The sequence below is a fragment of the Caretta caretta genome, chromosome 5, assembly GCF_965140235.1.
Source record: "Caretta caretta isolate rCarCar2 chromosome 5, rCarCar1.hap1, whole genome shotgun sequence".
NCBI classification, from domain to species: domain Eukaryota; kingdom Metazoa; phylum Chordata; order Testudines; family Cheloniidae; genus Caretta; species Caretta caretta.
The window spans coordinates 62,035,467-62,179,645 of record NC_134210.1 but is presented as its reverse complement, the minus strand read 5'-3'; the positions used below and the strand labels follow the sequence as shown (position 1 = coordinate 62,179,645).

General features: G+C 43.0%; 3 protein-coding genes and 1 long non-coding RNA gene across 10 annotated transcripts; 2 read left to right on the top strand and 2 right to left on the bottom strand.

Annotated features, from left to right (window-relative positions):
• Positions 1–15,102: 15,102 nt before the first annotated feature.
• On the bottom strand, positions 15,103–20,346 carry LOC142072145 (uncharacterized). The gene is made up of 2 exons (XR_012668477.1): positions 19,485–20,346; positions 15,103–16,580 (listed from the first exon to the last, which is right to left on the bottom strand). It is a non-coding gene; the product is annotated as an uncharacterized LOC142072145 (long non-coding RNA).
• Positions 20,347–21,852: 1,506 nt separating this feature from the next.
• GLRX (glutaredoxin) lies at positions 21,853–29,833 on the top strand. Its single transcript, XM_048850619.2, has 3 exons — positions 21,853–22,186; positions 26,384–26,504; positions 29,598–29,833. Exons 1-2 carry the CDS (start codon positions 21,980–21,982, stop codon positions 26,492–26,494), a joined length of 318 nt encoding a protein of 105 aa, XP_048706576.1. The 5' UTR covers positions 21,853–21,979; the 3' UTR covers positions 26,495–26,504; positions 29,598–29,833.
• A 21,765-nt stretch (positions 29,834–51,598) lies between these two features.
• On the bottom strand, positions 51,599–125,484 carry RHOBTB3 (Rho related BTB domain containing 3). 7 transcript variants are annotated; one of them, XR_012668476.1, is made up of 14 exons: positions 125,347–125,484; positions 124,490–124,606; positions 117,567–117,792; positions 109,466–109,658; positions 103,195–103,346; positions 83,266–83,377; positions 81,348–81,713; positions 74,081–74,193; positions 71,255–71,375; positions 63,587–63,760; positions 61,909–62,075; positions 60,988–61,084; positions 58,323–59,681; positions 51,599–57,719 (listed from the first exon to the last, which is right to left on the bottom strand). XR_012668476.1 is itself a non-coding variant. In XM_075128584.1 (13 exons), the coding sequence occupies exons 2-13, from the start codon at positions 124,516–124,518 to the stop codon at positions 59,566–59,568; spliced, it is 1,866 nt and encodes a 621-aa protein (XP_074984685.1). In that variant the 5' UTR covers positions 124,519–124,606; positions 125,347–125,484; the 3' UTR covers positions 51,599–59,565. The 7 variants fall into 7 exon arrangements, 5 of the variants coding, with proteins under 5 accessions (XP_074984685.1, XP_074984687.1, XP_074984686.1 ...); XR_012668475.1 differs by having other exon boundaries at positions 58,479–59,681; XM_075128584.1 differs by having other exon boundaries at positions 51,599–59,681.
• Positions 125,485–125,577: 93 nt separating this feature from the next.
• LOC125636850 (carnitine O-palmitoyltransferase 2, mitochondrial) lies at positions 125,578–138,283 on the top strand. The gene is made up of 5 exons (XM_048850620.2): positions 125,578–125,873; positions 130,576–130,656; positions 132,288–132,394; positions 134,096–135,397; positions 137,592–138,283. Exons 1-5 carry the CDS (start codon positions 125,689–125,691, stop codon positions 137,918–137,920), a joined length of 2,004 nt encoding a protein of 667 aa, XP_048706577.1. The 5' UTR covers positions 125,578–125,688; the 3' UTR covers positions 137,921–138,283.
• Positions 138,284–144,179: the final 5,896 nt, after the last annotated feature.

Genomic DNA, 144,179 nt, shown 5'->3' with positions numbered 1-144,179 from the left:
AGCGAGCAGATCGAGGGACGTGATCGTTCCCCTCTATTCGACATTGCTGAGGCCTCATCTGGAGTACTGTGTCCAGTTTTGGGCCCCACACTACAAGAAGGATGTGGATAAATTGGAGAGAGTCCAGCGAAGGGCAACAAAAATGATTAGGGGTCTAGAACACATGACTTATGAGGAGAGGCTGAGGGAGCTGGGATTGTTTAGCCTGCAGAAGAGAAGAATGAGGGGGGATTTGATAGCTGCTTTCAACTACCTGAAAGGGGGTTCCAAAGAGGATGGCTCTAGACTGTTCTCAATGGTAGCAGATGACAGAACGAGGAGTAATGGTCTCAAGTTGCAGTGGGGGAGGTTTAGATTGGATATTAGGAAAAACTTTTTCACTAAGAGGGTGGTGAAACACTGGAATGCGTTACCTAGGGAGGTGGTAGAATCTCCTTCCTTAGAGGTTTTTAAGGTCAGGCTTGACAAAGCCCTGGCTGGGAATGATTTAACTGGGAATTGGTCCTGCTTCGAGCGGAGGGTTGGACTAGATGACCTTCAGGGGTCCCTTCCAACCCTGATATTCTATGATTCTATGAAATAGAGGGGAACGATTACGTCCCTTGATCTGATGACAATGCACCTACTTATACATCCCAAAATGCCATAGGCCTTCTTGGCAACAAGAGCACACTGTTGACTCATATCCAGCTTCTCGTCCACTGTAACCCCTAGGTCCTTTTCTGCAGAACTGCTGCCTAGCCATTTGGTCCCCAGTCTGTAGCAGTGCATGGGATTATTCTGTCCTAAGTGCAGGACTCTGCACTTGTCCTTGTTGAACCTCATCAGATTTCTTTTGGCCCAATCCTCTAATTTGTCTAGGGCCCTCTGTATCCTGTCCCTACCCTCCAGCGTATCTACCTCTCCTCCCAGTTTAGTGTCATCCGCAAACTTGCTGAGGGTGCAATCCACGCCATCCTCCAGATCATTAATGAAGATATTGAACAAAACCAGCCCCAGGACCAACCCTTGGAGCACTGCACTTGATATCAGCTGCCAACTAGACATGGAGCCATTGATCACTTCTACATGAGCTCTTCAGGTGAGGACACCTGACATGCCTTTTGCCTTACATACCCACTGTCTAACTAGCACTTCAAGGTGACCTGTGAAGGAGAACAGGCTGGCTGTTTGCCTTTTTAAATACTTTATGACAGAGAAAGAAGAAATACCAGAAAGGCTGGGGGGTTAAACGTTCCTAAATATTTTTACCTTATAAATATCAAGCATACCTAGTCTTTTCACCCCTGTTTTCTGCTGGAGGTCTACTTTAAAGCAGTGTTTCTCAACATTTTTGATACCCAGGACTAGCTTGCTGCCTTCCTAAACTGTGTGAGGGAGATCTCAGTGACCAGCACCAGTCCCTCAATAACAGATCAGTTGTTGAGAAACATTGTGTTAAAGGACTCAGGGAAGTGGACTGGGAGATGTTCAGGCTTTTTAGATAAATCAGGATTAATGAAAAGCTAAGAGTTTTGAACAGAATATAAATCACATCTCAAGTAATCAGATTTCATTTTTCTAGTATTTGCATAAATGAGGGTAGACAAGATCTGATCTTCTAGGGGACTTACCACTGTGCCAGTTGTCTACCTGCAACTCTTGAAGTCAGCAGATGAGGATCCTCATCCGCTGACAGAAAAAACCCAAATAGAAAGTAACCTTAAGAAAAATAATTCCTTCTTTATACAATGTAAAGAAGCAATAAAAGACACAAGCTTTCGCAGATCACCCGTTAAAAGTTATGGGTACAAGTACACAGAGAAGGGGATGTGTTTGGACGCAACATGGCCACTCTGTTATCCCTATGCCTTCACCAAAGCTCTGCTGGCTGCCAACACCCACACACCCTCCAATAGACTCGTCACCTCTCACTGATATTGCAGAAGTGCAGCACCCTCTGCTGAACCCCAGCTCCCATTTAATTACATCTCGTGTAAGTAGGTGCCAGGTCCTGCTGCTAGAAGGGGAACAGTAGGCAGCCTAACTTTTCCTTCCCCAAAAAGGGGTGTGCACACTATGAGAAAACTCTCCTGCTATACTGCTGAACATGCCCTCCCAGCCCCACACCCCTAACTAGAATCCCCTAACGTCCAAGTGATAAATATCTCTAACAGGACCCAGCCGCTGAGCCCTCATATACACACTCCAGTTAGCAAGCAGCCCTTCTGAGCCCTTCTCCCAGGCTGCCAAACCCTCTGACAAGCCGCTTTCATCAAACAGCCAGCACCGGGTTACGGAGGAGGGCAGATAAGATTATCACAGTGGTCCCTTTTGTCTTCAGAAAAAGAAAAGGAGTACTTGTGGCACCTTAGAGACTAACCAATTTATTTGAGCATGAGCTTTCGTGAGCTACAGCTCACTTCATCAGATGTTTACCGTGGAAACTGCAGCAGACTTTATATACACACAGAAATCATGAAACAATACCTCCTCCCACCCCACTGTCCTGCTGGTAATAGCTTATCTAAAGTGATCAACAGGTGGGCCATTTCCAGCACAAATCCAGGTTCTCACCCTCCACCCCCCCACACAAATTCACTCTCCTGCTGGTGCTAGCCCATCCAAAGTGACAACTCTTTACATAATCAAGTCGGGCTATTTCCTGCATAGATCAAGGTTTTCTCACATCCCCCCCACCCCCATACACACACAAACTCACTCTCCTGCTGGTAATAGCTCATCTAAACTGACCATTCTCCAGGTTTAAATCCAAGTTAAACCAGAACATCTGGGGGGGGGGGGTAGGAAAAAACAAGAGGAAACAGGCTACCTTGCATAATGACTTAGCCACTCCCAGTCTCTATTTAAGCCTAAATTAATAGTATCCAATTTGCAAATGAATTCCAATTCAGCAGTTTCTCGCTGGAGTCTGGATTTGAAGTTTTTTTGTTTTAAGATAGCGACCTTCATGTCTGTGATTGCGTGACCAGAGAGATTGAAGTGTTCTCCGACTGGTTTATGAATGTTATAATTCTTGACATCTGATTTGTGTCCATTTATTCTTTTACGTAGAGACTGTCCAGTTTGACCAATGTACATGGCAGAGGGGCATTGCTGGCACATGATGGCATATATCACATTGGTGGATGTGCAGGTGAACGAGCCTCTGATAGTGTGGCTGATGTTATTAGGCCCTGTGATGGTGTCCCCTGAATAGATATGTGGGCACAATTGGCAACGGGCTTTGTTGCAAGGATAAGTTCCTGGGTTAGTGGTTCTGTTGTGTGGTATGTGGTTGTTGGTGAGTATTTGCTTCAGGTTGCGGGGCTGTCTGTAGGCAAGGACAGGCCTGTCTCCCAAGACTTGTGAGAGTGTTGGGTCATCCTTTAGGATAGGTTGTAGATCCTTAATAATGCGTTGGAGGGGTTTTAGTTGGGGGCTGAAGGTGACGGCTAGTGGCGTTCTGTTATTTTCTTTGTTAGGCCTGTCCTGTAGTAGGTAACTTCTGGGAACTCTTCTGGCTCTATCAATCTGTTTCTTTACTTCTGCAGGTGGGTATTGTAGTTGTAAGAAAGCTTGACAGAGATCTTGTAGGTGTTTGTCTCTGTCTGAGGGGTTGGAGCAAATGCGGTTGTATCGCAGAGCTTGGCTGTAGACGATGGATCGTGTGGTGTGGTCAGGGTGAAAGCTGGAGGCATGCAGGTAGGAATAGCGGTCAGTAGGTTTCCGGTATAGGGTGGTGTTTATGTGGCCATTGTTTATTAGCACTGTAGTGTCCAGGAAGTGGATCTCTTGTGTGGACTGGACCAGGCTGAGGTTGGTGGTGGGATGGAAATTGTTGAAATCATGGTGGAATTCCTCAAGGGCTTCTTTTCCATGGGTCCAGATGATGAAGATGTCATCAATATAGCGCAAGTAGAGTAGGGGCTTTAGGGGACGAGAGCTGAGGAAGCGTTGTTCTAAATCAGCCATAAAAATGTTGGCATACTGTGGGGCCATGCGGGTACCCATAGCAGTGCCGCTGATCTGAAGGTATACATTGTCCCCAAATGTGAAATAGTTATGGGTAAGGACAAAGTCACAAAGTTCAGCCACCAGGTTAGCCGTGACATTATCGGGGATAGTGTTCTTGACGGCTTGTAGTCCATCTTTGTGTGGAATGTTGGTGTAGAGGGCTTCTACATCCATAGTAGCCAGGATGGTGTTATCAGGAAGATCACCGATGGATTGAAGTTTCCTCAGGAAGTCAGTGGTGTCTCGAAGGTAGCTGGGAGTGCTGGTAGCGTAGGGCCTGAGGAGGGAGTCTACTATAGCCAGACAATCCTGCTGTCAGGGTGCCAATGCCTGAGATGATGGGGCGCCCAGGATTTCCAGGTTTATGGATCTTGGGTAGTAGATAGAATATCCCAGGTCGGAGTTCCAGGGGTGTGTGTGTGCGGATTTGATCTTGTGCTTTTTCAGGAAGTTTCTTGAGCAAATGCTGTAGTTGCTTTTGGTAACTCTCAGTGGGATCATAGGGTAATGGCTTGTAGAAACTCATGTTGGAGAGCTGCCGAGCAGCCTCTTGTTCATATTCCGACCTATTCATGATGACAACAGCACCTCCTTTGTCAGCCTTTTTGATTATGATGTCAGAGTTGTTTCTGAGGCTGTGGATGGCATTGCGTTCCGCATGGCTGAGGTTATGGGGCAAGTGATGCTGCTTTTCCACAATTTCAGCCCGTGCACGTCGGCGGAAGCACTCTATGTAGAAGTCCAGTCTGCTGTTTCGACCTTCAGGAGGAGTCCATCTAGAATCCCTCTTTCTGTAGTGTTGGCAGGGAGACCTCTGTGGATTAGTATGTTGTTCAGAGGTATTTTGGAAATATTCCTTGAGACGGAGACGTCGAAAATAGGATTCTAGGTCACCACAGAACTGTATCATGTTCGTGGGGGTGGAGGGGCAGAAGGAGAGGCCCCGAGATAGAACAGCTGCTTCTGCTGGGCTGAGAGTATAGTTGGATAGGTTAACAATATTGCTAGGTGGGGTGAGGGAACCAGTGCTGTGGCCCCTTGTAGCATGTAGTAGTTTAGAAAGTTTAGTGTCTTTTTTCTTTTGTAGAGAAGCAAAGTGTGCGTTGTAAATGGCTTGTCTAGTTTTAGTAAAATCCAGCCACGAGGAAGTTTGTGTGGAAGGTTGGTTCTTTATGAGAGTATCCATTTTTGAGAGCTCATTCTGTGTGTATATAAAGTCTGCTGCAGTTTCCACGGTAAACATCTGATGAAGTGAGCTGTAGCTCACGAAAGCTCATGCTCAAATAAATTGGTTAGTCTCTAAGGTGCCACAAGTACTCCTTTTCTTTTTGCGAATACAGACTAACACGGCTGTTCCTCTGAAATTTGTCTTCAGAATCTATTAACCCTCTTATACCAAGTATAACCTGATGCCACTGTTCCCAGCTGGGAAATCCTCCAGAAGATACCTACATCCCCTGCTTCCCTGGCGCAAACTTCTGCTACCATTTGTCTCTAGTTTTAGGGTAAAGGTGGGAGAAATGGGAGTAGTGTCTCCTAACTCTTTCCTCTATTGAAAGATCTAAGAGGGACAAATAAACCCTAACTGTCTCTCGTTCAATTTGACCATGTAGGGCCTGATCCAATGCCCATTAAAGTCAATGAGATCCTTTCTATTGGTGTCAGCGGGTGCTGGATCAGGCCCTTAATTGGCTACATTTAATGTAACGTACAGGGTAGTTGATTTAAGAAATAGCACGGCTTTATGTGGCTGAATTGTTCCTTTTTCTAATTCTCTCGTTAGCTGTGAAACATTTGATTGGGCCATGAGGCCTACACAATAAGTGGAAAACAATGAGATCTTGAAAGGGGCTGACTTGTTTTTTTACTGAAAGTGAGTTGGCAGTAGGACAGCCACATATGCTAATATTTTTAACAAAAAGAAATGGATGTTATTTACTAATGTGATGCTGCTACCTGCTGGACAGCATGCATAGCACATGGACATCATGACATGACAGAATGTGTATGGCAATAAAGAAGCTGATCAGAACAGAAGTTTATTAAAAGTTTCCTACCAAACACAAAAGGGCTTGATCCTGAGAAGTGCTGAGCACTTGTAACTGTTGTTAATTGAAACTATAAAGAGAATATAAGCCCAAAGGACCCAGTTTTGCTTTCATGCCACTATAAATGAGGAGGAATGTCATAAAAGTCCATGAAAATACACCAGTCTAAATCAAAGTACCTGAAGCGAAGCAGCTGCAAATTGTTAGGAAATTTTTCAGTTAAGGTTCCACCATCAACTTTACCTGTCCTTATTTTTCAGTGTGCACCACAATTACAGAGGGACAAAATGGCTCTGACAAAATAAGAACTGGCCTAAATTTTGGCCCTTCCCTCAGATCAAAAGCCAAATCTTTTTGGAGGTTTGGAACTACCTGGTTAACCCTTTCCCCTACCTCTGGCTGGGATCTCACGCAAAATTACTATTTGTTGAGCTCCATCAGCATGCTTGACACTGCACTACATATAACAGAGCCAGCCAGCCCCAAAGACACCAACATTCTGGCTTCTCCTGTCCTATATATGGTTTATCTCACAGTACTTGATTGGCCACTACCCTGCCACTGTGTGGCCATTTACTCATATGCCAAGTGAGGGTAGAACACCGCCAGTCTGATCTGGTAGCATTTTACATTCACTTTGCACCAAATGATTATACAAGGTGCATGACAGTGCGGAATGAAGCCCCAAGAATTCACACTGCACCTAGGAGGAGCCACATTTCCCTGCTTTAAGCTTCCCATCTTGTCTTCTCTGCCAGGGCAGCTCCAAACCAGGCTAAATTCAAAATAGGGACCAGTGGTTACCGCCTGCTGCTAACAGGGAGAGCCACAGAACATACAAGTGGGGGAAGGGCAACCCCACAAAGAGAGAGGAAGGGATGGTATTGAGGCTTAGGCTGGATCTCAGGTGATGTTCCTGGCCAAGTTGTATGGGGCAAGATTTTCAGAAGAATTCACCACGCTACAGTTCCCATTCAGATACCTAAATGAAGGAGCTGGATTTTCAAAAAAGTGCTCAGAAACTCCCACTGTTCTCAATGGGAACTGCTCTGGTACAGAGCACTTCTGAAAATCTGGCCACCTCATTAAGATGCCTGAATGGGATCTGAGCTTTTTTGAAAAATTTATCTAGCCTAAGTTATATGGCCCTGTCTACATAGTATCTGAGCACCTCCCAATCTTTAATGTATTTATCGTCACCATGAGGTAGGGCACTGCTATTATCCCCATTTCACAGGTGGGAACTGAGGTTCAATGAGATTAAGGGGCAGATTTTTAAAGGTGTTTTAGCAACGACTGACGCAGATAGATGCCTAGTGGAGTTTGGCTCCTAGGCACTTTTGAAAATTCCATTAGGCCCTACTTGCAACTTTAGGTGCCTTAATACCTCTGAAAACCTGGTCCTAAATGACTAGCCCAAGGTCACACAGGAAGTCTGTGACACAGCAGGGAACCTGAGGCCTAGGCTAGTGTCCTAACAAGTGGACAATCCTTCCCCTCTAAAAAAAAAAAAAAAAAAAAATCTAGCCTCAATTATGGAAGCTGAGAACCTGAAAAGTAGCTACCAGTAGGGAGCTGGAGTGAGAGGAAGGCGGAACAGAGAAAACACTATAGCAGCATGGGGTTCATTTGAATTTCGGAATGTTTCTCCTAACCAAAGCAAACCTCTGAACTGTTGGAAGTTTATCCATCACTTATCACAATAGGATCATTTCATGCTCACACAAACTGGGAACCTGCTAATCGGCAAATAAGACAATGTAACATAATACAAAGGAACTGCACCTTCTGCTCTTCTAGTAAATCCCCTCTGAGCGCATGCTGCGTGTATATCACTGCTATAGAAACAGCAAAGGCTTTGCATAGAGGCCATGTTTCAAATTAAGATCCCCAAATATTAATTTCCTTAAGCTATAAGATCACTGCTGCATATTAAATAAAAACCATTGCCCAAGCCTGCTAGTGTGATTGCCTTGTGGATTTTGTGATGTTCACTGAATACTAATAGGTTGCTAAAAACATCTGCCAACTATGCAATATCCGTCAATCACAGTAGTTTGTAGCTTATCTAAACACCAAATATATCCCCCCACTCTCCTCCACCCATCCGGGATGCTTCCCACCTAATTTCTCCAACTCAAAGGGCCTGTGTTTAAGTGACCATCCTTCTGATGACGAGGATGGGACACAGGTTCCTATTGTGACTGACAATTCTGTGCTGTGCATTGGCAAGAAGGGAGTTAGAGCACAAAGACAACAGGAGCCAAACATGTTGCTTCTTTGGAATATCTTGTCCCTGTTGGCCCGGGAAACAAGGAGCCCAAGTCAGATCCTTGGGTCAGCAGCTCAGCACACTGCACAGCAACTAGTGGGTCAGCCAGTAAATATGTTAGGTATTAACTGGCATTTAAGTTACATACCTTATTCTTTTATGCATCATGTCCTATGAGTTAGAATGAACTAACATCTCATGCTGATGATTTAACAATTATATGCTAAATTGATGCCAGTAAATTACACACATTTATTTTAAAATGATATAGTCGATGTGCATCTGCACTAAAGTAATTATTTTCAATTATCAGTTTATTCATATACAACATTACCTCTAACTCTCAAACATTTGAGAGCATTCATTTTTACCTGTTAATATTGTACATACTTTACAATAGTAAGATATCAGATCTTAACTCCCTTCTTTATACCTTATTCATTTTCTAAATTTCTCCAGTTAAAACACCACCACATTTCTAGGTAACAAGTGAATATGTTCCACACATGCAGTGACAAATTGTGTTTTTCATGTTATCAATGACCTCTCACCACACCTCTAGTTAATAGTTGACCTCCCCAGGCCACTTCTAACATTTCTGATCACTTGAACTGTTTCACACAGCTGCCATGTTAAAAACAAAGCAACTGTCAGAAACACTCATTCTCATGTCCCCCCATTGGGCAGTCTCACCACATTTTATTTCCCTACAGTTTTGCCATTGATGTCAGTAGGGTCAGGATTTCTCCCAATATACTGATGCGATAATCAACAAAAACTAAGGACACGTCCGCACATACAGCGCTGCGGGGGTGCAGCTGTAGCACATCTGATGAAGATGCTCTATGCTGACGGGCGAGAGCTCTCCTGTCGGCATAACAAAACTCTCTGTAAGCGACAGAAACTATGTCGGCGGGAGAAGCTCTCCCACCAACATAATGCTGTGCACACGAGCGCTTATGTTGGCGTGACTTAAGTCCTTCAGGAGGGTGGTTTATTCACCCCCCTGAGCGACTTAAGTTATGCCAACATAAACTGTAGTGTAGCCATAGGCTTAATTAAAAACTCAATTGAATTACAAAGTTATGGTCTTGCTACTATTTGAGCGTGCTTGCCACACAAACTGATCAAATATAATGTGCCAGGTTTTTGCAGTTTTTTTTAATGTCACTTCTGACACTTGCATGTGTCTAACTTATGCCTGCAAATCTCTACCACATACTTACAGACCAGCTATGCTGAGCACTTTATGGGCTGGTGCAAATACCTTCTAAAGTCCCAGTCATACAAGCACTTAAGCACTTGTTCAGTGTTATGCATGGAGGGTGGGATTTTCAGAAGGGCAAGTCCCACTTGCATTTCAAATTCAGTGGGACTTCATTCAGTGGACATTCAATGGGACTTGTGCTCCCAAGTCGCTTAGGGTTTGTCTACATACAAAAAACAATATTGTTTTAACTATACTGGCATAGTTAAAGCAGTATAGGCCCCTAGTGTTAATACAGTCATACCAGTATAAAGGTATAGATATTCGTATAGCTTATTCCCATACAGAAAAGGGAATCAGCTATACCGGTGTAAGACTTGCCAATATAACTGCATCTACACTAGAGGGATTGTACTGGTATAACTATTTAGGTTAAAAAAACAAACAAAACAAACAAAAACAATAATCACACCCCTGACTGCCTTGTTATACCACTGCAACAACTGTGGATAGAGCAGTCCCTAATCCCAGTCTGCAGCAGTGCTAGCCATTGCTGCACTATGGCTGCTAGTTTTGTCCCTGTATCTTTCTAGGAAACATATGTTTTAGGTTCCTGCCAGAATGTGGCTTTAAAACACTGCCTCTCCTTAGTGATTGTTGTTTGGCCAGGCTTTTTTTTTTGTTTCAGGGAATTACTGGGGTAATAGAAAGTTCATTGGAAGCCTCTTTGACTTGAATTGCTGAAGTTGGCTACAGTTCCCTGAATCCAGGAGGACCCTTGATTTAACTGCAGTGTGTGAGGGTTTCCTGGGCATCAGAGGTGTTTCAATGGTTCACATTCATCATGGCTTGATTGTTTCATTTGCTGTTTGTTTCAGTTAAATTTCAAAAACTGAGACAATTTTAAAAACTTCCTAGTGGTTTTGTTTTCTTTCACCTTCTTGTTCAGATCACACTGGATACCACAGCAGCAGCCGCCACCAATGTTCCCTCTAATTTTTGACAGGCCGTGTGCACAAAAAATTTCTTCTGTGCAAATTGTTGTGCTGCTGTGCAAATTTTTGTGTGCGCGGTGTTTCACTATGTGCGTGCGGTTTAGGATCTGTGTGATGGGAGGGCACAGAAGGTGGTGGCCACTGTTCCCTCTAGAGTGCCTCTTCTCTTTGGGTGCCCTTCTAAAAATCTCACCCTGGGAGTAGTCACATTAAAGTCACAGGATGTACTCGGAGAAAACTGGGACGGACTTCAATAGGGTCAGGATTTCCCCAATCCACATAAATTAACTAAATGTCTAGGTCTGTACAGAGCTGGTGCCTAAGTGTACACATACGGAGTACTTACAATCATACTTTAATACAAACAAATGTATGCACATAAATGCACGCACCTAACTTTGAACATTTTGTCCTATCTCTTGCCCTCATTTACTAACCTCACAGTATATTTTTATTGGTTCTTACACCCATGGTTTTCTTAAGGAAAAAAAAAACAATTAACTTTTACAGGTCAAAGATAGAAGCATTTGCACCTACCAGTACCTTTTAGAGCTACTTTCCCTAGATACTTGTTCGTAAGCCAAATTTTTTTTTAGTAAAAAAGGGAAGCATCAGAGAAGGAGTCGGCTTATGAACAGGTATAGAGAGGGAGAGGTGGGACACAGCCCCTCCTCCCAACAGAGGGAGCAAGAAGAGACGGCACAGCCAGCAGAGCGAGAAGGGAAGAGGCAGGGCCAGAGTCTCTCTGCTTCTGGCCACACTGCTTCCCCCCCGCCTCCAAAGCAGCTGCTGCTCCAGGGCTGGCAGGCTGCAGCTGTGCTGCTCGCCCCGCCCACCGGACCATGCTGTGGCCCTGCTGCCCAGGCTGCCAGAGCAGCTGTGGCCAGACCAGAAACATCGTCCCCTAGCCCGCCCCAGCAAAGGTGGGAAGGGATAGGATGGGAAGAGTGTGGGGGTCCTGGGCTAGGGGTGGGGTCATATGGGGGGGGCACAGGGGTTACTCCCCTGACCCCCAGCTTTCCCCCCCCCCCAAAAAAATGTCCCCACCAGTTTGGTGTCCTGGCCCATCAGGGTAAGCAGCTGGCAGGCTGGGACACTTTGTTTACTTAGGTTTACCTCCGTGCCTGCGGACACTTGAGGTAAACAAACCGTCTCGGCCCGCCAGCAGCTTATCCTGGTGGGCCGGGAGCCAAAGTTTGCTGACCCCGGAATTATAGGGTCGGATAATGAATGGGTCATAAAAATTTTCCATTTTTACTTATCCATCTGGGGGGGGTCAGCTTATAAACAAACCGTCTTATGATCGAGTATATACGGTATTTCTAATTCAACCAGGATGTCCATGATGACCCTAGAACAGAAGTCTGAGTAGCATACCCTTGCTCTTAGCAGACTCCTCTTTGTGAGAGATGCATAACCATATCACACCCAAATTAATCTCTGGGGTAACTCCAGGGCTTAATTCACTGTGCCTACTAGTGCTTAGACTTGACTGCAATGTGTGACAGAGACCCCTAAGCCAGAAGGATATTAAATGTCAAATATCCTTGTGGTGAACTTTTGGCTGGTGTGAGATGGGCCTGCCACAGCCATAACAATGCCAGGGAGTGAAACTCATAGAAATGCAGGATAGAATGGTAACAGCCTAATCAGCTTCACAGTGCCAGACAACAAAATAATCATACTATCCTGTGAGTTAAACAGTGTCTCTTATCCCCAGGCCCCAAAAATATAGCCTTCCTATCATAAGGTCTAACCCTAAGGTGACCTGTCATTTTGGTGATGTGGCGTCTACTCCACCATTACAGCTCATATAAATGTCCAAACCCACCCCTGCCCAGCTTTGTGGCTTCACACCCATGCATTCCATAACAGGACAATAACCTCATGCACAAAGAACTCTCATGCTTCCTATTCCAGAATGAATGGAGACCAAGTTAAATTTAACACGTGAATAACAGTCAAAACCTCCCTCTTGCCTTATAGTCTCCTTTTGCTTTACCTACTGCAATATTAGCCATGCCCAGGTCTGGAGTGCTCTGGCAGTTACTATATCAAGGGCAGCCATCTGAAGAGCTTCTGTTCAGCTGTAAGGTTTTTTTAACCCAATCTCTACCACATGTTGTCAGGAGCTTATGTTCTGCTGCTTCCCTGTGAGATATTATGAATAATAAAACTAGTCAGATGATGACTAGAAACAAAATATTCCTGACGCACTGTATAAGACGCAAACTGTCACCCTCTCGTTTGGAAATACAAGCTGTTGTCTTTGTAATGTGGGTGGGTGGCAACTATCAGGAGTGACTCCCGAAAGCCAAACTGTAACTCTGAATTTCCTGGCATTTGTCTGTTTGTGTCATAATCTTTACATCATTTAAACATAGGGTTGGTATCTCAGTTACTTACCTTACTGAAAGCTGACAGCAGAGACCTTGAGGCTCTTTTATGTGGTAAGTACAGTAGGTAGTGGACTTTTTGCCTATTGAACTCTGGTAACTCACTATTTTATTCATTTAGATTTATACAAAATATTATAAAGTACCCAGCCAGGGCTCTAGGTGCCTTAACCATGTATTATAGCCAAGCAAAAATAAATGCAGTACCAACCCAAAACCAGAAAAGAAAAGAAAAAAAAAACCACAAAAAACAACCCAGTTACAAATCTCAGTCATTGGTGCACTGTCCCTCTTTGCAAGCGTCTGGTAAGGGAAACGGACTTTGCAGCTTACCCCACAGGCCAACAGATCCATGTTGTTTATGACTGACAGAAGGAGTAAATTCAAAAATACAATGCACCTCACAGAAACTGTCCTCTTTCAAACTGGGCCTGGTTTCCCAAAATGCTCAGCATTCAATGCAGTGCACCCTTTGAAAAATCTAGCCCTCACTGTAGGTGCAAAACACCTGATAATCTAGCCTTTAAGGCCTTGTCTGCAATAGAAAAATCCCTACCTGTATCAGCAGCTGTCCCTAATAATGCATCTGCCCTGTTTACGGCAAGTGTGGATCAGGTGTTTTAATCACTGTGAGTAAAATTTTCCAAAGCACCTAAGTGACTTGGGAGCGTAAATCCTATTGAAAGTTGCTGGGGCTGCCTGTCACTGGAAAAGTGACTTTCAATGGGACTTAAAAGAACCATCAGTTCTGCTATCTCCACTAGCAGTTTTTAGTGACAAAACCAAACTCTAACCCCTGTCTACAGCAGTGCAACCTCCTCCTTGCTGCACTATGAGTGCAAGTTTTACTCCTTATATCTTTCTAGGAAACGTATGTTTTAGATTCCTGACAGAATGTGGCTTTGAAAAGCTTCTCCTTGTTGATTATGTTTGGCCAGGACTTTTGCTATTTCAGGGGATGACTGGGTTAATAGAAAGTTAATTGAAAGCCTTTTTGATTGGACTTGGTGCAGCTGGTTACCGTTCCTTGAACTCTACCAGGATTTTGACTTACCTGCCATTTGTGTGAGGGTCTCCTGGATGCTAGAGATGCGCAGATGGGATGCATTCTTCATTAATTGGATTGTTTCATTGTGCAAGGGGGCAGGGTTCAATTAAATGTAACTTTAGCAGCCTCATAGCCAAGATGGAGCCTGCTCTGCAGGCAGCTTTGGCCAAGAGACGGCACGTGCAGGAATGGAGCAGGAAAAGTCCCTTTCACCCCAGAGGCACCTGTTCCAAACGCCCCAGCATGAACACACACGCACACACACCCTGGAAAAGTACAACAGATATAAGAAAGAGAAATATTTATTTACAGAGGGATGAGGGGAGAAAAACAACAAGGGGAAATATAGGGGGAGTGGTAAAACAGGGTTGCCTCCAAACCAAGGCCCCACAGGTCCAGTGGTAGCAGAGTCCAAAAAGACAGACACCGAGCAATGTGTCTGCACACAGAGTTTAGGAGTTCCAAGCAAAGTTTAGTGGTGAGTCTTGGGTGCTTCTGGTCATCTTTGGCGCCCATAAACTTTTCCCAACAAACCCCTTTGGTGCCCTCTTCTACTGCTCTCTGCAAAGCTACACAGAGTGACCACCTCCCCACTTAACTAGCTAACAGCCTCCCTCCTGATTCCCAATGCAGAGTCACAAGCCCCAGTATTCACTGCCCCATGCAGCTCTGGGCAGCTGTGATACTGGATCCAGCTCTGGCCTGTCCTTCTTGGGTGATTCCCCCCTAGCACAGTGCTTCTCCTGGCTCCTGTCCTGGGGTGTTCCCGATTGGCCACCCTCTCCTTCCCAGGCTTTAGGCAAGTTTTCTGCTGCTTCACTTTGTGAGGGCCTATGGACTGCAGCTCTTTTTTTTTTTTTTGAGCTCCAGAGCAACACCCTGGAGTTTTCCTTCTTTCTCTTACTGCTTCCCTCCCCGCCCCCGCTTTTAGGAAAAAGATTTAAAGGGGCCATGCTCTCTAAACCCCAAAGGGGTTACATAAATTTCAAAAACCTCAAATTACATTTTAAAAAGTGAGTAGTGATTTTGTTTTCCTTTCCCTTCTAGATCAGGCTGTTGCCGGCACCCAGTGCCAAGAGGCTGAACAACAGCTTGAGTGGTTCATTACCCAGTGTGCTACACCCAATAATCACAATGGGGTGGAGAAGCAGAAAAGTTTATTTGCAGCTGCAAAAAGGTACAGGGAGAATAAAATCTCAAATCCTGCACAACAGAGCAGGAAGTTACACAGGCTTTTATACATCCTTTTTCTCAGCATACTTATCCAATAGCAAGCTGCCCCAAGTATCCATATAGCCAGCCAATCCAGTTCCCAGCTAGTTCCCTGATTCTCTGTATCATTTGTTAAACTATACATAAAGCTGCTTTATTCAGCATTGTTCTTTCATATCTCCCCTGTTTGGCCTTGCTTAGTTTCAGGCAGTCTGACTCTGCAACATACTGTTGCAGATTCTCAGCATAACTGCTGTGTGTGCCTCCAGGCAGGGGGGCCAAGGACACTTGGGCCTAGTACGCAGAGCTGCTGCGAGTGCCTCCAGGCAGGAGGGGGGGCCAAGGACACCGGGGCCTCGTGCGAGGGGGCTTCATCGACACTCGTGGTCTTCCATCCCCTCGAGTTACCTAGTGGCCATGCCCCAGTGTCCCCAACAACTCCCCCCTTTGAGAACACTCAACAGCCTTGGCTCTGAGTTTTCTCACTTGGGCTTGCTACATTGGAGATGTTAACTTGACGGCAAGTTACATTTCCAAACCCCTTTTTTGTGGTAAGATTATTTGTAAGTGTTTCCCTAAAAGGGGAGGAACCATTACACCCACACTGTTGGCCTCCCCTGTTGGTCTTTATCCAATACCCATCAGCCCACTGTGTAATAACACAGGAGCTTTTTCCCACAGGACGCCCATAGTGATCAGATTGGTTTCGGGTAAAACATAACACTCCCTCAGTGAGTACTGCAACTGAATACTCCTGGTCCTGATAGGTGGCCTGCTGTAAAGAGGTCTTATTCCAGAACGGCGAGTTCGTTCTTTCCTGCTCTTTGGTGGTGGCTAATTCTGCTAGGGTCAGGGGCAGCATGTCAAGGGGCATTCCCGTTTTGGGGGATAGTGGAGTTGGAGCACATACCCAGCAATCAGTCTGGTTTGTTAAAGTAGCAACATGGTGCGCAAGCAAAACAAAGGAGTTATGCTCCCGATATGCACAGTTTGGAAATACCAATACAGAGAATAACAATGTTACCCAATTAATTATTACCAGAGTCTTCCCAACCCAGGGTCTCCAGTACCTGGGTGGGCCCATTTTAGCATTAAGGTGCCCGCTATTTGTGTCTTTTAAACAGTAGCTTTAGCCCGAGATCTCACTAGATGAGGAGTCAGCAGGTTGGACGGTCCACTGTCCTGCTGACGAGGGGGTGGTTACTGCCTTCAGACGAGAGTGATGGATCCAGTTCTTGTGTCCCTCAATCTTTGCCGCTGTATGGGAGACCAGCAGGACGGTATAGGGTCCTTTCCACTTTTCCTGGAGAGGCTCGTCTTTCCAGATGCGAACAAGCACAGAGTCACCGGGCTGTAAGGAGTGAACGGGAGAGTCCAAGGGGAGAGGCTGGGAATCCTTGGTATACCTGTGAAGAGACAAGAGAACAGCAGACAGGGAACACATATACTGTGACAAAAAACCATTACCCAACTCCCATTCCCCTGACAGAACCGGGGTGCCATTCATAGGCCATGCCCTTCCAAACATAATTTCAAAGGGACTAAGCCCTAATCTACCCTTTGGGAGAACGCGGATACGGAGTAGGATGAGGGGCAAAGCATCAGGCCATCGCAGTGAGGCTTCTTGGCACTTTTGAGAGATGCCGTTTAAGGGTCTGATTGGTACGCTCCACTACACCACTGGCTTGCGGTCTCCAGGGCGTATGGAGTTTCCAGGGGATCTGTAAGGAATGTGAGATGCTTTGAATGATTTTTGACGTGTAATGTGTCCCGTTGTCAGATTTCATCCACAGGGGGAGTCCAAAGCGAGGAACGATTTCCCTAACTGAGGGCCACTGTTCTGGCAGTGCAGTTACGGCATGGGAAGGCTTCTGGCCATCCACTGAACCTACCCACTATGACAAGGAGATATTTGAACCCTTGGGTCCGGGGAAACTCAGTAAAGTCTATTTGCCACACTTGTCCGGGGCCCGGAGTGGGTTCTAGGGCAGCTGGTGGCACAGGATGTCCCGGTCGGGGGTTATTCTTTTGGCAGACTAAGCAGTCTGCTTGTACCTGGGCAGCCAGGGGTCGGAGTCCGGAAGTGATAAAGTATTTTCCCATTAGCTGGATAAGTGCTTCCCTGCCAGCATGAGTGGTTTGATGTAGTTTCTGAAGCACTGGCCGGATTGGGCCCTTTGGTAAGAGGACCTTCCCTTCTGGGGAATGGAGCCATCCCTCCTTTTCCCGGAGACTGAGTTTGTCAGTTAGCTGTCTCTCCTCCCCAGAGTACTGAGGGGTTGGAAGCTCCCCTACTGATGGGATAAGGGCATGCATATGGGCATTCTCAGTCTGAGGGGATGGCAGGGTGGCAGCATGCTTAGCCTCTCTATCTGCCCAAGCGTTACCTCTGGCCACATCTTGATCCTCCCTTTGATGGGCTTTACAGTGTACCACCGCCACTTCTGAGGGGAGTTGTACGGCTTCTAGGAGCCGGAGGATTTGGGGCCCATACTTGACTGGGGAGCCTTGGGCTGTCAGCATTCCCCTTTGCTTCCATAGGCCAGCATGAGCATGCAGCACACCAAAAGCATACTTTGAATCAGTAAAAATGTTCACCCGCTTTCCTTTTGACAGTTCAAGTGCACGGGTCAGGGCTATTAGTTCGGCAAGCTGGGCAGAGGTCCCAGCAGGCAAACCTTCAGCTTCCACAGTGTCATGGAGGGTCACAACAGCATAACCCGCCCTCCTTTGCCCATCTATTACAGTACTGCTACCATCAGTGTACCACTCATAATCTGCATTTGGGAGAGGTACATCCTTTAAATCCGGATGGCTGGAGTACTGGGCATCTATGATCTCTAAACAGTCATGTTTCTGTTCCTCTGTTTCTGGCAAGAGGGTGGCTGGGTTAAGGGAGGGGCAAGGCTGTAAGGTGACTTCAGAGTTCTCTAACAGCTTAGCCTGGTACCGAGCAATCCGAGCCTGGGTGAGCCAAAGCCCTCCCTTTGCATCCAATAAGGCTTGGACCATATGGGGAGTATAGATTTGCATAACCCCTCCCAATGTTAGCTTCTTTGCTTCCTCAAGCACTAGAGCAGTAGCTGCGACCGCCCCGGTAAACATGCCGGCCAACCCTTTGCAACCTGATCCAATTGCTTAGAAAAATAAGCCACGTCTCCATGCTCCTAACAGCTGTGTGAGCACTCCTAGGGCCACCCCCCTTCATTCATGTACATACAACTGAAATGGCTTAGAAAGATCCGGCAGGTCCAGAGCTGGGGCTTCCATCAATTTTCTTTTCAGGATTTTAAATGCCCTATCAGCCTCTGGGGTCCAGAAGGGGTAGATCCACTCCTTTTACACAGTCGTACAGGGATTTAGCCCACAGTCCAAACTCTGGGATCCATATCCTGCAAAAGCCTGCCATACCCAGAAATGCCCTGAGCTGCTTACAATTATTTGGAGAGGAACTTGACAGATAGATTCCTTTCTTTTTTTTTTTTTTTTGCTTGAACGCTGACGCTCCCCTTGCCTTAGCTGTAACCTGATCCCTCTCCACCTCAGACAACAAGGTTCTCCGGAGGATATTACAGTCCTCTCAATCGGCTTGTGACTACTGAGGCACCCCTCAAAGACTGAAATAAACCTGTTTGGGTTCGTTGAGAATTCCCCAGCCTGTGTTTTAAAAGCTGCTAAGTCTATTGGATTGAATGGCACATGGGTTTAAACTTGCATAGTGGTAGCCTGACGTCCATCTGCCCCTGGGCAAGCCACAACAGTCTCGGTAAGCAAAGGATAGAGTCCCACCGAGGGGGCAATCTCTGTAACCCGAGGCATCCTACCCTTATAAGGTGGGGGTGTGGGGGCCGAAGGGGACACCGGCTCTGCCATTACAGTGGAGGTGGGGGTCTGGGGACTAACATTAGCTACTACCGAACCAGTCGGAGTCAGATTACAGCGCTGTAAAATATCTGGTCGAGTACATAAAGTCAGAAACAAATGCGCATACATATGTTCATTCCATTTCCTTGTTCTCTGACAGAACAGGAGTAACTGAAGGATCGTGTTGTAATTAATTGACCCTCCTGGTGGCCACCACTCCTGGTCCTCTAGTTGATATTGAGGCCAGTCAACTGTACAGAATCATTTTAATTGGCTCTTAGTCATCGGATCCGCACCAAATACCTTCCAGTTTGCTAGAATGCACTCTAGGGGCGTACACCGTGCCCTAACCTCCGAGCTCTGTCCCTGTCCCATACCTACAGGGTAACTCTGGGCGTCCCCAGGTTCCAACAGAGCATATAATCCGGATTTTAAAAGGTTCCTACCTTATCCAAGGGACCGGTTCTTCACCGTGGCCTGCAGCTGCTCCTCCCCCATGTCTAAGGGACCGGTTCTTCACCGCCGTCCACAACTGCTTCTCCACTATATGAGTGCGTTGTGCCCTCCGGGGTCGATCAAATCGCGTCTCCTCCGAGGCCCCCAATGAACTCACCGGTGCGCGCTGGGCGTCGGTTCTCGCCGCAATCCTCGACCTCCAGGAGGGGTCCGGGCAAGACTAAATTGCAGCCTCGTCGCCCACCCAGGGACGCCAAAAGCTGTTGCCGGCACCCAGTGCCGAGAGGCTGAACAACAGCTTGAGTGGTTCATTACCCGGTGTGCGACACCCAATAATCACAACGGGGTGGAGAAGCAGAAAAGTTTATTTGCAGCTGCAAAAAGGTACAGAGAGAATAAAATCTCAAATCCTGCACAACAGAGCAGGAAGTTACACAGGCTTTTATACATCCTTTTTCTCAGCATACTTATCCAATAGCAAGCTGCCCCAAGTATCCATATAGCCAGCCAATCCAGTTCCCAGCTAGTTCCCTGATTCTCTGTATCATTTGCTAAACTATACATAAAGCTGCTTTATTCAGCATTGTTCTTTCATATCTCCCCTGTTTGGCCTTGCTTAGTTTCAGGCAGTCTGACTCTGCAACATACTGTTGCAGATTCTCAGCATAACTGCTGTGTGTGCCTCCAGGCGGGGGGGCCAAGGACACTTGGGCCTAGTACGCAGAGCTGCTGCGAGTGCCTCCAGGCAGGAGGGGGGGCCAAGGACACCGGGGCCTCGTGCGAGGGGGCTTCATCGACACTCGTGGTCTTCCATCCCCTCGAGTTACCTAGTGGCCATGCCCCAGTGTCCCCAACAAGGCCAAGCCAATACAGTATCAGATGCAGCCACTCCTCCCCGTACCTCCCTTCCAAAGTTCTATTTGTGTCTAAGATGGGTCAGGTTGTGAAACATTTATTCTGACGCTGAGCAGTTACACAAGTGTTCCTAGTGAGACTACTCACATGAGGAACTGCTCACCTGTGGGAGCCAGCAGTTCACAATCTGGCACAGAGCTCTCAATACACCCCCTTAAACTGTATTTTTTATTTACTTTTATTTATTTCTTTTGATTTATATAAACATTCCGTGAATTGGGGCCCTTAGTCTGTATTCTAGGCTCATCTTGACATGTTGTAAAAAATTGAATGATTAAAAGCAGATTACTGCCGTTAACACACACACACACACATATCCCTTCCATCAATAAATAACATAATCACCCACCAGTCAAAATTATAGTTAAGATCTTTATAGGCTTCCATTTGAGCGATCCCAACCCTTCACAGCTAGAGAAACAAATGGATCTTCCTAGGTCTGGACCCAGTATTAAGAACTGTGCAGGTACACACATAAGCCTAGGGAGTTTTCAATGCAGTGGAGGGGTCTTAGAACCTGCACATGAATTACCAGGTAGACCAAGTGGAAGAGAGAGTTTTCTTTTTGTTATTTAAAAAGACGTAATTGTATTTATCGTTCTTCTGTATTAGGCCCCAAGCCTGCAAACAGCTAAACAAGTTTAATATTATGCCTGGGAATAGGCCCAGTTACTTCAATGGAATTTCTCAGATATATATAATTATGTGCATAACTGTTTGCAGGATTGGGGCCATGTTCAGTAAACTGCCTTGGTCTAGTAGAGGTTAGAGCACAGGACTGGGATTTAGGATTTCTTTTCTGTCACTGACTCAGTGTGTGACTTTGAGCAAGACCCCTAGCCTCTCTGTATCTCAGTTTCCCCATGCCTCATGGGCCTGATGCCCTGAACCTGGTGGGGCTGAAGCCCTATGTGCTGTGCCCCATGTGGGGCTGAAGTCCAAACCCCGCACCCTGCAGGACTGAAGGCCCAAGCTGCACAGGACTGAAGTCCTGAGCACCAAGGGGGTGAAGCCCCAAACATAAGGTACAGAATTACAATTTTCCTTAGTGGGGGGGAGTCCAAAGTGGGTCACCAGCACAAAAAGGTTGAGAAAAACTGCATTAGAGAGATATCCACCCTTCCGTACAGCTGAAACCAGCAGCAGGCAAGCCACCACACAAACTCAAGTCTGGCGAGAGAGGCAAGGCTTAAGGTTTAACCCTTTTTGCATGCATTAGTTAATAAGGAAACATTGCAGAGTAGCCCATTTGTATAAATTTTCTCATATCACAACTCAGAGATGCTGAAATAACAGCTGATGGGCAAATTGCTTCACATTTGAAAACCATTCATCTGTTTGCAACTATGGAATTGCTAAAATAGTGCCCAGAAGCTTGGTTCATTATCTCTTTAACATCCAAGACTGAGTGAAGGAAAACTCCTCCTACAGGGTGGGGGCCCTATAAGGAAGGCAGTTTGCAGCTTACAAAAACTACAGTCACTTACTGCTTTAGCTATTACTGTTTCTGTTCTACTTGAAGGATAGAGCTGCCTGACTCCTCCTTGTGTTAGAAAGCAATACTGTAAACATGACTCGGGAGTTTGTGCAGAGCAAAATCAAACCTGATAAAGTGGCTGTTTTTATAAAGCCAACCTGTCCTTACTGCCGTAATGCAATTAAACTACTCAACAAATATTCCTTCAAGAAAGGCCACCTAGAATTCATTGACATCACCACCCAAGATGATATGGATGGCATTCAGGATTATTTCCAGCAGACAACAGGGGCAAGAACAGTAAGTTTTTCAATTATTCATATTTGATAGTTGCTTAATCGTGGTCACAGTTTTCTGATTTATGCACTGTGCAACAGTGTGCTAGGGGCTCTGCAGGTAGAGGGCAGGTCCCTCCCTTGAGGAATTTGCAGTCTAGCTAGGTGGAATAGAAGGGAAAATAAAATACAGCCCAAGGCTTTTTTTCTCCCAATACTGTTTAATTGGTTTTTAATGTTCTTTGTGGTGTCTTTTGTTTGTTCTCTTGTAAAATGGCTTCCTATGTTCAGAGTAACTGCAGTATTTCTGTCTTGTGTGCTGTAGTATTTTAGATCTCTTTGGTTCACTATGCTCGTCTCTGTGGGTCTTGCTCTGTTCCAGAGCTATTGTGTAACTAGTTTAATTAAGATGTGTGATACATTTTATACAAACCTTTCAGCTTCCCTACTGGCTTTCTATGTATTTGGAAGGTGCTCATTGTTATGTCTATGGCATCATAGATACAATTAACCTGATTGATCCAAACAGCCAAAAGTTGTGATCCCTTGGATTGTTTCTGTTGGGAGGACACATAGATGATGGTTTCAGAGTAACAGCCGTGTTAGTCTGTATTTGCAAAAAGAAAAGGAGTACTTGTGGCACCTTAGAGGCTAACCAATTTATTTGAGCATGAGCTTTCGTGAGCTACAGCTCACTTCATCGGATGCATACCGTGGAAACTGCAGCAGACATTATATACACACAGAGATCATGAAACAATACCTCCTCCCACCCCACTCTCCTGCTGGTAATAGCTTATCTAAAGTGATCATCAAGTTGGGCCATTTCCAGCACAAATCCAGGTTTTCACACCCTCCACCCCCCCCCACACACACAAACTCACTCTCCTGCTGGTAATAGCCCATCCAAAGTGACAACTCTCTTCACAATGTGCATGATAATCAAGGTGGGCCATTTCCTGCACAAATCCAGGTTCTCTCACCCCTCACCTCCCTCCAAAAACCACACACACAAACTCACTATCCTGCTGGTAATAGCTCATCCAAAGTGACCACTCTCCCTACAATGTGCATGGTAATCAAGGTGGGCCATGTCCAGCAGAAATCCAGGCTTTCTCACCCCCCCTCCTTTTTTTTTTCTGGACACACACACACACACACACACACTCTCTCTCTTCCCTCCCCCCCCGGCAATAGCTCATCCAAACTGACCACTCTCCAAGTTTAAATCCAAGTTTAACCAGAACATCTGGGGGAGGGGGGGTAGGAAAAAACAAGGGGAAATAGGCTACCTTGCATAATGACTAAGCCACTCCCAGTCTCTATTTAAGCCTAAATTAATAGTATCCAATTTGCAAATGAATTCCAATTCAACAGTTTCTCGCTGGAGTCTGGATTTGAAGTTTTTTTGTTGTAAGATAGCGACCTTCATGTCTGTGATTGCGTGACCAGAGAGATTGAAGTGTTCTCCGACTGGTTTATGAATGTTATAATTCTTGACATCTGATTTGTGTCCATTTATTCTTTTACGTAGAGACTGTCCAGTTTGACCAATGTAAATGGCAGAGGGGCATTGCTGGCACATGATGGCATATATCACATTGGTGGATGTGCAGGTGAACGAGCCTCTGATAGTGTGGCTGATGTTATTAGGCCCTGTGATGGTGTCCCCTGAATAGATATGTGGGCGCAGTTGTCAACGGGCTTTGTTGCAAGGATAAGTTCCTGAGTTAGTGGTTCTGTTGTGTGGTATGTGGTTGTTGGTGAGTATTTGCTTCAGGTTGCGGGGCTGTCTGTAGTCAAGGACTGGCCTGTCTCCCAAGATTTGTGAGAGTGTTGGGTCATCCTTTAGGATAGGTTATGGATGATGGAATCAGCTATTTGTTCAATGCAATCCCCTGTTTATTTACAAAGACTTTGTTTCCCTGAACACACCCAGATATGGTTATCTACTGCTAGCTCCAAATCTATTTCAGCCAGTACTGGGTCAACAAGCTCTGTTGGCTTTTTCTCTGGGCCATGCTGTCTGTGCTTCTGTGGCTGTGTTTTGTGTCTGGCTTTCCTTGCTGCCTTCTGTCAGCTTTTCCGGTCTTTCTGCTATTTCTGTCAGACACCCAGATGAACACAGCTCCGATCCAGTCAATGCTCTGGACCCTGCATTTGCTGTACAATTCATCAGGGATACCCTTTGACCCTTACAGTTCAGCTTCTACTCTGAAACCTACTCAAACCTTGCTAAGTGCATGTGTTTGGGGTGGTGGTCCTATTGTGTCAGCTATCTGGTAATATAAATGAGCTTAACGGCTTCTTATAACTATCCTAAATGGAAGATGATGGATACGCTCCCCCAGTTTCACAGCAGGCTCGGCACAATCCATAATAAGCCTAATATTAACTCACTCTGAACACACTGTTCTTGCCCTGTCACTTGCACTGTAAGAGTGGCATGGAATCTTAATGTACATAGACGCTATAGTGATAAGCACCATGGAAAACCTGTGCACAAGAGAACCTTTCACAACACAAGCAAAGTGAAAGTATGGTCTAGTAGTTTGAGCATAGGACTAGAAGTCTTGGGCTTTAGACTCAGCTCTGCCACTCTTTCTATATATATATATATATATATATATATATATATATATATATAGCTTTAGGCAGAGCGGTTATCTGAATTGCCCCAATTTATGTAGCAGTAAAGTAGCTATACTATTATCTACTTCAAAATGCCCTCATTGTGAGTCATAATACTTGTGAAGCAATTAGAATTCCCCTGGTGGAAGGTTTTCCCAACTACTTATGAAGCAACTTCCTCATTTGCAGCACAGAGGACACACATTGTTATGCAAGGTTTCAGAGGAACAGCCGTGTTAGTCTGTATTCGCAAAAAGAAAAGGAGTACTTGTGGCACCTTAGAGACTAACCAATTTATTTGAGCATAAGCTTTCGTAAGCTACAGCTCACTTCATCGGATGCATAAAGTGCATCCGATAAAGTGAGCTGTACTCACGAAAGCTTATGCTCAAATAAATTGGTTAGTCTCTAAGGTGCCACAAGTACTCCTTTTCTTATTGTTATGCAAGTCTCACTTGTGACCCTTCAGTTTTATATTTCACAAAGTTGCACAAGGATTGGAAAACAGATTTCCTCCCAGATAACAACTTGCATAGTAGCAGGCCAGCCTGTTCTAGTAAGTTAAAAATAATTTGACTCAGGCTTTACACAGGAAACGTAGTTCTGTTTTGAACACAAAATAGATTTTGGTGTCAAAATCACTTGGACAGGCATAGAGATTTGCCTTTGAGTTGTCAATCTGCAGATATCTCATAGGGATGGGCAAGTAGAGTCAATGATGACACACTTCTCCCCAACCCTGACTATTTTTTGTAGTCCTAAAACCAAACCTCTTGAGGTTTGGCAAAGGTCCAGTTAAGAGCTTCGGGCTAGATTAACAAAGGCAAGTTAGGTGTTGCAACACCTACATCCTAGGATTCCTGTCGCTCAGTGGAATTTACAACCCCAAGTTCTTGTCCCAGGCATTCCATACAATACATGGGAAGAGTTAGATGCCTAAGGAAAGGATTCTGATAAGAAGCCAGCCTAGGTGCCTGGACTGACCAGCCAGAGGGAGATGCTTCCGGGGGCGGGGGCCATGGATTTTCAGCTGTGAACCCTCTCCTGGAGTGAGGTGCCTAACTAGGTCAGATCTTTCTCACAAGATAACAGAGCAGAATAGCCAATAGCCTCAGTTCCACCCCTTTCCTCTGAATTTCACTCCTGGCTAACTTAGATGGCCCCTGCTCAACTTGCTGTGCCTACCTCTCTCCATATATAATGACAGGTTTCAGAGTAGCAGCCATGTTAGTCTGTATCCACAAAAAGAACAGGAGTATTTGTGGCACCTTAGAGACTAACAAATTTATTAGAGCATAAGCTTTTGTGAGCTACAGCTCATCCGATGAAGTGAGCTGTAGCTCACAAAAGCTTATGCTCTAATAAATTTGTTAGTCTCTAAGGTGCCACAAGTACTCCTGTTCTCGCCATAAAATTGATGGTACCTAATGCAAGGTTGTGAATTCCACTGGGTGGCAGAGCATCTAGGGATTAGGCTTTGTAACATGTAAGTAACATTGTGAATCTGGGCCCTAATGTCTTCAGAGATCCTGCTGTACAGCTTGTTTTTCCTCGCCACTGACTAACAAATGTAATTTGTGTGCACATCTAGGTCCCCCGTGTGTATATTGGAGAAGTCTGCATTGGTGGATATTCTGATCTGGTTGCTTTAGAAGAGCAAGGAAAACTCTCGCAAAAGCTAACGCAAATTGGTGCTCTATAGTAACATGAAGGTAAGTGAGGGGGAACATACTCGAACCACCAGGAACCAGTTCCTGTATCAGAGAAGAAATTTGAATGTCATCAGGTAGATCAATGCTACTTCTGACTCAGCTGTAACTGGTACTGTGCTTACTGCACCTTTCTAGGGAAACAAAATCAGGACACCGTCAGTTTCACTCTGTAACACAAATGCAAATGTCCTGCTGGTTGTTTTGTGAAAGGTTAGTGGAGGATAATACAAAGTCCGCTCTGCTTGCAGGGATAAGGAGGATGCAGAACCACACAAGGATACGTTATTGGTAGCTCTTATTTCAGATCCAGGTGAATACATGATGTCACCACTTTTGCCCATATCCAAATATATTTCAAGAAGATTCATTCCTGCAGAATGGTGGAGCATTGTGTTTCTCAGGTTAAAAACAGAAGCATTCTTGTGGTGGTTGGGGTTTTGTTTTAATGCTTATGCCTGACTCAGTATCATAATGGTGAGTGCTGTGATGCAGTGGACCAGCGTTTGATTCCCAGGTCCGCTCATGGTTTCTTTCTACTTGCAACAGCTTGCCTACCAGTTGACTACCCTACCGGAGAGAATGTTACACTTGCCCAAGTGTTTGACTGTTTTACCCTTTCCTAGCTGGTCTGTGTAGGATATAGGTTGCTGAAAACTACTGCAGCTAATAGACTCTTTACATCACAGGGCAGAAGCTCCTTTTGGAGTAGAGATAGATGTAGCCTGACTGACAACCATGGAGAAGATGGGGCCATGGTATCATCATGTGTGCTCTAAGAGATCCATTGCAAGTTCCCACAGTCTGTTAATTTACCATATTTGTTACCTGATGGCACTACTTTTTAAAATGATACTGTCTTGTATTCCCAGTGCCTTGGAACCCTAGTCATGGGCCAGGATCCCATTGTGCTAGGGCTGTACAAACAGAACCAAAAGACAGTGTTGTGTAGTAATACAAGTGTGGCGGTCACCATTTTGATTGATACGCGGAGGGAATTGGAACCAGGGACCTACAGAGCTATAAGCACGAGCTGATACAACTTAAGTTAAATAGTCAAGGCTGTCTAGCTGGGGCTGTAACAGACTTGTATCCTCCATGGATTGAGTAGAGAGGGGGACCTGCAACACGCTCACCAGTGGTCTTTGGATGTTGTATAGCCAGGGATGGATTAAATCTATAAGGGATTCATATTGGTCTCATATCAGAAACTAGAGGCAGAAGGTTGTGGAAATGAATCGGGCAGCATTGCTTAGTTAGCTGGAAGGATGTCTGTCATAATACCAGAAAAACTACATGGGAGTATTAAGTCAGTGGAAAGCTTTGTGATCCTGTGGACAGGGTACTAGAGTGGGACTTGGTAAACCTGGGTTCTAGTCCTGGCTGGACCAGGGATCTGCTGAATGACCGTAGCCAAGTCACTTCACCTCTTTGTGCCTCCATTTCCCCATCTATAGAATGGACACAACACTTACCACCTCTATAAAGTGCTTCATCACCTATGGATGAAAAGGCCTTTAAGAGATGGCTATTTATCTTGGGGCTCTAACATGTATGGGCAGGGATTGATCTTCATTTTAGTCTAATCCTGGGGGAGGGGGGGAGTATTAAGTGGCCTTTCCTAACTTGCCACACTTGACTGGGGGGTAGGAAGATAAAGGTGGGTAAAGCATTGATGGGTTTTATAGAAACTCAGCATAATCTCAAACCTATGAAAATGTGAGGTAGCCACCCTAGTGCAGAACTTCCTATATATCTAGATTTACAAAGCACCAGATCTGCTGCTGCTGAAACAAGAACCACCCCCCCAAGGGTTGCAGACTGGAGAAAGCACTAGGCTAGCCGGTGCAGCACAACGTAGTCACGGTGACTGTTGCTAGGAGAGCGTGAGCATAAGCTGTGTATTATCTATCACTTTTTAAAAGGGATGGGACAGAGCGCTGGGAATCCACCTTATTAGAACTGAAATCCCAGTACTGTACTGGCATCACTAGCATTAGCATAGTGACTTGAGTCACTGGGAGTGCTGCTACGCAAATATAAGTAATGCAAATATTTAAACTTGGATCTGTTTTCTGTTCCCACTAACTAAACTACTCATTAAACTCAGTCTTTCTTTGTCTTTAGTGCTTCATGGAGCTCAGTGGATGGCATCTCGGCCAGCAGATAAATAGAAATAACACTCCTTACTTTACTGTAAACTTAATGATCATGCAATACCCTGCTTACTGCCCAAATACTGGTAACTTAGATGCAGCGCCTCTAAATAACCCTCTGCTAAATATGCACTTTCCATATGTGAAATTATCCAATATGTGGTCAACTAGCTTTCCTGCTTTCTTGAAATTTCGTATGTGCTTGCCACATTACAACACTCTCTGCCCTCTGATAGGAAAGCGATTATCTTGCCCTGAACTAGGGCTGGCCAAAAAAACAAGTATTCCACTTAATGAAAAATGTTGAAGTTTTGACACTTGATTTTTATATCTCCAACAAAAAAAGGGGGGAGGTGGGGCGAGGGGGGGGGGGAGGAGGAGGAGAGACCATCCCAGAATAGCCAATAGCCCAGGGATGTGGGAGAACCAGATTCAAGTCCCTGCTCAGAATTAGGCAGGACTTGAATCTGGTTTTCCCACTTTCCAAGTAAGCTCCCTAATAACCAATGGGCTATTGGTTATTCTGGTCTCTTTTCTTTTGACCAGAAATTTCATCATGGAACTGAGGCATGTCTTGTCAAAACTGATACATTTCCATGAAAAGTTTTGGTTTCAACAAATCAGCCTCTTCTGACAAGCTGTTCATGAAAATTCCTGACAAACTGCACTCTGGACTATGTCAGCCAATCATATCCTCAATCTGCCTGAACTCTTCATTCTGAAAAATCCCTACTGGTTTTTTTCCTTAACGATTTGAACAATAGATCTCTTAGTCAAAGACGGCTACACTTCCATGGAGTATCCTGCAGTACTTATGTCACTAATGTAACTAGACTTCTTAAATCAAATCTAAGAGCTCTTCTAGGCATGTATTCTTTTGGTAAACTGGCCTCTTCCAAAAAGAACCTGTAATCTCTACTTATATCATTTCTAATTTCAGGCCAAAAATGACTGGAATTTGTGACTGCATCACCTGCCACCGGAGCCTTAACAGTGACTTTCCTGTTGCCATCTGATTTCCTTCTAAATCTACAAGAGATGTGGATATTGGGCACCTGTTCTTTTGGTGATGGTAATAGTGGTGCAATATGTTATATCCCTTCATCCTGTCTAGCCCTGGGAACAAACCCAGAAAATGGTTGGACTTTGCCTAAAGGAATAAAATGTTTGCACTAATGAGGTGTGTTTACCCGTTTACCAATACAAACATTCTTTGTACTGCTCAAGCCTTATTATACTCCTGCTGTCTCCCTTCTGCGCACATTTCTCTCTCGGCCCCTCCCCCACCCTTCAGGATAGTTATCCAGCAACTCAACTCTTCCTTAGTAGTGTAGAGAACTTTAGCTGTTTTCCACTTTGACCATGTATTAAGCTGAAGCCATATAGGGGGAAGTGTAGGATGTTGATGCTTAGGGCCAAATGGGATCCTGGAACCCTGTTTGAAAGTAGCTGCTGGAGTCAGTGCATACTGACCCCAGCCATCTGCCAAGCATATGACCCTCTGGTAACCCTGACAAGTCTCTTAACAAGGGTTGAGAAAACAATATTCTCTGCTGTGCTGCCCTTATTACAACATACAGCTACAGGCAGATACTTGCAGCTCAGCTAGTTCAGAATGGGTGCAGCTGGATAGGAAAGGAATGCTACATGAGGAAGTGTAATTTTCTGGGGGAGGTGCAGCCTGCCTGTAAACTATGTTGGGTCTTTAAATGGAAATAACTTGAAAGATATTAAGTTTATTACATTCGAGCTTGGTGCCCCCCTGCTAGTCAGAAGGGGACCCCAAATGCAAGTTATACAAAGCTTATATACCTTTTAGCAAAGCATGTTACCCTCGTGCATCAGAAACCTCAGCTAATAGACAAACTCTTTCCTTATCTACCACCTCTCCCTGCTAGATACATTCCCGATGCTCAACTATTACTTCAACTACACAACATGGACCTAAAGCAATGCATCAGTAACCTTTCTTATCAGGATGGGAGGCCCACATCACAAGGCCAGGAGGCAGGGAATTAGGAACAGACACAGAACAGAAACCGGGAGTCGAGACAGGAAACAAGGGGGAGGGTTTTCACAGGAATGCAGTATCTAAGGAACACTCCTCCTGGTGCATGATGTGCTTGCTTTTAGACAATGGTGAGCCCCAAACCAAAATGGAGTCACATATACTAACTTTTCCTTAACAGTCCCCCCTTTTCTTTTGTATGTCAGTAAGCTATATCGGGGCTGAGTAACTGCGATGCAGGGTTAGCAGTTGCCAACAGCACATACTATACCATTGTAGGCACACAAAAAATAACACAAAAGCAATAACAGCCAAAATAATTAAATACAAAATACGCCATCCTTAAGCACCCACATCTGGTAGCCATGAGGTGAGCCAGTTCCAGACCTCCTGGAATCCAGCACTGGTATTGTCGAGGCTGATGTGGTGGCAGAGGGCTGCCTGCTGTATGAGGATGTGGATGTCAGTTTCCACCCTGTGGTGCTGATTTACAAATACACAACAGCTTGAGTTAACCAGAGCACAAACCCCGCCCTGGTTTGCGAGGAGATAGTCCAGTGCTAGGCGGTTTTGCAATGTAGTTTGGGATAACTGAGTTACTTCAGTTTGAAGGGTAGATAAGGCATTTGCAGTAGCATTTGCCATTAATTCCAAAGCAGCTGAAATGTTAACTATAGCTTTTTCTAGCTTGCTTACTCCTAGCTATGGCAGAAACCAGCACACAAAGGAGTGAAAGCCTGTGGGCCGTTGTGAAAGACGGTTTAAAGGAATACTTTGTCGGTTTCTCCATACTAGATTGCGGATCTCTCCCTGGGTCAGGGTCTAGTGTACTGTCACGGCGGGTACTCTAGCCCCTAAGGTACATGTACCACACCATCCTGCCGGGAGAACCTTATAGGTTGTGTGATTGCATAACCAATACCAGCCAGACCCCTCAGGGACTGGCCAGGGGGCCCTGGAGTAAGTGGAGGGGCCTGCCACACCAGAGCTGATCTGGGTGGTGTCCTTGCACCCCACAAACTTCCCCACAAAAACTATTTTCCATGCCCTTACATCGTGACACACATAAAGCATAATTCCCCTGGGCCACCATATCAATAGACCATCTTTGGATCATAATGTTCCAGTTAAATGTAGTTGCCCATAGCTTAGCTTGAAGTATTCAATTAAGAGGGATAGGTACCCCTAACAGTGGGACCCCCTGACCCAAATATGTGGAGGTATGAATACAAATCCAACACTGTGTTCAATTCACACCCTGTTTTATAGAGTGGGTTAAATTCAAGAAGCTATTGCCCTCCCATCCTTGTACTGGACTTGGGAATAGGAAGAGGACCCCCCCAGGCAAACCATACCAATGTCGGCATCCTCCTCTGTATCATACAAAAAACACACCACCAATGTAAGTCCAATAAACAGGAACACAAGAAGTCCTGGTGGGCTGTAAACGTTCCAATAGCTGGAAAGCTCAGTCCATGGGTTGGTAGTGGTGTTCATTCGTGAAGTGGCTCGTCCGATGGCTTGTCAAGGTCAGGTGGGGGTCCCAGCACCAACTTAACCTAGCTATGATGGATCCAGGAACCTTTACCGGCAACTTTTAAAGCAGAATAAGTACATAACAGAACCTGGTACAGCCCCTCCCACTGGGGTTCCAGGGGGTCAGTGCGGGGGATCTTTTTTACCATTACCCAGTCCCCTGGGTTAAAAGAATGAACCTGTAACCCTAAGGGTGCGGTTTGAAACAATTGAGCTTCAGATTGGTTGTCAGTCAGCTCCTTTTGCAGTCTGGCAACATATCTGGCCAAAGTTTCATCTCCATCCAAGAGGCTAGCATGTGCAGGAACATAAGTTCCCGGGACTAAAGCTGGTCTCCCAAACAACACCTCAAACAGGGACAGGCCTAGGGGCATGCGTGGGGTTCGTCTTATGTGCCATAAGACTATAGGCAAGGCATCTGGCCACTTAAGTCCAGTCTCCTTACAGAACTTAGCTACCATTGTCTTTATTGTTCGGTTCATGCGTTCCACCTGACCTGCAGACTAGGGGTGGTATGGAGTATGTAATTGTTGGATAATCCCCAAGCACCGGTACAATTCCTCCAAAATCTTTGCAGTAAAGTGTGAGCCCTGATCTGAATCGATGACTTCATGGACACCAAACCTGGGTACAATGTCTTTCATTAAAAACTTTACCACAGATCTTGCGTCTGCCTTTCTGGTTGGTATTGCTTCAGGCCATCCGGAAAGTTGATCCACTATGACAAGGAGGTGGTGAAACCCTGAGCTTTTAGACATTTCTGCATAGTCCATCTGCAAGCGTTGAAACGGGAAGTTTGCCCAGGGTCTCCCCCGCTTCAAGTCGGCATCAAGCCGAGTCTTAGCAGAGAAGGCCAGGCAAGTAGGGCAGGAGCCGAGAGCCCGCTTCACCGCTGGATAAACATGGGGCGCCGCCCAAGATTTTAGTATAGCAGCTGCTGTGCCCTAGATACCAGCGTGACCCAAGGAATGAAAATAATAAGCAGCGTAGATAACGGATAAGGGGGAGAATAAGGTAGAATAAGCAGCGTAGATAAGGGAGTAGATAACGACGGGGGAGAATAGGTTTGTTCCCGATTCGCCAAACCTAATCAGGGCCCTCAGATCCTTCCCAGCGTTTCCAGTCTCGAAGCTCCTCCGAGGATACGTCAGTATATAACAGCATCCAGTCAGCAGGCGGGAAGGGCGTATCCAGGGGGAGGGAAGACGAAACCAGGAGGGGCTGTAGAGCTGCAGCCTTCGCGGTTGAGTCAGCTAATGCTTTGCCCTGGGATACAAAAGTGTTAGGCTGCCTATGCGCATAACAGTGAACCACTGCCACCTGGCGAGGGGACTGAATGGCATCCAAAAGGGCAGAAATTAGAGGGCCATTAGTGATTTTTGTGCCTGGAGGTTAAAAATCCTCGTTGTTTCCAGAGTTGGCCCATAGCATGACAAACACCAAAAGCGTACTTAGAGTCCGTGTAAATAGTAACAGTCCTTCCCGAATACAACAAACAAGCCCTGGTAAGCGCGTATAACTGCACCCTGGGCGCTGAAGAAAGGTGGTACGGGGGCAGCCTCGATAATGTCTGCCTGAGAGGTAACTGAATAGCCCGAGACCCGGTGGCCATCTAAATAGTACGAGGACCCATCGGTGAAAAGGAGTAAGTCGGGCTTGGTTAAAGGGGAGTCAGCTAAATCCGGGCGAGGCTTACCATCCTGCGCGACGACATCCATACAAACATGGTGAGGGGTACTGTCCTCCGGGAGGGGCAGCATCGTGGCTGGATTGAGGACGTTGCAGCGGCGTAAAGTAACGTCAGCAGCCAACAGGATTAGTTCATATTTAGGAGCCCGCTGTGGAGACAATGCCTGTGTAAAATATTGTTTTAAGAGAACCTCAATCTCGTGAGGGACCCAGACAATCAGAGGGTGCCCCAAAACAATAGGTCGTGACTGTTCAACCATGACAGCGGCAGCGGCACTGGATCGTACACAGGAGACAGAGCCCCGAATGACAGGGTCCAGCTGCACTGAGTAATAGGCTGTGGAGCGTGGGCAATCCCCCAGGTATTGCAAAAGGATGCCGCTGGCCACCCCCTGGTGTTCGTGAGTGAAAAGAGAAAATGGTTTACCGTAATCTGGGAATCCCAAGGCGGGCACAGAGATCAGAGCCTTCTTGGTGGATTCAAAAGCAGCTTCCATTTCCAGGGTCCAGGAGGCAGGATCGGGGGTCGATGTTGTGGTGGCCTGGACTAGGGGTTTGACCAGTTCCCCAAAGGCCACTATCCAGGGTTGACAGAACCCCACAGCCCCCAGGAAAGCCCGTAACTGCTTTTTTGTAACCGGGCACGGGCAATCCCAAATTGCCTGCACCCTGTCAGGAGAGAGCAAACGCTCTCCGGGCCGAATCACAAAGCCTAAATAAATTACCTGATCTTTAAACAGCTGCAATTTGGATGGAGATGCACGATGACCCTTATTGGCTAGGGCAGTAAGCAAAACAACAGAGTCAATTAAACATGCATTATAATCAGAGGCAGCAATTAACAAATCATCCACATATTGAACTAGGACAGACGAACTAGGCAAGACAATATCTTTTAAATCCTCGGTGAGAATCCGGGAAAAAATAGTGGGGGATCCTGAAAACCCTTGGGGAAGATGCGTCCACGTTAGCTGCTGGCCCTTCCAGGTGAACACGAACAAATATTGAGAATCGGCGTGCAAAGGGATACTGAAAAATGCCGCACACAAATCTACGACAGTAAAACAAGTGGCCAACTGAGGAATCAGTGTTAGAATGGTGCTCAGATCAGGGACAACTGGATGGGGGGCTATAACATAACCATTTATAGCCCATAAATCCTGAACAAACCAATACACTGGATGCCCATCCGGTCCTGGTTTAGGCTTCCTTACAGGAAGAATGGGAGAATTACAGGGCAAACTGCAGGGGACTAGAACCCCCTGAATCAAATAGCTGTCAATAAGAACTGAAATGCCCTCTTCCACCTTCCTCGGCAAGGGGTATTGTTTTACGGAGGGAGGCGGTCCGTCCCTTGTTTCCAGACTAACTGGAACGGCTGATTTAAGAAGGCCTACATGGGTAAAAGTCGTGCTCCACAAACTGTGTGGAACAGTGGACAATTCAGAGAGGACATCAGGAACAGGGGTAACCGATGCCATAAGAGAAGCAACAGCCGAGTCCGGGACGGACATGCAGAGCCCCTCGGGAACGCAATATATGTGTGCCCCCAGTTTCCTCAGCACATCCCCCCTGAGAAGGTTTGCAGGGCCCTCTGGCATTACAACAAATCTATGTGACAACTTTAAAGAACCAAGCTCAAAAGGGACAGGGTAGGATAGGGGAGCCGGGCACGGATTGCCCTCTATACCCTGCACCCAAACTTTGGTATCGGAAAGAGAGCCCGGAACTAAAGTTAAAGTGGAGAGGGTGGCACCGGTATCTACTAAAAAAGGCACAAGCTGTTCCCCAATTTTTAGATAAATTTGTGACTGTAACCCCAAATCCCATTCCAACTCTCCCAAGGTTCCCAAAATCTCCGCCTCTAGTCACTGGGGGTCAACAAGGTCCTGGGGAGCGTTAGGGGGAAAGGAAGAATTAGTCTCTACCTGACTTTTCCAAGGAGCCCCTCGGGGAAGCAGGGGGCACTCTCTTTTCCAATGTCCCGGTTGTTTGCAGTAGTTGCAATTCCCATTCCTTCCCCGTTCCATGCTCCTCCCCGACCCGTTCCTCGCCCACGACCCCTCCCTCCTGAACCATCCCTACCCTGCCAGGGCTGGTTGCCAAAGGGTACCTTCAATGCTGCTGCCAGCATACTAACCTCTTCCCTCTTCTGTTTACGCTTTTCTTTTGCCTTTTCCTTATCTCTACTAATGAACACAAAAGTGGCCAGGCGCACTACTTCATGTAAGGGCTTTCCCGGCCAATCGGGAACATGTTTAGAGAAATACTTTTTTATATCTGATGTTGCTTAATCGACATAAAAGGAAACCATCATAGGACGGTTTTCCTCTGCCTCAGGGTTTATACCGCCCCCATATACGCGAACCTGTTTGGACAACCGAGCCAAAAAGGCGGAGGAGTGCTCATTAAGCTCCTGCTGGCATTCACAAATTTTAGACCAATTAGCCGTTTTACTACCAGCTTTGCGTATAGCCTCCAAAAGGCTGTTTTTACCAGCCTTTAAAAGGCCCATTTGGTCAGTCATATTGGGATTCCAATCGGGATCAGTCAGGGGCCAAGAAGTCCGGGTATTATTCTCCCCTGCCCAGCGCCGATTGGCATCCAGAATGGAATATTTCTTGTCGGGGGATAAAGTGTGTCCAGGATTACCTGAACATCTCCCCATGTAGGACTGAACGCAGTAAATACAGACCGAATGGTTTGCAGAACCTTCTCTGGGTCGTCACGCAGGCGGGGCATCTGCTGTTGCCATATTACTAAATCGCCTGGGCCGAAGGAGCAGTGAACATGGGGGAAGACGATCTGTTCACCACCATCCGTACCATGGCTAACAAGGGGTTGTTGAACGAGGGGAGCTTGCAGAGCAACCGGCAGGTCAATAGTGGGTCTGTATGGGTTGGGGGGGGTGGCAAGCAAGGAGGTGACGGGCATAAGTCAGAAAGCCGAAGGTAAGCCGGAGGAGGGGCAGAAGCAGGCATAGCATAGAGTGGGGCTGGAGACCCCTGAGATAAATAAGAAAAGGAGGAGGAAAGAGGACGTCCTTTCGCATGCGCATAAGCGCAGTTGTCCCATACATACCAATAATCCATCTGGGCTGGAGCTTTGTCCTCCAGCCTTTTCCTAAGTGCTGTTAATTTTTCCCCAGCAAAGGACCCATCCGGTAGCCATTCGAGAGGTGTTTGAGTTGTGAGTGCTGGCCACTCAACCTTGCACAAGATTACAACTTTCTTTTTACCTAACCCATGGGTACCAGAAATATTCCTCCAATTCTCGAGAATTTCAGCCAAAGGGGTCCCCTTACTTACACTCTGACCAGAACCCATAATGGGCTACCAAAAAGGACACCAAATGTGCCACCTTATCGCCTAAGCAACGGCTCACACTCCCGCTCCTCGGAGTTCTCAAAGGTGAACTCACCCTGTGCCGGCTGGAACTGTGCGAGAGGAGGAGTGCGGTATCGCTCGTCGGGGCGAGCCTAGGGTCCCATCTGGGTCGCCAAGAACTGTTGCGAATTATACCTGATAGGTCACGTGCAGTTCAAGTCTAGGCTGAAGCACACGAACAAAGTCCACAACTGCAGAGTTCCCAAAGATATTAAGTTTATTATGCTCAAGCATGGTGCCCCCCTGCTAGTCAGAAGGGGACCCCGAATGCAGGTTATACAAAGATTATATACCTTTTAGCAAAGCATGTTGCCCTCGTGCATCGGAAACCTTCGCCAATAGATAAACCCTTTCCTTATCTACCACCTCTCCCTGCTAGATACATTCCCCGTGCTAAACTATTACTTCAACTACACAACATGGACCTAAAGCAATGCATCAGTAACCTTTCTTATCAGGATGGGAGGCCCACAACACAAGGCCAGGACAGGGAGTTAGGAACGGACAAAGAACAGAAACCGGGAGTCGAGACAGGAAACAAGGGGGAGGGTTTTCACAGGAATGCAGTATCTAAGGAACACTCCTCCTGGTGCATGATGTGCTTGCTTTTAGACAATGGTGAGCCCCAAACCAAAATGGAGTCACATATACTAACTTTTCCTTAACTGTTTCCACAACTGTGCTTCCTTCCCTTCCCTGGTAAAAAGCACCCCCCCCCACAAAAAAAAAGGTGTGGGGAGGGCCTACTGAAAACTTTTGTCTTGAGGAAATTTTGTGTTGAGAACTCACAGTACTGGTAAGGGAATAAGAACCCAGGCTGGCTGATGGGGGTGAAGTACTGTGGTAGGGACTTGGCTATGTTGGGATCGCTCTCAGCAAAGCGTGCTAGACAGCACAATTTGTCTCCAGCAGGCCAGCCCAACGTGACTGTGTGAGTCTGTCATCTAAACTTCCTGGCTAGGACCAAGTTTAGACAGTCATGCAGCATTCTCATATCCATGTGTTTCCTTCCATTTTGGAAAACCCATGGAGGGAAAAAGCAATGTGGGTCTTGGCCAGCTTAATACCCTCTTCCTCTTGGAGGAATAAAGGTCACACACCTATAAGTTAGCTGGCTTTAGACCAGGGGTCTCAAAGGTCCCGCCCGCAGGCCATCTGCAGCCCGAGAACCTCCCCACTGCATCCTGCAGAGGAGAGACATAGGCGGACATGCTGCCGGCAATGTTGGCTGCAGGCACTGCCCCCCACAGTTCCCATTGGCTGGGGAAGAGGGACAGAGATACCATCAGTAGTTGCCAGGCAGAGTCAGCCAGGGAGGCAGCATCACTTTTTTTCCACAATGAATATAAACAAGCCAAATACCGAACACAACTATCTGATGCCCCCCTTGCTGCAATCCTGAAGGTTTCAACTGCTCAGCCACTGACGCCAAACATCAACACCTGGCAATACTGCAGTTCTGTCAGTTTATCTGGCAAACACTAAAAACACTCTGGCAGGCAAAGAATAGTATAAAGTTGTATGACAGTTTTATTATTTGTAAGAAATTCAAAATCAAAAACACAATATAAACATTTTCTTTTCTGAACACCATCTTCAGTGACATTATTGGCCCGCTGGGAGGATTTGAGGACTGGTGCTGGCCCTCAGGTAAACTGAGTTTGAGACCCCTGCTTTAGACTGTAGGGTATTGCACAGCTTGTTCCATAAAACCTTTTCTATCACTCTCTCTTTCTTCTTGGTGGAATTTAGCAGACTATCAGAAGCAAATAAAATGTTCTGTTCCTTAAATTTAACATTTATCAAGTAGGGATTTCTTGAGTAACAAATGCTGCTTTTTTTAAAAACACTGTGTTTAAGCTACGCTCAGTACTGTATGTCTAGCATTATGTACAGTGTTTCCAACTATCTACTGTAGCAGCTAGAGTTGCTAGTGACTGGGTAAGTTTAATAATAGCAAGTCCCAGCATACCATGCTTTGGCTCTGCTACAGGAATTTCCCTTGCTCCACTCACAACTCAAATCAATCTCCCTCAGAACTCCACCTGCTTATATGATACTGTAAGCAGAACATCTGACTACTTTTGCAGAAACTTAGCTGACCATTTGCAGCCACAACCACTTCTGATGAGAGAATATGTTCAATACAGCATTACAATTACTGTATATGCAGGTTTCAGAGTAACAGCCGTGTTAGTCTGTATTCGCAAAAAGAAAAGGAGGACTTGTGGCACCTTAGAGACTAACCAATTTATTTGAGCATGAGCTTTCGTGAGCTACAGCTCACTTCATCGGATGCATACCGTGGAAACTGCAGAAGACATTATATACACAGAGACCATGAAACAATACCTCCTCCCACCCCACTGTCCTGCTGGTAATAGCTTATCTAAAGTGATCATCAAGTTGGGCCATTTCCAGCACAAATCCAGGTTTTCTCACCCTCCACCCCCCCCCACACACACACACAAACTCACTCTCCTGCTGGTAATAGCCCATCCAAAGTGACCACTCTCTTCACAATGTGTATGATAATCAAGGTGGGCCATTTCCTGCACAAATCCAGGTTCTCTCACCCCCCCACCCCCATACACACACAAACTCACTCTCCTGCTGGTAATAGCTCATCCAAAGTGACCACTCTCCCTACAATGTGCATGGTAATCAAGGTGGGCCATTTCCAGCACAAATCCAGGCTTTCTCACCCCCTCCCCCTCCGGAACACACACACAAAGTGGTGTTGGAGAGCTGCCGAGCAGCCTCTTGTTCATATTCCGACCTATTCATGATGACAACATACCACACAGACTATGCTGACAGCTTGTGCCACACGCTCTCAAAGAAACTGCGGAATCACCTGATCAACATCCTCTACAGCAAACAGGGAAAGATTAAGAATGAGCTCTCAAAAATGGATTCTCTCATAAAAAACCAACCTTCCACACAAACTTCCTCGTGGCTGGACTTTACTAAAACTAGACAAGCCATTTACAACGCGCACTTTGCTTCTCTACAAAAGAAAAAGGACACTAAACTTTCTAAACTACTACATGCTACAAGGGACCATAGCAATGGTTCCCTCAGCCCACCCAGCAATATTGTTAACCTATCCAACTATGCTCTCAGCCCAGCAGAAGCAGCTGTCCTATCTCGGGGCCTCTCCTTCTGCCCCTCCACCCCCACGAACATGATACAGTTCTTTGGTGACCTAGAATCCTATTTTCGACGTCTCCGACTCAAGGAATATTTCCAAAATACCTCTGAACAACATACTAATCCACAGAGGCCTCCCTACCAACACTACAAAAAGAAGGATTCTAGGTAGACTCCTCCTGAAGGTCGAAACAGCAGACTGGACTTCTACATAGAGTGCTTCTGCCGACGTGCACGAGCTGAAATTGTGGAAAAGCAGCATAACTTGCCCCATAACCTCAGCCGTGCGGAACACAATGCCATCCACAGCCTCAGAAACAACTCTGACATCATAATCAAAAAGGCTGACAAAGGAGGTACAGCACCTCCTTTGTCAGCCTTTTTGATTATGATGTCAGAGTTGTTTCTGAGGCTGTGGATGGCATTATGAATAGGTCGGAATATGAACAAGAGGCTGCTCGGCAGCTCTCCAACACCACTTTCTACAAGCCATTACCCTATGATCCCACTGAGAGTTACCAAAAGCAACTACAGCATTTGCTCAAGAAACTTCCTGAAAAAGCACAAGATCAAATCCGCACACACACACCCCTGGAACCCCGACCTGGGATATTCTATCTACTACCCAAGATCCATAAACCTGGAAATCCTGGGCGCCCCATCATCTCAGGCATTGGCACCCTGACAGCAGGATTGTCTGGCTATGTAGACTCCCTCCTCAGGCCCTACGCTACCAGCACTCCCAGCTACCTTCGAGACACCACTGACTTCCTGAGGAAACTTCAATCCATCGGTGATCTTCCTGATAACACCATCCTGGCCACTATGGATGTAGAAGCCCTCTACACCAACATTCCACACAAAGATGGACTACAAGCCGTCAAGAACACTATCCCCGATAATGTCACGGCTAACCTGGTGGCTGAACTTTGTGACTTTGTCCTTACCCATACATTTTACATTTGGGGACAATGTATACCTTCAGATCAGCGGCACTGCTATGGGTACCCGCATGGCCCCACAGTATGCCAACATTTTTATGGCTGATTTAGAACAACGCTTCCTCAGCTCTCGTCCCCTAAAGCCCCTACTCTACTTGCACTATATTGATGACATCTTCATCATCTGGACCCATGGAAAAGAAGCCCTTGAGGAATTCCACCATGATTTCAACAATTTCCATCCCACCATCAACCTCAGCCTGGTCCAGTCCACACAAGAGATCCACTTCCTGGACACTACAGTGCTAATAAACAATGGTCACATAAACACCACCCTATACCGGAAACCTACTGACCGCTATTCCTACCTACACGCCTCCAGCTTTCACCCTGACCACACCACACGATCCATCGTCTACAGCCAAGCTCTGCGATACAACCGCATTTGCTCCAACCCCTCAGACAGAGACAAACACCTACAAGATCTCTGTCAAGCTTTCTTACAACTACAATACCCACCTGCGGAAGTGAAGAAACAGATTGCTAGAGCAAGAAGAGTTCCCAGAAGTCACCTACTACAGGACAGGCCTAACAAAGAAAATAACAGAACGCCACTAGCCGTCACCTTCAGCCCCCAACTAAAACCCCTCCAACGCATTATTAAGGATCTACAACCTATCCTGAAGGATGACCCAACACTCTCACAAATCTTGGGAGACAGGCCAGTCCTTGCCTACAGACAGCCCCGCAACCTGAAGCAAATACTCACCAGCAACCACATACCACACAACAGAACCACTAACCCAGGAACCTATCCTTGCAACAAAGCCTGTTGCCAACTGTGCCCACATATCTATTCAGGGGACACCATCACAGGGCCTAATAACATCAGCCACACTATCAGAGGCTCGTTTACCTGCACATCCACCAATGTGATATATGCCATCATGTGCCAGCAATGCCCCTCTGCCATGTACATTGGTCAAACTGGACAGTCTCTACGTAAAAGAATAAATGGACACAAATCAGATGTCAAGAATTATAACATTCATAAACCAGTCAGAGAACACTTCAATCTCTCTGGTCACGCAATCACAGACATGAAGGTCACTGTCTTACAACAAAAAAACTTCAAATCCAGACTCCAGCGAGAAAGTGCTGAATTGGAATTCATTTGCAGATTGGATACTATTAATTTAGGCTTAAATAGAGACTGGGAGTGGCTAAGTCATTATGCAAAGTAGTCTATTTCCCCTTGTTTTTTCCTACCCCTCCCCCCCAGACGTTCTGGTTAAACTTGGATTTAAACTTGGAGAGTGGTCAGTTTGGATGAACTATTGCCAGCAGGAGAGTGAGTTTGTGTGTGTGTGAGTGTGTGTGTTCCTGGGGGTGGGGGTGTGTGTGAGAAAGCCTGGATTTGTGCTGGAAATGACCCACCTTTATTACCATGCACATTGTAGGGAGAGTGGTTACTTTAGATAAGCTATTAGCAGCAGGAGAGTGAGTTTGTGTGGGGGGGGGGGTGAGAAAACCTGGATTTGTGCTGGAAATGGCCCACCTTGATTATCATGCACATTGTAGGGAGAGTGGTCACTTTGGATGAGCTATTACCAGCAGGAGAGTGAGTTTGTGTGTGTGGTTTTTGGAGGGGGGTGAGGGAGTGAGAGAACCTGGATTTGTGCAGGAAATGGCCCACCTTGATTATCATACACATTGTGAAGAGAGTGGTCACTTTGGATGGGCTATTACCAGCAGGAGAGTGAGCTTGTGTGTGTGTGTGGGGGGGGGGGGGGGCGGAGGGTGAGAATACCTGGATTTGTGCTGGAAATGGCCCAACTTGATGATTACTTTAGATAAGCTATTACCAGCAGGACAGTGGGATGGGAGGAGGTATTGTTTCATGGTCTCTGTGTGTATATAATGTCTTCTGCAGTTTCCACGGTATGCATCTGATGAAGTGAGCTGTAGCTCACAAAAGCTCATGCTCAAATAAATTGGTTAGTCTCTAAGGTGCCACAAGTACTCCTTTTCTTTTTGTATATGCAGGAGTATTTTATTTGTAGTGACTTATTACATTATGCAGCTGGGCTCCTTGTTCATCGTTTTCTGGGGTAGAGCTGTTTTTTTTTTGTGTTATGCATATGATGCAAGTTAGTATGCTTATGCTCTCTCTTTCAGTGAAAGGCATATAAATTCCACACTATATTCTATTCTATTGACTAGTCTCAATAAAGAACATTCACTAGAAAGTACTAACTTAGACCACTGATCTAGTAAAATATTTGGCCTCCAGCACCATCCACTACAGGATTCTTCAGAGGGAGGTGGGGAGCCTATGCAGTTATATTAATCTAAGGTGAGCTGTGTGATGTTATTGACAGACTCTGTAACCATATAGATCATTGTTGCAACCAAAGTCCTGTAGTGGCACCAAATTTTGTATAAAGGGGGTCAAATAAGGTGTCTAAGACAAGGTTATGGTTTTCTGGTTATGATTATGCTATCTGTATATGAGTATCATTTTTGTAGTTGAAGTTAGGAATAATGGCTCTATACTGTCTGTATTTCAAACTTGTGCTATGCTTCTGGGTGACACCCCAGACAAGTTGGGGTCAGCTCTGCCTAGCTAGCTGATGGTCCTTAATGGGCCATCAAGCAGTACAATTGACCCATTGAGAGAAGGAAGACACACCTTGTGACTCAGCAAGCTATGCAGAGACATGCCTTTGGTCAGAACTCTGAGGTTTTTCCAGGCCATGTGATGGACAGCTTGTCCTTGGGACAAAGAAAGCAGAGACCACATGGCAAGAAACTATAAAAAGCTGCTGCAGCTCCTCCATCTTGTCTTCAATCCTGCTTCTTACCTCTGGAGAGACTTTGCTACAAACAGAATCTTTACACAAAGGACTGATGACCCATCCCAGTTGTGGATGTACTCCAGCGAATAAACTGCAGATTCAAATCAAGTCTATCACTTCTACAAGCCTGAACCAAGAATTTTGCCATTACTGTATGTAATTGATTCCATTTAACCAACTCTTGCTCTCCTCTATATCTTTTTCCTTTTATGAATAAATCTTTACATTTTAGATTCTAAAGGATTGGCAACAGCGTGATTTGTGGGTACGATCTGGTTTGTATATTGACCTGGGTCTTGGGCTTGGTCCTTTGGGATCAGGAGAACCGTTTTTCTTTTACTGGGGTGTTGGTTTTCACAACCATTTGTCCCCATAACGAGTGGCACTGGTGGTGATACTGGGAAACTGGAGTGTCTAAGGGAATTGCTTGTGTGACTTGTGGTTAGCCAGTGGGGTAAAACCAAAGTCCTCTCTGTTTGGCTGGTTTGGTTTGCCTTAGAGGTAGAAAAACCCCAGCCTTGGGCTGTAACTGGCCTGCTTTAAGCAATTTGTCCTGAATTGGCACTCTCAGTTGGGTCCTGCCAGAACCAGCATCATTACAGGCTGCAAAGCAAAAATTAAAACAGTTAAGTTTAGACTTCACAACTAAAAATCTGCAGTACTCTAGTCATAGAGCACAGAAGTTTTGCACAGTTCACCTGTGGCACTTGTTGCCTGGAGATGTTGTGAAGGCCAAAACTCGACTGGGGTTCAAAAAAGAATTAGATAAATTCATGGAGGCTAGGCCATCAATGACTATCAGCCAAGATGGTCATGGATGCAACCCTATGCTCGGGTGTCCCTAAAGCTGGGAGTGAACAACAGGGGATACCTCACTCAATGATTGCCTGTTCTATTTGTGCCCTCTGAAGCACCTATCAGAGGCCACTGTCAGAAGACAGGATACTGGGCTAGATGGACCATTGGCCTGACCCAGTATGGCTGTTCTTATGTTCTTAAAATCCTTTCTCTCAGCATAGTTTTCTTTGGGGGATGAGTTACAACAAAGGAAAGTTACTGACCTTATTGTACCTAGAGTTCTTCCAGATATGTGATCCCCATGGGTATTCCCTGAGTGTGTGCACGTGCTTGGGATTGCAAATTCTTCAATAGCAGTGGCTGTTGGTTTGCACTTGCGTGCTATGCTGCCTCGTGCTGCAAACAGAGTATACATGGTGATATGGCCTGACCATCTCTCAGTTCCTACTCTACTGTGATTCACATGATGATCCAAAGCAGAGAGGAAAGAGGGTGGGTTGTGAATACTCAGGACCATACAGCTCTAAGAATGCCAGTTGCTATAAAATAAGTAATAATCCCTTGAGTGCTGGTCCCTATGGGTAGTCACTGTGCATGATTCCCAAGCAATGTTAATTGAGGCAGGTGATCTGAGGTGGTACCTAGCACCATAGTCAGAAGGAGTGAACCAAAGTATGCACCAGCTGCCAAGGCGTCAGTCAGGGCATACGGCCTGCTGAACGCATACACCAAATTCACCAAGTAGCTGCCCTGCTGACTTCAGAAAGGGGGACACTATGTAGTAACACTACTGAGGCAGCCTGTGCCCTAGTTGGGTGAGCTTTGATTCACCTTGAGAGTCTCTGAGAAGAGTGGACTTTGTCCTTCATTCTCTCAGCAAATAAAGTGAACAGTGGAGGAGCTTTTTGAAAAGGCTTTGTCTGATCTGAGTAGAAAGCCATGGCCCTTCAATCAGTCAGAGAGCATAATATCCTATGCTCTCCAGTTCATGCCACTTCAGCTAAAATACTGGTAAATTAATTTGGTAAATTAATTTGATTCACATTAAAGTCGCACTGGGACCTTAGTAACAAACTTAGAATGTAGCTGGAGGAACACCTTGTTTCTGTGAAATATGGTATAAGGTGGGTCTGCACAGAGGGCACCAAGGGCATCTACCCTCCACGTTGAAGAGGTCACTGTCAAAAAGGCCACCTTCATAGCTGCATGCTCCTTTCTGTATTTAGCAAAGGGTTCAAAGGTAAGCCACAGACGTGCTGCTAGTACTAAATTTGAATCCCAGGGAGGTGTAGATCCAGCTGCTGGAGGGAAAGTTCTAACAGCGTCTTTAAGGAATTGGAATGTTGTGGGATGAGTGAAAACTGAATAGCTCTCCATAGATGGGTGAAATGCACTGACAACCATCAGCTGCATACTCTTAAATCTAAACTGGCTGCCTCAGTGTAGAATATGCAAATTACTCTTGAACAAGAACTAGCTGATAATTCATAGAAATACATTGTATTGCTGGACATGTTTGTATAATCACCTTGCATTTGTTCTTAAACCATATTAAGACAGAGCTTTATGTTGCCTTTGCTTGTGTGATACATGAATAAGGTGAGGCTGAAGGTTAAAATGTAGTCTATTAGCTGAGCCACAAGGATTTGGGCTGGGACATACCCATGTACCACGTGCTTGTTTCCCAGGAAGCAGAAGGAGCTTATTTCTGGAGAAAAACAGGCAAGGAAATTCTCCTAGTATAAAGAAATGCAGATCCAGTGTGTCATGAGATGGAAACTAATTTGTGCACAGTTAGGGAGGAAGTATGGTTTTGTTGATAAAGCTCAGAACTGGAAAGTCAGGTCACCTAGGCTGCATTCCTAACTCTCTATCAGGCTTCCTGTGTGACGTGGGGTAAATCACTTAACTTCTGTGTACCACACATTGCTCATTTGTAAGACAGAGACAACTAGAGTGAGTCAGAACCCAAAATTCCCCTTCTATGGGAAATTTTGAAATTTCCTTTTTTTTTGGTTCCAAATTAGAATGGAAAATTGAAATTTGCTGCAGAGTGAAATGGTGACATTTTGTTTTGACCTTATTGACTGAACTTTTATATTATATTATTACTACTAAAGTCAAAACATTTCAACTTGTATGTCGTACCTTATGCTAATCATAATAGTTGGAACAATCCATAAGAATGGCCATACTGGGTCAGTCCAAAGGTCTGTGTAGCCCAGTATCTTGTCTTTTGACACTGGCCAATGCCAGGTGCCCCAGAAGGAATGAACAGAACAGCTAATCATCAAGTGATCCATCCCCTGTCTCCCATTCCCAGCTTTTCGCAAACAGAGGCTAAGGACTCTTCAGAGCATGGTTTGCATCCCTGCCCATCCTCACTAATAGCCATTGATGGACTTATCCTTGCATAGCACCAACAGAACCCCTCAATGCATTTTTTTTTTAAACAGAGGCACAGCCATGGGTGGCACCTAAGGGAGGCTAAGCCTCCCCAAACTTCATGCCCCCATTTGGAGCCCCTGGAAAAATCTGCCCCCACTGCGGCCCTGGGGCTGGAGTAGATCTTGCTCCCTGAAGCAGCCCAGGGGTTCTGGAAGGGGTACAGAGCTTTTCTGGTCTTGGGGCCACAGCAGAGAGGGAGTAAGAGGGGGGAAGGGCCTTAGGGGGAAGAGGCAGAGTGGGAGTGGGATGGGGCCGTGGGGGAAGGGACTATGCGTGGGGTCACACGGGAAGAGGTGAACTCAGGTGGGGCCATGGGTGGAAGGAGCAGAATGGGAGAGGAGCTCTAGGCTTGGAGCTCCAGCCAAGGCTGGGAGCTCCACCCACAGAAACGAACTTTTGGTTTTGCCAATGGGTGCTACTCTCCGCCCCCTCCCCCTTGTGTGAGAAGTGGGTGGGGCCTCAGGGAAAGAGTTCGAATGGGGCAGGGCCTCGTGGTGGAGCACAGAAGGGGTCTTGGGGGAACAGAGGTGGACTGGGGGGTGGGGCCTCGGGGTGGAGCACTAGTGGAGGGGCCATGATCAGGGCGCTGCAGCACACAAAAGATGAATCCTGCCCTGCGGGTGCTGAGCACCCCTTATTTTTTTTCCAGTGGGTGCTTGAGCCCTGGAGCACCCATGGAGTCGGCACGCATGGCTCCACTGCAGTCCTGGACAAGGCTGAGAGCTTGACCCTGGCTGGGGCTGAGCTCTCACCACTCTCCCTCATACACACACTCTGTGGCCCCGATTGAGCTCTTAGCTCCTCCCCCCTGGGGGGGGGCTGAGAGTACCAAGCTGGGGCAGGCCTTGGCCAGGAGGGGCAGACGGCCAACCTCCCCAACAGGAAGCTTCACCTGCCTCCCATGGGCCTAGCTGCAGTAACAAGCTATAGCTAGCCCTCCCCACCTGCACCGTAACAAATCCTCTCTTACAAAGAAAGATGTTGGCACAAGCTTTCACCTCCCTTCCCTGTCCCCCTCAACCCTAGGATAATAGATGACTGCTCTCCTTTCCCTCTGGGATTTTATTATAGAGCATTTTGTCTTTCACAAATAGCTCCCCTTATGGAATATCTGTGACCTTAAAATGTCACTTACTTGGAAGCAATAAATCAAATTGCTTATAGGATGTGAGTCACTGAAACACTACTTGAAAAGGTCAAATTGCAATAAGAAGGAAAACAACATTTCTGCTGCTGGCAGCAGACCAGATAATAATAGATCATTTCTATTTTAAATGTGTGTCTGGGTTGCTTATAAACCAACCGGGCATCCATTTTGTTAAAGCAGAGGATTTCCTCTTACTTTCATCACTATTTCGCCAGCAAGGTAGTGGCCTGCGGGTGTTTATGGAATGCTGTCTGCGTGCCTGTAGCCACACAACTTCCCAAGGAACTCAGAATCTTAAGAGGCATTAGAGGAGATAAAACAATTAAAGATTCAGTTGGAAAGGAAAGATGGTCTGGCTAAGGCACTGGATGGGTAGGAGACATGGGTTTGAATCCCAGTTCCACCATGGAGTGTCTGTTTTACATTGCACAAGTCATTTAATTTATGTAGTCTTTCGTTCCCCATTTCATACAACAGGGGAATAACTATTTTCTTTTTCCCACCCTCTGTCTTTATTTACAGTATCTTACTACATGTATGTGTGACAGATGTGAGGCTGTGGAAGCATGGAAACTTTACATTATTGTAATGAGATGTGCCAGATACTATTGGCACATAGGATATTCATAGACTACTATGTCTATAAATGCTTTATGTATATTTGTGAATTGTGTTCTGGTGGGGGGAATTAAAATTGGGAGTGAGGGGAAAGAAAACACACTAATGCAAATCCCTGGACAGTTAAACAACTTTAGAGAAGTACCACCATTTGGGGGACCGGGGCAGGGGGAACTGTAGCTACTGGTTTTGACTAGTTTTAAGAGGCCCAGGAGAAAAAGAATGCAGAATGGTAGAAAGTGGAAAGTCTAATGTAGTGGAGGGGAGACTCTCATTCAATCCAAAAATTGACATGAGACTTTAACCAAGAGTGTTACTCTGCTGTAAGAATTTGAAGGACTTTGAAATATACCAGGGTCTTCATGGGAAAGAAGGGTAACAACTGGTAAGCTTAGCCTGCATATAGACTTTTTATTTTTTGGTATGTTTTGTCTGCAATGTTTTTGTCCTAAAGTAAATGTATTGTGCTTTGTGAAAAGGTGGCTGGTCATTGTTAATCCTGTCCAAGGTAAAAAAAATTTAAAAAATGAAAAAAATAAATCAATCAGTATGTTTGAGACTCTTGCTTGTAAGACAATTGCATCTTGATCAGGGGTGGGCAATCCAGCCCTCAAGCTCTGGTCGCGGGCTTGCTCCACACATGCCGTGGCTCCAGGAAGCAACGGCATATTCCCCCTCCAGCTCTTACACATAGGGGCAGCCAGGGGGCTCCGCACGCTGCCCCTGACCAAAGTGCTGGCTCTGCAGCTCACATGGGCCAGGAACCGCAGCCAAAGGGAGCTGTAGGGGCGATGCCTGCGGACAGGGCAGTATGCAAAGCTGCCCGGCCAGGGCCATGCCTCCAGGTAGGAGCCGGAGGGGCGACTGCCACTGCTTCTGGGAGCGGCTTGAGATGAGCGCTGCCCGGCGCCTGCACCCCTGACTTCCTCCCATGCCCCATCCCCCTGCTCCAGCCCTGATCCCCCTCCCACCCTCCAAACCCCTCGGTCCCAGCCTGGAGCACTGTCCTGCACCCCACAGCCCTCACCCCCCACCCACCCTGACCACCAATTTTGTGAGCATTCATGGCCCATCATACAATTTCCATATCCAGATGTGGCCCTCAGACCAAAAAGTTTGCCCACCCCGATCTAGATGCTCCAATGCTGTCACACATCTCGGGTAACTGCACCTTTGACCCCTTCATACCATCCTTTACAACACCCCACTTAGGGCTCAGGCCTCTAGCCGACATCTAAGTGGGGTGTTTTCAAAGATATCACAAAGGGGTCAAAGATGCAGTTACCCCACAATGGTGACAGCATGTACAGTGATTGGAGCATCTAGATCAGTGGTGGGCAACCTGCGGTACGCGGCCAGTCAGGGTAATCTGCTGGTGGGGCGCCAAACAGTTTGTTTACATTTTTACAGCCGCCTGCAGCTCCCAGTGGCTGCGGTTTGCCATTCCCGGCCAATGGGAACTGTGGGAAGCGGAGGCCAGCACATCCCACGCAACTTCCTGCAGCTCCCTTGGCTAGGAACAGCGAACCGCAGCCACTGGGAGCTGTGGGCAGTCATTCAAATGTAAACAAACTGTCTGGCAGCTGGCCAGCAGATTACCCTGACGGGCTGCAGGTTGCCCACCACTGATCTAGATGATCAGAATGGTCCCTTCTGGCATTTAAGTTATGGCCCAGATTTACTTCAAAGGAAAAATCCTCAGCGCATAAATCCGTGTCAATCTTTAATATGCAGCATCAGGATTCAAATCCGTCCTAGCTTCATACCAAAGTATCCTGTTCTAGTTCTCTTTTCTATTACCGAGCTTCAGCTCATCTAAGAGATCAGCACTGAAGAGCACGTGTTGATAGAAGTGCTCTGATGGAGCTGGATACACTCCGATGCATCACTAAGAAAAAAACTGAACAGAAACACTTCATACGTCATTCTTTTTCCTCACCTCCCCATCTCCCAGGCTAGTTCAAACTCAGTAAAAAAAATTCTGAGAGTATTCGAGAAGGGATGAAAATAAAGATGGAAGTGTGGCTATGAAGAGACTATTGCATCTCTATGACTGAATTTTGGAAGCTTCATTAAAATGTATCCTCAGTATTTATATACAAACTATGTGAAGAATGCAATGCTATTCAACACAAATCCTATTACAAAATGTCTTCCTACATACAACATGTAGTCCAGTGGGGTCCTAATTCTAATTTGGGCTCTGGAACACTACAAATGCAGAATAATGAAAGCAACATTGTTTACTCTCACTTTATCTACCAGTATATGAATTACACAGTTTTGCTGTTTAATTCTTTTCAGCACACTGTTCAAACTTTCTAAACAAAAATAGGTAAATAATCACATGAAATTGAGATGCAGTAAAAATATTTATTGTTTTGTTACAAAGTGTTACATACTAAATCTAGAAATTGTAAATTTTAGTCAAAGAGAAAATACCATTCCATAACTTATGAAAATATCAAAAGCTGAATTTCAGCACATGCCTTAGTAAAATAAGTTATTTTCTCCTAAACCTTTTTCTTACCTAGTTCACCAAGATCTAAAGACGAGAGCAGAGACTCTCTGTCCTGGGAAAATTAATGTTTCTTAGGACAGAAGACTTCCTATGTTAGCCTCAATATAAGTCTCATACTGGATTGACATAAGTGTACATGTGTCATAAACAAACATGGAAAAAAGGTGTGTAACAATATTGTTAACAAGATTCGCTAATAAGGTAGAGGTCTAGTCTCTCCTCAATATGTATTCAAAGCAGTTATAAAAGAATAGATCCTTGAATACTACTATACTATATATTAAACTGATAAGAGGTGATAATCCTACCTCAGGAGAAACGTGCAAGTTATTAGCAGAATAGCTTTCTTAAAATAGACTTGATTGTCTATACAAAGCCCAAAGAGAGTTACTTTCCTAAACTAAATTTACTGGTTTTCCTTTTCTAAGCTATTTTAATATTTCCACATCTTTTAGTTGTTTGAATCAAGTTTTCAGGAACTTCCTAATTTTTAATTTAAACCAATGCAAAAATATTATACATGTAAAGTTGTCACATATATCAAACTCAGTGGTGCTTTGACTAACTTCTGAATATCATCTGTGGATTTCTGAATTGTACCTAAGTAACAAGATATTGTTAGCGAAACCTATATCTAAGGCATAGATTTTAAATTTAAAAAGCACATTTCTAAAGAAAAACATCCATTTGTTATTCTGTTTGTGTGGAGAAATCACTCATTTTCTCAAATTATCACATCATTCTGGGCTTGACCCAGTGTCTCGACCTGATATAGGTAGCATAATAGGGGCACCTGCAAAGAATGGAAAGATATTTTGTGTTTGAGTAATTAGCAAGTTATAAATCTGTGTCTCCTCACATTGCTTGGCCTCACTATATAAAGTGTTTGTGGATGATTAACACAAAAGACTAAAATAAATATACAATACCTTAAAATATTCTCTGATCCACAGAAATGGTCCATATTTCCATTTTACCTTGTTTTTTTAAAAAAGCTATTAACGGGAAAAAGGATTTATGAAATCTCCTTCGTGAAAATAAATACCACTACACTGAGTTATTGGCAAAAAATACTAACATAGCAGATCAGATTTTCAAAATATTAAAAATCTAGGGCCACATGCAATATGGGCAAACATTCACACACAGAATTTGTATAGGTTTCAGAGGAACAGCCGTGTTAGTCTGTATTCGCAAAAAGAAAAGGAGTACTTGTGGCACCTTAGAGACTAACCAATTTATTTGAGCATGAGCTTTCGTGAGCTACAGCTCACTTCATCAGATGTTTACCGTGGAAACTGCAGCAGACTTTATATACACACAGAGAATATGAAACAATACCTCCTCCCACCCCACTGTCCTGCTGGTAATAGCTAATTTGTATATGTAGTTACCATGACTGCACATGTGAATTTAATATTTGTGCATACAAACACCAGTTAAATGATTAAACTGGCCACCTGTATGTGCAGATACTGTGACAGAGCATGTTAAGTACTGGTAATTGTTCATGCAAATTAGACTTACAATTCTGTAGTCATTTTTGCTGATGGCCTTAAGCTTTCAAAACTTCAAAATTTGTCATTCATCCAGTTGATCTACATCTAGAATTTTTAATTTCTACAGTAACAGATATAAAAATTAGGAAATAAGGCGGTACTTAAATCTTTTTTACATTTTTTAAAAATTATAGGTTTCTACTTTCATGTCTGACCATTTTTATTCCATCTTTAACATCTCTTTTTCTCCATTGTAGCAGACTCATCTGTTTTATTCCTTGCAGGAGACAATGTGCTATTCCTAGTTCCATCACTGACTAGCAATGTGATCTTGAACAAATCTCAACCCCTCTCTGCTTCAGTCTTCCTCATCTGGGAAACAAAGATAATAATGCTGCTCACATTTATAAAGCTCTCTTACATCCTCAGACACAAAGCCATATATAAATACTATTAATTAACATTCCTATACTGAGCTAACCTTCAATATTTGGAGCCAGAAGAGTACCATTATTTTTGTCCCAAAATAGGAAATGCTATCTGGGCCTCTAAAACTGCACCAGAAGAAAATCCCCTGTGATTCTAGTGTGTAATTCCCAAAAGAATAACTGTGTAGAGATACAAAAAAACTCCTCTTTTTTAACAGAAAAGCACTATAGGTACTAGTTAATATGGTGGGTCTCACCTTCACCTGGCTGCAATTTTTTCTGCAGGTGCCTTTAAAATGGCTTATCCTGCCTTGTTTTCGGGACTAAAACTTTTTCATTAATCTTCCTTTTTTACACTGTCCCTCTAGGACCAAACACTGACATACCACAAATACCACTCCCTACAATACAAGAATAGCTGGCTAAAGTTGAACCTAAATAAGATTGTGGTTTTGCTGGTAGGCAGAGGGAACCACTTAGAAGAACTTGCTTCCTGTATAAAACTCCTGTTATTGTAGAAATCTATCCTTCAATTGTTAAGATGGTCTGAGCCTGGGGCTCCTTTTGGACTCAGTGTTACTGAATGTCTATTCACCAATAGTTGAAAAAAGCCACTCACTGTGATCTATGCCTCACCAGAATATCCCACAAAATTATGGTGATCCTATTTAAGATCTCCAGGCTTGATTATTTTGGCTCATATCAAAAAATGAATCCACACTACCTGAACCAATCCAATTAGTACAACATGGAGCATACCAACTGCTTAGAAACACAGGTCACCATGAACACATTGGGCTGATGCACCACTCTGTAAAGGCTTCCCATTGAAGAAAGTTGAGTTCTAGGTTTGTCCTGTTAGTCAAAGCTCTCCATGGAACTGGCCATGCCTATCTCTTTCTTTGTGAATATTATCCCCTTGGCAGCTGGGTTCAGCTGAAATGATTTAAACTGTCAACCAACGGGGGGAAGTTTGACTGTGGGAGACAGAACTTTCCCAGGAAAGTTGCCTACTCTATGGAATTTTCTCCTGCAACAGATAAGGATGACTGTTGACTTCATAGCTTTCACAAGAATACAAAATTTCTTCTTTGCCTTCACTTTCGTCACACACAGATATATAATATTACCACACAATAACAGAAAATGCCCTAAAATTAAACCAGCTTTTTCTCCTACAGGTTGGGAAGAAAGATTGTTATTGTTATTTCTATTTTTAAATGCAAAGGAGGCGCTCACACAGTACAATGATGGGGCCATATAAACACCTAGCTAGAGAGAAAATACCAGTTCATATGATTGTAAGGGCAACTTATACAGGGAATAGTTATAAACTTAACCCAATGTTTTGACAATACGCTTTACCGAGCAAGCCCATAAATATGTTACAAGGATTGTGTGATAATCCTAGGCTAAAATAAGCAGGTAGGGTGGGATATTCAAAAGCGCCTCAGAAAGCTGGGTACCCAACTTCATTGAAAATCTCACCCATAGGTTAAACAAAAGATTTACAAAAGTTAAAATGTTTTCAACATCTCATCTAGGAGTTGAAACCACCACTATTGCAGCAAAGAATCCTTAGGGAAAACAGGTTGAAGCTAAACAACAGAGACCATGTCTACACTGCAAACTTTGGTTGACGCAAGTTACATCAGCATAAAGCTACCACTGTTAGTACATCACTCGTGCATGCATACGTGCCTCCTTGCACAAGTATTGCACATCCTCATGAGTGCTTGTGTCAATACATGGTAGGTATCTCAGTGCAACCCACTACTGCCCAGTGCACTGTCTTTTGGGATGTTTTGGCAATGTATAGTGGGGCAGCAACACGTCAAGCACGGTGACTGGGGGTAAGGGGCCAACTTCCCAGTTTGCAATTGTTTTCATCCCATCCATGCCATGTCATCTCTATCCCATAATTTTCATGCCTTTTCCCCCATGAACCTACGCAGCCCTCCTCAATGTCCGTTTCTGACAGAAGCATGACGCTTGCAGTTCTGCACTATTGCTGTAAGCATTGTGAGCACAGGACACATGATCTTCGCAGAGCCGTAACACGAACCAAATAAGCAGGGAACACAACAATATCTTGGAGCACAGACTGCTCTGGGACATAGCAAGAACCAATTCAAAGTTGTTTGTTGCTGGTGTTCAAACTGCAGGTGGTAGAGCACCACTTCTGGAACCAAGAAATGAGCACTGACTGGTGGGATCACATCATAATGCAGGCTTGGGATGACGAGCAGTGGCTTCAGAACTTTTGAATGCACAAGGCCACATTCCTGAATCTGTGTGCCGAGCTTGCCTCAGCCCTCCAGTACAGGGACATCAAAATTAGAGCTGCACTGATGGCGGAGAAGAGAGTAGTGATTGCACTGTGGAAACTTGCAGCGTCAGATTGCTACTGGTAAGTGCAAAATCATTTTGGAGTTGGAAAATCCACTATCATGCAAGTGTGCAAGGCCACTAATCATCTCTTGCTATGCAGGACTGTGACTCTCAGCAATGCGCAGGACATACTGGATTGATTTGCAGTAATGGCATTCCTGAATTGAGGTGAAGCAAAGATAGTATACATATCCCTATTTTGGCACAAGCCCATCTTGCCACAGAGTACATCAACAGAAAGGGCTACTTTTCTAGTTATGCAAGCACTGGAGGACCACTAGGGTCTCCTCACTGACATTAACTTTGGCTGGTCAAGGGAAGTGTCTGATGCTTGCATCTTTAAAAATACAGGACTGTTCAGAAAGCTACAAGCAGGGACTTCCTTTTGTTCATGATGTTGAAATACCAATAGCAATCCCGGGGAACCCAGCCTACCCCTTCCTCCCCTGACTCATGAAGCACTCCAATAGCACCAAAAAAAGATTTTGCTATTCGCTTAAAGGTGAAGAAAGACAGTTGAATGTGCTTTTGGAAGACTGAAGGGATGCTGGTGTTGTTTACTCACAAGACTGGATCTCAGTGAAAAAAAGACATCCCAATGGTTACAGCTGCCTGCTGTGTTCTGCATAATCTCAGGGAAGCAAAGGGGGAAAAGTTTCTGCCAGAGTGGACTGGCAGTCTGCTGAGTTAGAACAGCCAAACACAAGGGCTATTAGAAGAGCTCAACACTGAACCACACATCTCAGAGAGGCTTTGAAGAGCATTTTAACAGTGAGCCAGAGTCATGTGTGGTGTACTCTGCTCTACCTGGCCCTGCTGTTTTGGGGCCTGTTAGGAATTGTGTGGTGTACATCTATGAATATAGCACTGTCTATGCATCTCTTAATTTTGTGGTGTTTGTTGTACATTTATGATTATTACGCTGTTTGTCACTGATCCTATGAGTTGTGCCACACTGTAGAGTAACAATTAAGTAGGTGCTTTCAGAATTGCTGGGCACTCTGAAGCATGTATTGTGAACTAAAAGATTATTTTCCAAATAATATAATTTTATTCAGTAGCAAAACCAGTGCAAAGAAAAATCTGTGCAATTTAAAAGTAAATACATTAAAACTTAATAAATTAATGAAACAGAACAACCAGTGGAAAGAACATTCCTGTCCATTAATCTACATATACAACAACCATGGCTTTCACAGATCAGTTTATGGGATTGTGGTTGTTCTTAATGTCTGCTGGGATAGAGTGGTAGGGATAGGGATAAAGCCCCTGATACCACATGGAATGTAGGGTGGGAAGGCATAGGGAGGTGCTGTTATGGAGTTTCCCATGGACTGCAAAGGAGGGCAAAACTGGGATTGTTGTAACTAAATCCACAAGAGTCTGCAGTATCTCTGTTTGTTGTTGGAGAAGGTCCATTATGTCTTGGTGCATTTCCCTCTCCTTCTCGTCTCTGCTTTTTCCTTCCCCAGGCTGTCTGTAATGTTCACCCTCCAGACCCTTTCCTCAGTCTCACGCAGCACTGGCTTGCAGGATCTCATTGAACACGTCATCCCAAGTCCTCTTCTTTCTCCTCCTTCTCTAGCTCAGGTGTTCCTCAGGTGCGGAGGCGAGAACCTCTCTGCGCCACAATAGCAGCAGCTGCAGATAAAACACACAGAGGTACCACTGTCAATATAGTTACAACAGGAAGTGAAAGTTAAAAATCAGAACCCCCTTCTCTTGCATCCCTAAAATTTTAAACAAGACATGCGTATTGACACTTTTGCTTCAGAGTGTTTGTGCACGGTGCCACTCATGAGTCAGCCATGGTGAGTATGGCCCACCAAGGGTGAAGGAAATGAGGGAATTTTGCTCAGTTGCATGAAACTGAGTATAGGACAATGGTATTAAATACTGGCACCACTGTCCACAGGAAGTGGTGATTTTAGCGGATCTCTCACTCCTGATATAACAAAGGCGCAGAAAGCACAGCTGCTGTTTACTATCTGCTGCTAGCCTGTGTACTACAAGGGTGCCTGCTGAAGTTATTCCTGGGTGGCATGGGAAAGTGTCATACCACAAAGGAAGCAGTAAGGCTGCCATCCCTAGAAACCTTCAGGAGAGGATTGCAGAGTACCTCCATGAAAGTTTCATCAAGCTCTCTCATGAGAATTCAAGGGACATCCCTGTGTACATAAACTGCTCCACATGCCCCCACTGGCCTAATTCTACAAGAGAATGAAAAGCAGATAACAACAATACCTGTCTTTGTTGTACTCCTACTTCTTTTAGTACAAGTAAATTAATGAAAAGTCAGTAATTGTGCCATGTTAAATTGCGGGCACCAGCAGTACGTCATTGTAATGGGAAACTCATTTACACACTTTCCCGAAGTTTCTTCCCCTGCATCAAGCTCACCCATGCTCGACTGCTGGGACTGACTGGACTGTGGTGGAGTCTCAAAACAGGTCCTGGCGCCCCGCATAGGTGGAGCTCCCTGGTCGCACATCCCCCATCCTCCTCCTAGTTGTTCATGCCAGGGACCTGTGGCTCCACAAAGGTATCCACGGTTATGTGTGGGATATCAGTAGGGTCTCTGACAATTATGGCATGCAGCTCTTTGTAAAAGTGGCAGGTCTGCGGGTTAGCACCAGAATGACTGCTGGCCTCTCGATATGGCTGACCCATTCCTTCTCTTTCACACAGCACTGCAGCTGGCCTGTCGTACTCCTTCTCCTGCATACCCTGTGCAATCTGTTCATAGATAAACATGGCTGGTCCATAGCTGTGCTTACACAGCCTCTTCTCTCCACAGGCCCAGGAGATCCAATATCTCCTGTCTATTCCAAGCTGGAGTGTGTCTGGATCACGTGGCCGCCATGGTCAGCTGCATAGTTGCGTACAACAATGGGAGAGCTGGTAGGTATGCTCTCCAGCTGGACAAACAGGAAAAGGCATTTCAAAATTTGCAGGGTTTTAAAAGAGAGGGAGGGTCTTTCAGTCTCCATGACCCCTGGACAATGGCATTCACAATTGTGACCAAAGAGGTCAATGTCAGACACTGTTGAACAGCTGCTGGAGAGCTGTTAGAATCCATGTAAGTAACGCAGTGTTTACACTTGCGCTGCGTCGACCTCAGTACATCAACCATGGCTTAATGCTGCTCAGTGAGGGAGTGCTACTGCATTGCTGTAACGGGGCACTTACATCAGTAAGAGACAAATTTAGGTATAGACACATGCACATGCGGCTTACGTTGACCTAACTTTGTAGTGTAGACCAGGCCTGATTAACTCCTTATGCTGTCCTATGGTATATTTCTTAATCCCTTTAAAACATAACAGTAATTCATTATTAATGAAAAGAGTATTAGCAAGTGCATTAGAGAGTACAGTAGGACTCAAATGTTTATTTTCATCCCTGCTACAGTTTTAATAGCCTGCATGTAATTCCCAGCCTGTGATTCTCCAGTCTATGAACACTTTGTGAATAATCAATCTTCTGGTTACATTACTATGCAGTGGCATTTCTGGGAGTTGATATAATTCCTGTAATCTGCAAGCTGTTTCAGGTACATACTGGAAGGCCATCTGTGCATCTCAACAAAATTGCGTTCTTCCGCTAAAAGTAAATAAATAGTATTAATGTTAAACATGTGTATACACACACACACATACACTACAAACTGAAAAACTTCTAAAAATTGCTTTAAACAACATTAAGGGCACACAAACCCATAACAGAAGGGAGCAATAAAGTTAAGGCTGAAACTCTGTCCATTGCGCCGATGTTTTTTTTGCAGCACAAACTGTAAAAATCAACTGTCTGAATACCCTTGTTGTTGTGCTAGGCATAAATAAGTTAATTAATTTTAAATGAACATAGTATTCAGAAAAGATATCAAAATGACAGTCCTGGAGACAAATCCTCTATCCACAAAAGAGAAACAACATAGGTAGCAACAATGCGGAACACTTTCTTATGCAATCACAACACACAAGGAATAGTTCGTTCTCCACTCCTGACTTCCTATACTGAGAGTGACAACAAAGGGGATATGGATACATCTCTAATAAGAATTGAATTTAAAACTACTACTCAATTTTACACAGATCACCAAAAGTCTTCTAATAGTGACAAAAGGGTAAAATAAGACCTATTGCTGAATTTCCTTTTTGTTGCGGGTTTAGCTTAATTTTTTTCTTTTTTGTTTTTGTTTTTTGTTAGTGATCTTCCTAAAAAATAACTTTTTTTGAAACACAATTTTAGGTCATCATAATTAGGCAAGATACATCCTTCCTACTAACTCAGTGTCCCAGCATTTCCTGAATCAGATTGCATCAGAGGATGTCCACAGCCAATTTTCTTGGGTTAGGGACAGGCAGAATACAGATGTCAGCAGTGTACAATAGGGCCATATTGTGAGAGGTGCTAAGCTAATACAACTCCCATTAATCAGGCAGGTGGGTTTCTACATTTCTCTTAAAGCAAACTGGGTGGGTACACCTCACAAGGTTGGCTTAAAAAAAAAAAATTATATATAATTTACCTCTTCCACTTCTATTTCCTAAACCAATTTGACTGACTACTTTGTCACTTGGATTTACTTACATGAATGAAGTGCTATTTAATCATTTGGTTTCATAATACGCTATATCACCTACTGAACAGCGCTATAGAGATCCTAAATTTTTTCTTTAAAAATTTTTTATGCTTATGTGGTGTTTAAATACCATGTCCTTTGAATCAAGATTACAAGTTGTTTCCATGTATAAAATAAACACACTTAAGTACATCTCTCCGAAGTCTTATTTATCTCCTCATATGCTCAGAAGCAGCATTACTTAGCATTAATTCTTCAGTCCAAATACAGTGGAAAAGGTTGGGTATTTTTTTAGTTTTTAAAAGACTAGAATTGGTTAACTACCTGAAAGATCTTGAAATTCAGGCTTTTGACTGAAGATGAGGTAGTTAGTGGCAATAAAATGAAGGAGCCAAGTTGAAAGGCAGTCAGAGTTGTGAAACTGCAAGGAAAAAAGGGAAGTGAAACAGAATACAAATAGTGTTCATGACTAAAACAGATAAAAGATAGCAGAAGGAAAAAAGCAGAAGACATAATTTAAGATTTCCAGTGTCAAAGTAGCAGCATAGCAAATGAAGAATGGTATCCATGGCAAAAATAAATGAGGGAAAATATAGCACAACAATCTGGCAACAACATACAAATTCTCAGAACGTCAGGTGGAAGTAAATGTACTACCATAGGGATAGGCAAACTGTTTCACGTTAACAACAGGGCATGGTGCCAATTGTTAAAAACTGCTGTTAAAGGCAACCTTCCTTAGCTGAGGTAAGTGTTGAAGCAGCTGCTTAGACCCCTCCCTCCAGTGATAAATCTCTGATGAAGAATTACAAACAAGCACAGGTGCTACTACTGCAGCTGATCTACTATTAAATTAAGGGAAAAATGAGTAAGAGATGTCATAGGAAGAAGCTGACTTTAATAGTTTTTTGAATCCCAAATCTGTGTGGGAATGATGAGGGGATACTCTCTCTGAACAGTTACTGAAAAACAGATGTAATACAGGAGAATTTTAAAAGAAAATTACAGTGTATTACAAATTATATTCTAATTATTACTTCTATTTACAAAAAGAGTAAACTAAAACACAAAGTGTTTGAAATAGCAGCAAACAGGTAGCTGCCAGCCACCATGACAGTCTCACAAAGCAGACTAGGACTGAGAAAATTCAGGTCCACTTAAAAATCAAAGTCGATATCAACAAAAAAAAATTTAAAGAAATTCCATCACTCATACATTACATGTCCATGTATGAGCAATACATACCTTGGCTTTTCTGAGCAAGCTAACAACACTGAGACTTGTAGACGCTAATTCCCTACTAGGCATACTCTGCAGCTGTGTGATGATATAAAGCTCACAGATATGCTGGAGTCTGGATACCTGGTACATCTCAGCACAAATCAAGAGAGACATGGCTTGCAAAATACTGGCTGGTGAAAAAAACAAACACGACTTATGGTTAGCACAATCTCACTGGCAGGCTGATCAAAACCAGTTTTACAGTAACCACTTAAATTTGCTTGGAATAGACACAAAATCGAAGTGCTGCTGATGATCTTATGTTTCTGTATTGTAGTTCACAATTTTTGACAGGTGAACTCTATTTTAGCAGAAAAGTATTTAATTTTAAAAAGAGTGACCACTATTTTATCTTCCAAAAGAATGAGCTAATGCAATATGTTGTTATTAAACTTTCCTATGTTGTCAACTGTGAGTCAAACATTGCTGGCCTCACACAAGTGAGCAGTCTTCAGTGAATTTAGGATTTGACCTTCCAATTTATATCATTTTGCTGTGTGTAGAAAAAATTGTTTTTGTAAAATTATGCAAAGTTTCATGAAAAAAACCAGACATAATATAGCAAGGTCTTTCTCTTTTTTTCAAACAGTAAAGTACAAGGGTAACATTTAAGCAGGCAGTGTTGGACAGAGAGATGAAAAATAAAAAATAAATAAAGAGCATTATTTTTTTAAAAATAATTTTCATTCATGTCCTCTAGGTGGAGTCACTTGAAATATTTAAGTACTACAACGTAAAACTTTCAAAAATTCCTTATGACAGTTTATAAAACCAAGATTACTTTAACCAAAATCTGTTTTGGGGATTTATTCCAGCTCAGTGTAGTCATCCGGTTTTGTTATAACTACACTATGAGATTAGACAGATTTAAGCTTTAAAAAATATGAAACTTGACAAAGAGAAACAACTTTGTACTAACCTGGAGCTCTGACTAGAAAGAAATACAGTTTAAATATTGTTTTGATCTAAAAAATGGCCTCCAGGCATTGGAATGGCCTTGAAATGACTTAAGATTTAATTTTCAGTGTGTTACTTAAGTAGAAGATGAATAAAACAATTTGTAAATTCTTTCTTTACTTCACCCTGATTCCATTATAAATACATTTCATTGTAATGATACACTAATGCATCATATTTTGATAACTTACAAAAAAAATAAAAAGTTTTCCTTTTTAAAGGGGAGAGAACTTCATTTTCATGTTGTACCTCAGAATGTTACACCTAAGACAAAAAAAGTTTCTAAGAAATATCTTTAGCCGATAGAAATCCTTAACCAGAAAATACACTTTTACTAGTGAATTTAAAGTACCCGGTAATGCAAAACTCTTCCCAGTGTACTTTGTTTACAACGCTGTCGTTTTGACACAAAACGTGAAAGGATGAAGCTGTTAAGAATACGACTAGCAACTCACTTAATTTTTCTATTTTGGCATTACACCTGAATATTAATTTACAGAGAAGTGTAAAACTTCAATCCTTCATTCAGTATGTTGCAGAGGCAGGGAAATGAAAAGTCACCGGTGTATCTCCTCCCCCTTACTTCCCCCCTTTACCCCTCTATGCCCAAAAAATCTGGGGGCAAAAATATGCCTGAAGTATGCAAGGAGTTAAAGGATATAAGGATATTTTTACATTTGCCTACCTGGACAACAGGAGTCAGTGTACAGATACTCTAGAAAGGAGAGGAAAGTATCTTTGGAAACCCCATAAACTGGAACCAGAAAACTATTTGCTTCTATATAACTTCCATTAAACATAGCTGCCATTACTTCACAGCGAGCCACTAGGACTGCTCTGTGGGCTGGTACAGTAGCACCTGTCAGATTTAAAACAAAAAATTATGACATTTATTACTGCAGCCTGCGCTCAACACCAGTTTTGCAAGTTAGAGAAGTACCTATCACTTCAGGCCAGATCCTCAGCTGGTATAAACTGACATCACTCCGCTGAAGTCAATGGAGATATGACAATTTACACCAGCTGGGGATTTGGACCATTGTGTCTTCTGTATGCAAGTAAAAGGCATGTGTAAGGATTTGTACTATACCCAAGTAGTTCCCAAGTTGACTTCAGGAGCATCACAGCTTTGCGAGATCTAAAGCTTTGTGAGATCACATTCAAACACACTAAGGCAAATCATCCAAGGTGGAATGCCAAGAAGTCAATGGAGTTTCAGCAAATACGAATTTAGCCCAAATTAAATGAAATAGTTCACATTTCAGTAAATCTGTGATGTTTTATAATAATATCTACATATTATCTCATATGCGGCTTTATTATTTAATATTTATATTACCTACATGGCCTCATTAGGGCAGGACCCCATTGTACTAGGTGCTGTATAGTCCTTTCTTTGAAAAGCTTATAATCAAGGCCCTGATCCTGCAATTTTTTTGAGTCTAGGAGAATTGCTGCACCTGTGCAGCACTGTACTAAAGGGAATAGGCTCCACAGAAGTGCAGCAATTCACCCATATGCAAGAAGTTATAGGATCAGGGCCTAACAAGACAGATAATGTCTGAAGGGGAGGAGTTATATAGTCAATATATAGAATTTTCACAGAAGTACATATATTAGCATTTAACTAATCTGTTTAACAATCTTCATTTCCCTCTGAACCTAACCATCACTAATTGACTGATTTCTTATAGGCATCAGTAAATGGTGTTTGCTTTCTGTTCTGTTACGATTAATCTTTGCTTATATTTTCAGATTATCTAATTAGCACACATTAAATTCATTGGTACACCTATAGCATATATTTTATATCTATACATACACATATGTAAGAGGTGCACATTAAATAAAAGATATACTACATAAAATTATATAAAAATATTTGCATACATACACACATTCAGTATTTAGGAGATTAAATAACCTTCTGTATTTTTTCAGCTGGGAGCCACTGTATTTGTATAATGTTTCAACAACACTTACTGAAGTACCAATACTTTTGTAGTCTAGGTGCCCAAATCCTGCAAACTCAATGGAACTGCTCACATACTTAATGTTAAGCACATACGTTTGCAGGATCATGACCAAAGCCCTGTCACAATATATAAAAATTTCTTAATTGCACAGTTTAACTTTTCTAACTGTCCTACTTAAAAAATCAAATCAATTACTACAACGGTGACTGGAAAATTAGAGTAAAACTTACTCTTCGTGAAAATAGTAAGTAGCCATTTTGGTAATGGATGGCATGCTCCTTTGTAAATGTCAATTTATACATCAGTGATATTTTCTTGGAAATATGTAGTGGGTGCTATTGTTTCATCAGCTTCCCACAAGGAATATCCTAAGAGCAGAACTTAGAACTAAACTGTTGTGTTGCCATGTTTTGCATTAGTGTTTTGTTTTCATTATCAAAGGTCCTTTTGTTTTTATTGCATACTGAAAACAACATCAGAAAAAAATCCCCTTTCTCCGTGCACCCATTTTTGAGGGATTAAATCTTCATATTTGACCCTGGGTGTTTCAAGTTGAAAACAAAATAATTCAACAATTGTCTAGTCTTTGGAGCGAGGTTTTTTTGCATATGGGGTAGGAGTGGACAAGTCAGGAAAATTGTTAGTGTTCAGATAAGTATTTTGTTTGATACTGATTTGCAAAGCACGCCCCAGATGTATCATTATTTTTTCCATGCAACTGTTCCTTTACTGGATAAGTGCATTTAGTTCTTGTGAAAGTTATCTAGAGTATGCCATTACTTTTGTGGTGCACACACATTCTTCAGAGGCAGTGAGAAAACAGATCCAGTGATTTGGTCCCTTTTTGGGCTTCTGCCAAGGAATACTTACAAATCTTCATAAACAATCAATCCTCCTCAGTTAACAGTTAATAGCCTTTCAAATTATCCATTCAATTTTCTTAAAAAGGTCTCCTGTTTTGTATTAAATCATAGATGGGCAAACTCTCTGGGCAGCTCCAGTAGCATGAAGGGACTAAAAAAACTGGCTGCATTCCCCCAAGCCAGGTTTCTCTCAGCAGGCATAGAGGCTGCACAAAGCAGAAAGCTGGTGATAGAGGAGCTAGCCTGTACTCTTCACAGTCACTTCAACAACAATCAAGATATTCAACATTAAATATTTTAATTAAGTCTTCACTATTAAGAGTGCTAGAAAAATTATGCAAATTCTTTTAACAGGTTATTTTTAGCAATTTAAATCTGTTCATCTTCAAGATCTGTATGACATCCCAAAGGAAAAAAAGTGCATAAAAAACAAGTTACACCTACAATAGATACAGCAACATAATACAAACAGCACACTCCTCACTATAAAGCAAAACCTTAATCCCAACATCACCATACATAACTGTTAGACACCAATCAAAGAAAGAAGTGTATGATGTATTATTTTCCATTAAAAAGTATGAGGGGTGTTATTTTCCAGGATAAGTTCAAGTTTTGTGTCCTAGTGCTGTTGTGGGGAATGTGGTGTATGTATAGTATTACTGTACCTCTTGGTGGCATATGGGATTATTCATAGCGGGGCAAAGTCTATGAAAAGTACGAATGTAACGTGTCTGGAGTGGTGTACGTTAAAATGGATACCTGAACTGGGCATTACCTTATTTTAAAGTATTTGGATGGGCTGTTTTTTTTATAAGCTAATAACTGGCTTTTAGAAAAGTTTCTTTTTTCTGTGGAAATTTATTGGAAAGTTATATGGTGATCATGGATCCTATGCACACCTACCACAACACATGGTGTACCTTGTCTGTGCACTAATGCCCCAAAAGCAACTATGTGGGTGAAACCAGACAATCACTGTACTCTCAAACTAACTCACACAGAAAAATTATAAAAGACAAACATTGTTTCGCACCATATCACGTCTCACAAAAGCATCACTCCATATATGACCTCTCAGTCCTCTTCCTTAAAGGAAACCTGCACAACACCTTCAAAAGACAAGCTTTGGAGCTTAAATTCATAACTTGGCTACACTCTAAAAACCATGGCCTTAATAAAGACACTGGATTTATGGTTTATTATAACAATCTGTAATATGCTACTTCCTCTTTTTTGTTCTATGACTATATGGTTGTTAATGGGCCATTTCCCCTTGAATGGTCCCTGTGACAGGGTGCTGACCAGGAATTGCTGAGCCAGCCCTCTGTCACTCCAGCTCCAATTAAGGGAGGTGAATTGGAGCGGATTCGAGGAACCTGAGCCTGATTGGCAGAGGTGGAACAGCTGCCAGGCTGATTAGCCTGAGGCTATATACAGGCTCAGAGGGAGGAAGGGAGGGGAGTGGGAAGCCAGAGAGCGGAAGGAGAGGGGTAGCTATTCCCCCCTGGCTGCAAGAAAGAAAAGCCCTTCAGGCTGGAACCCCCAGCGATATACGGTGAGAGGCGGTGGGTTTACGTTGTGTAAATAAACTGCACCAGTGACTGCTGAGTCAGAACGTCTCCGAGTGATTTTTGAAGCAAAGCAGAGACAGGACCAAGGGGGGCCCTGCTATAGTCCCTTATATTATGTGCTAACTGTTTATGCTAACCAATCTTTTCCACCTGTGATGTAGCACTGTTGCTCCCAGGATATTAGAGATACAAGGTGGGTGAGATAATATATTTTACTGGACCAACTTCTGTTGGTGAGAGAGACAAGCTTTCAAGCTTACACAGAGCTCTTCAGGTCTGGGAAACTTACTCAGTGTCAGAGCTAAATACTAGATGAGATTGCTGTGCCACTGTAGCGTTTTAAATGTAGGCAAGCCCTGAGTACCTTTCCCAGAGCTGAAGAAGAGCTTGAAAGCTTGTCTATTTCACCAACAGGAGCTGGTTCAATAAAAGATAATTACCTCACCCACCTTTGTCTCACTAATATCCTGGAACCAACATGGCTATACCATCACCACAAACTAAAATCAAGAAGGAATTTTCCTTTCATAATCTCTTTCTGGAAAGAGCTTCAGAAGATATTACTCGGCCTCTAAAATATTTAAGGTTCATTAAGATAGCAGGGAATTTCTTAATTGGTTGTGGGGCTATCCGCGCAGATGAGAGTCATTAACATGAGCTTTCCTTGTCAAGAGTATGTCGGTACAAGTGTTCTGAAAAATGAAACAACAAAAGATACTAAAGAAATCAATATTTAGTATTTAATACAAACCCTTCTAATCAGCCACAGAGAAATCAATTGGGGGGGGAAAGGAAATTCTCCACTTGAGGGGTTTTTCCCTCCCGTGAGAACCACCAGGGAGTTAGGGAGCAATATCCATTTTCAGTATTCTTCTGGACATGACATTCTTCAGTCTGCCAGGGTTAGAGCAGGTCAACACTACAGCTTTGGACCTCTGGCTTTGCCACTGAATCTCTGGGTGACCTTAGGCAATCCAACTAACCTCTGCAAGGCTGTTGTGAAGCTTAACATATATTTGTACAGTATTTTAAGATCCTTGGAGGCAGGCAACTCTACAAGTCTGTAATGTTTTTAAGTAAACTGAATACCTTAGTGTTATTAAGAGCAAAACCCAGCATCTGCTCCTGAAGTGCCAGACAAATACACTTGGCTGATTAAATAAGGACTCCCCAGGCAAAGAAATCTGAAATGGGAGCCGCAGCAGTGACTCGCTAGGGGGATAGGAAGGGGTTTCAACAGTATGTCTATACTGCACACAAGACTCTGGGATGACGTTTGAGCCCAACCCCTCCTTCTGTCCACTCACAAATCAGTCTCACTCAGATCAACAAGCACTCAGGACTTGAGTCCTAGGACCTTGCTAGGGTTGTCCTAGCTAAACCTGCCGTACCACTGAAGGAAGATTTATCCCTTCAAGGGCGAGGGCAGGAATAAGCTCTGCTTTCTCTAGTTCACTGTCCTCTCTGGGGTATGAGTGAGGGGAGCAGGATAAATAACACAGGATCAAAAAAATTTTAACTATAATCCCCCTTAAAAGGTCTTAAAAACTTCAAAAATGAAGGAAATTCATTGGAAATGTCAAAATCCCCTGAGGAAAAATCACAGTGGATAGTTTCCTGAAGATTAATTTTATGTCAGGATAGATGTCCCACTCTGATCGCATCCAAGTTGCAGTATTTATAACCGGTCTTGATGAGTGAATGGGGCACTGGCTTTGAACACAGGAGACCTAGAGTCAATCCCTGTCTCTGCCGCTGGTTTTCTGGATGACCTTAGGCAAGTCACTTCTTCAACCCCCCAAACCTCAGTTTCCCCATCTGTAAAATGGGATGACGATATTGGCCTCCATTTTAAAGTGCTTCGAGATCTATGGATAAAAAGTGCTAGATAAAAGCTAAGTACTTTTACTGGTGGTGTTATGATACAAATGGAGGGAGGGAGCACAGGCAATATGCTCCTACCCAACCCATACACCGCCCCCGGCCAAACACACACATTTGTTTGGCTGGCTATTAGCCTGCCTGGAGCCCTGAACTGAACAAACTGCATTTTTTGAATGAGAAAAACAATCTACAAAAATGAGGTTTTGAAAGGTGACTGCCCATTTCTCAGAAGACTTATCTAAATAGGAGATAAGAGGGGAGACCTATGTCTGTTGTCAGGGAAGCAGATGGTGTCTGAATGGAAGGGTCTGCCTGTGTCGTAAATGTAAAGGGAAGGGTAACCACCTATCTGTATACAGTGCTATAAAATCCCTCCTGGCCAGAGGCAAAATCCTTTCACCTGTAAAGGGTTAAGAAACTACAGTGACCTTGCTGGCACCTGATCCAAAATGGCCAATGAGGGGACAAGATTCTTTCAAATCTGGAGGGGGGGACAAAGGATTTTGTCTGTCTGTGTGATACCTTTGCTGGGAACAGATCAAGGATGCAAGCCTTCCAGCTCTTCTAAAGTTAGTAAGTAATGCATTAGATTTTCTTTTGTTTTTTGGCTTGTGAAATTCGCTGTGCTGGAGGGAATGTGTATTCCTGTTTTTGTGTCTTTTTGTAACTTCAGGTTTTGCCTAGAGGGATTCTCTATGTTTTGAATCTGGTTACCCTGTAAAATATTTACCATCCTGATTTTACAGAGGTGATTTTTACCTTTTCTTTAACTAAAACTCTTCTTTTAAGAACTGGATTGATTTTTCATTGTTCTTAAGATCCAAGGGTTTGGGTCTGTGTTCACCTGTACAAATTGGTGAGGATTTTTATCAAGCCTTCTCCAGGAAAGGGGGTGTAGGGCTTGGGGGGATATTTTTGGGGAAGATGTCTCCAAGCGGTCTCTTTCCCTGTTCTTTGTTTAAATCACTTTGTGGTGGCAGTGTACCAGGTTTTTAACCTAAGCTGGTTCCCAAGGCAAGAAAGAAATCTGTGCCTTGGGGAATTTTTAACCTAAGCTGGTAAGAATAAGCTTAGGGGGTCTTTCATGCAGGTCCCCACATCTGTACCCTAGAGTTCAGAGTGGGGAAGGAACCTTGACAACCTGCCACAAGCATCTTCCCCCCATCCCAGGGAGTTGAGGGGGAAGAAGATCACCAGAGTTTCTTTTCTTCTTTCCTTTTCCACGTGATGGCTGCGAGCACTGATGCATTCCTCGCTGAGTGCAGGTGCTGTCAGCAGCATCCCAGAAGCGGCACTTAGCCAAACTGGGAATCAGATCTCAAAGCCTTCCAGCTCTGTTCTAAATTTAGAGCTACGATGCTTGTGCACATTCTAAATTTAGCAAAAGGTGTTCTTTCATCTCCAGCTAACTTGGCTGCTTCTACTGCAACTGCTCGTGCTGTTTTCTCTAAGTAGCTTCGTCACAAACTTTTCAGCTCATGAGGCAGCAAGTTACACTTTTTCCAGCTTCCTACTTTATGTCTTCCCATTTACTGTATAGCTTTGCCTGCAGTAAAAAGAGCTAACCCTTGGGAGCCCATATGGGCTGGGAAGCATGATCTGATTAAGCATATTTCTGGGCAGACATATAAGCTGTTGGTAGCTCATAATGTTTTTATTACAAAGCTTTTATTCTGAGTTACCCAGGAAAGAATTTTCTGTAGTATCTGGCTGGTGAATCTTGCCCATATGCTCAGGGTTTAGCTGATCGCCATATTTGGGGTCGGGAAGGAATTTTCCTCCAGGGCAGATTGGAAGGGGCCCTGGAGGTTTTTTGCCTTCCTCTGTAGCATGGGGTACAGGTCACTTGCTGGAGGATTCTCTGCTCCTTGAAGTCTTTAAACCACAATTTGAGGACTTCAATAGCTCAGACATAGGTGAGGTTTTTCAGGAGTGGATGGGTGAGATTCTGTGGCCTGCATTGTGCAGGGGGTCAGACTAGATGATCATAATGGTCCCTTCTGACCTTAGTATCTATGAATCTATGAAAAAACAAGGAAAAACTGAGACACTGTACCTTGTATTTGGAAGATGACATCAGCTAAGACATGTGTATTAAAAAAAAGCTTGAGAGAAGTATCAGATAACTGCAAGGGTCTTGCTGTCTGATGAGATCTGCAATTCTTGGCACTATTCACCTGCAAGACAAAGATACTGACATGTATAATTGCCTCCTAGTTGTACATGGGTGTTGCATATTGTTTCTACCATGAAATGCAATGATTCTCATCTTTCCTCCTAATTCCTTTTTCCATCACTGTTGACAACTCCACTATCCTCCCCATCTCTCAAATTTATAATCTTGAAGATCCCTAGCACCTTTTTTGTTCTCCGCCCACATGCAAAAATCTTGACAAAACCTACTGCTTCTGCTGTAACATTTCTAAAATCTGCCTCTCTCTCTACAACCCCCATTATCACAACCTGTTTCATACCACTGTTCTTTCTCTCATTTAGACCATTGTAAACTCTTCCACGCCAGTCATTTCATCTCTCACCTTTTCAACATAAAAAGCTATAAAAATCTTTTTGCCATTTCAGTCATGTCTTTACCCTTCTCAAGACCCTTCACTGGTTCCTTGTCTCTTCCTTTGAAAAGCTGTAATTTCTCATCCTCATTGTTAAAGCTCCCATTTCTACATCTCATGTCAGCTTGTGGTTAGACCATTCCTCATGTCATTATTCCCGTTGTCTCCTGCTCCCACTTATACCTTTGTGTTTTTTTTCCCAGTACACTACAGTCTACATCTGCAACGATACCCCTCTCCTGCAAACCAAAGGCTTTTCTACACTTACAGCATTGCAGTGGCACAACTGCAGCAGCGCTGCTGTAACATTTAGTGAAGACACTACCTACGCTGACAGGAGAGCGTCTCCCATCGGCATAGGTACTTCACCTCCCTGAGAGGCAGCAGCTATGTCGATGGGAGAAACTCTCCCATCAATATAGCACTGTCTACACTGGGAGTTAGGTCAGATAACTGTATCGCTCAGGGGTGTGGATTTTCCACACCTGAGTGACATAGTTATACTGACCTAAGTTGGTAGTGTAAAAGTTCTATATAAGTAATTAAGAAGGGAAACCAAATTAAAAATAATAGTAATTAAAATCGTACTGCTAATTTTCCTGAATGAAGTTTAAACAGGGCTCAACTGATATTTAAAATCTGATCTAATTTATGTATTTATGTTTATTTTTACAAGAAAACCTGACTATATATCCAGAGCAGCTAGAGGGGCCAGAGGGAGTACCAATTTAAAAGATTCTCTTTTCAGTCGGAGTCTTCTCTCTCTTTCCATGCCCCTTCCATCTGCCAGCCAGGGAAGCAAGAGAAATAAAAGGTCCATTTAAGACAGGGATAGGCAAAATGCAGCCAGCCAGCCATTTTACTCCAGCCCTCAAGCTCCCACTGGGGCACGGGATCTGGGGCTTGCCCTGCTCCAGCCGGGGAGCAGGGTCGGGGGCCACTCCACGCGGCTCCCAGAAGCAGCGGCATGGCCTCGCTCCAGCTCCTACGCATAAGGGCAGCCAGGGGGCTCCAATCTTCATGCTATCCCTGCAGCTCCCATTGGCCAGGAACTGTGGCCAACGGCACCTGTGGACGGGTCAGCATGCAGAGATGCCTAGCCATGGAGCTTTACAAAGAAGGACTCCCTTTCAAGCACCCTCCACCTGTCAGTTGCACTGTTGTCAACTCTTGCAATTTTATTGTGAGTCTCAGTATATTTAGTGCTTTTCTTAAAGCCCCAAATATGAAATCAAGAGCTTGTGAGAGCTTCAACTTTCATTTTTAAAAAAGTATGTGTCTAGCTCTCATGACTGGGAAGTAAAGCTTGACAGTGCTAAGCAAGTGCACACTTAAGGTTCAAAAACCAAAAGGCAAATAAAACTCATGAGATTTTTTTTGTCCCCGTCAAAAAATACATACTGGATTATTTTTAAACCAATTTCATAAATATTTGGGTTTGGCTCATAACCTTTGAATGCTTGGGGTTGGCAATTTTGCCATTCAGAGAGCAGCAACTTCTATTCACAAAAGTTAACTGACTTGTTGATTCACATTTTGTCTTGGGGCAGGGGGAGGTTTAACACACACAATTTAGGGTACAACCCACTTCCCATTTAAGTCAATAAAAAAAACCTTTGTATAAGGTTTGCAGTAGCAGGGAGGAGGTAAATTTATTTAAGAGTTGTTTAAAATTAGACCACTATGTATTTTTGACTAATACACTTATTTTCATGTGAACTACATTTCCCTGTGAAGTAACTCTGGTTCAAATATAAATTATTAGTAGACAGATATTTACTTCACAACACTCACTTAAAGAAACCACCTCCTGATTTCTGTTAGAGAGGCAGAACTTCTGGCAGATACACATAATGGCAGAGCTTTCCTGGGGCAGCCTCTATTACATCTGAATTACTGTTAATACTGGTGGGCAGACTGTGATGGAGAAAGTATTATTTATCATTTTAAGCAACCTACTGTTATGTAGACTTCACTGATCAAATACTGTACTTTGGAAGTGCACCTATGTTATTATACAATGGGGGGAGAGGTAACATCTTTTTATTGGACCAACTTCTGAGCGTCTCTCTCACCAACAGAAGTTGGTCCAACGAAAGATGTTACCTCACCCACCTCGTTTCTCTAATATCCTGGGATCAACATGGCTACAAAATACATTTAAGTTGTTATATTTATTTTTTAAAAACAGCTGACAGACAAGATTCTGCAAACCACAATACTTGTACAACAAAGATCATTACGAAAAGTTATTTTTCATGAGTCCAGCTATTCTACGCTAAAAGCGATTACAAAAGAAAATAGTGGCAATTGACCTTTCCTGGAGTTTTCAGGATACATTTAACTTTCTCAAGTATGAGCTCAACTTCTCCTGGGTCTTTCAACTTCTTTTTTATATCTTCTTCCAACAATTCCCATTGGAAAGCACCTATGACAAAACCAAGTTACATCCTTAAGGCATGGAATAGCTTTTTGGTCCATATTATTACGTATAAATTAATGTGCATGGGACTTCATGGACAGATAAAAGAATGCCTATGCCCAACAATTCAGTTTTATAGAAAAAAGTATTTCACAGCACTTTTGTTACTTAGATTTTTCAGCAAGTTTGTGCCCTAGAAAGCACAAATTATAACTCTGCAATGGTCAACCCTATGCACTGATGTAATGTTGACTTTATCAGGATTTTGCAAGATAAGGCCAGCATATCTTGATTTAGAGTCTCAAAGAAGTCTAGGCAATTTAGATATGTGCATATCATAGAAAAAAGTCTAAATCCCCTCGACTGCTTCAAAAATATCAAGACGAACTTAACTCAAGGTCCTGTATAAACTTTGTATGGACAATTTCAGAAAAGATTCTGTTTAAGCACAGAATCAGGCATTTAACTATGTTAATTTCTCCTAATATATCAGTTATTTGACATTTTGAATGATGCCTACATTGCTGAAGCTTAAAGGATCAGCTACTTAAAGCAATTTACACACGAGGCAGAACAGGGAAGGGGGAGGACATTTCTACCAAAATCAGTTTATTTAGATTTTTGTTTTCTGTGTTTTCCCTGTTATGTTTTCTAGTCCCAAGGTTCTCAAACTACTGTCCTTGGGCCATTAGCGGCCTGCAAAGAGCTGGCTGATAACATAGTGTTGGCTCCTTCCTATTACAATAAAAGGACTAGAAACTACATTATTTTTCTAATATTACTTTTCCATGTAAGCAATTGCTGTAGTTTCCACAGAAATGCTGTTAAATTTGAGAGGAGGTAAGCTTCACAAATGTGAATGGGACACAACTTTTCTATTAAAATCTGTTCTAAAATTTTGAAAACTCTATATAGGGTTTTATACTATGCTCACCTCCCTAGTATTTATGCTCTCAACAGTATAAAATAAGTTTGTTCTTTGGCATATGGCGCTCTCTTCCTTAAAATCCTAGGATACTGTGAAGAAATTAGATTTTATTTTTATAACACTTTCTAAAATAAAAGCTATCTATTGTGGAAGATACTGTGTTTCAAGATCTTCCTTTACAAACCAACTTCTTCTCCTTCGGATTCTGGATTGAATTTATATTTGATATCTCTAATTGCCAAGGAAACTGCAGCAACATCTAATGTTAAAATCAAAAGTTTCCTGCAAGATCAAGTAGAAAAAGCTAGACTGAGAGGAAGAAAGCCATTACTGAAACACACATAAGTATCAAAAAATTCAAATTAAAAAAACAAGTGAATCTTCCCTAGTGAAAGCCTAGTATCTACAGATCAAGAACTGTACGCTAAAGTATCCATAAATATCCTACCCGATCAAAATTTGGAAACTATTCTGAAAGAGAAAAAAGATCACATATCCACAAATTTCTCGGGTCTTGATAATTCTTACATAGGTTCCAGTTGTTCAGTAGCTGCTCTCCTAGAAATTTATAATACTTGCTTATATGAGAGAAAAATCCCACCTCTCCAAAAACTGCCAAAATGCAAGATTAAGCATTCCACAGATCAGTGGTCCCCAACCTTTCTGTGGGAATAGCATATTCGTATTTCCAACAGACTGTGGCGGGCAGCGGAAAGAAGCCTCGCCAGTGGCATTTCGGTGGGGGGTTTTCAGGTGGCCGCGCTCGGCGGCAGCATTTTGGCGGCATGGTGTCCTGCGGGCGCACACAACTGCCCCGGCGGGCGCCACTGTGCCCGCAGGCACAGCATTGGGGATCCCTGCCGTAGATATTCTGTTTTCAGAAGAGAACTCTATGACTCCATCCAGCCCAATCACCATAAAGGGCAACTGATCCCTCAGAAAGGATACTGAAAAACTTGCTGAATATGAGAGTCCACTAGCATCCGACTGTGAGAGCTGTTGCTTTATAACATACGTGCTCCCAGCTGTCATCTGAAGAAAAAAAGTTTAACATGTAGTTATAGTCCAAAAAGTGACTATGTAAAAATGGCACCTTCTAACATCTTCAAAAAAATCTGCTTCCTGTGGGTATTGTGGGTCAAAGTTATATGTTAGGCTCTCCACAGATAGCAGTTCTACTCTGGAGAAAGAAAGTAAAAGATCATGGACTTCAAAGATATGGAGCTAGAAAGAACATTATTACTGTGACTGTTCTGCTTCTTTCATGGGTCTGGAAGAAATAAGCCTATTTATGAATAAAATGAAGAATGAAAAATGCATAAATGAATATACAGGAGAAAATAAACTTAAAACTAATTGAAACCTTTACTGCTACTAAGAAAAGTAGGTGTAAACAGAAAACACTAACTTCCAAAAAGATAGGTGTTCCCAGTGTTGCTCATCCCTGCTACAGGAAAGAAACTTTCAAGATTCTAAAGGTGCAAAGAAAACCTTTCTGGGTTATCTGCTTTATGATTGACAATTTTAGCTGTCTCCAAAGAGAGAAACCATCCTATAGTGGAATACTGGCTGACAGGATACCAAAAAGGGATTGCTGTTGCTAAGGGCCTTAGATGCTGTGGTTTTCTGGTGTATAGGCATTACTGCCACAGGCAAAGAAACCAGACTTATTTTACTAAAAATCTGAACCCAAATACACACAAAGGTACACTAAACAAAAAGTATTTACTAAGCAATTGTATTTAAGGTATTTGGTAAACAGATGAACAGAACAGCATTACCTGATAATTTGATGTTTGGTTTCTATACTGATTATAAAGAGCCACAAGCATCTCTGACTATGAAGAATTTTAAAGTGGCAAATTCTGTGAATATTCATGCGTTCTTCACTGTTTGTACATTTTATCATTAAGAGAGGAAGGATGGCTCAATGGTTGAAGTGCTGGCCTGGGACATGGGAGATCTGAGTTCAATTCCATCTCCACTATGTAATTCCTGTGTGACCTTGGGCAAGTCACTTGGTCTCTGTGCCTCAGTTTCCCATTTGTCAAGTGATCGAGGAGATGGTGCTGCCAGGATAAAAAGTGCCTATGGAAACATGATACCCCTATGACCAAGTCAGTCAGAGGGTGGACACACACACACAATTATACACCTTTGAAAATTTCAGAAGCTCATTTTTAAGTCACTGTATCCCCAGAAAGTGCATCTGAATTACATGTACGTGATTTTTAAAGACAATTATCCAACTGAGGGATTATCTATATTTTCAAAAGACTAAACTGCAATTGCTAAAATTTTTGGTAGTAAATGTGAAAAACAAACATTTTTAAAGTAATCTGTAGAACTTCCATCTGAACATTACCAAATGGTTATAAGGTTAGCGAAGAGAGAGTCTCTTTCAGCAATAGGTAGCATAGTCCATCATTTAAAAAACTCTCTCCTCTTTCGGAGACCCTTATTCTATTCACAACTGCCCTTAATGGGGGTAGGATCCAGCCCAAACTGCACAGTAAATATCTTTATTTAGCAATAATGTATACTTAACTGGTATCATATGGTATCATTTGAAGAAACAAGGTAAAAAACATGGTTTAATATTTTGTCTGAATAAACTTCAAACATCAATGCTTTGTTTCAATGACCATTCGGGTTGGGGGGACTCAACTATAGATGAGAGGCACATAGTCTGAAGGGGTAAGGGAGATGAAAAGGTGGCATACAGCTCATATTCATGTCCTTTTGTGATGCTAGGCCCCACATTGTGCAGGCCAGTCACCATGCATAAGTTAGAGCAAACCTCAGTGTGCTCTCGCATTCACCCACTGTAGTCAAACCCAAGGGGCTGAAACAGCAGCTAGGCATTGATGCAGTATGGAATACCCTGATCTCACCCCCATCTGCTAGTCGTGCCACTATACCAGCAGTGGCGGGAGAGAGGGAAAGTCTATTTCAACCTTATGAATAGAATCCATTGATAGTGGGGCACAAAGCATGTACACTGTATCTCAAAAACTAGACTTCTATTCTTCCTGACTCCATATTTTCCTTAAAAATCCTCTAAATGGGAAGACCCAAGTCTGATAGGCACCATATTCTGCACTGACTTACACCATTTGTGATCTCAATGAGATCGCAAGCTATAACTTAGGGAAGAATTTGATCTATGCAAATATAAATTGCTTGTGTGTTTTGGCTAATATACATGAAGTTAAAATTAAGACAGAGCACCAGCATAGGCCAACAAACTGTATTTACAAGCCAAAGCACAAAGGATTACTGCACTAGTCTTTCTTCTCTGAAGATCTAAATTTAAACCCTGATTTATAACAGAAATTAAATTAATCGGTCACTATTGGTGCACATCAGAAAAACTCCACAGTATGAAAGGATTGGCAGACTGATCAAGAAAAGCCTAGGGCTAGAATAAAAGGGATATTATTAGTAGTCACAAATGAGGTATTGTTGACAGAGGCTCTCACAGTGCATGCCCATATGGTATTTAAACCAACATTATAAATTCTTCACTTTGGTAAGTACTAAAGGGGAGTTAGCTGTTCAATTCCTTTGTGTCTTTGAAAATCCCCCCGCATCTCCAAGTCAGTCACCATTAAAAGAGGCTGAATTTACAGCATTATCAAGGGCTTGAGTAACAAACTGTGAGGAATCTTCTTCTCCAAGATAGTGTTTTGTCCTCTGCATCTAATGCAGAACAACATTACGGAATGAGGAAGCAATAGCACACAACAAGGTGTGCATTCAGCCAATATGCACAGATCTTCAGTGTTTGTATACTGGGTAAAGCACACACCCTTGAGCATATTACTAAGCTTATAAAATGGTTTATAAGAAGTTTAACAATTTAAATATAATACTTATACTATTAAATTTTATTTGTTTTAATAAGTATTATATTTAAAGTAAGGAAAATTACTTATTTATTCTATGTAGACTGATTTAAAAAAACAACAAAAAAACGAAAAAAAAAACAAACAGAAAAAGGTTCCAAAACAGTGTATTAAAAACATTTGGCATAGATTTCAAATACATTTCTTTTTGCGATTTTGTAAACTACCTACCTATACTCACTTTTCTCCTTACCCTCCTTCTCTTTTCCTTTCCTTCTTCTTGCCCTATTTCTCCCTACCTTTACAACCACCCCCCTTCCTTCATCTTTATTTCCTCAATCCTCTGCCTACTTCAAAAAAAATAACCCCCTCATCAGTCCAGAAATGCTGAAGAGATGAGCATTTTCAGCGAAGCTGCCACCACTAGTTGAACAGAAAGGAAGGAGCAAAGATCCACAGAGAAGCAGTTCACTCAAGTGCTGCTTCTCCTAGTAAGGACTGCTCCAGCCACTCAGCTAAAATACATGGGACCAGCAGAGGTTTTCCTTCTGAAGCCCTACTTAAGCTGCTTAACCTACTTAACTGGGAATTGGTCCTGCTTCGAGCAGGGGGTTGGACTAGATGACCTTCTGGGGTCCCTTCCAACCCTTATATTCTATGATTCTATGCTACCATTACTCAGTGGATTAATGCCAGTATCATCCTCCTCTGAAGTTCTGGAGCAGTAGAAGCGGAAAGGAAATGAAGTGAAACAAAAGAAAAAGATAAGGAGAAAGAAATGAGAATTAAGAATTTCAGAAAATCATTAAAAGGATATTTTAAACATTTCCTATATGAATATTATTTGATAAGTCTGCATGTAGCATAGTGATCTAGTTGGTGAAGTTGCTTTATAGACCTCATGTGTGTTCAGTGGGAGATAATTAGTACAGAAAATCACATAGGATGCTCATCTCCTAATTTCCACTTTAAATTTTGTTTCAAATTATTGACCAGCATATAAATAGTGGGAATATACACATGTATATAAGGCAGTACTGAACTGCCAAGTAGCAGCACTAAGTCCTGCCAGGGAAATCTATGATTCTAAATCCAACCCCACTGCAGCGATAGATAAGCCATGAGAATCAGGAAGCATGCAGAGCTCCTCAGAGGTTAAATGCCATTACTGGAGGGCTCAGCTCTCTACTTCCTCCAATGCAAGCCTCATATAAGATCACTCTTCCAAAGGTTGGCATGAGACTTTGGCCAAAAAACAAAAAATCAGCTTACACCCAATATGGTACACAAACTGAAGGCTCTTTCAGCCAACCAGATAATTTACATCCAGATTATTTTTACAAAAAAGTTTGCTAATGCTCCATGCTGTTTTACTGAAGGCATAAGATTGGAATCAGTCTTGGAGGAATTATAGTAAAATATTCCTGGCCCTTTCCAAAGGCTATGGACTGCCATTCTAAGGGAACAGTCCTTTAAATGCTTTCAACAACCATCATTCTGGAGATAAACTCAGCTTCCTTACATATAACATCTTTAACAATATATAGGTACACATTTCTAATTACTGTGAATGTAATGATGCATTATTTAGAGAACTACTACTTCCTCCCAAAAATATCTTATAGTTTTCATTAGTGGGGATGTCATATGTAATGCAACTAGAAGTCGTATCAGTACAAAGTAATAGGCTATTCAAACAAAAAAGAGTTGCTAGATGATTCAGTGTTCTTTAATACTTTACACTTTTTGTGTCTTTTAACTGGATCTCACAAAGTGCTTTATAAAGCAGAAAAATATAATTAGCACCATTTTAACAGATAGGGAAATGGAGGTTAAGTGACTTGCCCAAGGTTACAAAATGAAAATGGCAGAAATGAAAACAGAACACTGATCACATCACTCCCAGTCCTCTGCTTCAACAAACCAGATAATGTTGCTCCCCATTCTCTTTAACATACTAGTGTACACAATGTTTTTAACCATTTTTAACAGTTTTATTTTGTTCTGAAATTTATCTCACTGAAAAGCTGTTTTTAGCAGGGTGATGTTTGGCATTACATTCATTTTTACCTGTTACTTATGGAAAATTTATCATCATTTTTAGAATTTTGGAGGAAATTTTTTTCCACTTTAGAAGCTTCTGGTTTACTAGATTCAGTGACTTTGGAACTGAATGTATAGTGCTAAAAGCAATAATTTTAAGGTTAAGCTCCATTTCCATGTAGAAGTTCTTCGAAATAATGGGTTATAGAGATGGACTTTTTAATCAAATTGATTTAATCCTAATAGAGGAATATATTTTGGTAGGGTAATATACACACTTCATAGCAATATGTTTGCTCTCTAAAAAGATAGTAAACACTGGAACCATTCTGACAGGATACCTGAATAAATGAAGTGCAGAATGTCTGACAAACAAAAACAGAAGAAAGAGTCTTTAACAATGACTCTAACCGGTGGGCCGCATGGTGAACCTTGGTTAGAAACTGGAAACACAGCCTCACTGTTCACTGCAAACAGAGTCTGTGCAGTCCTTATGATAGAGGAATCCTGAATATCAGCTGGACTCTTCACATTGAAAAGTAACATGAAGACATGGCTTACAGAGCACAAAACAATCTTGTGTGCTTCTACTACTTCCTTTAAATCTTCTGAGTAAAATATCACGTCCACACACTGGCAGCAGATCAGCAAGTTATGTAAATCGGAATTATAATGCGAGGCTTCACCTTTTAAGATTGGCATTTTTTCTATAAAAGTGAGATATTAAAAATAATAATGAATGAACTGTTTTGTAACTCTAAACTCCTATTAGTTGCTATGCAAACAAAAGCATCTTTATTCTCAGAAACTGGATCAAATGAGGACATAAAAGGGTATTTTATTAATTACCCTCAATAAAAATTTGCTCTTTAAAAACTACACATCACCTTCACCATTAGAACAAATCCAGTCTTTCATTCACCTTGAGTGAGGTTAGTAGAATAATTAACATTAGAACTGTTTAGTAAAAATGTTTCCACCATTTTATAAATCTTCCAAAAAAATTTAAAAAAATTTATAATTATAGACATGTCTAATCTTTCATGTCATCTCACATGGTTTTTACATAAAAAGGGACTTAATAAAAAACTATAAATAAGTGTATACTTTACCAATATTATGGTTTAGTAAAACAATCTTTCTGAACTCAGAACTTCAACAACTCAATTTTTTGCATACCCACAAGATAAATGCAGTCTCAACACCTTACACTCTGCAGAAATCAGAGAGGTTAGAGACAGAGCCTGAAAGACTCACAGCAAGAGTTAACTGTCCGTAAAAAATGTTTCAGTGCAAAATTATTTATAGAACAACTCCATTAAACGTACTAGGCCAAATCCTTCCTTCCCTTACACCCACGCAACCCCTCTGACTTCATAGACGGAGCTCAGATCGATTACAAGTACTACTCTGATTTCAATCTCAGAACTGAGTGTAAAATGATTTAGGAGATTGTATAATTATGAGAAGTTTTATAAGAGTATATATTTTGCAAAGGTAATTTCTAATATGTTTATTATCTTAACTTAAGGTAACTTCATTTTTGAAAGGTAAGAGGTGTGGTCTGGTCCTCTTCTCATTTAAATCCATGGGAATGTTGCCATTGACTTGAACTAGGGAGAGGACTGGGCTCCAGATCCTAGGCTAAGGTCCAATATTTGGCATTTTTTAGAAAAAGTTATATTATACAGAGTTAACACGAAACACCTTCAAGTTGTTATACCATTGGTCTGACCCAGGGTGGCCATTCTTATGCACTGAAATTTGATCAAAAGAACTATAAAAACTAATATGATGTTAAACTGCTGAAACATAAAATAAAAAAGACAAACTACCTTTTAGCCTTTCACGCCTTCTTCCTAACATCTCCCTTTACTTTCTTGTGTTACTACTATCCTCTCTTATCTCCTCTTCACGTGCAACTTGTATAAACTCAGGCTTCATCCATAATTTCACTAAATGTTCCACATTCTGAGTTCACTTCTATGAGCACAACCCCAGATTTTTTTTATAAAACATACTACGAATTTTAAGTTTGAGTAGTTTTTTAAGTGACCACCCATCACATATCTTACATATACATATAGTTTTATAAAATCCTCAAGATTCACAAAGTCTTCCCTAAATGATTAAGTAATCCATTCCGAGATAAAAATCACAGATCACAGTAGTTGCTATTAATGGGTAATTCATTAAACATGTTTTTAAATAATCTGATCAGTATTACACTGAAAAAAACTAAATTAACACTATAATCACCTGGCTGTTCAAGCTGAGGCGGTTTAACTCCATGGCACTTGTGGCTTTTTTTTCTTTTCTTCATTTTTTCAGAGGACTTCTGATTCAAGCTTTGGATCATAAAATACTCCAACTAAAACATGAGATGCATTTTTTAAAACTACAAATAAAGTTAAAGTTAAACATCAACATCCTCACTTTTCCCAGTTTGTATGCAGAACTGACACTGATTCCAATGTGAGTAGCTGTGCAATGTTGACTGAGTACTAAAATTTTACATAAGTAATCAAGTAAAGTGAATTGTGATAAAGAACTGTAGTTTGGATTAACTTAATTAAAAAGACTATCAATTCAAAAGTTAGTCGTTTGTTCTCTGGGGCAATGAAAGCAGAAACCACAGCTGTGCTACCAGAAAAGAATTCAATACATCAACCGTAACAGGTACTGCTATAGGATTTGGTGGGAGGAAGTGCGGGGATTGATAGGTAAAAATGGGTAATCAGATGCAAGTCCCAGAAATATGGTAAATAGTATAAGGGCTTTGTTACTAAGACCTATCCAGCAACACTTTATAACATCAAACTTATTAGCTGCTTTATTATACAAATAAAGTCAAAATATAAAGAATATATTTAAGAGCTTAGTTTTCTAAAAGCAGAAGATAAAAATGTAATCACTGTAACAGGAATGGTACATATAGTAAAATTATCCATTTTTGCAAAAGTCTTAAGATAATGTAAAGATGATAAAGTGTAAATATAGAACTAAGGGATCATAGAACAGAAGGAAAAGTGGCAGTAGTGAAAGGTAATTACTTACAAATGAGTAGGGTAAGGCAGTTATACACGATTACTGAATCTTATATGGTTTGTTGCCCCACAGGTAGTAGGGAGATATCATTTCAAGACTGGACAAGTTTTGGTCAGGGGCTTGGAATAAGAAAAAAGTTTCCTCCCATGTTGGAACCAATGACACAGACAAAGGTAGACTAGAGGTCATGCAAATGAGATGCAAATTATGAGAAAGTAAGTGAAACCCAGACCCTCATTAAGTCTCAGAAATACTAACTTCATCCTAATTGTGGTACAGTTTAGAAATCTGAATAATCTAGTTGGCAATCAAATGACAGAACTATGCCAGAGTCAAGTTTGGGGTGTAAGTTCTCTCAATCAGTAGATGTACCACACACAGCCTTAAAGGGAAAGGGAGCAATTCCATCACTTCTGAACTACCCCTATAATACAATACATAGGAAAACACAGAGAGGAAAAATAAACCACCTTCTTTGGGTCTTAACTATCAGAAAGAAATGGAGACTTTTTCTAGATGTTTTAAGCACTTGGAAGAAGTACTCCAAATTGAAGAACTAGAAAAACATGAACATAGATGGAAACACAACATTGGCTACATTTTGAAGTAAACCCTAATAGTGTGAAAGACACTGATGCCAAAAACTTTGACACCATTGGATAAACAATGCAATAATGGCATTGGCTAAACTGAAGTATTTCAAAGTAAATCAAGAGCACTGAAAACAGGAACGTAGGTATTGGCATCATTAACCCAGCACACTAACAGCTCTGAAAGCTCAAAGCTGGCTCTAGATCAGTGTTTCAGTCAGCAATTAAATGTGGTGCATGTGTCACTGACAAAGCTAAAGCTATGTAATGAAACGTGTTCTACAGGCTATACAAGCTTAACTGTAGCTCAGAGCCAGAGGTCTGTCCCAACACCACCAATGCTGTTGAAACTGAAGTAACCAGAAAGAGATCTCTGCAAAGAAATAAATTAAAGACAGATAAGGTATTATCAGTGGAGATATAAGGTCTCTCCCAGAGGCAGACTTCCATCTAAGGAGGTGGTACTTCAAACTTAAATTTGGAATTGAGTATAACCAATGCTGTAAGCGTACCAAAGCTTTGGTGTGCTCACTGACTAACCTGGAAGGAGCAGCTGGCCACTTGTAAAAATGTCAGAGGAGCTACTCTGAAGCCTATTTTGGTACCAAAACAAAGACTCATCTGGGTTACAAGTACTGAAGTACTTAAGGACTTATGCTTTGAGGCCTTCTCAGCTACTTAGCAGAAGCTTTATGAGATCAAGAGAAGCTTGTGTTACTCACTGAGACCTAGCAGCTTGAGTGGAATCTGAGCATAGATTTCTAAACCAACAAGTTATAGCTCACAGAGACATCTCAAGCAATAGTCAGGTCCATCTGTAATGGACATCTTATGACTACATAAGCTATGTAGTCATAAGATGTTTTAAGCTACTGGACTACTCCTCTGACCTTTTCTAAAAGCAGAACAGTACAAAGCAACAATAACAAATACAGTATAAACCCAGTGTCTATAAGAAAACTCAAATGAGGCTATAAAAGTAAATTTAAGGTCCATGAGATGCTGAGGTTGGATCTCTTCATAATGTTCAGAATTACATGTTAGTGTGATAGAGGGAGAGGTAAATTCATGTAAAAAATAATATGAAAGACTAAAGTCAGCTACTGCTACAATAGCAACAGCTGTCAAGAGGAATTTCCCCAACAACAGCAATGGGAAAAAAAATTACAGGCAACAGAGGGTGTTGTAAGTCTTCAGTCATAACTGATGTGCACTGCCTGCTGAGGTTTAATTTACAGCTTAGAGAATTCCCACCTGTTCTGCACTAGGACCACTGACCCAGCAATATACTATTACTACATTTTTGGTAAAATCCACAACTCTTATCAAGTATAGTGATATGGTTATCTGGAGGAAACTACTCAACATGATTTAAACATTCAGGAGCATTTTGCTTTTGCATTTAAAAGTAGTTTCAGATTTCCAATTTTTGTATATTGCCTCCCTAATCATTGCACCAATCATATATCCACTTGCGGTGGGGGGAGGGGGTGTTTCCACCTTAGAGCACTATACATGTTTTGAATTCTTAAATTTGCTTTTGAATTTGAACACCTCTATATTGGGAAAAAATGGCCATAGTTGTGATTTCAGTATGTTTTTAATACTTCAGCTTTTCATTTACTTCCCCTTTCCCATTGACATAAGTTATTGTACTTTTGAAACTTCATGCATTTTCGAAACAAAAGAGCAATATGATATTCTCGCAGGTTCTGCATCCTGAAAAAAGTCCTGTTTAGTTTTATTTCAGGGCATTTAATCTGTATCACATGCTCAGGCATGCAGTGAGTGAAACAGGCCAGTTTCTGACTAAAGGAGAAACACTGTTGTAAAATGCTTATAAAGTTAACACTCTTAGTGTTAACAGTATAATTTCATTTTCAAACATTACATAGATTAAAAATTATTTTTTGTCTAGCACAAGAAGAGAATAGGTTAATCAGAAAAATGAGGTGAAGTTAAATAGTTTCCTTCTTAAAAATAACCACAACCATGCATGATAAAAGTTGCTTCTACAAAATACGGTTACTGATGAGATTACATATTTAACAAATTTTCACTAAGGTACTGCGCTCCCTATATGCATGAGTCTTTCACCTTAAAAGATGGAGAAAGAACTTTCAGTTCACTATAAAAAGTGGAGACACGAAAGATGACTTGCAATGGGGGAAATAACTGACTTGTATAATTTTTTGGTTTTTTATGTTAGTCTAAAAGATGTTTGTCAAAAAGGGTTTCACTTTTTTTTACATTCGACATTCTGGTCCTATCTACTTTGGAATCAAGGTGGATAAAAATCAATGATTTTTTTAAAAATAAAATTTAAAAAATCAGATTTTATTTAAATAGTTTTCTTTTGATAAAATGCTTTTTGAGGAAAAACCTATCTAAAGATAGTTTTAATTAAGATACATTATAGTTCAAAAATATCGCATCATGGAATAGGGATTATAAATTCTAATTCTATAGTATGAGACAATATATTCATGTAATGTTTAAGAAAAGTTTTGTGAATGAGTTCCAATAGTTCATGGATTAGGGACCCAATCTTATGGGGTTCCAGGGGCTTCTGTATAGATTAATCTTTCTATCTACTCAGTGCTCAGTCTAGAAGACACCATCAGAGATGCTTAGTTTTGCAGTTTTCAAATTGTGGATTTGTCTCTTCAGAGATAACATGCTTGTTAACAGCAAAAATGTTTTAAAATAAATAATATAGAGAGGTGAGAAACAACAGACCTCAACCCTATTGTCCCTCTGCAAATTTGTGTACACAGAGTCAATCCCTCACCTCTCTCTAGAACAGCAAAAGTTTCAAAAAGTTCAATGAATAGAAGATTATTGAGGGCGGAATAGATCTGGACAAGGAGAAGAAGTCTGGAGACAAATGTGAGAAGCAAGGGACAGGCAGTAGAAACGGAAGTGGAACTGTTTGAGCAGCATATTCCAGAAGTCTTGAGGTCTTTCTGAGTGTAGCCTTCATTGATTTGAAATCTACCACACCATTCTCTAACTCGAAGGAAAAACCTATAATGGCAGCAGGCCATAAGAGAGACCCAGTTTGGGAATATTTTAATGAAGTTCTTCTACCTGTGGGTAAGACAGACACACGTGCAAAATGCAAACAGTGCAACAAAGAAATGCAAGGCCTGGTTTCCCGAATGAAACATCATGAAAAGTGTTCCTTCTCAGGAGGAAGCTGCATTGAAGATGATGAAAGGAACCTGTCTGAACACGCAGGATCTTCAGGTTTGTAAACTTTTTTATTTCATAATTCTTTCTTAAGGACTGCCTGTTTTTCTTCTGGGACTATTCTTGAATTCTCATGTTTGAGCAAAAAATATAGTTGTTACTCTATGGTACTATCATTTTAGATGCAGTTGTGATAAAAAATAAATAGCTGAAATAGGTAGATCTTCCTTCTATAATTTCACCTTTAAAGTAGTACTGAATGTCAGTGAACGCAATGAGTAATATTAAATGATCAGTTTGGTAATAAATTAAATAACTGCATGGACTTATTTTGTTTAGGAAAATCCATCCTGAACATACAGGATTCTGAAGATCATCCACCTTCAAGATCACCATCATTTTCTATAGTTTCAGAGTTATCTGCCAAGGATAGTATTCCAGTCGCATCACCTATATCACATAGCCACAGTATATTACCTGTAGCAAAAAGAAAAAATCTCCATCATCCAGAAACAACCATAGATAAGTTTGTGATAAGAACCAGCAGATAACAAAAAGAGGTAATTGATGAAAAAATTGCCTGGTCTGTTTATGCAACAAACTCTCCTTTCCGTATGATTGAGAACCCACACTTCATTAACACGATTCAGTCATTAAGACCAGGACACAGTCCACCCAACAGAGCAGATGTCAAAGGCAAATTGCTGGATAAAGTATATGAAAGAAAAATTGACCAGTGTGCTTAAGGTGTAGAGGGTGAATTGTTACCCTGAGTCTTGATGGGTGGAGCAATGTCCACAGTTATCCTGTTGTATTTGCTTGTGTGACAACAGAAGAAGAGAATGTCTTCCTTACAGAAACAATTGATACATCAGGAAATGCACACACAGCAGAATATTTGCAAGAAGTAGCAGTAAAAGCTGTAACAAACTGTGAAAAAAAAATTCAAATGTCTATTACGCAGCTTGGTCACAAACAAAGCTGCAAATGTATCCAAGATTAGAAGATATTTAGAAGAGTGATTCCCAAGCTAATAACATACAGTTGCAGTGCTCATCTGATGCATCTCCTAGCCAAAGTGTTCCAGAAATAAAGGCTAACATTGTTGAAATTGCAAAATACTTCCATATCAACCACTTTACAGCAGCAGCAGCTCTGAAAAAAGTGGGAGGAACCAAGCTAACTCTCCCACAAGACATGCGATGGAACTCGGGAGTGGACTGTTTTGAGCACTATATCAAGAACTGGCCTAATCTGATCATAGTTTGTGAACAAAATCGTGAGAAAATAGATGGTACTGTCAAGCCAACGTTGAGAACTTTGGCTGTAAGAGAAATGTTGAACACATGCTGAGTACCCTGAAGCCTATTTCTGTAGCCTTGAACAAAATGCAGGGAAATAGCTGATTTTTTGCTGACGCTGTTGAAATTTGGAAGGAACTGAGTGAGATCTTAAAAAGAGAAATATGCAATGACAGAGTTAAATTACAAGCATTAATGAATGGGACAAGCACTATCTCCAGCTCATTTTCTTGCAAATATTCTCAATACTAGGTACCAGGGTCAAACCTTAACTGCTGAAAAAGAGGAGTTGCCTATGACAGGGACATCCAGCAATCATTCCTCCATAATGCCAACTATAATAAACTTCAGACCGAAGGGTGAACCATTCAAGAAATATGTTTGCTGATGAGGTTTTAATGATGAACTGGTGGAAGTCACTTAAGCACTTGGATTCAGAGACTGCTGAAATGATAATCTCACTTTTAACAGCAATAGCTTCTTCTGCTGGTGTAGAAAGAATATATTTTTCCGCTGGATAATTCATTCCAAACTGAGAAACTGTTTGGGACCTGAAGAAGCAGGAAAGCTTGTTTTTCTTTTCCAGATTATGAACAAACAGGAAAACGAAAGTGAAAATGACGGAGGTAGCTGCAGAAGCCAATATTTTAAGTTTCGCATGTTGACCTGGCTGACATAGTCAATTTAATTTTTGTTTTTTTTTTTAAAAATATACTTCATTTAACTATTTTAAAAACAATTTTAACAAAAACAAACCTGATTTTTAAAAACTTGAATGTTTAACTAAATTCAAAAATTCATATGCTTGTTTTGTTAAAATATGTTTGCTGTTGAAGAAAAAAATCCAGAATACATAATGTTGTTGTTTTAGTTAAATAAAACAATTTAAATGTCTGTCTGGTGATGTTCTCCTCCTAATACAGCATGGCAAGAGAATCCTCCAAATATTAATAATTAACCTATTGAATTGGAGATATTTATGAAGTCATTGGGAGGTGAGCTCTCTGCTTCAGTTACCTTTGGTAAGTGAAATAACCAAACAATCATTCATTTTCTGATATAGCTATAAAACAAATCTGAAATCAGTTTTCAAAATAAATCATTTTTAAAAATGTGTACTGTGTACCTTCTAAAAATGAAACCTACATCTATTTCTGAGTTGTGAAGAATATAACAACCAACAAGAATGCACTTTTATGTAGAAATCTATGATTAAATTAAGTCTTTCTTACTAGCGATTTAAATCAATTTAAATCAAATCCACTATTTGGAAGGCTATATGATGAGTGGAAAAAATTAATTAAGATGGAAAACTAGCAAATGAGAGTGAAAGGGATTTTTTGTCAACACATTTAAAACTCTGTTTAACTTCTATTTAAGTACAATGTCTAATCAACACTTGGTTGAAAGACTGTCTAAAAAAATCCTTTTCACTAAGTTGTGAGAACTCAAAATAAACATCTGAGATCCCAAGACGTTATAATTGATAGGGAAGATCACATTTAACATTTCTGATACTCTTAAAATACTAATAAAAAACCGCAGAAAATAAACTTATTGGAGAAACAAAAACAAACTTTCGGATCTTCTTCATACACCAGAAAGAAGCAAAAAAGGTGCAACCCGGCATTTTTTAAATTCTTTACAAGTTACCAGTATGGAATACATTTAAAAAAACATGCACTTCAGCAATCTCACAAGCAAGTCTCCACTGTTTAATTTGTGTTACGCACGTCATTGCTCATTTCGTATTTGTAAAAAACGTGTTTTTGAAATTTTAGTCCTAACTATCTAACATTAAGGGCTCAATCCTACTTCCACCAAGATCAGTGGAAACGTCATTGATTTTAATGGGAGTAGGAGCGGGCACTAAAAAAAAAAACAAAAAAACCCACCTTATTAAGTTACATCTCGAAGTGGGAGAGAAAAAAGCTAGTATGATTATCCACTTAAACTAGGTTGTCAAGTGGTAGGAAGAGTCATCTTGATTATTATCGGAGGCCTGCTGTACACACAGTTTTTCTATTGCTCCACTGTAGGTGCTGCAGTGCCCCATATCTGGGATCGGAGATCTTCACTGGCAGTGTCCATTGGACCACACATGCGCACCTCCCAGTCTCACGCCATGAGCAGCATGTATATGTAAGTGCTGTGCGGTCCAAACATCACCCAATTCCTTCTCTACTGCAGAGCTCATCTTTCAGCTCCAAAGCAGAAAGGCAGGTAGTGGAGCACCCATAGGGACACGCATCTCGAAAACCTCAGTTACTGCACCCGATGAGTAACCTTCTCTTCTTCTTTGAGCGATGTCCCTATGGGTGCTATAGCGATGTCCCTATGGGTGCTATAGTTACCTACAGAGCAATGCCCCTAGTTGGAAGGCTGGGGTTTCGGAGCAGCATTTAATGCGGACGATAGGACAGCGTGTCCTAGTAGAGCATCTAATGTTGCATCATGAGTAATAGCGTAGTGACAGCTAAACATGTCCACAGATGTCCATGTGGTCGCTTTTCAAATGTCAGTAATCAGGACATTGTTGAGCAAGGCAAAGAGGTGGAGAGAGAGCAGGTGGAATGTGCTTGAGTGCCAGAAGGAGGTGGTTGATTATGCAGTTGGTAGGACAGGTTTATAAACTGTGACATTCACTTGGAAAGGCATTGCTTAGAAATGGCTGTGCCTTTGGATCTTTCAGCCACTAACAGGAATAAACATGGTGAGCATCTGAAAGGTTTAGTTCTGTCCAGGTAGAAGGCTAATGCTCATCTGACATCCAGGGTATGTAATGCCACCTAGTGCTGGTTGCTGTGTGGCTTTGGAAAGAAGCAGAGAAGGTGGATAGATTGGTTTAGATGGAAAGAGGATGGCACCTTATGTAAAAATTTCCTTGTCTTTATGAGAAGCGGGAGGGGCGAGGGGGATGAATGCCATGAGCGCTCCAATTTCACCAACCCAACAGGCAGAGGTGATTGCAACAAGAAATGCTGTTTTCATGGAGAAGTGAACATAAGAGCACGTTGCCACTGGTTCGAATGGTGGTCTAGTAAGATAATGTAAGACAACGTAAGGGGCCCAAGCTGGGGTGGGATCCTATATGTGAGGATAAAGATTTTGGAAGCCTTTCAGGAAACTTTTCATGAGCGGTTGGTTGGTGGGTGAACATAAGAGTGGCCGTCTATCTAGGGGTGAAAGACCATGATGGCTGCCAAGTGCACATGAATGGAGCTGGTGGATAACCCCCATCTTTTAAGGTGTAAAATATAGTCCAGGATGAGTGGAATTGGAGTGCTCATTGCCTTGACATGATTGGAAGTGCATCAAGATTGGAATCTAGTCCATTTGTGGAAGTGCATCTAGTTGTATCACATCTGCTATTCAAGAGTACTTGTTTAACAGCCTCTGAACAGGTCATCTCTGAATCCTGGCACCATGGCTTCAGGTGGAGTAGCTGTGGATTGGGATGGAGGACTTGATCCGCATCCTGTGAAAGGAGACATGGAGTCGGTTGCAGAGTATTCGGAGGGAATACCATTATGCGAATAAGGATGACTCGGGCTCGGACCCCTTGGATTTTGTGAAGTACTCTGAACAGAAGGGGAAAGGGAGGAAAGACATAGAACAGTGGCACATCGCATGTGAGGAGGAATGCGTCGTGATGCTACACCCCATATTCTTCATAGAGATATGCTGATGATATTAATATGGCATAACTAAGATATGTTTTATACAAGATGGGTCATGTGAGGTATCATTTGAAAGGTTCTGATTTACTGAATGTGATTATCCAATTTGTATGCAAGTGTGATTTCTGTATCTGAAGTTTCTTTAGTGTATTGAACTTAGTTTGCAGGTTTGTTTTATTTGCTCAGTAATCTGCTTTGTTCTGTTTGCTATCCCTTATAATCACTTAATCTACCTTTTGTAGTTAATGAACTTGTTTGTTTATTCTATAACCAGTTTGCGTAATTCATGGGGAGGGGGGCACAAAGCTGTGCATATCTTCCTCCACATTGAGGGAGAGAGCGAATTTCATGAGCTTACACTATAGGCCAGGGGTTAGCAACCTTTCAGAAGTGGTGCGCCGAGTCTTCATTTATTCACTCTAATTTAAGGTTTTGTGGGTCAGTAATACATTTTAAAGTTTTTAGAAGGTCTCTTTCTGTAAGTCTATAAAATACAACTAAACTATTGTTGTATGTAAAGTACATAAGGTTTTTAAAATGTTTAAGAAACTTCATTTAAAATTAAATTAAAATTAAAGCCTCCGGACCAGTGGCCAGGACCCGGGCAGTGTGAGTGCCACTGAAAATCACCTCTCGTGCCGCCTTTGATTCAAGAAGAGGTCCATTGTCATTCGTACAGCATAAAGGGCATAGTGTTCAGATGGGGCCTTGAGGAGACAGTCATCTAAATATGGAAATATGACAATGCCCTCTTTGCATAGGTAGGCAGCCACTACTGTGAGGACTTTGGAGAACACTCAAGGGGGACTGTAGAAAGTATGACGGGCAATACTTTCTATTGATAGCGATTGGTTCCCATGATAATCAGAGGAACTGTCCGTAGGCAGGGTTTATTGTGATATGAAAATACGTGCCTTGGAGGTCAAGGGCTGAGAACCAGTCCCTCTGTTCCAGTGCTGACATAATGATGGATAGGGTAACCATCTTGAAGTGGTGCAGTTTGACAAACTTGTTGAAGGTCTAGGATTGGTTTCCACCTGCTGGATTTCTTTTGGATCAGAAAATCATGGGAGTAAAAACCTTTCCCTCTGTGAAGGGATGGGACCGGTTCTATCATTCTCAGTTGTGGAAGGTGATTTATTTCTTCCCGTAGAATGTGTTCTAAAGAGACTGGGAGGGAGGGTGGGTGGGCGGGTAGGAAGGATAGATAGGAATGGGATCTAGTACCCTTCCTTGATGACCTCTAGAACAGTGGCTCTCAACCTTTCCAGGCTACTGTACCCTTTTTAGGAGTCTGATTTGTCTTGCGTATGCCAAGTTTCACCTCACTTAAAAGCTACTTGCTTACAAAATCAGACACAGAAATACAAAAAAGTGTCACAGTACACTTTTACACAATACACTATTACCAGAAATTTCCTGACTTTCTCATTTTTACTATATAATTAGAAAATAAATCAAATTGGAAGTTGCAGCCGAATGTCCTGATCTTTTCTGTCCCTGGCAGTCAGGCTGTGGCAGTGTATAGTATTTAGAGCAGTATAAACCAGTCATTGTATAAAATTTTAGTTTTTACTCACTTCGCTAATGCTTTTTATATAGCCTGTTGTAAAACCAAACATATATCTAAATTAGATTAGTTGATCAACCCCCCGGAAGACCTCTGCATACCCCCAAGGGTATACCCCTCTCTCTGGTTGAGAGCCACTCCTCTAGAACCCATTTACACAAAGTAATTAGCTGCCATGATGGAAAGGGGCTAAATGGTCGTCAAACTGGTGGGATGCTGGAGATGGCTGCTGAGACCTGAACAGGGGGAAGGCTTCTTGGGGCCTCAACCACACCTTTAAAATTGTTGTTTGGCCGAAGGTGTGAGAGACATAGCCCTTGAGAAGTTGTATGTCTGCACTTGGTAGGGGGCTTCTGTTAACAGTGTTGTACCATAAATGAGGAGAGAACAGTGCTCAGGATTGCAGGGGTATTGCTATTTCCGCAGTCGTCTCTTCAGCACTAGCATATAGATGCAGAGAGAGCATAGAGTACTTGAGCGTTCAGGGAGTGCAGGGACTCATCCATATATGAGTATATATCCATATATGACTCATCCCTATGCAAATAATTTGGGAACCTCAAAAGGACAGGTCCTCAGCTATGGTTTGTACCTCATTGGGGAACCCAGAAAGGTGCAGCTATGAGACCCAACTCATGACTACAGCAGTCACAATGGAACAGGCAGCAGTAACTGCAGAATCCAAGGAGGATTGTAAAGCTATATGGGCCAAGGTATCCTTTAGATATAAGCGCCTGGAGCTGCTCCTTCATGGCATCAGGAAGGTCATGACAGAGTTCCCGGATTTTGTAATAATTGACGTAATTTTATTTCGCCTCACAGTTGGAGACGTGGAATTGGAGCATAGCAGATCAATAAATCTTGCAGCCAAATAGATACAATCACTTCCAATCCCAGTCATAAGGGGTGGATCTAGGTTGGTATTGGCATCCCTTTTCATGCACTGCCTTGACAACTAAGGAATTTGGAGTGGGGTGATGTAATATTTTTTGTTGGCCCACTTGCAGATGGATGCTGGGGTCTGCCAGAGCACGTTGGCCAAGTCGAGAAGGGACTTATTGACAGGGAGGGCTATTTTGGAGGATGAGGATGTGTGCAGAATGTTGTGCAGTTTATGCTGTTCTTTCACTTCCTCCAAAGGAAACTGGAGGGAGTCTGCTATCCTGTGAAACAGCTCCTGGAAGTGTTTAAAGTCGTTGGCTGACATAGGGGGTAGAGGTATGATACCCTCATCGGGGAAAGAAGAGGAGAAACAGAGTGGCAGTGTAACCTCCTCCTCTGGTTCTTCTTCTTCATCCATTATCAGTCTCCGGTGATCAAGAGATGGATAGGGATGGCAAATTTGTAGGCCTCTGGCTTTGTTCTATGGGAGACTTCCCAAACTGCCATCTGTATTTGACCCACGGATTCCAGTATGGCTAATGTGGAGGTGTCAAGGCTGAATCCCCACTCTGTAACTCAGAGTGCAGAAGAGAGGGGCCTGCAAGGGTCTAAAAATCAATACATGCCACTCCAGGCTTGTATTAAACTTCCAAGGCAATAGCTTTTCTCTGACCTTGGCTTGGTAAACATTGCCACCACCCAAATGCAAACAAAAAAAACCCTTTGAACTCAGGAAGGAGCCACTTGGATCCTGTGGGATACCATCAAGCCCTTACACACACCCCTCCCCGGGAAGAGCTGAGAAAGAAAACAAAGGAAATTAGCTGTGACTATCAGCTAATCAAACAACATGCACAAACCTCTTAGGACACCAAAAATCCAATTCTGTTCTTAAAGAAGGTAAATTTTATTAAAAACAAGAAGGGAAAATATACACCTGCAACTTAGGCTTTCCTAGATCTTAAGAGAAACAATTACAAAAATTAAGCACCCAAAATAGCTTTCTTGGGGGTTCAGCTTAAAGGTTACAAGCAAACAAAAGCATCTGGGGTTAGCACAGAGGCGATTCCCAAGCCAAAATAAAAAATAAACCTGATTGTGTCTAAACATTCCATATCCAAATAATTTCTTCTAGGTATGGAACATGAATTTTTATACCTGGTTCAAGATTTACATAGCATTGCTGCTCCACCCCTGCAGCCCAGAGAGCAACAGACAAAGGGAAAGTTTTTTCTCCCCAATTTTAAGAAGTTCTACCTTCAAATTGGCTCTTTTGGCAGGTACCCATTTCTTCTCTTGTACCTGTGGCCTTGTTAATCCTTTACGGGTAAAGCAAGCGGAGAACAGACTCAGAGGGATTTTACAGCTAACTGGCTGGCTGTCCATCAAAGGGAGCTACTCCTCCCCCTTCATGTCTCACACGCCCCCCAAATCACAGACAGTGCTGCCCAGCCTGGTTCAGGTCAGGTCCACACTGACTGGGATTTCTTCCTGGAGGTTTAGGAAACAGAATTAATAAGACACATGCACCTCTAACTTTACTAATAATTACATGAAAAACTAAACAGTGATTTTTACATTTCAAGGACTACAATGACTTAAAATGCAGAGACATTTTTACCCGGTTGATTCTGGGAAACCTTCCTGGGAGAGTGCATCAGCCACTTTGTTAGAGGCTCCTGAAATGTGCTGTATTTCAAAATCAAAGTTTTAAAGAGCTAAACTCCACCAAAGAAGTTTTGTTTGTTTCTTTGACTGTGTGAAGCCACTTCAGTGCAGCACGGTCAGTCTGCAGGTGAAACTGCCGTCCCCAAATGCATGTGCGTAGCTTCTCCAGAGCATACACAAAGGTGTAACGTTCTTTTTCTGAGACTGACCAGTGGCTTTCCCCCTCAAAGTTTTTGCTGAGAAACACGACAGGATGGAATTGTTGATCTAGTCCTTCCTGCATTAAAACTGCTCCTACACCACACTCGGAGGCATCTGTGGTTACGACAAACAGGTGGTCGAAGCTTGGGACCCTCAATATAGGATCACACGTAAGGGCCACCTTAAGCTGGTTAAAGGCTGTCTGACACTTCTCAGTCCACTGAACAGCATTTGGCTGTTTTTTCCTGGTCAGGTCTGTCAGTGGGGTGGCAATTTGGCTGTAATGTGGTACAAATCGTCAGTAATACCTGGCCAAGCCCAAGACGGATTGGACCTGCTTCTTTGACTTAGGAACAGGCCAATTTTGGAAAGTATTTACCTTAGCCTGTAGGGGGTTGATAGTACCTTGACCCACCTGGTGTCCAAGGTACATTACCCTGTTTAGGCCTATTTGACACTTTTTGGCCTTAATGATTAATCTGCCTCCCTTATGCGCTGGAAGACAGCTTGGTGTTCTGCCCACGAATCTGAGAATATTGCCACATCGTCGAGGTAGGCAACTACAAATTCCCCAAATCCATTCAGGTGGTTATTTACTAATCCCTGGAAGGTGATGGGTGCATTTCGCAGTCCAAAAGGGAGTACATTAAAATTCACACAACCCTACATGGGTGATGAAGGCTGACCTTTCCTTGGCAGGATCATCTAGCGGCACTTCCCAGTACCCCTTAGTTAAGTCTAAGGCGGACATGAACTGGGCATGTCCCAGTTCCTCCAACAGCTCATCTGTGCGTGGCATTGGATAGTTTTCTAGCCTAGTTACGGCATTTAGCTTACAGTAGTCCATACAAAAGCTGATTTCTCCATCTGGTTTGGGAAACTCTCAGAGGGGAGGATTACACCCATCTGTAACATGTCCTTGATCTCCCTTTCAACTGCGGTTTTGGCTTGAGGAGCCATCCAGTAGGGTTGGACTCTAATTGGGCCAGCATCACGTGCGTCAATGGAGTGGTCTGCCCATTCTGTCCATCCTGGGGTGGCTTAAAACATTGGCATGAAGCTGATGCCCAGCTCCTGAATTTGCTGTCGCTGCTTGAGCCCAAGGGTCATGGATAGGCTCACCTCTTCCACACCACCGTTGTTTTTTCCGTCATAGTAGACTCCTTCAGGCCACTCAGTGCATCTCTCTCCTGGGCTGTAAACTGGAGAAGCTTGATTTCTCAGGAATAAAAGGGCTTTAGAGAATTAACATGGTATACTTTAGGTTTTAGGGTAGGGTCTGGGTAATTAACAGCTCCCAGACGCTCTTGGACCATAAATGAACCCTCCCACAATGCTTCCATCTTACTGGCCTGGAGCGCTTTCAGGACCATAACTTGGTCACCTACTCTGAAGGAATGCTCTCTGCATGTTTATCATACCAAGCCTTTTGCTCTTGCTGAGCATCCTGTAGGTTCTCTTGAGCAAGGGCTTGAGAGTCCTTGAGGGTGTTTTGCAGGTTGGTCACAAAGTCCAAAATGTTAGTTCCTGGAGAAGATGTAACTCCCTCCCACTGCTGCTTCACCAACTGTAATGACCCCTTAACTTCGCGGCCATAAACTAGTTCAAAGGGTGAAAATCCCAAACTGGATGTGGTACAGCCCTGTTGGCAAAGAGCAACCGCTGCAACACTAGGTCCCAATCACTGGAGTGCTCATTCATGAATTTACTTATGGCCCCCAAAGTCCAATTAAACTTTTCTACTAGGCCACTCGTTTGATGGTGGTAATGGGTGGCAACCAAGTGGTTCACCCCATGAGCTTCCCAAAGACGTTTCATGGTCCCTGCCAGGAAGTTAGTTCCCAAATCTGTAAGGATGTTGGAGGGCCAACCTACCCTAGCAAAAATGTCTGCCAATTCCTGGCTGACGCTTTCAGCCATGTTGTTGCTTAGAGCTACTGCTTCTAGTCATTGGGTGGCAAAATCCATGAAAGTCAGTATCTACAGCTTTCCTCTGGGTTTCTTCTTAGGGAAAGGACCCAGAATATCCACAGCTACATGCTGAAATGGAACCTCAATGATGGGGAGTAGCTGGAGAGGGGCCTTGACCTGGTCTTGGGGCTTTCCTACCCTCTGGCACACCTCACAAGACTGGATAGAGGTAGAAACATCCTTACCCATTCCCTCCCAGTGGAATGACTTCCCCACGGTCCTTGGTCGTGTTCACCCCAGCATGGTCACTAGGGTGATCGTGGGCTAAGCTCAAGAGCTTTTCCTTATACTTAGCTGGAACTACCAACTGTCTCTGAGGATGCCAGTTCTCTTTGTGCCCACCAGAAAGAGTCTCCTTGTGTAAGAGTCCTCCTTCTATAATAAACCTGGACCTGTTAGAAAAGCTGAGAGGTGGTGGGTCGCTCTGTGCCGTCGTCCACAACTCCTGTGAGTTTCTCATCCGCTTCCTGCTCTACCTGGAACTGTTTCCTTGATGCGGGAGACATTAGTTCCTCGCTGGGTTGTGGACTTGGGCTTAGTCCCATTGGAAGCAATGCAAGTGATGGGGTTGTTTCCGTTGATTGTGAACCGCTCTCCGCTGTTGCACTAGGTGGTATTTCAGTCTCCAGTTGAGCCTCTTGCGCTGGTCTAGCTGCTGCTGCAGTGTAGGTTCTGTGGCGTCCTTTGGTACTGGCTCCCCTGACTCCGGTGGGGTTGCAAGCACGGGCTCTGGTACTGACTGCTCCTCCAGTTCGATATTTGGGCTGGTTCTGGCTGGGTTCCTGGAACTGGATTTACAACTGCTGCCACAGATTCTGGTCTGGAGTCTCATTCCACCACCTCTGGCTGGGTTTCTATAGGAAGCTCAGAAATGGCACATGGTGTTGTCCTGGGGTGATTAGGCGTCATGAATAGTGAGGATGTGTAGATGATGTGCTTTGTGCCTGTCCCAAATGTAAGGGGGGGTAGGAGGGGAAGGTGTAGTCTTCCTCTTCTTTCTCATGGGGGAAGGATGGTGCCATCTTCGGAGGGGAAAGGGAGCAGTGCTGTGACTCCAGAGAAGAGAACAGAGGGGGAGGGAGCTCATGTCCGAGTACTTGTGACTCAGGCAGGTCAGATACAAGTAGGTCCTTGGGGTATCTGACCTCCTGGAGAGGAGAAAGCCCCATCACCAGATGCAATCGATGCTGAGGGAAAGGTGCATTCTCTTGAGCAGCCAGCAGATGGAGACGAGGATTTGCTCGGTGCCAAGGGTTTGCTCAGTGCTGGAGGCTGAACCAGTGACACGAGCATGGCCAGTGCCGCATGTTTTGTTGGTGCTGAAAGCGATGTCAGTACTGACAGAGCTGCCAGTGCCAGTGGTTTCGTTGGTGCCATGACACACAAAGTTGATCTGGTCGGGGCAGTCAGCACTATTTTTTAAGGTCTTGCATTGCGGTCTCTGGTGCTGAGAGATGGTGCTGATGCCTGCAGGTCTGCTCGTTTAGCGCCTTTAGACATATGTTTAGCTGCGATACTGTAGGTACTCGGACAGTCTCTGGAGCTATATCTCATATCCGAAACTGATCTTGCAGGGAATGATGTTCTGGCAGGCAGTGAGCAATGAGGGGGCTTGTTTCTTCCTGTCAGCACGGGGAAAAGATGTGCTCTTAGAATGACTTGGCGAATGAGGATCAGTGGATGAGCTAGCAGAGTGTGAGAACCGTGCAGCGGAAGCATCTGGTACAGGGTACAATGCTGTACTCGGTGAGAAGTCACAGCCAAAATGTCTTGATCTTTTCTGGCCCTGGCAGTCAGGTTGAAGCAATGTGTACACTTCTGCGGGACATGTCCTTCTCCCTGGCAGTGGATGCACTGTGGGTGACTGTCGCTTACCAGGAAGGCCTCCTGGCAGGAAACACACCACTTAAACTCAGGAGATCTGAGCATAAGGACGAGGGAGAAAGTTTCCGAATCAGGAAGGACGGGAAACAGGAAAACAAAATGTTAAGCTATGAACTAACAGGGAGGGTAAGAGGAAGGAAACTTTTTTTTTTTTTAAATAAAGGTAGAGGGTGATAAAGGAAAGTATTAACTACTAAACTACACTAAAAACTAACAGGTAAGGCACTATCTAACAATTCAAAGGATAGGTGGGCTCTGCTGCGGATTCCATCCCAGACCAAAGGCAGTTTAAAAGGAACTGGGAGGCAGCTGGACTGCACAGTGCTGTATGTACACATGCCACTCACGGTGCGAGATGGGGAGGTGCGCACGTGTGGTCCAACCAGCATTGCTAATGAAGATCTCTAATCCCAGACAGGGGACACTGACACACCTACAGTGGAGCACCCAAAAGGGACATCATTCAAAGAAGAACTTTTTTTTTTTAAAACCTAAATAGTTATACTGGTACAACCCCAACTGTGAAAACAGTTTTAAGGCACCTTTAATACCAGTGTAACTCATCCACAGTCAGGGAGGGAGGCTGTACCACTTTACCTATACGGATATAAAAACACAAAGAAAGTATTTTTCCACATTACAAATGCTTTGCCAGTACAGCTATAACAGCACAGCCTCCTAGCACAGATGCAGCATGACGACAGTAGGAGGAGTTCTGCCAGCATAGTAACACCACCTTCTTGAAGGACATTAGCAGTGCTGTATGTAATGCTGTTGCAGCCGTGTTGGTCCCTGCTGAATATTAAAGAGACAAGGTGAGTGAGGTCAGATCTTTTATTGGACCAACTTCTGTTGGAGAAAGAGACATTTCAAGCTTACACTGAGGTCTGGGAAATGTATAGAGCGTCACAGCTAAATACAAGGTAGAACAGATTGTAACTACTTTTGCTAAACACACATTTCAAGGGTCCTTCAAAATGAAGTGCCCAGTTAACTCTCCAGTCATAAGGAGGAGGAGAGGGGAGGCGGGGAAACTGGGTGGAGGGTTTAAATGGGTTACAGATTGTTGTAACAAGCCATAAATTCATTGTCTCTATCTAGTCCATGATCTTTTGTATGCAAAGTTATGCATACAAAAGTTATGAATTTAAGCTCCAAGGCCTGTCTTTTGAAGGTGTTAACGCCAACCTTTCCCCCACACCCACTCATTTTTTCCCCTATGACTGGAGAGGTGTTAACAGTCCACTTCACCTTGAATGGTCCCTTCAAAATGTGTGTTGACTATTTATTCTAATCAATCTTTTCCACTTTGTATTTAGCTGTGACACTCTGTACATTTCCTAGACCTGAAGAAGAGCTCTGTGTAAGCTTGAAAGCTTGTCTCTCTCACGAGCAGTCCAATAAAAGACATTACCTAACCCATCTTGTCTCTCTAATTAGCTACGTTCACAGAAGCACTCTTCTGTGGTACAGCTACATCTACACTTGGGTTTATGACCACATACCTATGTGTTTTTTTCACAACCCTGACAAACACAGCGATGCTGACAAAACTTTGTAGTGCAGACCTGGCCAAAGTCCTTGCCTCAACAAATGTACGTTTAACTTGTAATTAAAATGTTCATGGTTTATTTTTTTCATCACTCTCCTTCCCCTTGTTTTGCATTTTCAGGCAAAAGAAATGAGCTCAACTTTATTTTAACTGACTGGACAGACTGCTGGAGACTCTAAACTGTTCAAAGACTGAAAACAAAAAAATTTCAGGCATACATTAAAATTCAAACACAATAACATGCTCATTTACAAGTAGAACACAACTGTAAGCAATGGAGCAATTAACACCAAACATCCCACCTAAGCATCTTGAGTAATTTGGAGCATATTATTAAAATGACAGCACAGTAGATTATATGACTAGGAAAAAGATCTGTTCCTTGAGTTTGTCAAAAAACTTCCTGAAGTTGATTGCAACAGAGGGAATTCTAGTACTCCCAATATTGCTAAAACTGGGGAAAATGCACCACCAGTGGAAAATTTTAGATAAAAAAGTTTTGTGTAGATAAGGCCCCAGAGTCACTGTCCCAGTTATCCAATTCTCATTTACACGGTACACACTGTTTTAAATTAAAGCCAAAATTTGGCTTTAGAGAGATAGCAGAGCAAAGATAAAATCTTCATACTTAGTACAGTTTCTCACTTACCACTCCTCCAAAATATTTTCCTATATAGAAATCACTGAGACTGTGCAATTCAAGGTAAGTAGCTCCTAGCTCTTTAGCGAGTTGAATCCCTTCAGAAGCAGTAACACAGCTCCCTCTGTCTGAACTGCACAGTGGACAAGTACAAGGTACTTCTGAGAAAACAAAAGATTTATAGAAGACATTTTAATTAAATAGTCCACTACACATTGGCTTGTAAATACTAGTGAAGATATACATTATATCATAGAATCACAGAATGTAGGGCTGGAAAGGACCTCAAGAGATCAATTCTAGTCCATCCCCCTTGCTGAGACAGGAGTGAGTATATCTATACCATACCCGAGAGGTGTTTGTCTAACCTGTTCTTAAAAACCTCCAATGACAGGGATTCCACAACCTCTCTATGTAACCTGTTCCAATGCTTAACTATTCTTGTAGTTAGAAACTTTTCCTAACATGAAACCTAAATCCCCCTTACTGCAAACTAAGCTGATTACTGCTTCTCCTATTCTTGGTGGGCATGGAAAACAATCCATCACCATCCTCTATATAACAATTGTACACATGTGAAGACGGTTTATCATGACCCCCCATCAACCTTCTCTTCTCCAGACTAAACATGCCCAGCCAGTTCTTTCAACCTTTCCTCGTAGCCCCCATTTTCTAAATTTTTTATAATTGTTGTTGCCCCCCTTGACTATCTCCAATTTATTAACATTTTTCTTAAATAACATATATAGTAAGCAACAAATCAAAGAGTTAACTAATTAATACTGGTACATGCAGTGTTGTTGTAGCTGTGTCGGTCCCAGGATATTAGAGAAACAAGGTGGGTAGGGCAATATCTTTTATTAGACCAACCTTTGCTGGTGAGATAGAAAAGCTTTTGAAAGCTTCTCTCTCTTACCAACAGAAGTTGCTCCAATAAAAGATGTTCTTTATCCCACCTTGTGTCTCCAATACTGGTACATTACGAAATCAAACATTTTCTTGCAAGTCAGAATATTAACTATCTGACACAGACTGAATTTAACATAAAAAAACCCAACAACAACAACAAAAACCCACCACACTAAAAGAATGTGAAGGTTGTGAAATCAAGCACTGAAAAGATAGGAATCATCAGCATTAAAGATGCTTGTGCAAATCTAAATTAGCCCCCATGTGCTATGGAAGTAATTACATGATTCCAGTTATATGTGGGAGAGAAGCAGCAGCCTCATAGAGACTGTTCTGTCCCCTGCAGTGTGCCTGGGGATGCAGGAAACATGTGCAAAGAGGTAAGGGGGAGCATTACCTTTATGGTCCCTTTACTTCCCTGTGCAAGTTTATATAGTGAGTCATGATTGTGTCCTGTGTGACTGTCTGTTCAGAACAGAGGTGGGCAAACTTCAGCCCGTAGGCCACATTCGGTCCACAGGACCCTCCTGCCCGGCACCTGAGCCCCGGCCCCTCCTCCACTACTCCCCCTCCCCTGCAGCCTCAGCTCGCAGCGCCGCCGGCACAATGCTCTAGGCGACAGCAGGGCTGGCAAGTTGTATGGGCCCATGGTGCCCAAGCTTCAGCAATATTCAGGGCCTGGGCTCCACCAATGTTTGGGGCCAGGTCTGTCCCCTGGCCCTGCCTGCCACCCTCTCACCCCCGCACCTCCTGCAAGTGTCCCCTGGCCCTCAGACCATCCCTGCCTCTCCCCTGCAGCTCCACACTGACTCTGCTCTGCAGGCTCTCGGCATCAACTGCCGCCGCAGGGCCCTAGTGTCCCCCATCCCTAGTGGCAGGGCAGGCTGACCCTGACCCTGCCCTTCTGCCTCGGACCCTTCCCTTTTCCGGTGGGATGCTCCACCAGCACAGGGGACCCCCCTGTCCGCAGTCACCACTCCTGCCCCATCCCGGGCAAGGGGCAGCCCCATCCCTCACCCCCAGTGAAGCTACAGTGAGGAGCAGCAGCAGTGGAGGAGGCGCACATGTGATGGCAGCCCCCCCCCCCCCCACCACCACAGGGGAAGTGAGGGGGCTTCCTGGACCTGAGAGGGGCCCTAGGACAACGTGCAGTGACAGTGGTGAGTGTGCTGCTGGGGCAGAGAAGAGGGGCCTTCCCCCCAGAGCTCACTGCTGCCGGTGGGGAGAGGACTGGGGGGAGTCCTCCTCTCTGGCCCCAGCCCCGGGGCAGCCTGCCTGCACCCCAAACGCCTCAGCCCCACCCCACCCCAGATCCTGCACCCCCAGCCAGAGCCCTCACCCCCACTTACCCCTAGCCTCTGCCCTAGCCCTGAGCCCCTCCCACACCCCAAACCCCTCATCCCCAGCCCTCATCCCCCCACGCCCTAACCCTCTGCCCCGAGCCCCCTCCTGCATCATGAACCCCTCATCCCCAGCCCCACCCCACAGCTCTCACCCCACCCCTTTGCCCTAGCCCTGAGCCCCCTCCCACACCCCAAACCCCTCATCCCAAACCCCTGCCACACCCCACACAGCCCTTACCCCTGCACCCCCTCCCTCCCAGAGCCTGCACCCCTCACCCCCTGCCCCAGCCCGGAGCCTGCACCCAAACTCCATCCTAGAACCTGCACCTCCACCCCCTTCCCACACACCCTCTCCTTCCCCCAAACTCCCTCCCAGAGCCCTCACCCCCTCCCGCACCCCCACCCCTTGCCCCAGCCCAGAGCCTACATCCAAACTCCATCCCAGAGCCTGCACTGCTCACCCCCTCCAGCACCACCACCCCCTGCCCCAGCCCAGAGCCTGCCCCAGCCCAGAGCCTGCACCCCAGACCCCCTCCCCCACACAAACTCCCTCCCAGAGCCCAACCTCTCACCCCTTCTGCACCCAAACTCCTCCTCAGAGCCTGCACCCCAGACCTCCTCTGCCCCACCCAAACTCCCTCCCAGAGCCTTAGGCAGGTAGAGGCAGAGTTTGGGCACCATCAAGATTTCTACAAACCTGCCACCCTGGGGCAGCGGGGCTAGGATCTCCTGGGGCAGCGCAACTGCAGAGCCCGGCCTGACCCGGTGCTCTGTGCTGCGCGGTGGCATGGCAGGCTCCAGCCAGGCAGTGCGGCTTAGCGCCGCCAGCCACCGGTGCTCCAGGCAGCACAGTAAGGGGGCAGGGAGCGGGGGTTGAATAGAGAGGGGAGTTTGGGGGTGGTCAGAGGGCAGGGAGTGGGGGGTTGAATGGGGGCAGGGGTCCCGGGGGCCAGTCAGGAAGGAGGGGGGGTTGGATGGGGTGGCTGGGGACAGGGAGTCGGGGGGGGGGGGGGGAAATGAGGCAGAGGCCGGGCCATGCCTGGCTGTTTAGGGAGGCACAGCCTCCCCTAACCACTCCCTCCATACAATTTCCAAAACCTGATGCGACCCTCAGGACAAAAAGTTTGCCCCCCTGGTTCAGAACCTTGTACTTTATTTCCCTGGAACCACTGGTTAATTGAGGAAGGAACAATTATTTTTGCATTAGTCACGGTGGCTTCGCTTTAACAGACAATAGAAAAAACTTCTGTCCATCTATAAACATGTTCTTTCATAATGTATACATCTCACAACCCAAACACTGTCCAACCACCTCAGCAAGAAGCAAATTATGCCAACAATTTTTTTTGCTCCATACCTATTTGAGTCCCAGTTCTGTATTGTGATCTGTTTGAGCAGATAGCTGTGCCTACACAGAGCCCCTCTGAAGTTAGTAGGGCTCTATAAGTAGGGCCTACTAACATCAGAGAGGCTCTGTGTGGCACAGCAGTCTGCTCAAACAGATCACAATACAGGATCCAAGCCTAAACTTAGCAAAATATTGCCTACTCTCCCAATAAAATTATTTCCAAAGCTTATTTTCACTATCAAGAAGAAAAAAAAAAAAAAGATACAAAGGTTCAGGGTCATCTGAAGTGATGCATATGTTATGAAACAAATTTATAGGAAAAAGTAAAAAGTAAAAGAATTGGCTTAGCCAAACATATAGTTAGTTAAATTAACCCTCACTTCATTATATCGGACAACAACAACTGGAAGAAGAAAAGGAGTACTTGTGGCACCTTAGAGACTAACCAATTTATTTGAGCATAAGCTTTCGTGAGCTACAGCTCACTTCATCGGATGCATCCAATGAAGTGAGCTGTAGCTCACGAAAGCTTATGCTCAAATAAATTGGTTAGTCTCTAAGGTGCCACAAGTACTCCTTTTCTTTTTGCGAATACAGACTAACACGGCTGTTACTCTGGAACAACTGGAAGATTTATCATCCACCTACATTACTCAAGCTCTCATGTTTTACCAGGTCAATGAACTACAAAACCGTTCATAAGGTTTTAAATACAGAATAGCAGCTCTTTTTGGTTCACTGAAGAGAGATACATTCAATTTTGCCAAGGCCTACTTGGGTAATATCTCCACAGAAGTTATATTATAAAATAAAGTTCTTTTGGTTTGATTGTTTAAACAGTATCGACATTGGATAGAAATCTGCTGATACGATCTGCCTCCGAGAATACCCAGTTCATATATCCCTTTTTTTAATTCATACCATGTCAAATTTAAAATGCTGCCCTAAGTAAAACAGATGCAGATTTCTTTAATAAGTCCTGGTCTGACTTTTAAAGTGTATAAAAAAAAAAAATCAGCAATACCACAATGCTTGGAAGAAGTATAGAATAAAGAATGAAAAACACCAAACTATCATCATCAAACAAATTTTAAAAAGCCAAAAGAAAAGAAATTTTCCTAGTGTAGGCAGAACCAACACAGTACCACACATAACAAATGCAGTAACGTGTGATCACTGGAGGTCTCCCAGTCCATTACAGGCCACATTTAATTCTGCTTAGTTTGAGAATTTTGAGAAGTTTACACACCATGACTGCAATTTTTAATCACAGTGAAATATTCTGTATTATGTTAAAATTATTTTACTAAAATTATTCTGGTACCCGATGTACCTTTTTTCCCTTTTTAAACACTATACTAGTTTTTGTTTTTTTTATATTGGTACATGGGAACTCTGAAACAGTGATTCTCAACCTGCGGCCCAACCAGCACACAGCTGCGGCCCATGTGACATCCTCAGGGCCATAACTAGGGCAGGGCAGGAGGGTGCAAAAATGGGGCAGCACACCATCTAGCCTTGAGGCATCAGCTCCCCTTGCAGGATTGGGCCCAGAGGCATTAGCAAGAGACCAGGGTGCTTGGCACCCACCTTATCCCACACACTCGCAGGTCCAGTGACCCTGGCTGGAGCAGGCTCCCCGGTACTAGGACCACAGCAGCAGACAGGCAGCATGGGCTGCACAGCTGAGCCACCTGAAGAGGCAGGAGACCAGGGGAGGGGGGGAGGGAGACGGGGGGGGACGACGACTTGAGGGGGTGCAGGGAGGGGTGCGTGGCCAGTGCATGGGGGAGAGACTCTAGGTTGGGGGACTGGTGGCAGTCCCTGGATGGGGGCTAGATATTGGGGCACAGTCCCTGGATGGGGGAGGGTCTGGAGGGCAATCCCTAGGTGAAGGGCTGGGTTTATCTGGGGCAGTGGGGGACTGAATGCTGGAGGGGGGCCATCGCTGGGGAGGGGAAGGCATTCTGCCCTGGACAGGGCATCCTGTCTCTGCATTATATGGCTGCCATAACACATACTAAAAACTTTAAAAAAAAAAAAAAAAAAAAAAGAAAGATGTACAGGTATTTTTATATATATGAATGTGGATGCGGCCCACATAACACAGAGAGCTGCATATGCAGTCCACAATGGTAAATAGGTTGAGAACCACTGCTCTGGAATATAGAGCACACTACAGTTATGTGTTTAAATCAAAACTGATGTCTAGAGGCTCCACAAGATCTTGAGTACAGTCTTGATCTCTCCCCACTTTGTAGTCAGAGGGGTTAGCCCTCCTGTCCCAGTGTCACGCACCGTAACACACTGTAGTTCTTAGTCCCTCCAAGCTAACAGACTTTTAGCTCCAAAAGCAGATCCAGAGCTCCTGGTTCAATTCCTGAAGATTATGAGCCATACAGGAGTGTTATTTGAGAGAGATCAAAGCATATCATTAATTTTCATTGTCTTTATTCAACAACAATTTAAAAACGCATAATATTGATATTAAAATTAATCAGTGTCAATCTACAACACCTTAACACATCACATCTTTTTGTCAATGGGACAAACTCTGAAGAAAACAAAAACTTTTTACCATGACTGGACTGAAGATGTAATCGGACTTCATTGTGATTTACCCAACATCTAACTTCAAGGTAATATTTCAGCTGTTTATAATAGGAGATTTAATACATACCGCTTTTTCTTGCGCCAACAGCGGAAATTATGACTGGAATTGAACAATGATTTAATGCTCTTTTTATCATTGGAACATAACTGTCCTTTACTTCTTGAAATGAAGATTTGTCATTTACAGAGTATTTAATCACAATGATATCAGCTCCTCCAATAAGATTTTGAGAGGTGTACCAGTCACTGTCAAAAATGTCCTACAGAGGGGAAAAAAAAATGCATCAATTATTATTATTATAGGCAAGAGAGTGTCTATACAAATATTCTTGCACACAAAAAAATAGATAAATTACGTTTTTGAACTGACGAGATGCAACAAATAGAAGAGTGGGTTTGTGTTTTGTAATTTCTCTGTATAATTTTCTTGTCTGGGAAACAATTTTTGCACTAATAGTAAGCTTATGAATGCCTCAAATCCTAAGAAAGAACAGCAGTTCAAACTCACAGTATTTTTAATAAGCACTGCATGCAGAAATATACGTTGCTCTTTCAATCATTTAACTTCAAAATTGTATTACTAAGGAAATAAAGCAGTGCCATCAGCTTCAATTGTAAAAGTATGCAGTAATTTCTATGATATTGTTAAAGTACTATAGGATCTTTTTGGGTGGATACACAAACACTTTGCTGCGTACTTACAGAACTTTCAAGGCAAATTTTAAAAATTTACACTGTATATTTCTATTAAAAAGCCTGCACAAAAGATTCTGGTGTATTGACTAACAAGCTACCTATTAAGAGTTTGCAGTTTATAGACTATATAATAACTGTACATACGATCTCTAGTTCTGGTTACAAGAAGTAACTATGGTTACTGATTTATCCTGACACTTATCATAACAAGGTTTACACACTAAAGTTGTTTCATGATTCTAATTAATTACAGCTAAAGAAAACCTCTTCTCTGAAGGCCTATCTACACAGGGACACTCAGGAAAATTAAGGAGAATTAACTAAAGCTGCAAAGTAAACATGCATAAATTAAAACATTAAATCCTGCGTGGATGCTCTCATTTCAGAGGTAAAGTGGCCTTTATTTACCACGCTATAGAGAACTAAGGCCATTTTACTTCTGAATGAGAACGTCTACCTTGAAGGGTTAGACGTGCTTTAACTTGTACATATTAACTTCATTGTTTTAGTTAATTCACCTTACTTTTCCTGAGCCCTGGTCTATTCCACAAGCTTAAGTCAATACAACATCGCTCAGAGGTGTAGATTTTCCACGCCCATAAGCAATGTAGTTATATTGACCTAACCCCTAGTGTAGACAGCACAATGTCAACAGGAGAGCTTCTCCTGTCGACATAGCTACCACCTGTTGGGGAGGTGAATTACCTAAGTTGATGGGAGACGCGCTCTCATCGGCAGAGGTAGTGTCTTCACTAAGCTCTATAGCAGCACAGCTGCAACAGTGCAGCTGCGCCACTACAGTGCCGTAACTGTAGACAAACCCTAAGTATCCCTTTGCTTTAACCTTCCTGAGTGTCCCCATGTAGACAAGCACTGAGACCAGAGAAGCGGAGAGCAGTTGGGCCATAGTAGTCTCGAACACCGTTTGCAACACTTTCCTCTTAAGACAGAGGAGCTAATCAGAATTCCTGTTCAGATGGCTGTTCAAGATTCCTGTTCTCCTGTCTGCAGTGTCCTATACTGCCAATACCTGTTTTGCAGTGTTGCTTTTGATTGGCAATCTATTCTTTTATTTCCATTTTTAGTAGTAAGTTAAAGGATTCTAGATTGCCAGTCTGAAGAGGGAAGTCTGTTTTATCTCCACTCCCTTCCCTTCCCACCCCCCAAAAAACCAAACAGGGTAGGCAGCAGCATAATGAGCTTCTGCACCAATGTTCCTCATTGGTGACCTATAAGGGTCATCTCTAGGTGAATAAGCGGGCAGTTGTCTATATGACATTTTATCTATCCATGCCCTCTCTTCAGAGATTGTCATCCTGGATACTAATCTACTGAGAACAGGGGAATAGTTCTCATATCTTATTTCCTATCTTATGTACCAACCAGTTTAATCTCACAGTTAGCCTAAGGATCACTAAGCTGGAGAACTTCAAAAGTGGTCCCAGGAATATGAGAGCAGCAAAGAAGATCTCCCAACACTCTAAACAGTATCAGGCAGGAGAGGAAACCAGAGAACCACAGGAAGGTGGAACCAAACAAAGCCAGGGATGAAATAAGCCACAAAGCAAAGGAGCAAGGAAAGCAAGGAGCAGAAAATAAGGCAAGGATGGGCAACTTTAAGGTAGCAGAGGGCCACAAAATCCACTAAAACTCTTTGGCAGGCCATACTTTTTTTTTTTTTAAATTAAAAGAATCTACATATCTTATAAATCCGAAACGTTTGTATAGTATACGTGTAAACATACAATTAATTGTGTATTAACAGTGTAAAACCAAAGCGTTCTTAAAATATAAAACCCTTCAGAGCACAACCTTCAAATTAAAAAAAAAAAAAAAAAACCCAAAACCCAACAGTTTACACATAAATCTTTCACTAACCTTTTTTCAATGTGCTGAAGAGCAGGGGATTAATAAATGAAAACAACAAAGTAAAATATTCTTAATGTTTTTTCTCCACTGCCTGGCCATTTTCTTTCATGCCATTCTCTTTCACGTCAAAAGGGAAGGAGATCTGCCACTGTGCCACCCAGCTCTGGTTATTGTCTCCTCACTGGCAGAAATGCTCCCCGCCCCTCAGCAAAGCAGACAATGGGGCTGGGCACAATCATATTGTGGGAGCTGGCAGCCAATTATGTTCTTATCAGACGAAGAGCTTGCCAAGCCAAATGTGTGGCAGTCTCATCAGCAAAGTTCAGAGCCCTCAGACGACCATCAAATATGATCAGAGGGTGGCTGTCAGCATTGAGACACATTGTCTTTGGCCACAGCTTCACATGGGATCCCTTCTTTGGCCCCAGGTGTGAAAGCTGGCTGCACGTTACCCTGGCCGATTCAAAACCTGTTCAGAAGGGCCCATGAGCAGCATGGCAAATCAAAGCCAGATATACACATGGTCAGGTCCGTTACAAGAGGGTAGCCACTGGGAAAGCAGTAACCAGAGCCAAGGGGTGTGGGGCAGAGCCCTGCTCCACCATGAGTGACCGATACATGGTTGGACCAATGACAGGCTGTCATAAACATACAGGTAAGGGTACCATAAAATCCCTCCTTTACCTGTAAGGGGTTAAGAAGCTCAAATAACCTGGTTGGCACCTGACCAAAAGGACCAATAAGGGAAGAAGATCCTTTCAAATCTGTTCTGTTTTTGTGCCTTTTGTTGTTCTCTCTGGGACAGAGAGGACCAAGGCAGAAAAAAAAAAAACCCACACACCTCTCCTAAAACCCTACCAGAAATAAGAATCTACATTACAAAAAATGTAAGTAAAGCAAGGAAATACATTATTTTCCCTATGCTAAGAGGGAGGTTTATTCCTGTTTTTTGTAACTTTGAAGTTTTGCCTAGAGGGGAATCCTCTTTGTTTTAAATCTTATTACCCTGTAAAATTACCTTCCATCCTGATTTTATAGAGGTGCTTCTTTTACTTTTATTCTTTAAAGTTCTGCTTTTAAGAACCTTATGGGTTTTTAGTGTCCTAAAAACCTAAGGGTCTGGTCTGTGCTCACCCTGTTTACCTATTTGGTTGGTATAGGATTCTCAAGCCTCCCCAGGAAAGGGTGTGAAGGGGCTTGGGGGATATTTTGGGGAACAGGAACTCCAAGTGGTCCTTTTCCTGAATCTTTGTCTAGCTCACTTGCTGGTGGCAGCAGTACCATCCCAGGACAAGGAAGGAGTTGTGCCTTGGGGAAGTTTTTAACCTAAGCTGGTAGAAATAAGCTTAGGGAATCTTTCATGCGGGTCCTCACATCTGTACCCCAGAGTTCAGAGTGAACCCTGACACAGGCATTGCAACCCAGAGCATGGGCTCCTGCTCCCAATCCTGGGCTTCACTCCAATTCCCAGAGTCGCAGACTATGGCTCCATCCCAAGCCACCTAGCTCTAGTTACTTCCTCTCTGTTGATAGAGGTGAACCCTACCCTCATCCACCCACTGCTTTGTGGGGGGAGAGGGGCCTGGCCAGAACCTGTGTTTCTTACCTCCCACTCAGCCAGCCACTGAGGAGGCAGTAACTGGAGCTGGGTGGTGTGGTCTGAATCAGTGCCTGTGCTGATGGGGAAGCAAAGTGGTCTGAGGCAGCAGCAACTTTACTAAAAGACATGCCCCTCAGCAACCCAGCTCAATTGGAAAAAAAAAAAAAAATTCTCAGGCTGTGACCCCACCTATGGGCAGGACAAATAAAATGATCTGGCAGGCCAGGAATGTTCCCCAAGCCACTAGTTCAGGGGTGGGCAAACATTTTGGCCTGAGGGCCACATCAGCATTGCAAAACTGTATGGAGGGCCAGGTAGGGAAGGCTGTGCCTCCCCAAACAGCCTGGCCCGCCACATCCTGACTGCCCCCCTCAGAACCTCCGACCCATCAACCCTCCCTGCTCCTTGCCCTCTGACCACCTCCTCCCGGGACCCCAACTCCTAACTACCCCCAGGATCCCACCCCCCTGCTCCCTGTCCCCTGACTGCCCCGACCCCTATCCACACCCCCGCCCCCAAAAGGCCCCCTGGGACTCCCACCCCTATCCAACCCCCATTTCCCATCCCCTGACTGCCCCTGCATGAACCTCTGCCCCATTCAACCGCCCCCCGGGATCCCCTGCCCCTTATCCAACCTCCCCGCTCCCTGCCCCCTTACCATGCTGCTCAGAGCTGCAGGAGCTTGCAGCTGCCCAGCCGGAGCCAGCCACGCCACCAGTGCTACCCAGTAAGAGCGGTGGGCCAGAGCGCTGGGGGCGCGGTATGCTGAAGCTGCGGGGCAGGGGGACAGCCGGGGAGGGGGCAGGCAGCTCAAGGGTGGGGCAGGACGGTCCCGGCCTGTGGGCCATAGTTTGCCCACCTCTGCACTAGTTGCTCATCCCTGAGGTGGAGGGAGGGAAGAAAGATAGAAAAAGGCAGAACAGAGGGCTCAGAAGGAATGGAAAGGAAAAAGAAGCAGTATGATCTGTGAAGGGAGGTTGTGGGAATGACAGAATTGAAAATGGAGAGAAGAGTAATATAAGGGAAGGAAGGAGAGAAAAGGCAACAAGAGAAAGCAGAAGTTAAGAAGTAGGAACAGATGAAAGAGAAAAATCACTACAACATACAGTTGTGACTGCTTTAATTCTAACTGGAATGTATTTTGATAACCTCAAATATATATTTGGTTTTAAAATTGTTAAATTAGTTTGTGAATTAACTGCTATGTTCAAGTAAGTGAAACTATTAGCACTGACTTGACCTAAATATAGCATTGGCAGATATTTGTATAAACTCCTATATAGTTCCTCACATGCACCTCTCGCCCACCTTAGGTAGCAACACTGTTGACATTCCAGTTCTTGGCCATCCCAACTAGAGACCGGCAATCATGCAGAGTTCTGCAATAATCTTGTGCAAGGAAAACTTCCTATAAGTTGGCACCAGAATCCCATATTTATTTTTGTTCAACAATTTACCCGCACAGCTGTGGATCATTTAGGATAAATGCAGCTCAATATGGAGACAAGGTGTCTCACACCTGAGATCAGTCACAAAACACACAGCCAACCCCTTTTCTCTAAATTATGCTGGACTGCATATTCAGATGCCACAAACAGAGCTAATACAGACACAGCTGTAACATTAAAGGTTTCAGAGTAGCAGCCGTGTTAGTCTGTACCCATAAAAAGAAAAGGAGGACTTGTGGCACCTTAGAGACTAACACATTTATTTGAGCATAAGCTTTCATGAGCTACAGCTCACTTCATTGGATGCAACCCGATGAAGTGAGCTGTAGCTCATGAAAGCTTATGCTCAAATAAATGTGTTAGTCTCTAAGGTGCCACAAGTCCTCCTTTTCTTTTTTGCTGTAACATTAAAGTAGATATTCACTAATATAGATAAGATCAGGTGCATTTTCCAAAAAGAAACTACAGATGGCTGCAGTCTTATTAGTGACAGCCAAACATTAAACATCAGCCAATAGTTAGCACAACCATTTACAATCTCTCCAGGCCACTGAGATAAGACATGTGGCAGACAAGACCAGTTGAACAAATCACAAATGTCAACCATCTGTCTTATGCCTGACAATGGCCCTTTTATGTCTAGTCTTAGTCATAAAGGCATGTGAGCAGATTCTTTAGAACTGTTCACTCACTAAATCTGCCAAATCTCCAGCCACCAGCAGGAGTAACTGCAAACTCTCAACCACCATAGACATGTGGCATTGAAGTGGCAGTGTCACCAAATACACCTAGAACCTTCAGCCTGCAGAAGACAGAAGTCCCTAAGGGATCCACCCTTGAAAAAACCACAAATAACCAGAGACAGCCTCAAGCGTAAGCAAAAAATGCTCATCCTACTGTTCTCCACAGTTCACAAAGGGCTTGTCTATACTGGCACTTTACAGCACTGCAACTTTCTCACTCAGGGTGTGAAAAAAAAAAACACACCTCTGAGCGCTGCAAGTTTCAGCACTGTAAAGTGGCAGTATAGACCGTGCTCCCAGCGCTGGTAGCTACTCCCCTCGTGGAAGTGGGTTTTTTTAGAGCACTGGAAGAGCTCTCTCCCAGCGATGGTGCCGTGACTACACGGCCGCATTAAAGCGCTGCTGCTTTAACGTTGCTAGTGAAGACATGCCCTAAGAAACCTCTCACCTGCCCCAGCTGGGAAAGACTAGAGTAGAAGTTACACTGGTAGCATTCCCAGAAGCATGAAGTGGGTGACAACAATATAAGCTGCCACTGCTGTTCAGTCACTGCGATCCTAAGGTCTTCTGAATTCAAGTTTTGGTTGTATTAAGACATCCAAAAAATTCATATGATTGTAAAACTAAAACAAATTCCTGAATGTGTGACCACTCTCTGCAAGCCAGGCAATAGGATGTTCTTCTTATACCATTCTCCATCTACCCACCAACCCGCCTCCCAATTTATCCTACTACTCTCCTATAGCCTCTTAATTAAAGGTTCAATTCTGCAACATTTATTTATGTTGAGCAGCACTTACTCACAGGTCTGGTCTCACTGAAGTCAACAGGACTACACATATAAGGGTGAGAGACTTTCAGACTTGGATCCTCTTTCATCTGAATTTTTTGATTAAAGCAAAATGATTGATCAAAAACACAGGCTACCACTAGAGAACAGAATGCTGACTAACCCAGGTCTTAAGCTACCAATGCTTCATCATGCATTTCTTACACTCAAAACTCCTGTAGACTCCAACAGAAGTTTTGGGTGTGCAAGGAACGCAGTATCAGGCCCCATATAATATTATTAAATTGAAACTAATGAAGTCACCAGATGGAACAAACATTTGAACAATTAAAAAAAAATAAAATAAATAGTGCTCTGAAATAATCACAAAAATAGAGGAGGGTGCGGATTCTCTCACAATCTCACAAAAACAGAGAAATCAGTCCATTATTGCACATAATGGAAAAAAAAAACTGCTAACAAAAGCTAAATTTATAAAACTATCAATTTTTTTAACGCTTTTGATTTAGGAGCTTATTTTCTACACTTGCTCATTCAGTATATTAAACAGGAACCACTAGAAATGAAAATGAGTCCATATACTGTACCTTAGAACGGACCAATCATAAAATTTAAATCAATAATTTTCAAAGAACTGTTGTATCAAAACATTCTGATCAAGAGTGATTTTCAAGCTTCACAAAACATTTTTGTTTTCTTTTGGATTATTTTCATGCAGTTTTCACTGAACAGAGTTGAAAAATACTACCTCCATATAGGTGCAATAGATTAGGACCCTGCTCATGAGGGTCTTTTACCCCTGTTCCTCCAAGAGACTGTCAGTATTTGTTTTGGTGGTTGTATTTTAACATTAGAAGTAAACTTCCAATCTTTTTAAATTAATATTTTGACTGGTTAAAATACCACTAAAGAGCTAAGACCATCAAAATCATTTGAAAAAAAAATACCCCCACTGTATTTGGACTGAATTAGGAGTGGCTACAATGTTGATTGCAGAACATAGTTTCAGACTAGTCGCTTACCCAAAGGGGACAGTCATGTACCACCAGTCTGACATTTCCAAACACACAGGCTTGATATTCAGTAAACACAGGATTTCCAACATGGTTTGCAGAGTTCAGCAGCAAACTGCTTTCAGTCGCTGAAATGAGAGCACTTCTCCCAAGATAGGTCCAGATCAGACTTGATTGCTGATTGTCTTCAGGAAATCCATCTCTCTCATTTCCAAAGGCTACAACATGAACAGACCTAAAACAACAAGAAGTGCTGTTAGCGAAGACTGGTGAAGAGGGGAGATGGGGGGGCTAAGAATATACTTTCATATCAAAACAAGAATATTAATCCTTCTCTAGCCTCTTCTTTCACTAGACTAACACCCCAGGAGTCAACAGTGAGTTACATATATGATCTCAAATCCAATAGCAGAAGTGGAAAGGAGTGCTTTATAAATCACCAGCTTGTTTGGCTTTTTATTTGTCCATTTCCACATGTAGCTTCACAGATGTAACCTCAACGATTCCTGTCACATATTCAGTGGCTTTGGTGTGTTTTCAATGCTCTAACCTCCTGTTCAGTCCTTCAGCCCCTGCAAGTCAATGAATGTAACTGCATGTGACAGTACCAGGACAAGCCCTTGCTATTAATCTGCTTCTGTTGTAGGTGAATTCAGCAAATATCCTCAGCAGCAGGCAGCCCCAGGCTCAGCCGTCTCCTTACGTCAACCCTACCCAAGGGCATAATTCATACAATGGAGAGACTTGACATTTCTGCAGAACCAACATAATGTGGCCAGGTCAGCAAAGAAAGACAAAGGCTCTTCAGCAACAGCACATTCGACTGCATGGAAGGGAGCTGATTACATGGCGTTCTTCTGTGGCAGGGTGGGGGGGAAGAGAGAGAACAAATAAATATATGAGCTCACTGCCATCCAATCTGTATGAAGACAGCCTTCTGAACTATGAAGATCCTACCCAAGTAAGAGAAGATAAATGAGAGTAGCCCCCGCTAAGGAAAGGCTGCAAAAAGAAAAATGAAGTATGAAAGGCTGAATCTTTCTACTTAAGCAATTCAAACCTTTTACTTGTATAAAAGTATTTTTAACAGTTGGCTGATAGCTATAGAAAATCTAAAAGTATGTTTCAGTGCTAACGTGCTGTTAAACTCCATTTTCAAAGGGCCAATTTTTAGGTCTAATAAAAAGATGCAATATTTTACCTGTGTGAAGAGGCATATTTTTTCATTTTAGACTGAATCTAATTGGCAATGGTTTCTACCAAATAGCACTGCACATATTATGGTCTAAACACATGGGGGAGTGGGGGGGGGGGGGGGGAGTTGGTGTGAGAGTGTAAATAATAAGGTAAATATAAAACTGGCTATAGGAGGAAATTCTCCGCTCAGTTTGGCTAATGTAATCCAAAGAAAAAACATCAAATTACGTGGAATCACTCAAACATGATCATTCACAAAATAACCAATGGAATCATCAACAAAAACGCTCCCACTGCAGAATCTGGATTATTTAAAAAACACTAATGCAAAATTAATAAAAAACAGAAAACTGTATATGAGATACTAAATATAAATATCACTACACATGTTTCATACCAGTCAATTGTGAATATCCATACTGATTGGCTGGACCATTTTTATAAACTTCAGTGTCTGACCCTCTGCACTGAAGTCAATGGGAGCATTGCCAATGACTTCCAGAGGCACAAGATCAAGCCCTAACATATATGAAATACACATATATGACAAGACCAAAAAATATTTAATACCTATTATAGCAATGAAATAAATTCTAAAAATCTTTCCTCCTATTTTAATAGCTTTTATAAACTATAAATATTACTTTTACAGCAAGAGAGACCAAATGGTAGTTTTCTCAAAAATTTCCTCTCTTTTGTCCCACTTCCCAGTTTCCCCCACTGCAATTAACTTTGGCTTAGGAAGCTGAAAGACCACTGATGTAGTTTCCTCTTTGAAGTCTCGTTGCCCTTTCTTGGCAGTTCTTCTCAAGGGAGAGAATTTAAAAATGCACCACATTTCTCACTTGGCCCTCAAAGTGGTTGGCAATGTCACCTAATACACCCTTCATTAGTAGTGAGTGATGCTGGATAAAAAGTCAAGTGAGTTAGTGCCAAAACAATGCTTCGACTGTGTCCATTAATCCACTTACATAAAAGTAAGTAAAAGTAGCCTTTGGAGACTGAAGGTCTGAACAGAAGAGCTGGGGTTTGCAACATACTAGACTACAGTAGGACCAAGGTTGGGGAGGATGTTTGAGTGGAATGTTTCCTGTAACCATACATTTAGAAGCATGAACTGTGAATAACCAAGAACTCTGAAAATGGGTGACTATGAGAATAACCCTGAGGAAAGATAACTGTAATATGAATGAACCAGAACCACAGAAGATGACTGGGTTTGAGACTATGACAGGTTGTGTGAATAAAGTACTCCCCCAAAAGGGTGAATTTAATTGACCTGAAGTCTTGTTTGGCATGTGGGCTGTGAAGATTTTCTACATTCTGCTTAAACAGTGCAGCTCAGTCATTTTTGAGCACTGGGTCCTGGGTTTAAAAGGGAGGGAGAAGGAACTGGATGGTCTAGAGCAGGATGACCAGAGGGAACTCTCATTGTCCACTCCCCTCCCCCAGAAAGAGTAGAGATTACAAGCAAAATATACTACATTTTGTCTGTATTATCTTTTCCATGGAGGTCATTATGCATTGGGCTGCCTCCTTCATAGAATCATAGAATATCAGGATTGGAAGGGACCTCAGGAGGTCATCTAGTCCAACCCCCTGCTCAAAGCAGGACCAATCCCCAATTTTTGCCCCAAATCCCTAAATGGCCCCCTCAAGGATGGAACTCACAACCCTGGGTTTAGCAGGCCAATGCTCAAACCACTGAGCTATCCCTCCCCCCAAGGTGACTTCCTTGTGCAAGCACAGCTGAGGAATTCCCTGGCAGTACAACTTCAAGACAACAACACTGCCAGGGTCTGGGGGAGAACTGTCATAAAAGAGAGTTGCTATAGAGCAGAGGTGGGCAAACCATGGCCCGCAGGATGGTCCTGCCCGGCCCTTGAGCTCCCGGCCCAGGAGGCTAGCTCACAGCCTCTCCCCCACAGCGCCACGAGCACTCTGGGCCGCCACTCTTGCTGGGCAGCACAGGCAGCATGGCTGGCTCCGGCCAGGCTGCGAGCTCCTGCTGCTCTGAGCAGCATAGTGGGGGGGACAGGGACGGGGGACTGGGTAAGGGGCAGGGGGTCCTGGGGAGCAGTCAGGGGACAGGGAGTGGTTGGATGGGGCTGAGGGGGTCCCAGAAGGGGGCGGTCAGAGGACAAGGAGCTGTGGGGGGGGGGGCGAGTTCGATGGGTCAGGGGTTCTGAGGGGGGGGCAGTAGCCAGGCTGTTTGGGGAGGCACAGCCTTCCCTACCTGGCTCTCCATACAGTTTCACGATGCCGATGTGGCCCTTGGGCCAAAAAGTTTGCCCACCCCTGCTATAGAGACTCAGAGCTTTGGACACCGCCCTAATCTCCTACAGACACTTGGAGATTCATTGATTTCGGTAATCCCTGCTGGGGGAACAAGTTCCAGCACCCAATGAAACAATATAGTAGAAAATGTTTAAGGGAATCTTTCCTGAGTTTTCCTCTGCGATCCCATTACATGGGTTTTTCTACAGGTGTGGGCTACCCAATGATCTGTCACAAAAGCTTCATTAAAATTTTAATATTGTAAATAATATTCACACATCCTGGTTGTTTAGGTTTCATCAAACACGTACTTATGATCTAACATATGAAATCAGTGAAACAGTGGTTTTGAATAAATACAACTTATTTACATGCACGCATTTTAATAGTCTCATTTAAGGGAAAAATTCACTCCTTTCCGGACAAAGCCTGGGTAATTAAACTTTGTGTAAGGAAGTTGGCTGGGGTTGACTCTAACAGAATCTCTCCTTCCCCACCACGTGCGTAGGTCTAACAGATTCTGCCCCGTGGGCTGGAATAATGGTACACACCCTCTCCATGTCCTTACACAGAGGTTTGGGCCTTTAGATCTTCACCTGGCAAGCCATAACATTTCCTTCCACTCCCACCTATTAAACAGTGGCAAGAACTTTAACTATGGAGAAGTCTATCTCCAGTATTCCACTAAGCTAAACAGGTACTTTTCCTGCACAGCAAGTCATCTGTTCCCCAAGTCAGAAATCTCAGACTGCCTGTCACTAAATTCTGCTGAAGAAGACTGACCCCTACTCATCTTACACATACCTTCCTCCTCCTTATAGGACAGGGGTAGGTAACCTATGGCATGTGTGCTAAAGGCAGCACGCGAGCGGATTTTCAGTGGCACTCACACTGTACGGGTCCTGGCCACCGGGTCTGGGGGCTCTGCATTTTAAATGAAGCTTCTCAAACATTTTAAAAACTATTTACTTTACATACAACAATAGTTTAGTTATATATTATAGACTTATAGAAAGAGACTTCCTAAAAACGTTAAAATGTATTACTGGCACGCGAAACCTTAAATTAGAGTGAATAAATGAAGACTCGGCACACCACTTCTGAAAGGTTGCCAACCTGTTATAGGATGACAAATTAGCTCCTCTTTCTGTAATGTAACTGACCATTTCCTATTAACATGGGCATACAAGACTAGGCAGAACATTGCTCAAGGCTTCCATTTAAAGCAAAACAAAACAAAAAACCCACACACAAATATATACATAGTAGAAATCTGAACTTTGCAAACCACAGATGCTGAATTTAATCCTTGTGGGTCATATACTAGATCTGAACTTTGTCTACCAATTATCAAATACTTTTTAACTGGCTCTTCTCTCTTGTGTTTTTATTTTTCATTTCAGGCCATAGAGATATTGCATTACCCTACAGTGTGATGGGAGCCACATAATACAGTAGTGTCTCTTGGACCCAAAGATTTTAGCAGGACGTAGAAGAGTCCACACAGAAAAGGTTCAAGAAAAAAAAGATTTAGATTTATACATATTGCTTATGTGCAGTGAGCTAAACAAGCTCATTGCTATTACCGGATTGAACTGCCACAAAAGGTCCAGAAGTCCTTTGTAAAGATTCTGTATTATGATTAAATATGTATTTATCATTATCAGGTCCAGTTAAATGTTAGAACTGTCATCTGCCATGTAAAGTTACCAGGAGGACACGAATTTCAAACCAGGAATCTTGAATACTGATGCACTATGCACAGGATAAATCCATTTTACACAACTACATGCTCTGCTATGGTAAATTAGCAGCTATCATAGCAAATGAGGTACACTACATTAATATCCTAAACGAGAGATGCAAAATCTTACTAGCTCTAGTACATACCCCTCAAAGTGCAGGATTGTTCTCACTGTTTAGAGAATAATCTGGTTTTCTGTATAATATCATTGTTCTCCAAGTTCTCATGGAAGGGATGCAATATATTACACATTAAATGAATCTTCTGAAAGTATATTGATAAATGCAATCAGCATACAGAAGATTTGGATTATTTTACAGTGTTTTAAGGAAAAATGCATAAATCAAAACTACTATTTATTGCATCCTTTTTAAAGGAAGCCTCCAACCACACATTTTCATACTAGCAATCTGAAAGTTCAAAAAGCATTTAAGTCCATGTACTATGAATGTATTTGAAAATAATGTTTATAATCACAGGTGGTGTTTCTAACCCTATTGGGGACAATATCATCACACTAAAAAGTAATGAAATGTTACCTATGTGAGATTTAAATCTGTTTCATATTGGTTATGCCACAGCATTCAGAGACCCTTTGCACTAGACATTGTTCTATTTTAATGCCGGTTTGACAATAAGAAGAAAAATTTTATGTTTAGTTTTGAAAAGTTATTTATGTAGGATGGAAACTGTCTACCTTGTTAAATCCAAAACCCAATTTCTTCAGCGGTAGTGAGATTGTGTACTATATAAAACTCAAACTGAGAAAATACCTGCTTCATACTAATCAATGTCTTACACTGTAGGCAGTAGCCCACGAAAGCTTATGCTCAAATAAATGTGTTAGTCTCTAAGGTGCCACAAGTACTCCTGTTCTTTTTGCAGATAGACGAACACGGCTGCTACTCTCAAACCTTACACTGAAAAACACACTTGGCATCTCTGTCACACAGTCATGTCAAGCTATTCAGTATGGCAACAGTAGCAAACAATAAATCAGAGTATTTAGCTGAAAAAAGAATTATAAAGGGGATCACTCTGTTTGGTATTTTGCAGCTATAGGAATTGAGTATGCCACGAACAATGAACATTGCAACCAGGAGACACTTGTTACAGCTGCCAGATGAAAGAAATTGTAAAACACTGCGCCAGTCTTTGGCAGAAGTCAGAAAACAATGACATATCTGATATCAGTGACATTTAAACAACAGATCATCAAATTGTCTCAAATTATTTCTGCTGATGTATCCACTGGAAATCTGTCAGACAAAAAGATGAACAGGGACAGATGTTCTTGGTTGCTGATGAGGAGAAAATACTTGGTTTTGAAGACGAAAAGGAAAGTACAGCTGAGTCATGGATGAAGACTTCATTTTCCTAGAGGTGCTGGTGTTACCTGTGTCTTTCAGCTATGACTTTTAGCCTCCTTTACTGCAGAGAAGACGGAGCTTGGTGCACTCGGTTAGTGTGTGATTCGACAGGAATTCAGAAGAGCTGATAGTTCTCCTGGTTATCTGATCCGGCATTCTTTATGCACACAGAGCTTCCACTGATGTCAATGGGAGCTTTGGGTGTGCAAGGAATGCAGACAGGTAAAGATTCTCCAAAACATTTAAAAGAGAGAAGCAGTGAGAAAGCATTTCAGATTACACATTTATTAAATCATCATTAAACATGGCTCTCTTTTTCTTAATGAAACAAAATAAAAGCTTACATCAGGCTTGGTTTTACGGAGCCTGCCATCAGGAATGTTCTTCAGCTATAAGATGTGTCATAAACCAAGCGGCAGCCTTTCCTCGCTTCAGACAAGTATTGACATAAATGTCCCCAACTGCAAGTCAATATTTTGAACACTAGAGCTGGAGAACTGAAATAGCATCATGAGTTAAAGCTCTGTAAACCAGGAGTAACTCCATGCACATCAATGGAATCACACCACTGAAAAGCCCAGCAGAGTGGAGTCAGGTCTGGTGCACCTCCCACCTTTGTTAAACACATACACAAAAAAACCCAGATTGTTTTAGTACGCTGAGCAAAACAGCCCTACCTCAAACCACCCACCCCCCCAAAAAAAGAAAACAAACCCCACACCAGAGCAACAGCAATGCCAGAGCCAGAAACTCTTCACAAGTCTGGCCCAGATTATAGGGGCCAGGGGCGCTGTCAGCTCAGGAGAAGGGCGAGGTCCTGAGCCAGCAGCCTGGGTATGGTAAAAGCAGGAGGTGGGCTCCTAGGCTACAGCCCTTCCCCACACAGCTTCACCCCACCCACCCCCCACCCCGCGCCTCTAGGGCCCTAGCCATCCAGCGCACTCGACAGGCCAGCCTGAAGCCTCTGCCCGAAGCCTCATGGGCCAGCGGCGCGGCGAGGCTGCCACAGGGGCTTCGGCAAAGCCTGGGCCAAGGCGACGCGGCCCGCGTCAAACCCGAGCTGCCAGGCAGCCGAACTTTCCCCGCCTGCGCCTTAAATCCTTCAGTCCCCGTCCCTTCTGCGGGAGGCGCCCGAGCACCGGCGACTCAGCGAGCTGAGCCCAGGCACTTCGCCCCGGCTCTCCCGCGTCCCCTATTTTACCTGCGTGGTCCCAACACGCTGCTGCGTGGCAGGGTCCTCGGGGCAGCGAAAAGCCGCTCGGCCGCAGAACCCGAAACCGCCGCGCGCTGCGGGCGGGGAATCGCGGTCCGTTCTAGAGCATTCTCTGCCCCTCGTCGCGCTCTTTCCCTCTCTTTGTTCTGGCCGTTCAGGTTACTGGGCGCCTGCGCGCAGGCGCACAGGTGGCCTAATTCGCGCAGCCGCACCGCTTATTCCTTCAACCGCCGCTCTCCCTCGCGCTGGCGTCGCGGAGGTGTTGGTGTTAACAGCTGCTCGGTTCCCGCCGCTGGGGCGCTGAGCCGGGCCCCGGGTTTGTAGCGAAACATGCTCCGTGCCCGGCTCGCGTGCGGCGGCGGCGTCCTGCTGAGGCGGCCGGGGCCTGTTGGGCGCCGCGGGTACTGGCGGACCGTGGGGCTGACCGAGAGCATCATCTCGGAGCTGGACACGGACCATCACTTCGTGCACAGGAGCACGATCCCCACCATGCACTTCCAGGACAGCCTGCCCAGGTGCTGCCCCGGGGCACGGCGGGGAGCCCGGACCCTGGACGCCCGAAATGGGGGAAGAGTCAGCAGCGAACTCTCGGGCAGACTCTGGACAGCCTCCCTGCTCTGATGAGGCTGAGGCTCCCCGCACTTCTTCACCCGCCCGTCCCCCCCCTCCCCCACTCTACAGCAGGGTTCTCAGCCAGGGGTCCAGGCCCCCTAGGGGGCCGTGAGCAGGGGAGATCCACCAAGCAGGGCTAGCACTACACTCTCTGGGGCCCAGGCATCTGAGTCCTGCAGTCTGGTGCTGAAGCCATAGCCTGAACAATGTAACGTCAATGGGACCCTGTGGCACGGGGCCCCAGGCAATTGCCCTGGCTGCTACCCCATCACACTTGGGCTGGCTTTTATATGCAGAAAACCCATTATTGTGGCACAGGTGGGCTGTGAAGTTTTTATAGCATGTTGGTGGCGCTTCAGAAAGAAAAAGGTTGGGAACCCCTGCTCTAGAGAGCCAGTGCATGGGCTGGACCTGGCGTCAGCACAGGCCATCCTAAGGTCCACTTGCAAACACTTGGCAAGAGCACCTATGCTCTGAGACTGCCCTGGAGTGCAAGCTTGTACTTGCCCTGGAGCTGCAGAAGTGTTCACGCTGCACCCTAGACATGAGCCCTTCCCTACTCACTGCCTACCTGGTCATTCAGAATTTGCTTCTTCCCTGCAAGGGTTGTTGTTTGCCTACTTTACTGTCAGCCTTTGTTTAGAGCAACTCCCCACTGAATAATGACAGGTTTCAGAGTAGCAGCCGTGTTAGTCTGTATTCGCAAAAAGAAAAGGAGTACTAGTGGCACCTTAGAGACTAACCAATTTATTTGAGCATAAGCTTTCGTGAGCTACAGCTCACTTCATCGGATGCATTCAGTGGAAAATACAGTGAGGAGATTTATATACACACAGAACATGAAAAAATGGGTGTTATCACACACGCTGTAAGGAGAGTGATCACTTAAGATGAGCTATTACCAGCAGGAGAGCGGGGGGGGGGAGACCTACAGGCCAGTCCTTGCCTACAGACAGCCCCCAACCTGAAGCAAACACTCACCAGCAACCACACACCACACAACAGAGCCACTAACCCAGGAACCTATCCTTGCAACAAAGCCTGTTGCCAACTGTGTCCACATATCTATTCAGGGGACACCATCATAGGGCCTAATCACATCAGCCCCACCATTAGAGGCTCGTTCACCTGCACATCTACCAATGTGATATATGCCATCATGTGCCAGCAATGCCCCTCTGCCATATACATTGGTCAAACTGGACAGTCTCTACGTAAAAGAATAAATGGACACAAATCAGATGTCAAGAATTATAACATTCATAAACCAGTCGGAGAACACTTCAATCTCTCTGGTCACTCGATTTCAGACCTAAAGGTCGCAATATTAGAACAAAAAGACTTCAAAAACAGACTCCAAAGAGAGACTGCTGAATTGGAATTCATTTGCAAACTGGATACAATTAACTTAGGCTTGAACAGAGACTGGGAGTGGATGTGTCATTACACAAAGTAAAACTATTTCCCCCACCCCTCACTGCTCCTCGGACGTTCCTGTTAACTGCTGGAAATGGCCCACCTTGATTATCACTACAAAAGGTTCTCTCCACCCCACTCCCGCCCCAGCTCTCCTGCTAGTAATAGCTCATCTTACGTGATCACTCTCCTTACAGTGTATATGATAACACCCATTTTTTCATGTTCTGTGTGTATATAAATCTCCTCACTATTTTCCACTGAATGCATCTGATTAAGTGAGCTGTAGCTCACGAAAGCTTATGCTCAAATAAATTGGCTAGTCTCTAAGGTGCCACTAGTACTCCTTTTCTTTTTCCCCACTGAATGCATTTGCTCCCTACAAAGGTGATGAGAGTCCCAGAGCAGAGACGGAAAACTGAGTGGGATGGCTGTGTAAAAGGAGATAACGTCTCCCTCCCTCCCACAACCTGTCTCAGAAGGGTTGAGTAAGGGCAGAACTAAAGGCCTTAGCACATGCACATCTTCCCCATTGGAAAACATAGAAACTTCCATGCTGGATCAGACCAATGGATTGGCTATCTAGTCTAATATTCTGTTTGACTGTGGCTAGTACAAAATATTTCAAAAAATGACTTCCCTCCATAGATAGTTAAGAAATAATCTTCCCATTAGGAATAGCCCCCTTCCGAGTTCGATTTAGTGGTTGCCAATGCCTTGGTGCTTGAGAGTTTACATCCATTATTTTTAAAAAACAAAACACCTATTTATTTGTTTTACTCATCCATATAAATGCAGTAGTTTTTCAGTCCTTACTGAGGTGTTGGCCTCTATGGGTATGTCTACACTACAGTTAAAAAACCCACAGCTGACTTGTCAGCTGACCCGGGCTAAGGGGCTGTTTAATTGCGGTGTAGACGCTCATACTGGAGCCCATGCCCAAGCATCTATACTGCAATTAAACAGCCCCTTAGCCCAAGCCCCACAGGCCTGAGTCGGCTGACATGGGCCAGTCATGGATGTTTAATTGCAGTATAGATACACCCTGGGATATATTGTGTAAAATAGTATTTCCTTTTCACTGACCTGATTCTCTTTCAATGGAAAAATATAACCTTTTCTTAAAAAATGAATTTGCTGACTAGTGTGGAATGTAATTACCACAATTACCAAGAGACTAACATTATGGGACCAGTACTTACTTGTTCCCCTTTATCCCCGCCCCCCCCCCAATAATGCCGTAGTCAGGTTAGAATGTGTAGGTCTCCTTGCTCTGTGATGCTACACAGGGGGCAGAGTTTTATTAGGCATTGCTGAAAGCTTAGATGCCTACTCTGCATGTTTAAGAGTGATTATTTTCAATTTTTAAATGTTATCAAAGTTGGCGAAGGAACAGTTCCTTAAGTAGGACAAGCCCCGTGCCCGCTTTGTAGGTAGTTGTGTTCACCATGTTTTAATGATTAGTAACCAAAAAGAGTAAATAAACCAGGAACGCTACTACAACCATACTGGCCACTCCTGTAGCCTGCAAGCAAGTAGGGCCAGCTTAAGTTTAAGGCATATGCACGGTACACCCATGCCTAGATATTTGGCTCTTTGATATATGTGATGGTATCAGAATATCAGCTTTAATAAAACAAAAAATCATTTTCAGCCCTCATAATTGTAAAGAAAATCTTGAAAACACAAACTATGTAACTACTTGAGAGATGCCTATTTGATGCATTCTCTCTTGCTTTTAAGAGAGCCTAATTGTGAGATGGAAGAACTGCCCCATTCACCTAAATAGGGAGCTAACTGTGAAACATGCTACTTTGGGCAGGGAGGTCCTGCTAACACTATCCCAACAAAAGAATCAGTGTGTAGAGGCCTTTACTGATACCACCTCATTGTGACTCTGCTAGGATGCCGTCAGAAGGGGACTTTGGACAGAGGACTGGGTATAGGCACAGTCAGAGTGCTCCAGGACAAACCCCAGCCTCCCAGAAGGGATAATGTTGTGATCCAGGGAAGTGGGAGTCCCAGCCTGCCCAATTGGAATGGTGGGCCACCCACCAGTCTCATGTATAGGTGGTCCCGTCCACTCCCCCCTACCTCATTGTGGGGGGTAAATGGGAGTGGCAAGGGCCACCTATACTATATTTTTACTTCATTTCATGACTGGTGCTTGTGTATGGGTAATTACATTTTGCAATAATGAGACCTTGAAACTTTGTACACTATTGAGCAAGTCCTGTTGTGGTTTGTGGGGAGGCCAAAGAGAGGGTTTCTGCAAATACCATATGCAATGGAGCTCTGTGGCATTTCACTCTGCAGATGTTGTACGTTAGGTCAATGGGCCCAAAAACGTAACCAGAGGATCATAACAGGTCAAGGATGCTCCTATTGCCTGCAGGACCAGATTAAAATAGTCCAGGACTCTAGCCATATCCCTGCATGGGACTCCCCTTGACCCAGCCCCAGTAAGGTGGCAAGGTCTCATTATTACAAAATGTAATTATCTATACACAAATACCAGTCATGCAATGAAGTAAAAATATAGTATAGATATTGGAGATTGTACCCAGATAAGTAAACTATGTAGTGGTTAACAAAATGAAATTAGTATTGGTTAACAGTTCATAAAATGGGATGTTCTCTCCAGGAACAATTATAAAGGCTTTTGGTTTAAAATGTAATTCTTGCTTTTTTATAAAAATGCATTTGTTCAGGGCTACAGTTATAATTTTATTATTGTGTGTATTATTGTAGAATCTAGGAGCCCAAGTCATGCAGTATAAACAGAAGAAAAACTTACTATCTGAATAATTGGCGATTTCAGCACAAATCTCAAATACGTTTTATAGTCACAGAATTATTTGGGATTACAGCCTCATCATTTAAAAAAATTATGTATACAATACATAAATCCATCTCTTGGATGGGGGAATCTATGCCTTAACTTCTGTCTCCATTCTTTTACTTCTCTTTTCCAGATTCCTACTACTTCCCCGATTCCCCCAGGTTTGCTGTCAGTACAGCATTCACCTCCCATTCAAGAGACTTTGATTAGTCACATAACGTAATTCATGGGTGCACCGCAACACATTTTTTTCATGGATTTTAATGTTCTTGTTGCTCTCCCCATATTAGTAATAAATATATTTTGAACTTATTTAATAGTTTTGTGTTAAAATTCTGCACTTCTAGATTACCTCTTCCAAAATTGGAGGATAGTGTGAAGAGATATTTGGCTGCTCAGAAACCTCTACTGGATGATGATCAGTACAGGTATGAAAAATGACATGGAGTAGGAGGCATTTAAATGAAGCCTGGATTGTAAATAGGCGATTAGAATTCACACTCATTTTAAAACTTGGCATACAAATTCCAAGCACAGCATTACTGTTATTTTCACAATATTTCATTAAAATATTTTTCTTTGAAGTTTGCTTCTATATTCAAAAGTCACTTTGTTTACAAAAAAAGGGTGTGTGTGGGGGGGGGCATTTTGTGGTTCCATATTTATTGGCTCTCAATGACTCCAGATTAGATTTGCTCACTTTTCAAGTAAAAAGCTATTTTTAAATGCCAGCCCTACAGATTCTTACTAAATCTTAAAGTGAGCTGTTTTGTTTTTTTCTGGGTCATGACCATTAATAAGGTTCCATCTATGTATTTTGCCATCAGTCCTTTGAATTGTCACAAGTGCAACTGAGGATAAAGTTTGGCTTGACAATTGGAACTTGTGTTCTTAAATGTCTGTAGGATTAGAGCCTTAGTTTGGAACCCTACATATCTTGAAGAAAGAGTTCTTAATCTATTTTTAACCTTCTACAGGAAGGTCAAGGTCAGCAAGGGTTTTCCCATGTCCCCTTGCTTTATAGAAATTATTCTACAAGTAGGTGCAAGGACCACATCTCTTGTGCTGTGACTTGTGAATCAAGTAGGTAGGGACATCTCTTTATTACTCATGAAATTTGTGCTCTTGGGATAATTAGACCCATCCTACTGTATATCCTATCTACTCTTCTGCTTTTGAACAAAGGTAGGCCCCCATCCTGCAAGTTGTGCAGTGCAGGTAGAGGTTGAAGTCAAGAACAGTTTGCAGGATTAGCGTTTTCTGATGACATTCTTGAATCAATTAATTCTGCAAACAAAGCTGAGAACACAAAATATGCCAGAATCCTGAATAGAAAATTAGGTAACTCTTCCTATCACTTGATTTAGTTCAGGAAGAAGCAAGAGTTTACTTATGTTTTTAGGCAGCAAGTTTTAATTTTTATATCCTAATTCAACTATAAAGTATGTTAACAGAAGCTCCTTTCCAAAATACAACTTAATCAAAAGTCAAAATACTCAGAATTTCTCCAGCAAGTACTAGGTACTTTGTCAAGTCATTAGTGGACAGAGGAACAGTTCTCATTTTTCTTTGTGAATCGTTGCACACACATGCAGCTCAATGACTTGAGTAGAGTTCTGTGGGAACACAGTGGTCTGCTTATATGGAATTAGTTGCAGAACTGGGAGTATAGTTACTTAATTGAATCAACCAATTGAAGATGTGGTTCATGGACCGGTGGAATTAGGTGCCCTAATCTGTACTTTAAAAAGGGACAGTGTTAGTCCCCAGTGTAATTTCTGTGTTGGCATTGAAATAGAGCAATAATTACTTGTATTGTGGCAGCACCTCAGGGCCCCAAACAAGAATCTGGGCCACATTACTAGGTACAGTACAAACCCATACAAAAAGATAGTTCCTGTCCTAAAGCCTTTACAATCTCATTACATAATGAGCTACACAATAAAGTTTTACTAAATTTTGTTATACAAAAAGGAATAGTATTTTTATGAAATACTATAATTAAAAGTTACTCTTAAAGAACCTATATTATAATAATAAACTGTTTTCAATACTACAGAAATACTGAAAGAATTGCTAGGGAGTTTGGAAAAGGAGTGGGCAGGAAGTTACACCGAGAACTTGTTGAATTTGATAAAAAGAATAAGCATACAAGTTATATATCAGGTTTGTTTTCTATTTTATTATTATTTTTAAAGTTCTGACATTCAGTTGTCTATTGGAATCATTAACCTCTTTTGAAACTTACTATTAAAGTACTTGGGTTACTTTTTCTGATGGATCTGCATGGCAATTGCTGTGCATTTCCATTGAAATCAACTAACATCCAGTGTTAGTCTTACAGACTATTCCTTCTGATTTGGTTTTGATTTGGCTTTAGAAGCAAAACCTCAACTTGTCTTGTTAATTTAAAACATTTTAGTTTGAATTTGGTATTTCCTAGCTCTTGCCTTCATCTCCTGATAGTAGGCATTTGCTCTCCCAGGTCCTGGGAAAAGGAACAACAATAAGTCCCCCCAGAATCATTCTCTCAGTCCTTTTAATCAGACAACTGGTTTCTAACCCTTTTCCCTAAATTAGTTACTCACACGGAACGCAAAGGGAGACCTAGATAAGGCTCCAAGTCATTACAATGCTCTGACATATGAACATTTAGGAGTAAAATATTGAATATTACATAGAGGTAAACTGTAAAGCATAAATATACTATTTTGTTTTTATTCTTCACTGTCTCTTTATAATGTGTAAAGACTGCTTCAGACTTTTTCCCAAATAATAGGTTTGTTTGGGGTATTTTTGCTTGTTGTTTACTTTTGAAATGTCAGGGATATTATGTCTTCACTCCCTTCTCTTTGTCAGAGAGTCCTAAACTTTATCATCCATCTTGACTTCTCAAACGGTGGTAGGGAGAAATGCAATTTGGGTTAAAGTCTTGTGTGACATCACTATTCGGGTCCTCTGAAGTTGTAGCCAGGAACTTCCAACAAAGAGTGGGAAGTAAGGATATGAAATTTTAAATATAAAAAGGAAGCAGAATGAAATGGTTATTTTGAGGAGTGGACAGGGAGGGAATTGAAACAATTTTCATGCATTATAAAGAATCAGTGAAAAACAAAACCAAATGTTTATATTTCTTTTTTTTTTTACAATGTTTTGTGCTTATATAGTTGCTTTCACATAAGGCTCTACAAGTATTTTATAAATATTAATACATTACGCTTCAAAACACTCTTATGAAATAGATAACTGTTATGTTCATTTTACTGATAGGTAAACCCGAAGCACTAACAAATTTACTAACATGCCCTATGTCAAAAAAACAAATCAGTGGTATTGCTGGGAAGGGAACAGAATATTTGGGTCCTTACTCCTAGTCTACATTCAAAACTGCTATTCAGTATAGTTTGTGTGGGAAATGAGATGTACAGCTTGTGTTTACCTATCATAGATATTTCTTAGACACCAGTTACTTTGGTATTGAAGAACCAACCGATTGGGAGTTTTATGCCTCAGGCCAAATTAATTCTGGGTTTAATGCTGTTTACTTCAGTGGAGCTATCCAGTGGATGAATTTACCCCTTAATCCCTATGCACTGCAATGAAAGCGTGTCCTTTTCAGATCTGAAGTGGAAATTGAAAATAGAAAAGATAAATTGGTTATCTTTTCAAAAACTCAGTACGTATCTATAGTTTGAGTGCTTTATACTCTTTTTAGATTACATTCATAAATGTCTGTGTACTCATTTGAAACAAATAATTTAGTAAAATAATGAGATGCTGTATACAAATTATGTGTCTATAAAAATACGTTTGTACATCAAAATAATAAAATTGATTTTATTAACTTAATTTTTTTTTTTTTTGTAGATCCCTGGTTTGATATGTATCTCTGTGCCAGAGACCCTGTTGTTTTAAACTTCAACCCTTTTATTTCTTTAAATCCTGATCCAAAAGAAGCATACAACAGTCAGGTAGTGAGGGCAACAAATCTGGTAGTATCATCAATAAAATTTCTTAACTCTCTAAAGAATGAGTTTTTACGGCCAGATATCTATTATGTCAATCCAAAATGGAGCCAAAGTAGGCTCTTCAAAAACTTTATCCGCCTTCTTCCAACCTCTGTGTCTTGGTATGGAGCTTATATGGTAAACGCATATCCCTTAGATATGTCACAATATAAGCGTCTCTTCAACAGTTCCAGAATTCCTAAATTAAACAAAGATGAACTGTTTACTGATGAACGGGGAAGACATTTGTTGGTGATGAGAAATGGACATTTTTATGTTTTTGATGTTTTGGATCCTATTGGTAATATTCTGCATCCGTCTGAAATCCAGGCTCAGTTAATTTATATTTTACAAGATGCAGATCGCTTGCCTGAGTTTCCCCTTTGTTACCTCACCACTGAAGACAGGAATACTTGGGCAGCAGTAAGACAACAGCTTCTCGAAGCCGGCAATGAAGACAACTTACAAAAAATTGATAGTGCAGTCTTTTGCCTATGCTTAGACATTATTTCCCCAAAGAATGATACTGAGCTGTCACATTGTATGCTTCATGGACATGGTTTTAATCGTTGGTTTGACAAATCCTTTAGTCTGATTATCACTAATGATGGCACTGCAGGGGTAAATTTTGAGCATTCTTGGGGAGATGGAGTTGCAGTCCTTCGTTTTGTTAATGAAGTATATAGAAACAGTACAAGACACCCAGCTATTGTACCACATTCTAGTCCTCCTGCATTAAGTGCTACCAGATGTGAGAGACTGGAGTTTAAATTGAATGATTCAATCCAATCTGCTATAAATGCTGCACGTATGAAATTTAAAGAAACAAATGAGAAACTATCTGTGAGAATGTTTGAATTCAGAAAGTTTGGAAAAGAATTTTTAGTGAAACAAAAGCTGAGTCCAGATGCTGTTTTTCAACTTGCATGTCAGATTACTGCTTATCGACAGTTTGGAAAAATTATTTCTTCTTACGAAGCATGTAGCACTGCTGCTTTTAAACATGGCCGCACGGAAACTATTCGACCCACATCTATACTAACAAAACAGTGTTCACATGCATTTGTTGAAGAACGAAGCAAACACAGTGTAGCAGAACTGAGAAATATGATTGATGAATGTTCAAAATATCACAGACGGTTGCAACTGGAAGCTGCATTAGGTTAGTTCCATGTCATTGTGATCTTTCAAATGTTAGTAATATTTTTTCTAGATGTTCTGATACCTGAAGTCCTCTTTAGAGAGGTATGTTAAGATCCCAAATCCTGTTGTTATATACTCATTTTAAACCTGAAAGGGTTTTTTTAAAATTGACCTTCTGCCCTTTTCACTTCCTTATGATTTATAAAGGTTGTCTGAAACCATGGCATTGTTTATACATGGGTTTTGCTTGTTTTTTTTAGCTTAGAAATATCAGTGTCAACTCTGATTTGTTGGAGGGTCTTGGATGACATATATTTTTAGATCTTGCATCTTAATTGAAGCAACTAGGGTTGTTGAATCATTAACAAAAGCACTTTCTTTTGTCAAAACTACTTATTAGGCATTGAATTTAAATGTTAACAAAAACAAAAAGTTTTAAAGATTGACTAAATGTCTTTTCAGTTACCCATAGTTCAGTCCCTTTTCTCTTATGACAATTTAGTTGCCATCAAATATTCCTGGGTAGATAATACCTAATACCTGAATTTGTAAAGTAAAAAAAAAAAAAAAAACCAGTCTGATACCCCAAACGCACACACAACCCCTGCTCATGCTTTTTTTGGATCTCACCCCCCGCACTCCTCCCGGCGTCTTTTCAGGCCTTCTGTATACTTCATAGTGAAGTCAAGAACTGGTACCACCCCAGTTTTTTCCCCAAATCTGCCTTGCAGATCACCTTTAAGAATTCCTGTTTTGTGTTTCATCCAGGCAAAGATCAGAATTAAAGTCAGTTCTATTATGCTCACATATAACACAATGAAGTGGAGTAACACGGGAAAGGCAAAAATAAGAGAAGGGGAGGGCTAGGGTAAGTACATAATAGAAGGGAAGGAGGAACAAAGCTGGAAAAAGGAATGGTCAACATAAAAAAGATAAGGGGAAACAAAATGTTGGGTGTAATAAAAGCTGAGGTGCATTGAGCTGATTCATCTCTATTTGGATATGAAAAGTATATTAAGTAAATCATTACCTGTTCATTCTTTTTTAAGTTGCAAGCTCATTGGGACATCAACTTTTCACATGTATTGTTTGTAAAGCATCATAGCTCTGTATAATTAGTAATACAGCTGGATGTATGTTGCCCATCATTTTGTTTGCTTTAAGTATGAAGTAAATACAGCCTTTGAGCATGTAATATGTCCCAGTAACCAAGAGAAGGCAATATGGGAAACTTCTGAATATTTACTTAGGTTTCAAGTAAAAGAATAGAATTACGTGTTTTATATCTAATGCCTTTCACACTCCAGTGTATCCTAAATCTTTAAATAGTAATTAATTGAATACTAGTGGTGATGTGACAAAATAGGCAGCTGGAAGAGCGATTAATCCTTAGAATTCTTTATTTTGATTTTAGGATTTTAAGTGGAATAAATTTACCTGATGTCCTTTCCCTGATCATTCTCAGTAGGAGCCTCACCTCTCTATTCTGTTCTTCCTCCCCTTTTCTTAGGACTTGTCTGTGCTGGGAAATTGACTGGAATAGCTGTTGCATAATAAAATTATTTAAAATTATTTTATTCCAGAATAATTACCTTAGTGTGCTTCCAAAATTGAGTAATTGATCCAGTATAAAGTAACTTTTATTCTGAAATAGGGTGCACACAGGGAGCTATTCCGGTATACCCTTATTCTCCCTGTACCCTCTCCTGACTCCCACGGTGAGTGCCAGAAGAATACCAAATTAAATGCATAAAAGGCTGGCCTGGAAATTTTACAGTTTGTTTTAATCTGTTGGTTTTGGGAAAGAGTCAGATTAACGAAGCAATTTCATTTTGGGGGATAGAAGGGAAGGTGAGGTAATAAGGGAATTGATTAATTATTAAGAGAAATTTATGCTTACATTATGAGTCCTATGAAGTGCCAACATTTTCAAAAATGGGTGGCTAAAGTTAGGCTCTTAATTTCCTACTTAGATGCCTAAATAATTGGCTTACATACAAGCAGAAAATATAAGATTGTCAATCTTTAATGTAAGATAATGCCTCTTGTATTATAGCTACAGGATGAACAGTAAATATCTAATCGATTAAAATGTTGGAGCTTACCAACATTTATTCTTAGCTACAGGAAAGTTTTATAATGTTGCACTTTAATAAATAACCTACTTTTTTTCCGTATTCTTAACATACTTTGCACCTTTTTGTTTTATTTAGGTAGAGGATTTGATCGCCATTTATTTGCATTAAAACATCTTTCAGTGTCCAGAGGTGATCCTATGCCTGAACTTTTTCTTGACTCAGCCTACCAAAAACTAAACCATATTATCCTTTCAACTAGTACGTTACACAGTCCTGCAGTTCATCTTGGTGGATTTGGGCCAGTGGTGCCAGATGGTTTTGGAATTGGATATAATGTATTTGATACATGGGTAGGATGTAACACAACTGGCTATTTAAATAGAGAACTACAAGAATTTCTTAGATGCCTTGAGTATAGTTTAAATGATATTTTAGATGTTTTAGAAGGAAGACCTCTTGTGTAATCATAAGTGATCAGCAATATTAGGAATTATTTTAAAACTAATTTCTGACCCATAAAAATAATGGTGCACAATCAACAGCAAAAATCTAATAATGAGAATAAGCTATTGGGAAATAACTACAAAAGAAAGGGAAACTCTGAAACCTTTATTAGTGGACTGACAAGATAATGTTAAAATGTTATTCTGTTTCTGGCCTTTTTTTTTTTAATTACTAGTTTTCAACATCCATTAAGGCCTTCAAGAATTTTTTTCCATATATTTTCCAAACTCTTCCTTTAATTCATTAATTTTATACTTGTTTATTCTTTTTTATACTCTGCTTATTATTTATTTTTAGAGGGGGGTTGTTTGGTTGAGTTTTGTTTTGTTTGCTTTGTATTATTATACTGTATTATGTCTTCATGGCTGTGCTTGTTCAAACATGATTATTAAAATAAAAGTTTAACATCTTAACTACAGGAGAAAAATTTTCATAACTGTACTGCAATTATAGTGGAAGCCAAACTTTTTCTTAGCTTTAATGTACATTAATGTGGAATTGATGTTTCTGTTATAAATCCTTATTTGCTTTGTGGTGTAGTTGAATATTTCTTTTCACTAGTAACTAGATGTACCAATCAAACTGGGTAATCAAATTACAAACAAAAGTGGAACACACCTGGCATCTGCCCAACTATGAAAACTACTGCTTGCTCAGTCAAATAGTCATGCACACTGCCCTCCAGAATCTGGAATGGAACCCAAGATTTTTGACTCTCACCATTCCTCTGCTGCCAGGAAATGTCTCTGAAACATACTGGCAGAGTACATGTCTCATCCTTTGCTTGGGCTGGTCCACATAGAGCAGGGGTCTCAAACTCCCAGCTCATGGGCCATCTGTGGCACGTGACCTCCCCAATGTGGCCCGCAGGGCTCCAGCAGTTTTGGAGCTGGGTCTCTCCCTTGGCCCCACCTGCCGCCACTGGGTGCTCCCCCGCCAGGGGCTCCCACAGCCGAGCTGAACGGTGTCTGCCTGCTCGCTCCAGTGGCTGCTGGCCCTTCCCTGTGGCCCTGGGGTGGGGCTGTGCCTCCGCGTGCTGCTCCCACCCCAAGCACCCCTGCAGCCAATGGGAAGCTGCGGGGGTGGTGCCTGAGGGCAACAGCGCATGGAGGCTCTCAAGGTTCCCTCCCCACTCTGAACTCTAGGGTACAGATGTGGGGACCCGCATGAAAGACGCCCTAAGCTTATTTCTACCAGCTTAGATTAAAACTTCCCCAAGGCACAAATTCTTTGCCCTTGGAGGGTACCCTGCCACCACCTAGTGATTTAACAAAGTATCAGGGAAAGGACCACTTGGAGTTCCTATTCCCCCAAAATATCCCCCCAAGCCCTTACATTCCCTTTCCTGGGGAGGCTTGAGAATACTATCCTAACGAATTGGTTAAGAAGTGACCACAGACCCAAACCCCTGGGTCTTAGGACAATAGAGAAATCAGTCAGGTTCTTAAAAGAAAGATTTTATTAAAAAAAAAAGGTAAAAATCACCTCTTTAAATCAGGATGAAAAATAACTTTACAGGGTAACAAAAGATTCAAAAACACAGGAGAACTTCCTCTAGGCTTAGTTTCAAAGTTACAAAAAACAGGAATAAACCTCCCTCCAGCAAAGGAAAAATTCACAAGCAGAACAAAAGATAATCTAACATGCCTTGCCTGGCTTTTACTTACATTTTTTGTAATATGAGAGACTTTTAGGTTTATAGGAGAAAGAGTTTTCTGACCTAATGCTTCTCTGCTTCCCAAGAGAATACACACAACAAAGCCTTCCCCCCCCTCCAAGATTTGAAAGTATCTTCTTTGCCCACTGTCCTTTTGGTCAGGTGCCAACCAGGTTATTTGAGCTTCTTAGCCCCTTACAGGTAAGGAGGAATTCTAGGCTACCCTTAGCTGTATGCTTATGACGGAGGCCCAGGTAAGCACCGCACTCCCGACCTCCTCCCAGAGCCTGCACCCCCTACCACCACCAAACTCCCTCTCAGAGCATGCACCCCATCCCTACACACCCACTGCCCCCAAACTCCCTCCCAGAGCCTGCACCCTCTGCCCCAGCCCAGAGCCTGCACCCAGCACCCAAACTCCCTCCCAGACCCTGCACCCCAATCCCCTGCCCCCGACCTCCTCCCCCACCCAAACTCCCTCCCAGAGCCTTAGGTAGGTGGGGGGCGGAGTTTTGGGGGGTGGGTTCTGGGTGGCATGAGTGATATTATTGGCCCTCTGGTAGGGTTTGAGTACTGGCACTGGTCCTAAAGTAAATTGAGTTTGAGATCCCTGACATAGGGGATGACAAATTACTGCTTGTGTCAGTTAATTACAGGTTTCAGAGTAGCAGCCGTGTTAGCCTGTATTCGCAAAAAGGAAAGGAGGACTTGTGGCACCTAAAGACTAACCAATTTATTTGAGCATAAGCTTTCGTGAGCTACAGCTCACTTCATCGAGTAGCAGAGGTACATGAAGTGGATCTAAAGGCTTCAGCCCTGCTGATGAACCATATGGGGTGTCACTATGCCACATGGTAGAATTACTTTTTTTTTATTGCTTTAAAGAAAAAAAACCTAGGAAATCACACAAAAAACTAGGTCAAAAGAATGACTTCAACCTTCACCAGCACTCAGAAGTTAGGAAATGCCAGTATTAAAGTTGTGTGTGCTATCTTCAGTCCTCTTGTACTAGGGTGACCATAAGTCCCATTTTGGCCAGGATGGTCCCTTTTTAAAGCCCTGTCCTGGTTGTCCTGATTTTTTTGGCAAAAGCGGGCATTTGTCCTATTTGTTCTTGCCAACTTCATCAGTTGGCAAGCGCAAATGGGACAAATATCCCATTTTGTCAAAAATGTGGGGTGTAAAAGAACATGGGGGGGCAGGCAGGGCTTGGGTGAGCAGCGACACCAGTCCCGTGCAGGTGGGGGTGGGGGAACGGGCTCAGGCAAGCAACTTGGCCAGCCCCTGTGGGAGGGGGCAGGGAGGGAGGACTTGGGCTAATCCCCACACGGTGTCCCATTTTCCCTTTAGGAAATATCGTCACCCTACCTTGTGCATATGCATTATGGTAGTCTTTAATTACATTATCACATACTATTTTTTCCACAGGAACCCAGCCTCATTCAGTGTACAGACTGTACCATGCTCTGGGGTGAATCAGAGTTGTGTAGTGAACGAGACTGTTGTCTGTAGGACCCCTGCTTCCTTTGTTGCACAAGTCAGAAGTTGTGTCGTGAATGAGGCGGGGATTTCTGGAAAAGAAATGTTTAGTCCTATGATAAAGGCAACTGAATGCTTCCCGGGTGAATTGGATTCTATCCCTGCCTCAGCCACAGACTTCCTGTGTAAAGCTAGGCAAATCACTTACATTTTTCACAGGCAGTCATGAATTGTGTGCTGCTCATTTTGTGAGTGCCCAGCTTGAAACCCTGGGCTCTAATTTGCAGAAGTGCTGAGCACTCACAGCTGCAATTAAAGTCAGTGGGACCAATGCTCTGAACATATAAAATGCTATATAATGCTCAGTACTCTGAAAAAATCAGGCCCTCAGCATCTTTATTTGGGAACCCAAAATTAGTGCCTCAATTCTCTTTGGGTATAAGGGGGATAATACCACCCCTTCACCTCACAGGTATGTTGTGAAGCACTCATATGCTATAGTGACACAGTTTGAAGAGTGTGCAGTAAATATTATGGGGCCACACATCTTGTTCACTGAATGAGTCAGAGGACCTGCTTAAAACATTAGCGTAAGTGCATACACACTCTTCCCACCCTTTGGGATAGGGATGTTCTTTGAAAAAGGCATAACTGGGGTATCACTGTTATTGGCAGCTGCCAAAATGGTCCATTAGGGACATACAACTTTAAGCAGTTATGGGAGTGCTCTTTCACTGGGATCTCAGAAGTTGCAAACTGGCATACAATTATCTTTGTCCTGTCCCACGCCCTTCACTTTAGTCCTGTGAGCACAGTACAGGCAGGTCAAAGAATCTGTGTCAATATATTTAACGCAGGCCCTTTTAGAATGAAGAAACCCCGAATACTTCATGAACTACTGTGTACAATAATTATGTCACCACTGAAATTCTGTTGCATGCATCAGAGTCCAACAGATAACAGTTTAGAACAGGAAAGACCTGATCTGGTAACTATTTAAAACTGCAGAAAAAGTAAAAAGAATCACCAGAACTGGAATTTAGCCAGGATCTCAGTGTTAACTGGCCTACTGTAAAAAATGTCATAGAATCTTTAATTCTTTGTGTATGTGTCAGTGTGGATCCCACGGTAGGTATGCATGTGCCCCAAGCACATAATACCAGATTTTTTTGAATAGCAGTGTCTGTTGGGGTGTATGTGCCCTGTGCTGCCTCATGCTCCAGTATGAGGGCAGGCAGCTGCAACCCTCCCTCACTTTCCTCTTACCACCCATGGAAGCAAGATGGAAGCTAGCTGGTGTCTGACCCACTAGACTTTAGCCCTGGCTAAATTTCTCAAAAACTTATGAGATTCTTCAGAACCACTTTCATTCTTTTATTTTTATTACCCTAGGCTGCTTTAGCACTTGCTGAACCAAAAAGTGCTTGCAGACTGCCCCTCTACCTATACAACCCTCTCCCATAACACACACACCCTGCACAGGACTCAAAAAAAAAAAAAAAAAAAAAGGTGGACTCAAAACCCACTTCAAGCCTTGTCTGTCCTGTAACAGATTAATTCCACAAAAAGACAGGCATAGAAGATGGCTGTTCTGCTTGGGAGAGTTTTGCTTCCCAAGCAGGTGCCTCTCCTTTTCTGCAAGGAACCCACAAGTGGAGGGATGTGAAGCTGAAGCTCTGTCTTCTGGAGAAATCTATGAGAAATCCAGAAAAACCAAGTTCAAAGACCCCTCTAATAGTCAGACTCATATCTTCCAGTGTTCCATCTAATATGCAGACAACCATGAAGACCTCTGCAGAGAAAGCAGCACCAAATCCAGGCCCAGCTCCAGCATTGGTATCATCAGCACCAGTGCTGATGCCATTAACAGTGCCAGCTTCAAATTTGACACCTCAAATGTCAATACAACATGCCAAAAGGAGCCACCCAAAATACAAGTGCAGAAACTTGACATGGAGCTCTAGGTCCTCCCATAAAGAGGGACACGGAAGATGCCAAGAGACAAGCTAGCCAAGTCACAATGGCTTCAAAGACAGGTGGAAAGGAGCAGACTGCAGTGCAGCATACTCCACTGGTACCAGGCCCATCACCAGCAATGCCCCATAGATGTCAACTCTGATACCAATTGCAGAGACACACAGCGCATTGGAGCTGCACTCGGCACTGAGGTATTCACTGGCACCAACACAGTCTGTTGCTGATACTGTTTTACCAGTTAGCGCTGTGTATGAAAGAGGTACACTTCTCCTCACCATCCCCAGGACACACTTTTTTTTTTGCCAGCATCCAGCAGCGACTCTGCCGCTGAGATCTATGAGTAGTGCTGCCGAGAGTAGGGAGGATCTCTACAGACCTCAATCACCAGCATAGTGGCACTGGTCTTGCAAGCAGCTCACCAGCCCTCCATGCACATACAGTGCACCACTGTGGCCCTACTGGGGCTACTGGGGTCCACTTTATCAGTCCTTTAGAAGCCAGTCCCTGTCTTTATGGAAGAGGAGGTCCCCTCTCCTGTGACTTTGCGAGTGCGACCTCAGTCACTGGAATGAAGACATCCTAGATCTGAGCCTTGTAACAAATATCAGTCACTATAATACCAGTGGTGAAACATGTTGAAAAATGGTGTCAGATATCCTCCTTGAGATCCGAGTATTCTTACACCCACCCCAACACTCTTGGATGTCAAGAAGTCAAGATTCACCAAGAATATGCCCAAAGTCAAAGAGCCCAAATGCTTAAATCTGTTTGTAAGAAAGGAATTCTCATCAGCCTTGCTCCAGATGAGGGTGGGCAACTGCCAAACATTTCTGGCCAAATATGATTTTTTAACATGAGAACGGGTGACACCCTTCCTGGCCAAGCCCCCTCACAAAAGCAGATACAATCTGAAAGACATAATAAAAGGCCAGCTTGTGGCCAACACAGCTTTACAGCCAGCAGTTGATGCTTCTGACACCACAGCCAGGTCTATGGTCACCATAGTGACTAAGCAGACAGCGCTGTGGCTCCAAGCCTCAGGTATCCCTCACAAGATTTAAGACACGACTGAAGACTTGCTCTTTGAGGGCTTGGAGCTGTTCAGC

Bases quoted from the DNA above. Each gene is read 5' to 3' on its own strand.
- GLRX (XM_048850619.2), top strand. From the start codon at position 21,980: ATGACTCGGGAGTTTGTGCAGAGCAAAATCAAACCTGATAAAGTGGCT. The intron at 22,187-26,383 runs GTAAGTTTTTCA...GTGCACATCTAG, and splicing joins AGACAACAGGGGCAAGAACA to GTCCCCCGTGTGTATATTGG.
- RHOBTB3 (XM_075128584.1), bottom strand. From the start codon at position 124,518: ATGGCAGGCTCCGTAAAACCAAGCCTGAT. The intron at 109,659-117,566 runs GTAAGCGACTAG...TCCCCTCTGTAG, and splicing joins TACATGACTGTCCCCTTTGG to GACATTTTTGACAGTGACTG. The intron at 74,194-81,347 runs GTATCCTGTCAG...GTTTTGTCATAG, and splicing joins TCTGCACTTCATTTATTCAG to GTGCTTTCCAATGGGAATTG.
- LOC125636850 (XM_048850620.2), top strand. From the start codon at position 125,689: ATGCTCCGTGCCCGGCTCGCGTGCGGCGGCGGCGTCCTGCTGAGGCGG. The intron at 125,874-130,575 runs GTGCTGCCCCGG...CTGCACTTCTAG, and splicing joins TTCCAGGACAGCCTGCCCAG to ATTACCTCTTCCAAAATTGG. The intron at 135,398-137,591 runs GTTAGTTCCATG...TGTTTTATTTAG, and splicing joins GCAACTGGAAGCTGCATTAG to GTAGAGGATTTGATCGCCAT.